The 104,585-nt window shown below is 44.4% G+C and overlaps 1 long non-coding RNA gene across 14 annotated transcripts; it reads left to right on the forward strand.

Moving 5' to 3' along the window:
- Window positions 1-15,632: 15,632 nt before the first annotated feature.
- LOC142475406 (uncharacterized) lies at window positions 15,633-67,308 on the forward strand. Of its 14 annotated transcripts, XR_012790924.1 has the most exons (32): window positions 15,636-16,061; window positions 17,825-17,944; window positions 18,962-19,057; window positions 20,490-20,593; window positions 21,828-21,937; window positions 25,342-25,451; window positions 26,462-26,557; window positions 28,002-28,105; window positions 29,332-29,442; window positions 30,277-30,374; window positions 32,240-32,359; window positions 33,380-33,475; window positions 34,918-35,021; window positions 36,244-36,354; window positions 37,197-37,294; window positions 39,160-39,279; window positions 40,300-40,395; window positions 41,840-41,943; window positions 43,176-43,286; window positions 45,683-45,802; window positions 46,823-46,918; window positions 48,363-48,466; window positions 49,699-49,809; window positions 52,192-52,311; window positions 53,332-53,427; window positions 54,870-54,981; window positions 58,553-58,672; window positions 59,659-59,756; window positions 61,325-61,435; window positions 64,748-64,859; window positions 65,352-65,505; window positions 66,229-67,308. It is a non-coding gene; the product is annotated as an uncharacterized LOC142475406 (long non-coding RNA). The 14 variants fall into 14 exon arrangements; XR_012790922.1 differs by lacking the exon at window positions 65,352-65,505 and having other exon boundaries at window positions 15,638-16,061; window positions 64,748-64,857; XR_012790935.1 differs by lacking the exons at window positions 15,636-16,061; window positions 66,229-67,308 and adding an exon at window positions 16,089-16,546 and having other exon boundaries at window positions 65,352-66,192.
- Window positions 67,309-104,585: the final 37,277 nt, after the last annotated feature.

The following is a 104,585-nucleotide window of genomic DNA, read 5'->3' on the forward strand; positions in this document are numbered from 1 at the left end:
CCCCACAAACAGGGCTGGTTGATGATAAACCAATGAATACCATATTTAAAACCACATAAACATTACAAGTTACAGTACTTACAATCTTTATCAGAACTCTTATAGACAATAAATGTGGATATAAACACACACATTACAGTATGTGGGTGTATATGTGTACATTATCTCTAGGGGTAGGTGCTCTGGGCTATTTCACACAAAAGAGCCCCACAAACAGGGCTGGTTGATGATAAACCAATTAATACCATATTTCAAACTGCATAAACATTACAAGTTACAGTACTTACAATCTTTATCAGTACCCTTGTAGACAATAAATGTGGATATACACACACACACACACACACACATTACAGTATGTGGGTGTGTATGTGTACATTATCTCTAGGGGTAGGTGCTATGGACTATTTCATACACAAGAGCCACCCACAAAAAGGGCTGGTTGATGATAAACCAATGAATACCATATTTCTAACCGCATAAACATTACAAGTTACAGTACTTACAATCTTTATCAGAACTCTTATAGTCAATAAATGTGGATATGGAGAAGGGAGAGAGAAAGAAAAGGGAGAGAGAAGGGAAAGGGAGAGAGAAGGAAAAGGGAGAGAGAAGGAAAGGGAGATAGAAGGAAAAGGGAGAGAGAAGGAAAAGGAAGAGAGAATGGAGAGACAAGGAGAGGTAGAAACAAGGCAGAGGGAGCGACAAGGGATAGGGAGAGAGAAGGAAGAGGGAGAGAGAAAAGGGATAGGGAGAGAGAATGGAGTGACACGGGAGAGAGGAGGGAGAGAGAAGGGAGAGAGAAGGAGAGAGAAGGAAAAGGGAGGGGAAGGAAAGGGAGAGAGAAGGAAGAGGGAGAGAGAAGGAAGATGGAGAGAGAAGGAAGAGGGAGAGAGAAGGAAGAGGAGAGAGAAGGAAGAGGGAGAGAGAAGGAAGAGGGAGAGAGAATGGAGAGACAAGGGAGAGGTAGAAACAAGGGAGAGTGAGCGACAAGGGATAGGGAGAGAGAAGGAAGAGGGAGAGAGAGAAGGGAGAGAGAGAGAGAAGGGAGAGAGAGAGTGATGAGGGAGTGACAAGGAAAAGGGAGAGAGAAGGGAGAGGGAGAGAGAAGGGAGAGGGAGAGAGGAGAGAGAGAAGGGAGAGAGAGAAGGGAGAGAGAGAGAAGGGAGAGGGAGAGACAGACAGAAGGAAGAGGGTGAGAGAGAAGGGAAAGGGAGAGAGAGAGAAGGGAGAGGGAGAGAGAGAGGTAGAGGAATGATGAGGGAGTTATAAGGAGAGGGAGAGAGAAGGGAGGGGGAGAGAGAGAGAAGGGAGTGGAGAGAGAGAGAAGGGAGAGGGAGAGCGATGAAAGGGGAGGGGAAAGGAAAGGGGAGAGAATGGAGAGACAAGGAAAAGGGAGAGAGATTGGAAAGGGAGAGAGAAGGAAGAGGGAGAGAGAAGGAAGAGGGAGAGAGAAGGAAGAGGGAGAGAGAAGGGATAGGGAGAGAGAAGGGAGAGAGAAGGCAGAGGGATAGAGAAGGGAGTGAGAGAAAAGGGAGAGAGAAGGGAAGAGAGAAGGGAGAGAGAAAGAAAAGGGAGAGAGAAAGAAAAGGGAGAGAGAAGGGAAAGGGAGAGAGAAGGAAAAGGGAGAGAGAAGGAAAGGGAGAGAGAATGGAGAGACAAGGGAGAGGGAATGATGAGGGAGTTATAAGCGAGAGGGAGAGAGAAGGGAGGGGGAGAGAGAGAGAAGGGAGTGGAGGAGAGAGAGAAGGGAGAGGGAGAGCGATGGAAAGGGGGAGGGGAAAGGAAAGGGAGAGAATGGAGAGACAAGGAAAAGGGTGAGAGATTGGAAAGGGAGAGAGAAGGAAGAGGGAGAGAGAAGGAAGAGGGAGAGAGAAGGAAGAGGGAGAGAGAAGGGATAGGGAGAGAGAAGGGAGAGAGAAGGCAGAGGGATAGAGAAGGGAGTGAGAAAAGGGAGAGAGAAGGGAGAGAGAAGGGAGAGAGAAAGAAAAGGGAGAGAGAAAGAAAGGAGAAGAGAGAGGGAAAGGGAGAGAGAAGGAAAAGGGAGAGGAGAAGGAAAGGGAGAGAGAATGGAGAGACAAGGGAGAGGGAGAGACAAGGAAAGGGGAGAGAGAAGGGATAGGGGAGATGAGAAGGGGGTGACAAGGAAGAGAGGAGGGAGAGAGAAGGGAGAGGGGAGAGAGAAGGGGGTGACAAGGAAGAGAGGAGGGAGAGAGAAGGGGAGAGGGAGAGAGAAGGAAAAGGGAGGGGAAAGGAAAAGGGAGAGAGAATGGAAAGGGAGAGAGAAGGAAGAGGGGAGAGAGAAGGAAGATGGAGAGAGAAGGAAGAGGGAAGAGAGAAGGAAGAGGGAGAGAGAAGGAAGAGGGAGAGAGAAGGAAGAGGGAGAGAGAGGAAGAGGGAGAGAGAAGGAAGAGGGAGAGAGAAGGAAGAGGGAGAGAGAAGGAAGAGGGAGAGAGAATTGGAGAGACAAGGAGAGGTAGAAACAAGGGAGAGGGAGCGACAAGGGATAGGGAGAGAGAAGGGATAGGGAGAGAGAGAGAGGGATAGGGAGAGAGAGAAGGTAGATGTAGAGAGAAGGGAGATGGAGAAGAAGAAGATGGAGAAGGAGAGAGAGAAGGGAGAGAGAATGAGAGAGAGAGAGAGAGAGAGAGAGAGAGAGGAGAGGAGAGAGAGAGAGAGAGAGAGAGAAGGAGAGAGAGAGAGAGAGAGAGAGAGAAGAGAGAGAGAGAGAGAGAGAAGGAGAGAGAGAGAGTGATGAGGGAGTGACAAGGAAAAGGGAGAGAGAAGGGAGAGGGAGAGAGAAGGAGAGGGAGAGAGGAGGAGAGAAGGGAGAGAGAGAGAAGAGAGAGGGAGAGACAGAGAGAAGGAAGAGGGTGAGAGAGAAAGGAATGGTGAGAGAGAGAAGGGAGAGGGAGAGGGAATGACAAGGGAGTTATAAGGGAGAGGTGAGAGAGAAGGGAGGGGGAGGAGAGAGAAGGGAGAGGGAGAGAGAGAGAGAAGGGAAAGGGAGAGAGAGAAGGGAGGTCAGGTGTTCAGGATATCCAAGCTTCAACACAGATGCTTTAATCAGTCCCTGCTTCAGCACAGGGGCTCAATCAGGGTCTCTGTCTTCAAACAAGCCTCTGTTTGAGCCACTTGTGCTGAAGCTGGAAAATCCTGAAATTCAGACATGTTTCGTGGCTTAAGGACTTGAGTTGAGCAGCCATGTGTTCAAATTCTATTATACTTTTTATTTACATTTGCATCTAGAGTACTCTTTAGAAGCGGTTTGTCTCACTTCAGAGTGGCTAGGATAGGCCGCCAAAGCCATTGAGGTTTACAGGGGAAAAAAGAGGCATAACAAACTAAGGGCTGCCATCTCTTTATATCACAAGGTTACTCAGCAAACTTAACAGAAAAAACACAGAGAATACACAGAACTATGCAAAGAGCCACCCACAAACAGGGCTGGTTGATGATAAACCAATGAATACCATATTTCAAACCAAAGAAAAATTTACATGTACAGTATTTAAAGTACGTGAATGTGACCGCAATCACCGTTATGAATAGGTATATAGGATCAAACGACAGGTGCTCAAGGGGTATAGATATAATGTTTATCAGAGTTGATCAAAAAAGATTTGATCAGAAGAGTTCCCCTTATATACAGCACTCTATTGTCATTCGTATGGTAAAGGTAGACAACAATTGGTCTTGCAGTATATTACTGCAGATCTGTCAGGTTGGCCAGAATCACTGCGGATATCAGAAAATAATAAAATTTTATTAATTCTACATAGATAATTAAAAACACATATACATGATTAAAAATCCCTTTTTGTGGCTGATATGTAAATAGGATGAGGATTATTTGGATCTATTGCCATATATCATCATATCATGACTCTCAGAGTAATAACAGCAGGTCTGTAATTGATTTGTATGTGGCTAGCTAGCAAACAAATTGGTCTTGCAGTATATTACTGCAGATCTGTCAGGGTTGGCCAGAATCACTGCGGATATCAGAAAATAATAAAATTTTATTAATTCTACATAGATAATTAAAAACACATATACATGATTAAAAATCCCTTTTTGTGGCTGATATGTAAATAGGATGAGGATTATTTGGATCTATTGCCATATATCATCATATCATGACTCTCAGAGTAATAACAGCAGGTCTGTAATTGATTTGTATGTGGCTAGCTAGCAAACAAATTGGTCTTGCAGTATATTACTGCAGATCTGTCAGGTTGGCCAGAATCACTGCGGATATCAGAAAATAATAAAATTTTATTAATTCTACATAGATAATTAAAAACACATATACATTATTAAAAATCCCTTTTTGTGGCTGATATGTAAATAGGATGAGGATTATTTGAATCTATTGCCATATATCATCATATCATGACTCTCAGAGTAATAACAGCAGGTCTGTAATTGATTTGCATGTGGCTAGCTAGCAAACAAATTGGTCTTGCAGTATATTACTGCAGATCTGTCAGGTTGGCCAGAATCACTGCGGATATCAGAAAATAATAACATTTTATTAATTCTACATAGATAATTAAAAACACATATACATTATTAAAAATCCCTTTTTGTGGCTGATATGTAAATAGGATGAGGATTATTTGGATCTCTTGCCATATATCATCATATCATGACTCTCAGAGTAATAACAGCAGGTCTGTAATTGATTTGTATGTGGCTAGCTAGCAAACAAATGTTGGCAAAAATCACAGTTTGAGATCATATCATAACTCACAGAGTAATAACAGCAGGTCTGTAAATGTTTTGTATCTTATTAACTCGCAGATAGATACTTGCAAAATTCACCATTCAAACCACAATCACTGTCTAACATATATAGTGGTATTGCTGCTCTGAATAGATAATTTACAGGGCAACTCTTCTGATCAAATCTTTTTTGATCAACTCTGATAAACATTTACAGTATTTACAATCTTTATCAGAACTCTTATAGAGACAATAAAAAGTGGATATATACACACACACACACAAACACACACATTACAGTATGTGGGTGTGTATGTGTGTATATTATCTCTAGGGGTAGTTGCTCTGGGCTATTTCATACACAAGAGCCCCACAAACAGGGGTGGTTGAGCCTTTCAGGTACAGACACATCTCAAATAAACACTGATACCTTATGAATATTTCTCTATTAAACAGAAAGTAATCAGCAGCTTTGTGCTTTTTCAGTAACAGACCCTCTTTAATCACAGAAGATTCCCAGAGATAAAAAAATAAAGCAACTTACTGTATTTGAGACACACACCACTCGGTTAAACACTTTGAATTGAAGCCCAGGCCCATCTGACATCACATGATCAGTGACCAATTAGAGAATTTGTAGCAGAGACAAAAAAACTACAGTGCCCATGAAGCTTTGCTGCAAACTCATCCTGGAGTGCAAGAGTTTACAATGATTGATGTCTTACAACTGGGAGTGAGACAAATTGTAACAAAAACGAAATGTATCTATTCTGCTTATTGTAATGTCAGTGTGTGTGTCTGAGGTCCTGGGATGTCATTTAAGTGTGTGTGTGTGTGTGTGTGTGTGTGTGTGTGTGTGTGTGTGTGTGTGTGTGTGTGTGTGTGTGTGTGTGTGTGTGTGTGTGTGTGTGTGTGTGTGTGTGTGTGTGTGTGTGTGTGTGTGTGTGTGTCATCTTAAATCAATCTATTCTTAACAAATAAAAATATTTTACATGTACTAATTCTCTAATTTCTTTTAATTCACTATGAATTGACTGAATTATTTTAGTATTTTTCTCTCCGCTCTTAATTATTGCTTAATTATATATTTTTTCATGTTTGTGGTTCTGAATCCACACATTAGGAAGTATAGACAGTTGCTTTCTTGCTTTCTTGATTTCTTGCTTTCTTGCTTTCTTGCTCTCTTGCACTCTTGTGGAGAGGGAGTGGCTCAGTGAGTAAAAGACACTGAGTGGCACTGAGAGTTTGAAGCCTGGGGCCTGGTTCAATTCCTGGTGTCAGATCCTTGTGACCTTGGGCAAGTCACTTTATCTCCCTGTGCCTCAGGCACCAAAAACATAGATTGTAAGCTCCATGGGGCAGGGACCTATATTATATTATTATAAATTATATTATTATATTATTGAGCATTTCCCATTTTAAATGCAAAATTACTAACTAATATGTTTTTCTCCTTGTGCTATGAAATGCCTTATTTGAATCCAAAACTCATTGTATGAGGATAGACGCCATTGATTTTTCTTTCATTATTGCACATATGAATGTACAGCTGCAGCAGCAGCGGCCTTTATTCGAACACTTCACGCTGTGTATACTTCAGAATACCCATGTAGTGGCACGTGATCTCTTCCAACCTTCCCGCCTTATCACCCACTATCACTGCTTACTGAATAGCAGTAGGCATTAAGTGCTTGATAAGTGGCTTATGAACGCTTACTGCATAGGCGTGTGTGTGTGTCTGTGTCTATCTGAGGTACTGAGATAGGTCATTTAATTGTGTGTGTGTGCATGTACAAACTAAAAAAAAGTAACAGTGTTATTATAGGAATTATCAGTGTTACAAATATAGAAGTGCAAATAGCTAAAATGTAAGGAATCTACCGTTTATAAAAAAAAAGGGGGGGACTATTCCATTGTGCATTTCACTTAATGTGACTTATTACCTTGCAATTAGATTTCTAGATATCTCTTGTATTTTCTAGGGTTACTCTTTGGGAGTATGTGTGAGAGCAAGAGACGGGTTGAGTGAAAGAAATAGAGTGGGAGTCAGGGTGAAAAATGGAGAGAAGGGAAAGTGAGAGAGAAGGGAATGTGAGATAGAAGGGAAAATGAAAGAGAAGGGAGAGGGGGAGAGAAGGGAGAGGGAGAGAGAAGGGAGAGGGAGAGAGAGCAGAGGTAAAGAGTGGTGTTTAAAGAGGGGGCAGTTTTAGTCGGGGAAGTACGGCAAGGGTCATATCGAGAGAGATAAAGGGGGAGTGAGTGATAAAGGGAGAGAGAAAGGGGGAGAGAATGAGCTCTTAAAACAGGACTGCCTTAATGTTTTTAAAGCCTAAGAAATCAGATCAACATACACTGAAAATGAAGGATTTTTTAAAACCGATCGAATTGGCGGAACCAGACTGAAACAGCTTCGTACAAAGCCTTTTTAGATACAGATTGGACATGCGAGAAGGGCTTGCAGCATAGCAAACCATGCCAATTCGCATCTAGAGTGCTCTTTCGAAGTGATTTGTCTCACTTCAGAGTTTCTAGACTAGGCCGCAAAATCCTTTACGGTGTACAGGAAAAAAGAGACATAAAATACCAAGTCTATTTCAAAACAATGAATGCAACTTAAAGACTCAACATATCTGGCTGATGAATGCAAGGGTTACACCTGGGAATACTATATTTTCAGTGTGACATGACCCTATTAAGATTTCTCAAGGTTTACAAGTTACAGTATGGTTATTTTCCTGTTTAAAGTTTTTCTACCTTTTTTTGTTTAATTTCTTGAAATTACCTATGTACTGGTAGGAAGATAAATGTTAGAACAGGGGTTCTCAACTCCAGTACTCAAGCCTGTCCAACAGGTCAGGTTTTCAGGATATCCCACCTTAAGCACATGTGGTTCCATCAGGGGCTCAGTTTTCAACCAAGCCTCTGATTGAGCCAAGATATATGACACATATTACTAATTCAGGAATAAGTCATCAGAAATAGGCCCCTTGTTCAAAACAATATAACCATTTTCTCCTGGGATGTTGGAAGCATTAATATGCCTGATGACGCCATATGCTGGGCACAATGACCGAGATAGCAGCTGAGAGAAAGAGCAGAGAATGTAATAGTGTTTAAAATTGTTTCCCAATAGCTCAGATATAGCGATCAGTGAAAGTACAGTGTCCCATCAGCAGTGGCTGGACTGGATGTCTTGCTCACAAGTGCTATGTAATGTGGAAAAATTTTGCACACCAAAAATCAAAATAAATCTGAGATACTAATACCAGTGCTCTCTAACTTGATGAGGGACAGACCGCTGCAATCCAAGCACAGGATACATAAAAAAAGGAAGGGTAGATGTTCCACGGAATTTTTTAATGCAATAATTTTTTAAGCCAAATAAATTGTCACTAGTTTTAAATATCTGGGCCTAGTATGGTTTCACTCCCATTTAACATTTAGGTTGCATATTGATACTCTGACGTCCAAAACCTATGCATTTTTATTGTGTGTATATGTACACACAAAAAAAGGAACAGTGTTATTAGAGGAATTCCTCGTGATACAAATATCGAAGTGCAAATAGCTAAAATGTAAGGTATCTACAGTTTATAAAAAAAGGGTTACTCTTTGGGAATATGTGTGAGAGCAAGAGACGGGTTTAAGTGAAAGAGATAGAGTGGGAGTCCGAGTGAAAAAATGGAGAGAAGGGAGAGTGAGAGAGAAGGGAGCGAGAAGGGAGTGGGAGAGGGAGAAGAGGTAGAGAGAGGTGATTAAAGATTGATTAGTTTGAGTCAGGGGAAGTGAGGCAAGGGTCATATAGAAGGAGATAAAGGGGGAGTGAGTGATAAAGGGAGAGAGAAAAGTTGAGAGATAAAGGGGGAGAGAATGAGCACTAAAAACAGGACTGCTATAACGTCTTGAAAGCCTAAGAAATCAGATCAACATACATAGACCTGAAAATTGAGGATTTTTTAAACCGATCGAATTGGCAGAACCAAACTGAAACAGCTTCTTATCAGCCGTCTACCACTGAGATGTATATTCTTTCAGTGGTAGAGAATGTATCATACCCTCCATTAGCAGTGTCTGATTACAATGGCTGCAGTGAAAGAAGTTAGGGTTAGGGTATCCTGAAAACCTGGCCTGTTTGCGGCTCTCGAGGACTGGAGCTGTGCAGGCCTGGCTTACAGCATAGCAAAGTAGGCCAATTCACATAAAGAGAGCTATTTAGAAGTGGTTTGCCTCACTTCAGAGTTACTAGAATAGGCCACAAAATCCTTTGCGGTATACAGGAAAAAAGAGGCATAACATACCAAGGCTGCCATCTCTTAATATTACAAGGTTACTAGATGCTCTGCAGAATTTTATAAATGCAGTAATTAATTGAAGCCAACTAAAGTGTCACTAATTTTAAATATCTGGGCATCTGGTTTCACTCCCATTTAAAATTTGAGTTGCATATTGATAATCTAACATCCAAAATCATTGCCAAACTGGGTGTACTTTATAGGAACAAATCCTCCCTAGGCCAAGGTGCATGATGGGTTAACTTTTGTATCTTACAGACATGCTTAAATGTAGTTAGTACTGCATTGCTGTGAACAGGATACATAGTGGAAAGTTACTTTAATTAAGAGAAACTCTCCAGAGTTGTATGGGAGTCTCCTGGGCCCTCCCCTAGGTCATGCTTATAGTGCCAGCAACGCGACTGGCGAAGTGATGGGTGACGTCACCCGCGAAAGTTATAATTTAACTTTCGGGGATGTCGCTGGCGACATGGGCATTGATTGGTTCAGAGGCTGTCACATGTGGCGACAGCCTCTGAAAAATCTGATTTCCCCGGCTCCAAATTTTGAGTCGCCAGCGTTGCTCCCGTCGCGTCGCACTTACTATAAGCGCTGCCTAACTGGGATGTATACTGAATGCCTGGATGTGTTCTCTGATACCTTTGTACAGCAGAGAAATGTGCCAGACTCTCAACTGTGGCAAAGATGATAGTATACTCAGGACTGCGTGCAGTAAAAATTGATCACATAACAGAAACTATTGGGAGTCCCTTGGTTGTTGATGACATCATGAGCGCTATCCTGAGTGTCATAGAATGCTGAAATATATCCAAAGCTATGTATCCAATAAATTGAGCAGAAAGAGATAGGGGAAACTGTTCAAGCATTGCTGGAGTCAGAGGTAATATGGACCGCAGCCAGTTTGTTTAACTATCTGGGCTGTGGAAATACCAGATGGGTAGTGGAGGGTGGCTGTGCACTGTAGAACCCTAAACACAGTAGTGCCACTGTTGGTCGCTGTCATCCCTGACGTGGTTACTTTGGTGGAACATATGCTGTGAAGTATTTATATACAATTATACCAAGGTACAAAAATAGGAGAATGAGAAAAGGAACATAGAGTAGTACGTCTTTGGCTAAGAGAAGAAGAAACCACTTGATTGTCTCTCTCTCTCTCTATCTCTCTCTCTCTCTCTCTCTCTCTCTCTCTCTCTATATATATATATATATATATATATATATATATATATATATATATATATATATATATATATATATACTGACTGCACTGCACACAGATAGTGAGTATAACATGACCACACAATTATTTCCCTATTTATTATTATCCTCTATCTACTCTATAATTCTTGATGCAATTCCTCAGATATACTACATACATTGTATCATTAATATGTCAGTGAGTTGACTGTATAACCCTGTTAATTTAATGTAATCATGTATGGTTATAACTCTGTTCCCAGGTCATTCTTGAAAATGAGAGGTAACTCTCACTGTATTACTTCCTGGTAAACATTTTATAAATAAATAATCTAGTTTTTGTTAAACGAGTATAAATGACTATTGGATTTCAGAGCGCCCTCCTGGATGCTACAAATGTGGGCGCAATGGTGTCTCACCAGTACACATATAGCAAATAGAAACAAAGAAACACAGAGTTTACAGCAGGTACAACCAAGGAATCCTTTCAGATAAAGGGATTCATCAACTGTAATACTCAATATGTGGTATATCTCCTGACATGCACATGCGGCCTACACTATGTAGGCCATACGAAACGAACAATGTGCAAAAAGTTTTTAGAACATCGGCGCACTAATGTCAAGGGATTCGTAGTCCTTTCAGTAGCTATCAGGAAGGTGATAAACCGAATCAAGGAATTTTCTGATAAGGGGATATCAAGGGCTCAGGAGCACTATAGTCAGAGATGTACAGCGGTTCCTATGTAAATCTGAAGAGTCATTTAAAATGCATGCCCATTAAGTAATAGGTATTGCAAGCTTACAAAAACTGTTGAATACAGGGACACCGATATAATCTAATAAAATTAAAATTAGAATTTGAGATTGTATTATGCTTAATGAACCATTTATTGAACAAAACAGCCAGCAAATATACGAGTGCACAGAGATATCTTCATAAGATCCCCTAATATTCTCTAAGTAGGTGGAGCATTATGAACTTTTCCCACTTTTGTTATATGAAGGGGTGATTAGATTTTCTAGGCCCAAAGCCTGGAACAGGTTGAAATGTAACTTACACGAATAGCTTTGGGCAAACCTCAATGAATGAAAAGTGTTATGATATTGCCTAGATTGAATAGGATGCCTACCGAGCAGACATTATGTATTAACATTGTTTCCCATTTTGATTTTATCATTTTATTATTGTTAGAACTTTAATAAAAATTATTTTAACTTTAGTTCCTATATGGATTTCACTAGCACTATAAGTGCTATAATGAAAACACTTGGGTGAAAAAAAGAAAAATACTTTTAACCATTAAGTTTTTTTCTCATTATGGCTTTTTAAAAATATATTCATACCCATAATTACTTGCACTTTTATGTTTATTATTATTCATGTATGTTTAATAAATGGGCATCAAAGTGTCAAGGACCAAATAATACCTCTCTTAAAATGTTATTGTTGAGTTTTCCCTAGCTGAGGATGTTTGAGCTCATTCATATGTATTTTTATTCATGTCAATTTTATGCCATTATTTATTTTATTATATTTATTTAAAAAATCTTTTACCCAAGGAGCTGACAGTCAACCCATTTCACATGCTGGGAGGAGGTAAACTTAGGTCATATAGTGTTATACCACTGAATTTATTTGCACCAATCACCATCTATAGACATTGCACTCCCAGTGTATAAATTGGGGGCTGTTCCCCATCTGGGGTATCTCAGATGAAGTCACCTAGTGGCGAAATGCATTACGAGTTAGTGTTGGAGCATTTGCCACCAGCTAGCATGAGCTAGAACCCGTTGCCTTAGCTGCAGCACTCCTAGGCTGTGCAGAGGCATCCTGTATGATCACAGAGCTTTGTCAGCTGTTTGGAGACCAGCTACTGCGGGCCCAGGGAATCCCTTTCCTGATACAGGAAGTAGTCATATGTTTTTAAACGTATTGGGAGGGAGTGGGGGCTTCTATATATGTCTTGGGGCTTTTTTATATGAATTGGAGGGGTTTTATGTGCATTGGGGAGGTGGGTGGTTGTGTGAATTTGGGGGTTGCAGATTTTTTTGTATGTATTTGGGGGTGGGAATTTTTTTGCATTGGGGTGGTTTTTTTTTGGCATATATTTTGTGGGTGGAATTATGTGAGGGAGAGGGAATTGAGTCAGAGTGTTGTAATTGATGGAAGGGTGAGAGGAGAGAGGGGGGAGAGAGAGTGAGGAAAAGAGGGAGTAGGGGTAAGAAATACATGTGAGGGGGGGCAGGTTTAGAGGGAGAGTTGGGTAATTGATGGCGGGGGGAAAGTGAGAGGTGAGACAGAGGGAAGAAAAATACATGGGAAAAGGGAGGGAAATAGAGGGGGCCTACAAAGTGTAAAATGGGGGGGTTTGCGAGGTGTGAAATAGGCCTTGCAACACTACCATTTGAGTAAAAGTTGTGCCCTAAAAAAAATGTCATGGTAGGTGTGCTATGGGGTAGGGAGGGGGGCCTGATCCTTGCATTTGTCCTGGGCCCCAAGATTTCTGCTGGCGGCCCTACTGACAAGGGATTCCTCAAATTGGGCCCAGCAGAAGCTACTTCCCAAGCAAGCAATTGCCTTTTTATATTATTTGTTCTGCTTTTTACTATTACCAGTATTTATATGTAACATCGCCAAAAGAAGGGTCGTGCGGTCACTGCTGTATTTCATCTCCTGTCTGCACCGCTGATAAGAGGGATAGAGGAATTTGTGAGGGCGGACCCTCGCTCTCGCAGAGGGGAGGGGTTTGATGTCTGTCTGTGTGTGTGTGTGTGTGTGAGAGGGAGAGAGAGTGTGTGTGTGTAAGAGGGAGAGTGTGTGTGTGTGTGTGTGTGTGTGTGTGTGTGTGTGTGTGTGTGTGTGTGTGTGTGTGTGTGTGTGTGTGTGTGTGTGTGTGTGTGTGTGTGTGTGTGTGTGTAAGTGGGAGAATGTCACCCACCCTGTCTCCCTCTGTCTCACTTTCTGTCACCCCCTGTCTCACTTTCTGTCACCCTCTGTCTCACTTTCTGTCACCCTCTGTTTCCCCCTGTCACCCTCTGTCTCACCCTGTCACCCTCTGTCTCACCCTGTCACCCTGTGTCACACCATGTCACCCATTTTCTCCCTGTCAACCTCTGTCATTCTCTGTCTCACCCTGTCACCCTCTGCCTCACCCTGTCACCCTCTGCCTCACCCTGTCACCCTCTGCCTCACCCTATCTCACACACTCTCTGTGTCTCACACACTCTCTGTGTCTCACACACTCTCTGTGTCTCACACACTCTCTTTGTCACACACACACGCACACTCTCTCTGTGTCACACACACACTCTTAACAAGGACTAATTGTAGTATAATGTAATACAATAAATAAACTTGTCAAAAACAAATGTTGTTCTTACTAGGAATTTATTCAATTTTTTTTAAAGCGGGCCTGGGGCGGGGCTAGGTGATGAGTAGATTTTTTTGTTCAGCGAGTAGATTTTTGGGTGATTTGTCAACCACAAAATATATATATATATGTAAGGGGGCCACTCCCGGTTTCCCTGATGTTCCTTTGCCCCTTGCCTTACCCCTGTGGCAGTGGGGGAAGGGGATGGCGACTTTTCCCAGTTGGCGCCGCTATCTGTGCCGGCGCCGTCGGGGGCCCTGATGCTCGAGCATGCGCAGATAGCCACAGCGGCCATGTTGTGTTTGGCGCGAGGTTCGCGCAATACGCAGAGGTTGGCAAGGGTAGTGGTGGCCATTACAAGTGTACAGGAGATCTGGTAGGTTGCGCAGGTGCAGTTATGTGTAGCGGTGGCCACTACAGCTTTGCACAGGTGCAGTAGAGACCGCGCACACAGTCCCCATAGGAAAGAGGTTCTGAGTGGACTACATCCCCCAGCAGCCTCTGGTGAATGCCCTATGTTCCCTGTCACCTGCAGCCAACCAGCCACTGAGACTTGCAGATTCTCTGCAGCAGGGAATTTGATACATTGTTTTGTGCAGTCAGGAAGCAGACTGGGAAGCACATGAGTGAGTGAGACTTAGGGGACAGAGGGGGAAAGAAGGTGGGCAGAGAGCTGCGAGATTCTGCCCTAGGCCAGAAATCCCCAGGCTAGAGTTGAGGCCCTGACTTCCCACTAGTGAGGGTGGGTGGTCACAGGGACAGGCCCTAGTACAGGAACCTGTCACTTTAGAGAGAGAGAGAAGTGAAGGAAGCAGAGACTGTCGCAGCACCATTACAGAGGTTTAGGATCAGACCTCTTCAAGCACAGCAGCAACCAACCGGGTGGGATCGCCCTGGAAGGTAACCCTGATGTATCTTCACCGTCGGATCCTTTGCAAAGTCTGTTTGCAGGTCCTAGCGCTGGAGCGCTCGGCAGGTAACATCCATAAGTGCACCAACTATAAATCAGTACATAGTGGCTGTGCAGTCACACACACACATACCTTACTTTGGGGGTGGGGTTGTGGTGTGGGGAGTTGGACATGGTGTGGGTACACGGTGAGGGGTTGCATCCTGCGAGACACGTGAGTTACTGTGTCTCCTAGAAGAGAGACACTTAATGTATGACATGCATAGTTATGTTACTGTTAGAAAAGTCACTGTTCTTTTATATGCTGTGTGCGTGATATTATATTATTGTCCTGTGAGGAACAACTCCCACTCTGCTTGGAGCCATCACAGGTGGAGGCGCTGCACCATATAGTATTGTTCAGGAGGATACACCCCAGGCTCTCATTGGCGGAGGCTCAGGCCTCCTGTGAGCCTCACAGGTAAAGCACCCCACTGGGTAATACATATAGCTCCCCTCACATGCACCCTATCTGCGATTGGGTGGGGGAATATGGGTTACATATATATATATATATATATATATATATATATATATATATATAATTATTATTAGGCTATAACTGCAGCACTGATTATTGTGCTACCTAGTTCTTGTTGGTTCTTAATAGATTGCTATGAGGGATATTGTTATATGCACTTATGATATAATACACCTCATTTAGCAATCAGGACGCCACACTCCATATATTTTAGCACCCTCCCCATCAGTTACATATGTTGCTGGTACCATGGTTTTTTACCTCACTACTTCTTATTGGGACTCACACTGGTACTGTCATTTAGCGCATGAATATTTATTTTGTTCTAACAAAATTAACACAGTATAGGAAAATATGCATTTGTCAGCGGGAAAGCCAATAATCTGGAGTCAGGTCACCCTAATGTATATTAAAAATAAACACAGGCCTGTCTGATACTCCCTGATATTATAAAGTAAAGAGGCCACTCTATAATAAATATTTACACAGGCCTTTTTAAGTCTGTCCCTAATAATCTGTAATCAGGAGGTCATTCTAAGTGTTAAACAGTAGTGGTACTGTGATATTAAAGTGACAATCCCATACAAGTTTAATTCAGCCCAAACCCACACAATAATGTTAATAAAAGCATTGTAAACATCACATGACCATAAGTATACTGGCTTAGTTCATGGCTGTGTTATTACATCATTACATGTGTAATTAAATCCGTGACATTCTCAGGCTCCCCCCTTCTGTGACAATCATACAGCCGGGCCGTTACATTGCAACACACTAATCCCGCCCCTAGTGACATCACGTGATCAGTAACCAGTCAGAGAAGCTAGCAGGCAAAGAACTACATTTCCCACAATGCACCTCGTGGAGTGTGGCTAGCAGCTACGCCTTCTCTCACTAGTTTGTCTCCTGCTAGCTTCCGTACACAGCGTCTTGTTAGAGTGGGGCGTGGACATGTGTAAACTTCAATGGTGGGAAAATGAGACAGTTTTAGCTGCTAGCTGAGCAGTGGTACAGCGCTCTGTAGAAGGCGCTCTCAGTCGGGTGAGTGATTTTTCAATGTGTGTGTTTATTTCATTTCTCATTTTACTTTCACTTTAAGTACTGCATGCTTACTTTTTTCTTTGGGCATTTAGGGAGTTAAGTGCTCTGTGAGACGATTCCTCCATTGAAGGAGGAGCTATGAGGCCAACCTATCACAGCTACTGTACCATCTTCAGTTGCTTTCAGTGTACTGATTAATCCACGGCACAGAATATGCAACTTCAAATACATCTATCAACTGTCTTTATGTTAAGCCCCCGGACAAAGCATTTGGTGAAACAAGCATGTCAGGACTTGTCTGTCTCATCTAGGATGTGGTGGTGATCTCAGCTGTTTCTCCTTCGCTCCGCTGAATCTTGCAGTCTGTGCTCCAAGCAAAGGAGCATGTGCTGAGACTCACTCTCCCTGTACCTACGAGCAGTTAAGCTGGTGATATCTGCTATCACTCTGCTGGACACTTTGCTGTACACTCAGGACTGGTCTAAGTACTTTTGCTACCTATTTTGGCTTGTTAGTTATATCTGCCAATTTTTTGCTCATCTGTGTGTGTCATATCTATAGGCTTGGATCATATTACTAACTTATATAATTAACTTATTAATTTCCTTGCTTGTTAGTTACATACTAGTTTCATACAAGCACTTCACACAGGGGTCTTCAACTTAGGTAGTACTTGACCGGCCGGTCTGAGTGTACTTATTACTGCAGTGTAGCATTTTTCCCCACACCTTAAGGTTCAGTTTATAACAGCTTTGTAGGTCACTACTGCTCCTCATTTTAACCATTTATGTGTATGTGATTAATAAACCTTTTTTGATACAATTTGTGTATGTTAGAGTGCTATTCAGGGGATTCTTTTTTTCTGTGTTAGTTTTCATATATATGTGTGTGTGTGTGTGTGTGTGTGTGTGTGTGTGTGTGTGTGTGTGTATATATTTATATGCATGTATATATGCGTGTATATATGTATGTATATAATTATATGTATATATTTATATGTATATTTATATGTATTTTTTTTTATATATATATATATATATATATATATTTTGTGTGTGTGTGTGTATATATGTATATATTTATGTGTGTGTGTGACCTTGGGCAAGTCACTTCATATCCTCTGTGCCTCAGGCACCAATGTCATAGATTGTAAGCTCTATGGGGCAGGGACTTGTGTCTGCAAAATGTCTCTGTAAAGCGCTACGTAAAACTAGCAGCGCTATAAAAGAACATGCTGTTATTATTATTATATATATAAATGTGTATGTATTTATTTATATAGCACTATTAATGTACATAGTGTTTCACAGTAGTAATACATGTGACAATCCTATAAATGACAAATACAAATATCAGGTCATGGGAATAAGTGATTCGGACATAAAAGTAACATTTCGGAAGTGTGGACAACTAATACATCTTGTAGATTGCCTTTACAGTGTGATGTCATTGATTCAGTAGATTGTGTGCAGACCAGGACTGCAGTACAGTGTCACTCACATGGATGACTTGCGTGGTAGAAGCTCAAGAACAAGGATGTCAAACTCCAGTCCTCGAGGGCAGCAAACAGGCCAGGTTTTCAGGATATCCCTACTGAAAACCTGGCCTGTTTGGGACCCTCGAGGACTGGAGTTTGACATGCATGCTCTAGAAAGAGCACAGCTGTGGGTGGGAGGTGGATTTGCTTTGCATCAAATGGTTTGGAGCAAGGTTTATTGTATGTATTATCATAATAACAATGCAATGTTTAACTTTTATTTCAGGAGGGATGACTGCAGAACAGAAGTGAATATTGAAGCCATGTGTTTCTTTTCTTGCAAAAGAGAAAATTTGAAGGACAGTTGAAGAGAAGGAAAATTACTACACAGAGACAGATAAGCAATGTGTATATTTCTCATTTACCATTTAGTATTTGTCGTTTTATTGACTCCACACAATCCGGCTGCTACGGGTTTCACATTGAATATTTTCATCTGTACTCTACCCCTTCCTGTGATCTGAACCATGCAAGTTTTCATTGATTCAATACATCATGAGTAGAGTGTGGCTACAGTATGAAGTAAAGACCCATGGACCACATCTACTACCATTCATAACAAGAACATGTGCAGTAGCGCACAGCTGCAGTTCTATGTGATTGTTATGAAAGCTGAGGTGGTTCAATTCTATGAATCTGGAGTGGGATGGATCCTGTTTGCATCACATGGTTTCATCTAGGCCAGTAGATTATATAACTCTCAGTACAGGTTACACATGGCATCAGTATTAGTGATGTAAAGAGGAGGAAAGCTTCAATGTGGAGAACAAAGCCAAGTAATGTTGAAGTTACTCCTTTTACCATTTACTTGGTCAGTCTGTACTGTCTACTCCCCACACAGCTGCTAAGGGTCTTCCATTTTAAATACTTTCACCTCCTATTCTGCACTGCTTTGCTGCCCATTATTTAGAGATGCGTTCCAGTCATGTTTACCACTCTGAATCTCTCTGCAGTCATTGATTCAGCACATCATGGGTAGAGCATGGCTACAGATACAGCAAGCTTTTATTATTTTACTGGCTGATCATCCATAATATTGCATTAAAACATAGAATATCACTTAATTTCCAAAAGATTCAGTGATGCTGATAATGCAGAATCTCAACATTTCCCATCATAATGCCATAATGCACCAGAGGAAGAAATAATCCTTGCTATATCTGTACATTGTGTGACGTATTACCTCCATGACCATTGATAGCAAGTACATCTTCTGTATAGAGCGGCTGTGTTATGATGTAGTTATTGATCATCATTGACATAATCACAAGAATCTTATGCAAAGGGAAATTGTCCGCAGCGAAGTGAGATTTCAGCCCCCAAACGTCTGTAATATTAATGCAATGTCTTACTTTTGTTGCAGTGAACACTGAAGAGATGGATCTACTACAACACTGCACAGGACGAGCATACACTACAATCAGCAAAATGATCTTGCAGTTGACAGTATGTTGTTCTGGTAATGTGCACAATTATTATTTATGGGCTACACACCACAGTGCTGGACATATTCTGTTAACTTCAACTCTACCCCTAACATGGAGATGTTTTCCTGGTGTTACTGATTCAGTACATCATATGCACAGTGTGGTTATTATATGATGGATTGATTTAATGAACCCACCAACGACTGATGACATCTGCATCATCTTCTGTAAAGTGCTGCTACAGCATGATATTATCAGCATTTGGTGCGGTATAATCAGAGGTATCTATGTGCTTTTGTGCCTGGTTTAAGTCCTCCAGCTTAACGCCCCTACACCTCCCACTACACAGGCATACTTACTTATGCATACACTGACATCTGGTATACCTACACACACCCCAGGGCCACTTCCTTCCCCTGATGTCAGGGAGAGGATGGGCATGCAGAGTGCAGTAAGTCTCCACGTTACTCTGGCCAACAGTCTTGGCCTACCTCCAGCATCTGTCACCCACAACATCTGTTCCCTCCTTGTAAAGTGCTGAACTATCTCACCTGGGTCAGTGCTATAGCTGATCACAGTGCCCGATCATGATGTCACTGTGACAGGCAGCAGTGCAGATTGACCGGTCAATCAATGCAGTGCCGCAACATATGCACTAAATGAGATTTCCGTGCCCCCAGTCAGGTTACTCCCTGGGCAGCGACCCTGCTCACCCCCTCCCCTAGTTCCACCTCTGATCACAATTATCTCTCTTGGAGAGTGTAGCAAATTGGAGTTGGGGGAATCTCCCCTCTGCCATGCATGGTCACAATCTGGGCACAGGACCCAAATAGTGGGCAATGTGGCACTTCTTACAGTAGAGAATAAGTAACTATATTCTTTAATTGTGTATTAAGGACCTTATTTGCATTAAAATTCAGTCCCCATGGGACCAAGACTTTCTGGCTTACTGAACAAAGTGGAATTGTTTCGTAGAGGATGGAGAATTGTATTTTATCTGAAATTACCCCCTCTGCACAAAATACAAACAATTATACACATACACGTACCTTGTGGAAGTTGTTGCCCTCTATCTTCCTGTGGTCTCTCCCTGTTTCTCACCATGCCTCCTCCCATTTCCTTGCACCTCTGCGTCTCCACATATATCCCTATACTCAGAGCCGGCTCCGGTCAGTGACATGGGATGCCCAAATATGAGCATATCCATATATGGGCATCCATGCCACTGACCGGAGCCCGCTCTGTTGCGGATATGGAGAGAGACTGGGAGATTTACATCCCCTTATAATTCATATGGTGCATAGAACTGGCACGTATTGTTTTACCGGTACTGTGTACCTTCCTACTTTCACACTGGTACAGTATGTGCTGCAGTGGGACTGAGAGGGATATACATAGTCATTGTTGGGGGAATTCAATCCATTTTGAAAATAGTAATGCAATGTTTTTTACTTTTTTTTGCAGTAATGAAGAATGAAAAAGTTCTGTTAAAATTGAATTGGAGGTGAACTGGATTCATCATCAACTCTGCACCAGTGTGAATTGATGTTCTTTAATGTTCTGATAAGGTACATGCAACATCTCTTCCTCAACCCCTACACCACTCTCTGCCTCTTGCCTCTCTCTCTCTCCACCTCCCTGCTAAGCGTATTAACCCATCTAATGTAATCCACATTCCATGTCTCACTTTACTCTTCACTTCTCACGTGCCCTCTGGAATGTCTGCTCTCTGACTAACAAGGTCTATTTGTACATGACCTCTTCTGCTCTCATCATCCACCACCTCGCATTCCCCTCACCCCTGTCCTACTCGATACCTCAGCTTAATTGAACTCTCTCCTCTGACATCTACCCTTATCTCTAACCTCTCCTCACTTTCTGCTTAAACTAACTATCTTGTTAACTTTTACAATGCTATCATCTCCTCCTCCTCCCTCCTCCTCCCTCCTCCATCATATATATGCCCCTTCTAGGCTCTGACACACTCATCCCTCTAAGGCCATGATTATCATGGGCACATCCTTGGTCGTCCACAGTGCGTGCGAGCGATGCAGAGCCGCCTCGGACATCAGTGCAGGGATTGCTGCATACCCCCAGCATCTGTCACCCACAAACAATACACACACTAATACTCCCTACAATACATACTATAATACCTCCTTAATACTAATCTCCCCAATAATATTATAGCTCCAAACACAATATCCACAACACCCTTACACAAGATACACAATCTAGTACTCTCCTCTGCACCTCTACACACAATATAATATTCCCACACACACAATATACACACTACCCTCCTACCCCCATAAAATACAACCAATAATACACACACACTTTGTGGATATTGGGACCAGCTCCCGGCATGCACCAGTGAAAGAGAGAGGCCCGCAGAAGCTCGGAAGAACTCCCTCTCTCCATCCGTGCCTCCCTCCATTTCCCATCTTCTCCCTGTCTCTCTCCCTCCCTTTCCTTGCATCTCCCTGCGTCTTTACGTATACCCAGTCAGTGATGGCTCTGGTCACGTGATGCCTTAATATGGGCTTATCCATATATGTTCATCCACGTCACTAATGTGATGCCCGCACTGTTGCGGAGCTGGTACTTACGACAGGCACTTATTGTTTTATCAGTACTGCGTACCTGACTCTACCGGCCTACTTTCAACACTAGTACAATATGTGCTTCACTACGAGTGAGTGGGGAATATTGGCATCACACAGTCACTGTTGAATATGCCATTCAATTGATTTTGAAAATAGTAATGCAATGTTGTGTTGTTTTGTTTGCTTTTTGCAGTAATGAGGAATGGAAAAGTTATATTAAAATTAAATTGGAGGGGAACGGATTCAGCATTTCATCATGAACTCTGCACTTGTGAGAATTTACCTTCTTCAATGCCCTGACAGGTACACACAACTTTAAGACTATAATCTGCTGTGCAAGCTTTTGTGCTATACCTCCCCCTCAGGTTTAGATTTATACATTTGCTCCCTCAATTCATTTCCCTACCTTTGCATGTGTCTACACACTGCACTTTTGTACAGACCTCTATTGCAGCTATTTCTGCACTGCTCAATGAAAAGCACTCCTGTACATCCTATTCTCTGTCCCCTCTTTCGGCGCCCCCTCTTTCTGCGCCCCCTCTCTCTGCGCCTATCTGTCTCATTCTCTCTACGTCACTCTCTCTCTAAATAGAGCTATCTCTGTCTCTCTCTACACCTATCTCTGTGTCTCCTTCTATGTTTGCTGATGTGTGGGATATCTCTTATAATCTTGAACCTGCTCATATACACATCGGGCCTCCCTGCCTCTGCCTCCCTGCTAAGAGTGTTAACCTATCTAATGTAATCCACATTCCTTTCCTTACTTTTCTCTTCCCTTCTCCTATGCCATCTGGAATGTCCGTTCTCTGACTAACAAGGCTCTAGTTGTACATGACCTCTTCTGCTCTCATCATTCACAATCAGTCATTCCCCTCACCCCATCTTACCTGTCCCACTGATTTTCCTCTGCTTAATTAAACTCTCCTCTGACATCTACTCTAACCTCTCTGCTCTCTCTCTCTTTCCACTTAAACTAACTCTTACAATGCTATTAAATTATTAACTCTTACAATGCTATCCTCCTATCTATATGCCCCTTCTAGGCTCTGACACACTCGTCCCTCTAACCCACACCCTTGGCTAAATTCCCAAACATGTTCATCACACTTCCACTCGCTGTTCTTAATGCCTATGAAGGAAATCTCACACTTGATGTTTGATTTTTCTACAGTAAAAATGTCTCCAGTCCTGTATAAAGCTGCTCTCTGGTGCCAAACCACACTACTTTTTTTTCCACATTCATCAACACTCAAATTTAATTTACGCTGTCTTTTTTTCCCTGTATTTGACTCCCTCCACTAACCTTCTCCTCACACTTGCCATCCTTCCTTCACTTCTCCTCAAGCATTTGACTACTTCAGAGGCAAGGTGGATGCCACCCACAAGGAGATTCCTTCTGTCCCTTCCTCCTTCTCTCCTTCTACCTAATTCTCCTTCTGCATTTGACTCCTTTTCTTCTCTTACAGAGATGGAAGCTAATAATTTTCTCTTCTCCCTCTACCACATGCCCTCTAGATCGTATCCACTCACACCTTACTGCATCTCTTAGTCCCCACTCTCACCCACATCTTCAATTCCTCCCTATTCTCTGGCTCTTTACCCTCTTACTTTAAGCCTGTAGTGGTCACCCTTTTCTCAGAAACAACCTACACCCTATGTGCCTTACTAACTACCGCCCTGTATCCCTCCTGCTGTTTGTCTCCTAATTGCTAGAATGTCAACATTCTTAAATCACATGCCCTCCTGGATCCTTTACAACCTGCCTTTCGTACAGCTCGTTCTACAGACTGTGCTTAAAGCAAATTCCCAAGGTCACTTTTCCCTACTAATCCTACTTGATCTATCTGCTGCGTTTGATGCTCTCAATCACTCTCCTCCTTCATATTCTAAACTCTCTCTTGGTATCCGTAACACAGTTCTATCCTGGTTTTCATCATAACTTTCCTGTCACACATTCTCCATCTCTGTTGCTAACATGTCTTCGTCTTCTATTGATCTGTCTGTGGGTATACATCAGGGCTCTGTTCTGAGATCTCTCTTTCTCTCTACATACTATCATTTGGTGACCTCATCAACTCTTTTGGCCTTAGATACAGTATAATCTCTATGCAGATGATACACACACAAAAATATCCACCCCTGCTCTCACTCCTGCAATCCAGTCCCTACTCTTGGGTTGCCTCCTGGCTATATGCTCATGGATGGCACTCCACTGCCTTAAACTCTGGGCCTTATGCAGAGAGCATCGTTATTTTGAAATTCGCCATTTTTTGTACAATTTCGCGCAGAAACCGGCAGAAAATGGCGAGTTCCGAAAAACGCGCCATTTTGTTTTTTCAATTGCTAAAATTCGCCTCGCGGCTGGCGAGAACCTCTATCTCGCCATTTTTAAAACTCTCCGAATGCAGAGAGGTGCGAACGGCAAGTAGCGGCTGTTCGCGCCAAAAAATGGCGCGATTCTCGCATTTTTGCCGCGCCAGGAAAAGATGGCAAGATGGCGCTCGCCGCCTATAGTAAAGGGGAAAAAAAGGCGCGAATTTGTTTTTACACGTTTCTGAAGCGCGCATCTCGCCAATTTAAACTCGCCACACGCATCCATGTTAAACATAGCAGAATTCGCACTTTTCTGCATATGGAGAATAAAACTCTCCAAAAAAGCTACTTTTTATGAAATTCGCCAATTTTAAAATTCTATGCTCTCTGCATGAGGCCCTTAATGTCTAAAACTGGGCTCATATTATCCCCTTTCTCCATCACAGTAAACAGTACTACCATCTATCTTGTCATCAAACATGTTGCCTAGGAGTAACATTTGGCTCTTCAATTCCATCTCCATTCACATGCATGGCCATGGGTAAAGTTTGGATCCTCTTTCTCTGTAATATTACCAAGATCTTCCCTTTCCCCTCTCAACCTACTGCTAAAACTCCAATGTATACTGTTATCCTATGGGTTATTTTAAAATACTATTAACAGGCCTCCCTGATTCACAACTTTCTCCTATGCAAAACTCTGCTGCTTGAATAATCTCACTTTCTCCCACAACAGTCTCTGCTCATCTCCTTAAATCCCTGTCCTGGCATCCCATCAAGTTTTTGTATCACCTACAAAGTTCTCCTCCTTACCAATCTTAAAATTCACGACTTAAATCAAGAATTTCAAAAACTTTGACTCGTGGCTACTGTCCCACACCCACAGTCACTGCTAACAACTATTGTTCCCAAGAAGTGCTTTCTACTAAAAGTACCCACCATTAAGGACAAGCAGTGTTATCTACTGCACTTCTTCCCCCAACTGCTGCCTCTCTTTAAGTCTTCTAACATTTCTCTTAGATTGTAAAGTTCCCAGGGCAAGGATTTACTTTCCTATTGTCTGTTTTAATTTGTCGCACTTATTTTTTATTTATTTTTTTCCCCTCTCCCCTAATGATATACATATAGGTTTTCCTGTCATTTGCATGACAGAGTTATTATGGATAACTATTGCATCATGTAGACTGCCTTTTCAGGGTGATGTAATTGATTCAGTACTTTGTGTGCAGACTGTGACTGCAGTACAGTGTCACGAACATTAATGACTTGTGTGGTAGAAGCTCTAGAAGGAACACAGCTGTGGGAGGGAGGTGGATTTACTTTGGATCACATAGTTTGGCGCAAGGTTAATTGTATGTATGATCATAACCATGCAATGCTTAACTTTTATTTCAGGAGGGAAGAACAGTGAATATTGAAGCCATGTGTTTCTTTTCTGGCAGAAGAGAAATTTTGAAGGACAGTTGAAGAGGAGGAAAATGACTACACAGAGACAGATAAGCAATGTGTATATTTCTCATTTAGTATTTGTCGTTTTATTGACTCCACACAATCCAGCTGCTAAGGGTTTCGCATTGGACATATTCACCTCTACTCTACCCTTCCTGTGATCTGTACCATGCAGGTTTTTGTTGATTCAATACATCATGAGTAGAGTGTGGCTGCTGTATGAAGTTTTGACCCAAGGACCACATCTGCTACCATTCATAACAAGAACATGTGCAGTAGCGCACTGCTGCAGTTCTATGTGATTGTTATGAAAGGTTGAGGTGGTTCAATTCTATGAATCGAGTGGGATGGAACCTGTTTGCATCATATGGTTTCATCTAGGCCAGTAGATTATATAACTCTCAGTACAGGTTACACATGGCATCAGTATTAGTGATTTAAAGAGGAGGAAAGCTTCAATGTGGAGAACAAAGCCAAGTAATGTTGAAGTTACTCCTTTTACCATTTACTTGGTCAGTCTGTACTGTCTACTCCCCACACAGCTGCTAAGGATCTTCCATTTTAAATACTTTCACCTCCTATTCTGCACTGCTTTGCTGCCCATTATTCAGAGATGCGTTCCAGTCATGTTTACCACTCTGAATCTCTCTGCAGTCATTGATTCAGCACATCATGGGTAGAGCATGGCTACAGATACAGCAAGCTATTATTATTTTACCGGCTGATCATCCATAATATTGCATTAAAACATAGAATATCACTTAATTTCCAAAAGATTCAGTGATGCTGATAATGCAGAATCTCACAACATTTCCCATCATAATGCCATAATGCACCAGAGGAAGAAATAATCCTTGCTATATCTGTACATTGTGTGACGTATTACCTCCATGACCATTGATAGCAAGTACATCTTCTGTATAGAGCGGCTGTGTTATGATGTAGTTATTGATCATCATTGACATAATCACAAGAATCTTATGCAAAGGGAAATTGTCCGCAGCGAAGTGAGATTTCAGCCCCCAAACGTCTGTAATATTAATGCAATGTCTTACTTTTGTTGCAGTGAACACTGAAGAGATGGATCTACTACAACACTGCACAGGACGAGCATACACTACAAGCAGCAAAATGATCTTGCAGTTGACAGTATGTTGTTCTGGTAATGTGCACAATTATTATTTATGGGCTACACACCACAGTGCTGGACATATTCTGTTAACTTCAACTCTACCCCTAACATGGAGATGTCTTCCTGGTGTTACTGATTCAGTACATCATATGCACAATGTGGCTATGATATGATGGATTGATTTAATGAACCCACCAACAACTGATGACATCTGCATCATCTTCTGTAAAGTGCAGCTACAGCATGATATTATCAGCATTTGGTGCGGTATAATCAGAGGTATCTATGTGCTTTTGTGCCTGGTTTAAGTCCTCCAGATTAACGCCCCTACACCTCCCACTACACAGGCATACTTACTTATGCATACACTGTCATCTCGCATACCTACACACACCCCAGGGCCACTTCCTTCCCCTGATGTCAGGGAGAGGATGGGCATGCAGAGTGCAGTAAGTCTCCACATTACTCTGGCCAACAGTCTTGGCCTACCCCCAGCATCTGTCACCCACAACATCTGTTCCCTCCTTGTAAAGTGCTGAACTATCTCACCTGGGTCAGTGCTATAGCTGATCACAGAGCCCGATCATGATGTCACTGTGACAGGCAGCAGTGCAGATTGACCGGTGAATCAATGCAGTGCCGCAACATATGCACTAAATGAGATTTCCGTGCCCCCAGTCAGGTTACTCCCTGGGCAGTGACCCTGCTCACCCCCTCCCCTAGTTCCACCTCTGATCACAATTATCTCTCTTGGAGAGTGTAGCAAATTGGAGTTGGGGGAATCTCACCTCTGCCATGCATGGTCACAATCTGGGCACAGGACCCAAATAGTGGGCAATGTGGCACTTCTTACAGTAGAGAATAAGTAACTATATTCTTTACTTGTGTATTAAGGACCTTATTTGCATTAAATTCAGTCCACATGGGACCAAGACTTTCTGGCTTACTGAACAAAGTGGAATTGTTTCGTAGAGGGTGGAGAATTGTATTTTATCTGAAATTACCCCCTCTGCACAAAATACAAACAATTATACCCATACAAGTACCTTGTGGAAGTTGTTGCCCTCTATCTTCCTGTGGTCTCTCCCTGTTTCTCACCGTGCCTCCTCCCATTTCCTTGCACCTCTGCGTCTCCGCATATATCCCTATACTCAGAGCCGGCTCCGGTCAGTGACATGGGATGCCCAAATATGAGCATACCCATATATGGGCATCCATGCCACTGACCGGAGCCCGCTCTGTTGCGGATATGGAGAGAGACTGGGAGATTTACATCCCCTTATAATTCATATGGTGCATAGTACCGGCACGTATTGTTTTACCGGTACTGTGTACCTTCCTACTTTCACACTGGTACAGTATATGCTGCAGTGGGACTGAGAGGGATATATTGGTAACACATAGTCATTGTTGGGGGAACTCAATCCATTTTGAAAATAGTAATGCAATGTTTTTTACTTTTCTTTTTTTTCAGTAATGAAGAATGAAAAATTTCTGTTAAAATTGAATTGGAGGTGAACTGGATTCATCATCAACTCTGCACCAGTGTGAATTGATGTTCTTTAATGTTCTGATAAGGTACATGCAACATCTCTTCCTCAACCCCTGCACCACTCTCTGCCTCTTGCCTCTCTCTCTCCACCTCCCTGCTAAGCGTATTAACCCATCTAATGTAATCCACATTCCATGTCTCACTTTACTCTTCACTTCTCACGTGCCCTCTGGAATGTCTGCTCTCTGACTAACAAGGTCTATTTGTACATGACCTCTTCTGCTCTCATCATCCACCACCTCTCATTCCCCTCACCCCTGTCCTACTCGATACCTCAGCTTAATTGAACTCTCTCCTCTGACATCTACCCTTATCTCTAACCTCTCCTCACTTTCTGCTTAAACTAACTATCTTGTTAACTTTTACAATGCTATCATCTCCTCCCTCCTCCTCCCTCCTCCATCATATATATGCCCCTTCTAGGCTCTGACACACTCATCCCTCTAAGGCCATGATTATCATGGGCACATGCTTGGTCATCCACAGTGTGTGCGAGCGATGCAGAGCCGCCTCGGACCTCAGTGCAGGGATTGCTGCATACCCCCAGCATCTGTCACCCACAAAGAATACACACACTAATACTCCCCACAATACACACTATAATACCTCCTCAATACTAATCTCCCCAATAATATTATAGCTCCAAACACAATATACACAACACCCTTACACAAGATACACAATCTAGTACTCTCCTCTGCACCTCTACACACAATATAATACTCCCACACACACAATATACACACTACCCTCCTACCCCCATAAAATACAACCAATAATACACACATACTTTGTGGATGTTGGGACCAGCTCCCGGCATGCACCAGTGAAAGAGAGAGGCCCGCAGAAGCTTGGAAGAACGCCCTCTCTCCATCCGTGCCTTCCTCCGTTTCACATCTTCTCCCTGTCTCTCTCCCTCCCTTTCCTTGCATCTCCCTGCGTCTTTACGTATACCCAGTCAGTGACGGCTCTGGTCACGTGATGCCTTAATATGGGCTTATCCATATATGTTCCTCCACGTCACTAATGTGATGCCCGCACTGTTGCGGAGCTGGTACTTACGACGGGCACTTATTGTTTTATCAGTACTGCGTACCTGACTCTACCGGCCTACTTTCAACACTAGTACAATATGTGCTTCACTACGAGTGAGTGGGGAATATTGGCATCACACAGTCACTGTTGAATATGCCATTCAATCCATTTTGAAAATAGTAATGCAATGTGGTTTTGTTTTGTTTGCTTTTTGCAGTAATGAAGAATGGAAAAGTTATATTAAAATTAAATTGGAGGGGAACTAGATTCAGCATTTCATCATGAACTCTGCACTTGTGAGAATTTAACTTCTTGAATACCCTGACAGGTACACGCAACATTAAGACTATAATCTGCTGTGCAAGCTTTCGTGCTATACCTCCCCCTCAGGTTTTGATTTATACATTTGCTCCCTCAATTCATGTCCTCTAATATTTGAAAGCTCTCTCCTAGCATTTTCTCTTTACCACAGAACGTCATCCCAATGTAACCTCTCTCTTGTTCTTTCTGCTTGCTGTTTCCTCACTCCTCTGTTAAACTTTTCTAATTTCTCTAACTTCCACACTCCTGCTTTTATCCACATGTTCTCCTCTTTCCTTCCCCTACCTTTGCATGTGTCTACACACTGCACCATTTGTACAGACCTCTATTGCAGCTATTTCTGCACTGCTCAATGAAAAGCACTCTTTAATATCCTATTCTCTGTGCCCCCTCTCTCTGCGCCCCCTCTTTTGGCGCCTCCTCTCTCTGCGCCCCCTCTCTCTGCGCCTATCTGTCTCATTTTCTCTACGTCCCTCTCTCTCTACATAGAGCTATCTCTGTCTCTCTCTACACCTATCTCTGTGTCTTCTTCTATGTTTGCTGATGTGTGGGATATCTCTTATAATCTTGAACCTGCTCATATACACTGGCGACACACTTTATTCGAGCTCGGCTAGTCCCACGAATTCGGGTATACCCGGGTGTATTGAGGTTTGTGACTGTTTTCTGCCCGAGTACATTGGGTTATTTTCCAGGCAGGGATTGAAGCATTTTATTCCCGCTGGCTGCAATACTGCACAGTATATATATATATACTGCATTACAATTCATGAATTTATGCCATCTGGTAGACACGCGAAGCATTGCAGCCTATTAAATCCTAATCATTATCATTTAACAGATCAGCCAACCATCAGCCAGGCATGAACCCAGGCTGGGAAGGCAAACGCAACGGGGCTTGTCAGAGGTGAGGAGCGGCGCATTCCAGGTATCTGCCAGGTACATACTGGGTATTTGCTCGAATAAAGTGTGTCGGTGCAGTACACATCGGGCCTCCCTGCCTCTGCCTCCCTGCTAAGAGTGTTAACCTATCTAATGTAATCCACATTCCTTTCCTTACTTTTCTCTTCCCTTCTCCTATGCCATCTGGAATGTCCGTTCTCTGACTAACAAGGCTCTAGTTGTACATGACCTCTTCTGCTCTCATCATTCACAATCAGTCATTCCCCTCACCCCATCTTACCTGTCCCACTGATTTTCCTCTGCTTAATTAAACTCTCCTCTGACATCTACTCTAACCTCTCTGCTCTCTCTCTCTTTCCGCTTAAACTAACAATCTTATTAACTCTTACAATGCTATCCTCCTATCTATATGCCCCCTCTAGGCTCTGACACACTTGTCCCTCTAGCCCACACCCTTGGCTAAATTCCCAAACATGTTCATCACACTTCCACTCGCTGTTCTTAATGCCTATGAAGGAAATCACACAATTGATATTTGATTTTTCTACAGTAAAAATGTCTCCAGTCCTGTATAAAGCTGCTCTCTGGGGCCAAACCACACTACTTTTTTTTCACATTCATCAACACTCAAATTTAATTTACGCTGTCTTTTTTTCCCTGTATTTGACTCCCTCCACTAACCTTCTCCTCACACTTGCCATCCTTCCTTCACTTCTCCTCAAGCATTTGACTACTTCAGAGGCAAGGTGGATGCCACCCACAAGGAGATTCCTTCTGTCCCTTCCCCCTTCTCTCCTTCTACCTAATTCTCCTTCTGCATTTGACTCCTTTTCTTCTCTTACAGAGCTGGAAGCTAATCATCTTCTCTTCTCCCTCTACCACATGCCCTCTAGATCGTATCCCCTCACACCTTACTGCATCTCTTAGTCCCCACTCTCACCCACATCTTCAATTCCTCCCTATTCTCTGGCTCTTTACCCTCTTACTTTAAGCCTGTAGTGGTCACCCTTTTCTCAGAAACAACCTACACCCTATGTGCCTTACTAACTACTGCCCTGTATCCCTCCTGCTGTTTGTCTCCTAATTGCTAGAATGTCAACATTCTTAAATCACATTCCCTCCTGGATCCTTTACAACCTGCCTTTCGTACAGCTCGTTCTACAGACTGTGCTTAAAGCAAATTCCCAAGGTCACTTTTCCCTACTAATCCTACTTGATCTATCTGCTGCGTTTAATGCTCTCAATCACTCTCCTCCTTCATATTCTAAACTCTCTCTTGGTATCCGTAACACAGTTCTATCCTGGTTTTCATCATAACTTTCCTGTCACACATTCTCCATCTCTGTTGCTAACATGTCTTTGTCTTCTATTGATCTGTCTGTGGGTATACATCAGGGCTCTGTTCTGAGATCTCTCTTTCTCTCTACATACTATCATTTGGTGACCTCATCAACTCTTTGTGACAATCCTATAAATAACAAATACAAATATCAGGTCATGGGAATAAGTGATTTGGACATAAAAGTAACATTTCGGAAGTGTGGACAACTAATACATCTTGTAGATTGCCTTTACAGTGTGATGTCATTGATTCAGTAGATTGTGTGCAGACCAGGACTGCAGTACAGTGTCACTCACATGGATGACTTGCGTGGTAGAAGCTCAAGAACAAGGATGTCAAACTCCAGTCCTCGAGGGCAGCAAACAGGCCAGGTTTTCAGGATATCCCTACTGAAAACCTGGCCTGTTTGGGACCCTCGAGGACTGGAGTTTGACATGCATGCTCTAGAAGGAGCACAGCTGTGGGTGGGAGGTGGATTTGCTTTGCATCAAATGGTTTGGAGCAAGGTTTATTGTATGTATTATCATAATAACAATGCAATGCTTAACTTTTATTTCAGGAGGGATGACTGCAGAACAGAAGTGAATATTGAAGCCATGTGTTCCTTTTCTTGCAAAAGAGAAAATTTGAAGGACAGTTGAAGAGAAGGAAAATTACTACACAGAGACAGATAAGCAATGTGTATATTTCTCATTTACCATTTAGTATTTGTCGTTTTATTGACTCCACACAATCCGGCTGCTACGGGTTTCACATTGAATATTTTCATCTCTACTCTACCCCTTCCTGTGATCTGAACCATGCAAGTTTTCGTTGATTCAATACATCATGAGTAGAGGGTGGCTACAGTATGAAGTAAAGACCCAAGGACCACATCTACTACCATTCATAACAAGAACATGTGCAGTAGCGCACAGCTGCAGTTCTATGTGATTGTTATGAAAGGTTGAGGTGGTTCAATTCTATGAATCTGGAGTGGGATGGATCCTGTTTGCATCATATGGTTTCATCTAGGCCAGTAGATTATATAACTCTCAGTACAGGTTACACATGGCATCAGTATTAGTGATTTAAAGAGGAGGAAAGCTTCAATGTGGAGAACAAAGCCAAGTAATGTTGAAGTTACTCCTTTTACCATTTACTTGGTCAGTCTGTACTGTCTACTCCCCACACAGCTGCTAAGGATCTTCCATTTTAAATACTTTCACCTCCTATTCTGCACTGCTTTGCTGCCCATTATTCAGAGATGCGTTCCAGTCATGTTTACCACTCTGAATCTCTCTGCAGTCATTGGTTCAGCATATCATGGGTAGAGCATGGCTACAGATACAGCAAGCTATTATTATTTTACCGGCTGATCATCCATAATATTGCATTAAAACATAGAATATCACTTAATTTCCAAAAGATTCAGTGATGCTGATAATGCAGAATCTCACAACATTTCCCATCATAATGCCATAATGCACAAGTGGGAGAAATAATCCTTGCTATATCTGTACATTGTGTGACGTATTACCTCAATGACCAATGAGAGCAAGTACATCTTCTGTATAGAGCGGCTGTGTTATGATGCAGTTATTGATCATCATTGACATAATCACAAGAATCTTATGCAAAGGGAAATTGTCCGCAGCGAAGTGAGATTTCAGCCCCCAAACGTCTGTAATATTAATGCAATGTCTTACTTTTGTTGCAGTGAACACTGAAGAGACGGATCTACTACAACACTGTACAGGATGAGCATACGCTACAAGCAGCAAAATGATCTTGCAGTTGACAGTATGTTGTTCTGGTAATGTGCACAATTATTATTTATGGGCTACACACCACAGTGCTGGACATATTCTGTTAACTTCAACTCTACTCCTAACATGGAGATGTCTTCCTGGTGTTACTGATTCAGTACATCATATGCACAGTGTGGTTATGATATGATGGATTGATTTAATGAACCCACCAACCAATGATGACATCTGCATCATCTTCTGTAAAGTGCAGCTACAGCATGATATTATCAGCATTTGGTGCGGTATAATCAGAGGTATCTATGTGCTTTTGTGCCTGTTTTAAGTCCTCCAGCTTAACGCCCCTACACCTCCCACTACACAGGCATACTTACTTATGCATACACTGACATCTGGCATACCTACACACACCCCAGGGCCACTTCCTTCCCCTGATGTCAGGGAGAGGATGGGCATGCAGAGTGCAGTAAGTCTCCACGTTACTCTGGCCAACAGTCTTGGCCTACCTCCAGCATCTGTCACCCACAACATCTGTTCCCTCCTTGTAAAGTGCTGAACTATCTCACCTGGGTCAGTGCTATAGCTGATCACAGTGCCCGATCAGGATGTCACTGTGACAGGCAGCAGTGCAGATTGACCGGTCAATCAATGCAGTGCCGCAACATATGCACTAAATGAGATTTCCGTGCCCCCAGTCAGGTTACTCCCTGGGCAGTGACCCTGCTCACACCCTCCCCTAGTTCCACCTCTGATCACAATTATCTCTCTTGGAGAGTGTAGCAAATTGGAGTTGGGGGAATCTCACCTCTGCCATGCATGGTCACAATCTGGGCACAGGACCCAAATAGTGGGCAATGTGGCACTTCTTACAGTAGAGAATAAGTAACTTTATTCTTTACTTGTGTATTAAGGACCTTATTTGCATTAAATTCAGTCCACATGGGACCAAGACTTTCTGGCTTACTGAACAAAGTGGAATTGTTTCGTAGAGGGTGGAGAATTGTATTTTATCTGAAATTACCCCCTCTGCACAAAATACAAACAATTATACCCATACAAGTACCTTGTGGAAGTTGTTGCCCTCTATCTTCCTGTGGTCTCTCCCTGTTTCTCACCGTGCCTCCTCCCATTTCCTTGCACCTCTGCGTCTCCGCATATATCCCTATACTCAGAGCCGGCTCCTGTCAGTGACATGGGATGCCCAAATATGAGCATACCCATATATGGGCATCCATGCCACTGACCGGAGCCCGCTCTGTTGCGGATATGGAGAGAGACTGGGAGATTTACATCCCCTTATAATTCATATGGTGCATAGTACCGGCACGTATTGTTTTACCGGTACAGTGTACCTTCTTACTTTCACACTGGTACAGTATGTGCTGCAGTGGGACTGAGAGGGATATATTGGTAACACATAGTCATTGGTGGGGGAATTCAATCCATTTTGAAAATAGTAATGCATTGTTTTTTACTTTTTTTTTTGCAGTAATGAAGAATGAAAAAGTTCTGTTAAAATTGAATTGGACGTGAACTGGATTCAGCATCAACTCTGCACCAGTGTGAATTGATGTTCTTTAATGTTCTGATAAGGTACATGCAACATCTCTTCCTCAACCCCTGCACCACTCTCTGCCTCTTGCCTCTCTCTCTCCACCTCCCTGCTAAGCGTATTAACCCATCTAATGTAATCCACATTCCATGTCTCACTTTACTCTTCACTTCTCACGTGCCCTCTGGAATGTCTGCTCTCTGACTAACAAGGTCTATTTGTACATGACCTCTTCTGCTCTCATCATCCACCACCTCTCATTCCCCTCACCCCTGTCCTACTCGATACCTCAGCTTAATTGAACTCTCTCCTCTGACATCTACCCTTATCTCTAACCTCTCCTCACTTTCTGCTTAAACTAACTATCTTGTTAACTTTTACAATGCTATCATCTCCTCCCTCCTCCTCCCTCCTCCATCATATATATGCCCCTTCTAGGCTCTGACACACTCATCCCTCTAAGGCCATGATTATCATGGGCACATGCTTGGTCGTCCACAGTGTGTGCGAGCGATGCAGAGCCGCCTCGGACCTCAGTGCAGGGATTGCTGCATACCCCCAGCATCTGTCACCCACAAACAATACACACACTAATACTCCCCACAATACACACTATAATACCTCCTCAATACTAATCTCCCCAATAATATTATAGCTCCAAACACAATATACACAACACCCTTACACAAGATACACAATCTAGTACTCTCCTCTGCACCTCTACACACAATATAATACTCCCACACACACAATATACACACTACCCTCCTACCCCCATAAAATACAACCAATAATACACACACACTTTGTGGATGTTGGGACCAGCTCCCGGCATGCACCAGTGAAAGAGAGAGGCCCGCAGAAGCTCGGAAGAACTCCCTCCATCCGTGCCTTCCTCCGTTTCACATCTTCTCCCTGTCTCTCTCCCTCCCTTTCCTTGCATCTCCCTGCGTCTTTACGTATACCCAGTCAGTGACGGCTCGGGTCACGTGATGCCTTAATATGGGCTTATCCATATATGTTCATCCACGTCACTAATGTGATGCCCGCACTGTTGCGGAGCTGGTACTTACGACGGGCACTTATTGTTTTATCAGTACTGCGTACCTGACTCTACCGGCCTACTTTCAACACTAGTACAATATGTGCTTCACTACGAGTGAGTGGGGAATATTGGCATCACACAGTCACTGTTGAATATGCCATTCAATCCATTTTGAAAATAGTAATGCAATGTGGTTTTGTTTTGTTTGCTTTTTGCAGTAATGAAGAATGGAAAAGTTATATTAAAATTAAATTGGAGGGGGACTAGATTCAGCATTTCATCATGAACTCTGCACTTGTGAGAATTTAACTTCTTGAATACCCTGACAGGTACACGCAACATTAAGACTATAATCTGCTGTGCAAGCTTTCGTGCTATACCTCCCCCTCAGGTTTTGATTTATACATTTGCTCCCTCAATTCATGTCCTCTAATATTTGAAAGCTCTCTCCTAGCATTTTCTCTTTACCACAGAACGTCATCCCAATGTAACCTCTCTCTTGTTCTTTCTGCTTGCTGTTTCCTCACTCCTCTGTTAAACTTTTCTAATTTCTCTAACTTCCACACTCCTGCTTTTATCCACATGTTCTCCTCTTTCCTTCCCCTACCTTTGCATGTGTCTACACACTGCACCATTTGTACAGACCTCTATTGCAGCTATTTCTGCACTGCTCAATGAAAAGCACTCTTTAATATCCTATTCTCTGTGCCCCCTCTCTCTGCGCCCCCTCTTTTGGCGCCTCCTCTCTCTGCGCCCCCTCTCTCTGCGCCTATCTGTCTCATTCTCTCTACGTCCCTCTCTCTCTACATAGAGCTATCTCTGTCTCTCTCTACACCTATCTCTGTGTCTTCTTCTATGTTTGCTGATGTGTGGGATATCTCTTATAATCTTGAACCTGCTCATATACACTGGCGACACACTTTATTCGAGCTCGGCTAGTCCCACGAATTCGGGTATACCCGGGTGTATTGAGGTTTGTGACTGTTTTCTGCCCGAGTACATTGGGTTATTTTCCAGGCAGGGATTGAAGCATTTTATTCCCGCTGGCTGCAATACTGCACAGTATATATATATATATATATATACTGCATTACAATTCATGAATTTATGCCATCTGGTAGACACGCGAAGCATTGCAGCCTATTAAATCCTAATCATTATCATTTAACAGATCAGCCAACCATCAGCCAGGCATGAACCCAGGCTGGGAAGGCAAACGCAACGGGGCTTGTCAGAGGTGAGGAGCGGCGCATTCCAGGTATCTGCCAGGTACATACTGGGTATTTGCTCGAATAAAGTGTGTCGGTGCAGTACACATCGGGCCTCCCTGCCTCTGCCTCCCTGCTAAGAGTGTTAACCTATCTAATGTAATCCACATTCCTTTCCTTACTTTTCTCTTCCCTTCTCCTATGCCATCTGGAATGTCCGTTCTCTGACTAACAAGGCTCTAGTTGTACATGACCTCTTCTGCTCTCATCATTCACAATCAGTCATTCCCCTCACCCCATCTTACCTGTCCCACTGATTTGCCTCTGCTTAATTAAACTCTCCTCTGACATCTACTCTAACCTCTCTGCTCTCTCTCTCTTTCCGCTTAAACTAACAATCTTATTAACTCTTACAATGCTATCCTCCTATCTATATGCCCCCTCTAGGCTCTGACACACTTGTCCCTCTAGCCCACACCCTTGGCTAAATTCCCAAACATGTTCATCACACTTCCACTCGCTGTTCTTAATGCCTATGAAGGAAATCACACAATTGATATTTGATTTTTCTACAGTAAAAATGTCTCCAGTCCTGTATAAAGCTGCTCTCTGGGGCCAAACCACACTACTTTTTTTTCACATTCATCAACACTCAAATTTAATTTACGCTGTCTTTTTTTCCCTGTATTTGACTCCCTCCACTAACCTTCTCCTCACACTTGCCATCCTTCCTTCACTTCTCCTCAAGCATTTGACTACTTCAGAGGCAAGGTGGATGCCACCCACAAGGAGATTCCTTCTGTCCCTTCCCCCTTCTCTCCTTCTACCTAATTCTCCTTCTGCATTTGACTCCTTTTCTTCTCTTACAGAGCTGGAAGCTAATCATCTTCTCTTCTCCCTCTACCACATGCCCTCTAGATCGTATCCCCTCACACCTTACTGCATCTCTTAGTCCCCACTCTCACCCACATCTTCAATTCCTCCCTATTCTCTGGCTCTTTACCCTCTTACTTTAAGCCTGTAGTGGTCACCCTTTTCTCAGAAACAACCTACACCCTATGTGCCTTACTAACTACCGCCCTGTATCCCTCCTGCTGTTTGTCTCCTAATTGCTAGAATGTCAACATTCTTAAATCACATTCCCTCCTGGATCCTTTACAACCTGCCTTTCGTACAGCTCGTTCTACAGACTGTGCTCAAAGCAAATTCCCAAGGTCACTTTTCCCTACTAATCCTACTTGATCTATCTGCTGCGTTTGATGCTCTCAATCACTCTCCTCCTTCATATTCTAAACTCTCTCTTGGTATCCGTAACACAGTTCTATCCTGGTTTTCATCATAACTTTCCTGTCACACATTCTCCATCTCTGTTGCTAACATGTCTTTGTCTTCTATTGATCTGTCTGTGGGTATACATCAGGGCTCTGTTCTGAGATCTCTCTTTCTCTCTACATACTATCATTTGGTGACCTCATCAACTCTTTGTGACAATCCTATAAATAACAAATACAAATATCAGGTCATGGGAATAAGTGATTTGGACATAAAAGTAACATTTCGGAAGTGTGGACAACTAATACATCTTGTAGATTGCCTTTACAGTGTGATGTCATTGATTCAGTAGATTGTGTGCAGACCAGGACTGCAGTACAGTGTCACTCACATGGATGACTTGCGTGGTAGAAGCTCAAGAACAAGGATGTCAAACTCCAGTCCTCGAGGGCAGCAAACAGGCCAGGTTTTCAGGATATCCCTACTGAAAACCTGGCCTGTTTGGGACCCTCGAGGACTGGAGTTTGACATGCATGCTCTAGAAGGAGCACAGCTGTGGGTGGGAGGTGGATTTGCTTTGCATCAAATGGTTTGGAGCAAGGTTTATTGTATGTATTATCATAATAACAATGCAATGCTTAACTTTTATTTCAGGAGGGATGACTGCAGAACAGAAGTGAATATTGAAGCCATGTGTTCCTTTTCTTGCAAAAGAGAAAATTTGAAGGACAGTTGAAGAGAAGGAAAATTACTACACAGAGACAGATAAGCAATGTGTATATTTCTCATTTACCATTTAGTATTTGTCGTTTTATTGACTCCACACAATCCGGCTGCTACGGGTTTCACATTGAATATTTTCATCTCTACTCTACCCCTTCCTGTGATCTGAACCATGCAAGTTTTCGTTGATTCAATACATCATGAGTAGAGGGTGGCTACAGTATGAAGTAAAGACCCAAGGACCACATCTACTACCATTCATAACAAGAACATGTGCAGTAGCGCACAGCTGCAGTTCTATGTGATTGTTATGAAAGGTTGAGGTGGTTCAATTCTATGAATCTGGAGTGGGATGGATCCTGTTTGCATCATATGGTTTCATCTAGGCCAGTAGATTATATAACTCTCAGTACAGGTTACACATGGCATCAGTATTAGTGATTTAAAGAGGAGGAAAGCTTCAATGTGGAGAACAAAGCCAAGTAATGTTGAAGTTACTCCTTTTACCATTTACTTGGTCAGTCTGTACTGTCTACTCCCCACACAGCTGCTAAGGATCTTCCATTTTAAATACTTTCACCTCCTATTCTGCACTGCTTTGCTGCCCATTATTCAGAGATGCGTTCCAGTCATGTTTACCACTCTGAATCTCTCTGCAGTCATTGGTTCAGCACATCATGGGTAGAGCATGGCTACAGATACAGCAAGCTATTATTATTTTACCGGCTGATCATCCATAATATTGCATTAAAACATAGAATATCACTTAATTTCCAAAAGATTCAGTGATGCTGATAATGCAGAATCTCACAACATTTCCCATCATAATGCCATAATGCACCAGTGGGAGAAATAATCCTTGCTATATCTGTACATTGTGTGACGTATTACCTCCATGACCATTGAGAGCAAGTACATCTTCTGTATAGAGCGGCTGTGTTATGATGCAGTTATTGATCATCATTGACATAATCACAAGAATCTTATGCAAAGGGAAATTGTCCGCAGCGAAGTGAGATTTCAGCCCCCAAACGTCTGTAATATTAATGCAATGTCTTACTTTTGTTGCAGTGAACACTGAAGAGACGGATCTACTACAACACTGTACAGGATGAGCATACGCTACAAGCAGCAAAATGATCTTGCAGTTGACAGTATGTTGTTCTGGTAATGTGCACAATTATTATTTATGGGCTACACACCACAGTGCTGGACATATTCTGTTAACTTCAACTCTACTCCTAACATGGAGATGTCTTCCTGGTGTTACTGATTCAGTACATCATATGCACAGTGTGGTTATGATATGATGGATTGATTTAATGAACCCACCAACCAATGATGACATCTGCATCATCTTCTGTAAAGTGCAGCTACAGCATGATATTATCAGCATTTGGTGCGGTATAATCAGAGGTATCTATGTGCTTTTGTGCCTGTTTTAAGTCCTCCAGCTTAACGCCCCTACACCTCCCACTACACAGGCATACTTGCTTATGCATACACTGACATCTGGCATACCTACACACACCCCAGGGCCACTTCCTTCCCCTGATGTCAGGGAGAGGATGGGCATGCAGAGTGCAGTAAGTCTCCACGTTACTCTGGCCAACAGTCTTGGCCTACCTCCAGCATCTGTCACCCACAACATCTGTTCCCTCCTTGTAAAGTGCTGAACTATCTCACCTGGGTCAGTGCTATAGCTGATCACAGTGCCCGATCAGGATGTCACTGTGACAGGCAGCAGTGCAGATTGACCGGTCAATCAATGCAGTGCCGCAACATATGCACTAAATGAGATTTCCGTGCCCCCAGTCAGGTTACTCCCTGGGCAGTGACCCTGCTCACACCCTCCCCTAGTTCCACCTCTGATCACAATTATCTCTCTTGGAGAGTGTAGCAAATTGGAGTTGGGGGAATCTCACCTCTGCCATGCATGGTCACAATCTGGGCACAGGACCCAAATAGTGGGCAATGTGGCACTTCTTACAGTAGAGAATAAGTAACTTTATTCTTTACTTGTGTATTAAGGACCTTCTTTGCATTAAATTCAGTCCACATGGGACCAAGACTTTCTGGCTTACTGAACAAAGTGGAATTGTTTCGTAGAGGGTGGAGAATTGTATTTTATCTGAAATTACCCCCTCTGCACAAAATACAAACAATTATACCCATACAAGTACCTTGTGGAAGTTGTTGCCCTCTATCTTCCTGTGGTCTCTCCCTGTTTCTCACCGTGCCTCCTCCCATTTCCTTGCACCTCTGCGTCTCCGCATATATCCCTATACTCAGAGCCGGCTCCGGTCAGTGACATGGGATGCCCAAATATGAGCATACCCATATATGGGCATCCATGCCACTGACCGGAGCCCGCTCTGTTGCGGATATGGAGAGAGACTGGGAGATTTACATCCCCTTATAATTCATATGGTGCATAGTACCGGCACGTATTGTTTTACCGGTACTGTGTACCTTCCTACTTTCACACTGGTACAGTATATGCTGCAGTGGGACTGAGAGGGATATATTGGTAACACATAGTCATTGTTGGGGGAATTCAATCCATTTTGAAAATAGTAATGAAATGTTTTTTACTTTTCTTTTTTTTCAGTAATGAAGAATGAAACATTTCTGTTAAAATTGAATTGGAGGTGAACTGGATTCATCATCAACTCTGCACCAGTGTGAATTGATGTTCTTTAATGTTCTGATAAGGTACATGCAACATCTCTTCCTCAACCCCTGCACCACTCTCTGCCTCTTGCCTCTCTCTCTCCACCTCCCTGCTAAGCGTATTAACCCATCTAATGTAATCCACATTCCATGTCTCACTTTACTCTTCACTTCTCACGTGCCCTCTGGAATGACTGCTCTCTGACTAACAAGGTCTATTTGTACATGACCTCTTCTGCTCTCATCCACCACCTCTCATTCCCCTCACCCCTGTCCTACTCGATACCTCAGCTTAATTGAACTCTCTCCTCTGACATCTACCCTTATCTCTAACCTCTCCTCACTTTCTGCTTAAACTAACTATCTTGTTAACTTTTACAATGCTATCATCTCCTCCTCCCTCCTCCTCCTTCCTCCTCCCTCCTCCATTATATATATACCCCTTCTAGGCTCTGACACTCTCATCCCTCTAAGGCCATGATTATCATGGGCACATGCTTGGTCGTCCACAGTGCGTGCGAGCGATGCAGAGCCGCCTCGGACCTCAGTGCAGGGATTGCTGCATACCCCCAGCATCTGTCACCCACAAACAATACACACACTAATACTCCCCACAATACACACTATAATACCTCCTCAATACTAATCTCCCCAATAATATTATAGCTCCAAACACAATATACACAACACCCTTACACAAGATACACAATCTAGTACTCTCCTCTGCACCTCTACACACAATATAATACTCCCACACACACAATATACACACTACCCTCCTACCCCCATAAAATACAACCAATAATACACACACACTTTGTGGATGTTGGGACCAGCTCCCGGCATGCACCAGTGAAAGAGAGAGGCCCGCAGAAGCTCGGAAGAACTCCCTCCATCCGTGCCTTCCTCCGTTTCACATCTTCTCCCTGTCTCTCTCCCTCCCTTTCCTTGCATCTCCCTGCGTCTTTACGTATACCCAGTCAGTGACGGCTCTGGTCACGTGATGCCTTAATATGGGCTTATCCATATATGTTCATCCACGTCACTAATGTGATGCCCGCACTGTTGCGGAGCTGGTACTTACGACGGGCACTTATTGTTTTATCAGTACTGCGTACCTGACTCTACCGGCCTACTTTCAACACTAGTACAATATGTGCTTCACTACGAGTGAGTGGGGAATATTGGCATCACACAGTCACTGTTGAATATGCCATTCAATCCATTTTGAAAATAGTAATGCAATGTGGTTTTGTTTTGTTTGCTTTTTGCAGTAATGAAGAATGGAAAAGTTATATTAAAATTAAATTGGAGGGGGACTAGATTCAGCATTTCATCATGAACTCTGCACTTGTGAGAATTTAACTTCTTGAATACCCTGACAGGTACACGCAACATTAAGACTATAATCTGCTGTGCAAGCTTTCGTGCTATACCTCCCCCTCAGGTTTTGATTTATACATTTGCTCCCTCAATTCATGTCCTCTAATATTTGAAAGCTCTCTCCTAGCATTTTCTCTTTACCACAGAACGTCATCCCAATGTAACCTCTCTCTTGTTCTTTCTGCTTGCTGTTTCCTCACTCCTCTGTTAAACTTTTCTAATTTCTCTAACTTCCACACTCCTGCTTTTATCCACATGTTCTCCTCTTTCCTTCCCCTACCTTTGCATGTGTCTACACACTGCACCATTTGTACAGACCTCTATTGCAGCTATTTCTGCACTGCTCAATGAAAAGCACTCTTTAATATCCTATTCTCTGTGCCCCCTCTCTCTGCGCCCCCTCTTTTGGCGCCTCCTCTCTCTGCGCCCCCTCTCTCTGCGCCTATCTGTCTCATTCTCTCTACGTCCCTCTCTCTCTACATAGAGCTATCTCTGTCTCTCTCTACACCTATCTCTGTCTCCTTCTATGTTTGCTGATGTGTGGGATATCTCTTATAATCTTGAACCTGCTCATATACACATCGGGCCTCCCTGCCTCTGCCTCCCTGCTAAGAGTGTTAACCTATCTAATGTAATCCACATTCCTTTCCTTACTTTTCTCTTCCCTTCTCCTATGCCATCTGGAATGTCCGTTCTCTGACTAACAAGGCTCTAGTTGTACATGACCTCTTCTGCTCTCATCATTCACAATCAGTCATTCCCCTCACCCCATCTTACCTGTCCCACTGATTTTCCTCTGCTTAATTAAACTCTCCTCTGACATCTACTCTAACCTCTCTGCTCTCTCTCTCTTTCCGCTTAAACTAACAATCTTATTAACTCTTACAATGCTATCCTCCTATCTATATGCCCCCTCTAGGCTCTGACACACTTGTCCCTCTAGCCCACACCCTTGGCTAAATTCCCAAACATGTTCATCACACTTCCACTCGCTGTTCTTAATGCCTATGAAGGAAATCACACAATTGATATTTGATTTTTCTACAGTAAAAATGTCTCCAGTCCTGTATAAAGCTGCTCTCTGGGGCCAAACCACACTACTTTTTTTTCACATTCATCAACACTCAAATTTAATTTACGCTGTCTTTTTTTCCCTGTATTTGACTCCCTCCACTAACCTTCTCCTCACACTTGCCATCCTTCCTTCACTTCTCCTCAAGCATTTGACTACTTCAGAGGCAAGGTGGATGCCACCCACAAGGAGATTCCTTCTGTCCCTTCCCCCTTCTCTCCTTCTACCTAATTCTCCTTCTGCATTTGACTCCTTTTCTTCTCTTACAGAGCTGGAAGCTAATCATCTTCTCTTCTCCCTCTACCACATGCCCTCTAGATCGTATCCCCTCACACCTTACTGCATCTCTTAGTCCCCACTCTCACCCACATCTTCAATTCCTCCCTATTCTCTGGCTCTTTACCCTCTTACTTTAAGCCTGTAGTGGTCACCCTTTTCTCAGAAACAACCTACACCCTATGTGCCTTACTAACTACTGCCCTGTATCCCTCCTGCTGTTTGTCTCCTAATTGCTAGAATGTCAACATTCTTAAATCACATTCCCTCCTGGATCCTTTACAACCTGCCTTTCGTACAGCTCGTTCTACAGACTGTGCTTAAAGCAAATTCCCAAGGTCACTTTTCCCTACTAATCCTACTTGATCTATCTGCTGCGTTTGATGCTCTCAATCACTCTCCTCCTTCATATTCTAAACTCTCTCTTGGTATCCGTAACACAGTTCTATCCTGGTTTTCATCATAACTTTCCTGTCACACATTCTCCATCTCTGTTGCTAACATGTCTTTGTCTTCTATTGATCTGTCTGTGGGTATACATCAGGGCTCTGTTCTGAGATCTCTCTTTCTCTCTACATACTATCATTTGGTGACCTCATCAACTCTTTGTGACAATCCTATAAATAACAAATACAAATATCAGGTCATGGGAATAAGTGATTTGGACATAAAAGTAACATTTCGGAAGTGTGGACAACTAATACATCTTGTAGATTGCCTTTACAGTGTGATGTCATTGATTCAGTAGATTGTGTGCAGACCAGGACTGCAGTACAGTGTCACTCACATGGATGACTTGCGTGGTAGAAGCTCAAGAACAAGGATGTCAAACTCCAGTCCTCGAGGGCAGCAAACAGGCCAGGTTTTCAGGATATCCCTACTGAAAACCTGGCCTGTTTGGGACCCTCGAGGACTGGAGTTTGACATGCATGCTCTAGAAGGAGCACAGCTGTGGGTGGGAGGTGGATTTGCTTTGCATCAAATGGTTTGGAGCAAGGTTTATTGTATGTATTATCATAATAACAATGCAATGCTTAACTTTTATTTCAGGAGGGATGACTGCAGAACAGAAGTGAATATTGAAGCCATGTGTTCCTTTTCTTGCAAAAGAGAAAATTTGAAGGACAGTTGAAGAGAAGGAAAATTACTACACAGAGACAGATAAGCAATGTGTATATTTCTCATTTACCATTTAGTATTTGTCGTTTTATTGACTCCACACAATCCGGCTGCTACGGGTTTCACATTGAATATTTTCATCTCTACTCTACCCCTTCCTGTGATCTGAACCATGCAAGTTTTCGTTGATTCAATACATCATGAGTAGAGGGTGGCTACAGTATGAAGTAAAGACCCAAGGACCACATCTACTACCATTCATAACAAGAACATGTGCAGTAGCGCACAGCTGCAGTTCTATGTGATTGTTATGAAAGGTTGAGGTGGTTCAATTCTATGAATCTGGAGTGGGATGGATCCTGTTTGCATCATATGGTTTCATCTAGGCCAGTAGATTATATAACTCTCAGTACAGGTTACACATGGCATCAGTATTAGTGATTTAAAGAGGAGGAAAGCTTCAATGTGGAGAACAAAGCCAAGTAATGTTGAAGTTACTCCTTTTACCATTTACTTGGTCAGTCTGTACTGTCTACTCTCCACACAGCTGCTAAGGATCTTCCATTTTAAATACTTTCACCTCCTATTCTGCACTGCTTTGCTGCCCATTATTCAGAGATGCGTTCCAGTCATGTTTACCACTCTGAATCTCTCTGCAGTCATTGGTTCAGCACATCATGGGTAGAGCATGGCTACAGATACAGCAAGCTATTATTATTTTACCGGCTGATCATCCATAATATTGCATTAAAACATAGAATATCACTTAATTTCCAAAAGATTCAGTGATGCTGATAATGCAGAATCTCACAACATTTCCCATCATAATGCCATAATGCACAAGTGGGAGAAATAATCCTTGCTATATCTGTACATTGTGTGACGTATTACCTCAATGACCAATGAGAGCAAGTACATCTTCTGTATAGAGCGGCTGTGTTATGATGCAGTTATTGATCATCATTGACATAATCACAAGAATCTTATGCAAAGGGAAATTGTCCGCAGCGAAGTGAGATTTCAGCCCCCAAACGTCTGTAATATTAATGCAATGTCTTACTTTTGTTGCAGTGAACACTGAAGAGACGGATCTACTACAACACTGTACAGGATGAGCATACGCTACAAGCAGCAAAATGATCTTGCAGTTGACAGTATGTTGTTCTGGTAATGTGCACAATTATTATTTATGGGCTACACACCACAGTGCTGGACATATTCTGTTAACTTCAACTCTACTCCTAACATGGAGATGTCTTCCTGGTGTTACTGATTCAGTACATCATATGCACAGTGTGGTTATGATATGATGGATTGATTTAATGAACCCACCAACCAATGATGACATCTGCATCATCTTCTGTAAAGTGCAGCTACAGCATGATATTATCAGCATTTGGTGCGGTATAATCAGAGGTATCTATGTGCTTTTGTGCCTGTTTTAAGTCCTCCAGCTTAACGCCCCTACACCTCCCACTACACAGGCATACTTACTTATGCATACACTGACATCTGGCATACCTACACACACCCCAGGGCCACTTCCTTCCCCTGATGTCAGGGAGAGGATGGGCATGCAGAGTGCAGTAAGTCTCCACGTTACTCTGGCCAACAGTCTTGGCCTACCTCCAGCATCTGTCACCCACAACATCTGTTCCCTCCTTGTAAAGTGCTGAACTATCTCACCTGGGTCAGTGCTATAGCTGATCACAGTGCCCGATCAGGATGTCACTGTGACAGGCAGCAGTGCAGATTGACCGGTCAATCAATGCAGTGCCGCAACATATGCACTAAATGAGATTTCCGTGCCCCCAGTCAGGTTACTCCCTGGGCAGTGACCCTGCTCACACCCTCCCCTAGTTCCACCTCTGATCACAATTATCTCTCTTGGAGAGTGTAGCAAATTGGAGTTGGGGGAATCTCACCTCTGCCATGCATGGTCACAATCTGGGCACAGGACCCAAATAGTGGGCAATGTGGCACTTCTTACAGTAGAGAATAAGTAACTTTATTCTTTACTTGTGTATTAAGGACCTTATTTGCATTAAATTCAGTCCACATGGGACCAAGACTTTCTGGCTTACTGAACAAAGTGGAATTGTTTCGTAGAGGGTGGAGAATTGTATTTTATCTGAAATTACCCCCTCTGCACAAAATACAAACAATTATACCCATACAAGTACCTTGTGGAAGTTGTTGCCCTCTATCTTCCTGTGGTCTCTCCCTGTTTCTCACCGTGCCTCCTCCCATTTCCTTGCACCTCTGCGTCTCCGCATATATCCCTATACTCAGAGCCGGCTCCGGTCAGTGACATGGGATGCCCAAATATGAGCATACCCATATATGGGCATCCATGCCACTGACCGGAGCCCGCTCTGTTGCGGATATGGAGAGAGACTGGGAGATTTACATCCCCTTATAATTCATATGGTGCATAGTACCGGCACGTATTGTTTTACCGGTACTGTGTACCTTCCTACTTTCACACTGGTACAGTATATGCTGCAGTGGGACTGAGAGGGATATATTGGTAACACATAGTCATTGTTGGGGGAATTCAATCCATTTTGAAAATAGTAATGAAATGTTTTTTACTTTTCTTTTTTTTCAGTAATGAAGAATGAAACATTTCTGTTAAAATTGAATTGGAGGTGAACTGGATTCATCATCAACTCTGCACCAGTGTGAATTGATGTTCTTTAATGTTCTGATAAGGTACATGCAACATCTCTTCCTCAACCCCTGCACCACTCTCTGCCTCTTGCCTCTCTCTCTCCACCTCCCTGCTAAGCGTATTAACCCATCTAATGTAATCCACATTCCATGTCTCACTTTACTCTTCACTTCTCACGTGCCCTCTGGAATGACTGCTCTCTGACTAACAAGGTCTATTTGTACATGACCTCTTCTGCTCTCATCCACCACCTCTCATTCCCCTCACCCCTGTCCTACTCGATACCTCAGCTTAATTGAACTCTCTCCTCTGACATCTACCCTTATCTCTAACCTCTCCTCACTTTCTGCTTAAACTAACTATCTTGTTAACTTTTACAATGCTATCATCTCCTCCTCCCTCCTCCTCCTTCCTCCTCCGTCCTCCATTATATATATACCCCTTCTAGGCTCTGACACTCTCATCCCTCTAAGGCCATGATTATCATGGGCACATGCTTGGTCGTCCACAGTGCGTGCGAGCGATGCAGAGCCGCCTCGGACCTCAGTGCAGGGATTGCTGCATACCCCCAGCATCTGTCACCCACAAACAATACACACACTAATACTTCCCACAATACACACTATAATACCTCCTCAATACTAATCTCCCCAATAATATTATAGCTCCAAACACAATATACACAACACCCTTACACAAGATACACAATCTAGTACTCTCCTCTGCACCTCTACACACAATATAATACTCCCACACACACAATATACACACTACCCTCCTACCCCCATAAAATACAACCAATAATACACACACACTTTGTGGATGTTGGGACCAGCTCCCGGCATGCACCAGTGAAAGAGAGAGGCCCGCAGAAGCTCGGAAGAACTCCCTCCATCCGTGCCTTCCTCCGTTTCACATCTTCTCCCTGTCTCTCTCCCTCCCTTTCCTTGCATCTCCCTGCGTCTTTACGTATACCCAGTCAGTGACGGCTCTGGTCACGTGATGCCTTAATATGGGCTTATCCATATATGTTCATCCACGTCACTAATGTGATGCCCGCACTGTTGCGGAGCTGGTACTTACGACGGGCACTTATTGTTTTATCAGTACTGCGTACCTGACTCTACCGGCCTACTTTCAACACTAGTACAATATGTGCTTCACTACGAGTGAGTGGGGAATATTGGCATCACACAGTCACTGTTGAATATGCCATTCAATCCATTTTGAAAATAGTAATGCAATGTGGTTTTGTTTTGTTTGCTTTTTGCAGTAATGAAGAATGGAAAAGTTATATTAAAATTAAATTGGAGGGGGACTAGATTCAGCATTTCATCATGAACTCTGCACTTGTGAGAATTTAACTTCTTGAATACCCTGACAGGTACACGCAACATTAAGACTATAATCTGCTGTGCAAGCTTTCGTGCTATACCTCCCCCTCAGGTTTTGATTTATACATTTGCTCCCTCAATTCATGTCCTCTAATATTTGAAAGCTCTCTCCTAGCATTTTCTCTTTACCACAGAACGTCATCCCAATGTAACCTCTCTCTTGTTCTTTCTGCTTGCTGTTTCCTCACTCCTCTGTTAAACTTTTCTAATTTCTCTAACTTCCACACTCCTGCTTTTATCCACATGTTCTCCTCTTTCCTTCCCCTACCTTTGCATGTGTCTACACACTGCACCATTTGTACAGACCTCTATTGCAGCTATTTCTGCACTGCTCAATGAAAAGCACTCTTTAATATCCTATTCTCTGCGCCCCCTCTTTTGGCGCCTCCTCTCTCTGCGCCCCCTCTCTCTGCGCCTATCTGTCTCATTCTCTCTACGTCCCTCTCTCTCTACATAGAGCTATCTCTGTCTCTCTCTACACCTATCTCTGTGTCTCCTTCTATGTTTGCTGATGTGTGGGATATCTCTTATAATCTTGAACCTGCTCATATACACATCGGGCCTCCCTGCCTCTGCCTCCCTGCTAAGAGTGTTAACCTATCTAATGTAATCCACATTCCTTTCCTTACTTTTCTCTTCCCTTCTCCTATCCCATCTGGAATGTCCGTTCTCTGACTAACAAGGCTCTAGTTGTACATGACCTCTTCTGCTCTCATCATTCACAATCAGTCATTCCCCTCACCCCATCTTACCTGTCCCACTGATTTGCCTCTGCTTAATTAAACTCTCCTCTGACATCTACTCTAACCTCTTGCTCTCTCTCTCTTTCCGCTTAAACTAACAATCTTATTAACTCTTACAATGCTATCCTCCTATCTATATGCCCCCTCTAGGCTCTGACACACTTGTCCCTCTAGCCCACACCCTTGGCTAAATTCCCAAACATGTTCATCACACTTCCACTCGCTGTTCTTAATGCCTATGAAGGAAATCACACAATTGATATTTGATTTTTCTACAGTAAAAATGTCTCCAGTCCTGTATAAAGCTGCTCTCTGGGGCCAAACCACACTACTTTTTTTTCACATTCATCAACACTCAAATTTAATTTACGCTGTCTTTTTTTCCCTGTATTTGACTCCCTCCACTAACCTTCTCCTCACACTTGCCATCCTTCCTTCACTTCTCCTCAAGCATTTGACTACTTCAGAGGCAAGGTGGATGCCACCCACAAGGAGATTCCTTCTGTCCCTTCCCCCTTCTCTCCTTCTACCTAATTCTCCTTCTGCATTTGACTCCTTTTCTTCTCTTACAGAGCTGGAAGCTAATCATCTTCTCTTCTCCCTCTACCACATGCCCTCTAGATCGTATCCCCTCACACCTTACTGCATCTCTTAGTCCCCACTCTCACCCACATCTTCAATTCCTCCCTATTCTCTGGCTCTTTACCCTCTTACTTTAAGCCTGTAGTGGTCACCCTTTTCTCAGAAACAACCTACACCCTATGTGCCTTACTAACTACCGCCCTGTATCCCTCCTGCTGTTTGTCTCCTAATTGCTAGAATGTCAACATTCTTAAATCACATTCCCTCCTGGATCCTTTACAACCTGCCTTTCGTACAGCTCGTTCTACAGACTGTGCTTAAAGCAAATTCCCAAGGTCACTTTTCCCTACTAATCCTACTTGATCTATCTGCTGCGTTTGATGCTCTCAATCACTCTCCTCCTTCATATTCTAAACTCTCTCTTGGTATCCGTAACACAGTTCTATCCTGGTTTTCATCATAACTTTCCTGTCACACATTCTCCATCTCTGTTGCTAACATGTCTTCGTCTTCTATTGATCTGTCTGTGGGTATACATCAGGGCTCTGTTCTGAGATCTCTCTTTCTCTCTACATACTATCATTTGGTGACCTCATCAACTCTTTGTGACAATCCTATAAATAACAAATACAAATATCAGGTCATGGGAATAAGTGATTTGGACATAAAAGTAACATTTCGGAAGTGTGGACAACTAATACATCTTGTAGATTGCCTTTTCAGTGTGATGTCATTGATTCAGTAGATTGTGTGCAGACCAGGACTGCAGTACAGTGTCACTCACATGGATGACTTGCGTGGTAGAAGCTCAAGAACAAGGATGTCAAACTCCAGTCCTCGAGGGCAGCAAACAGGCCAGGTTTTCAGGATATCCCTACTGAAAACCTGGCCTGTTTGGGACCCTCGAGGACTGGAGTTTGACATGCATGCTCTAGAAGGAGCACAGCTGTGGGTGGGAGGTGGATTTGCTTTGCATCAAATGGTTTGGAGCAAGGTTTATTGTATGTATTATCATAATAACAATGCAATGCTTAACTTTTATTTCAGGTGGGATGACTGCAGAACAGAAGTGAATATTGAAGCCATGTGTTCCTTTTCTTGCAAAAGAGAAAATTTGAAGGACAGTTGAAGAGAAGGAAAATTACTACACAGAGACAGATAAGCAATGTGTATATTTCTCATTTACCATTTAGTATTTGTCGTTTTATTGACTCCACACAATCCGGCTGCTACGGGTTTCACATTGAATATTTTCATCTCTACTCTACCCCTTCCTGTGATCTGAACCATGCAAGTTTTCGTTGATTCAATACATCATGAGTAGAGGGTGGCTACAGTATGAAGTAAAGACCCAAGGACCACATCTACTACCATTCATAACAAGAACATGTGCAGTAGCGCACAGCTGCAGTTCTATGTGATTGTTATGAAAGGTTGAGGTGGTTCAATTCTATGAATCTGGAGTGGGATGGATCCTGTTTGCATCATATGGTTTCATCTAGGCCAGTAGATTATATAACTCTCAGTACAGGTTACACATGGCATCAGTATTAGTGATTTAAAGAGGAGGAAAGCTTCAATGTGGAGAACAAAGCCAAGTAATGTTGAAGTTACTCCTTTTACCATTTACTTGGTCAGTCTGTACTGTCTACTCCCCACACAGCTGCTAAGGATCTTCCATTTTAAATACTTTCACCTCCTATTCTGCACTGCTTTGCTGCCCATTATTCAGAGATGCGTTCCAGTCATGTTTACCACTCTGAATCTCTCTGCAGTCATTGGTTCAGCACATCATGGGTAGAGCATGGCTACAGATACAGCAAGCTATTATTATTTTACCGGCTGATCATCCATAATATTGCATTAAAACATAGAATATCACTTAATTTCCAAAAGATTCAGTGATGCTGATAATGCAGAATCTCACAACATTTCCCATCATAATGCCATAATGCACCAGTGGGAGAAATAATCCTTGCTATATCTGTACATTGTGTGACGTATTACCTCCATGACCATTGAGAGCAAGTACATCTTCTGTATAGAGCGGCTGTGTTATGATGCAGTTATTGATCATCATTGACATAATCACAAGAATCTTATGCAAAGGGAAATTGTCCGCAGCGAAGTGAGATTTCAGCCCCCAAACGTCTGTAATATTAATGCAATGTCTTACTTTTGTTGCAGTGAACACTGAAGAGACGGATCTACTACAACACTGTACAGGATGAGCATACGCTACAAGCAGCAAAATGATCTTGCAGTTGACAGTATGTTGTTCTGGTAATGTGCACAATTATTATTTATGGGCTACACACCACAGTGCTGGACATATTCTGTTAACTTCAACTCTACTCCTAACATGGAGATGTCTTCCTGGTGTTACTGATTCAGTACATCATATGCACAGTGTGGTTATGATATGATGGATTGATTTAATGAACCCACCAACCAATGATGACATCTGCATCATCTTCTGTAAAGTGCAGCTACAGCATGATATTATCAGCATTTGGTGCGGTATAATCAGAGGTATCTATGTGCTTTTGTGCCTGTTTTAAGTCCTCCAGCTTAACGCCCCTACACCTCCCACTACACAGGCATACTTACTTATGCATACACTGACATCTGGCATACCTACACACACCCCAGGGCCACTTCCTTCCCCTGATGTCAGGGAGAGGATGGGCATGCAGAGTGCAGTAAGTCTCCACGTTACTCTGGCCAACAGTCTTGGCCTACCTCCAGCATCTGTCACCCACAACATCTGTTCCCTCCTTGTAAAGTGCTGAACTATCTCACCTGGGTCAGTGCTATAGCTGATCACAGTGCCCGATCAGGATGTCACTGTGACAGGCAGCAGTGCAGATTGACCGGTCAATCAATGCAGTGCCGCAACATATGCACTAAATGAGATTTCCGTGCCCCCAGTCAGGTTACTCCCTGGGCAGTGACCCTGCTCACACCCTCCCCTAGTTCCACCTCTGATCACAATTATCTCTCTTGGAGAGTGTAGCAAATTGGAGTTGGGGGAATCTCACCTCTGCCATGCATGGTCACAATCTGGGCACAGGACCCAAATAGTGGGCAATGTGGCACTTCTTACAGTAGAGAATAAGTAACTTTATTCTTTACTTGTGTATTAAGGACCTTCTTTGCATTAAATTCAGTCCACATGGGACCAAGACTTTCTGGCTTACTGAACAAAGTGGAATTGTTTCGTAGAGGGTGGAGAATTGTATTTTATCTGAAATTACCCCCTCTGCACAAAATACAAACAATTATACCCATACAAGTACCTTGTGGAAGTTGTTGCCCTCTATCTTCCTGTGGTCTCTCCCTGTTTCTCACCGTGCCTCCTCCCATTTCCTTGCACCTCTGCGTCTCCGCATATATCCCTATACTCAGAGCCGGCTCCGGTCAGTGACATGGGATGCCCAAATATGAGCATACCCATATATGGGCATCCATGCCACTGACCGGAGCCCGCTCTGTTGCGGATATGGAGAGAGACTGGGAGATTTACATCCCCTTATAATTCATATGGTGCATAGTACCGGCACGTATTGTTTTACCGGTACAGTGTACCTTCTTACTTTCACACTGGTACAGTATGTGCTGCAGTGGGACTGAGAGGGATATATTGGTAACACATAGTCATTGGTGGGGGAATTCAATCCATTTTGAAAATAGTAATGCATTGTTTTTTACTTTTTTTTTTGCAGTAATGAAGAATGAAAAAGTTCTGTTAAAATTGAATTGGACGTGAACTGGATTCAGCATTTCATCATCAACTCTGCACCAGTGTGAATTGACGTTCTTTAATGTTCTGACAAGGTACATGCAACATCTCTTCCTCTACCCCTACACCACCCTCTGCCTCTTGACTCTCTCTCCACCTCCCAGCTAAGCGTATTAACCCATCTAATGTAATCCACATTCCTTGTCTCACTTTACTCTTCCCTTCTCACGTGCCCTCTGGAATGTCCACCACTTCTCATTCCCCTCACCCCTGTCCTACTCGATACCTCAGCTTAATTGAACTCTCTCCTCTGACATCTACCCTTATCTCTAACCTCTCCTCACTTTCTGCTTAAACTAACTATCTTGTTAACTCTTACAATGCTATCATCTCCTCCTCCCTCCTCCTCCATCATCTATATGCCCCTTCTAGGCTCTGACACACTCATCCCTCTAAGGCCGTGATTATCATGGGCACACGCTTGGTCGTCCACAGTGCGTGCGAGCGATGCAGGGCCTCCCCGTCGCCTCGGACCTCAGTGCAGGGATTGCTGGAGCGACAGGCATGCGCTAACTTTGCCTTCTATTGCGTGCTTACTATAGACGCAGCCTAACCCATGCATTGGTTAAATTCACAAGCACGCTCTCATCACACTTCATCACATCACACTGCTGCTCTTAACACCTATGGAGGAAATCTCACAGTCTGATTTTCTACACTAAACCTTTGTCCTGTTCTGTAAAACTCTGCTCCTTTTTTTAAGGTCAAACACTACTTTTTCCTCACTCATCAACACTCCAATTTCATTCACACTGTCTTCTATGTATTTGAGTCCCACCACTGACTTTCTCCTCCCACTTAACATCCATCCTTTATTTCTCCTCAAGCCTTTGCTCACTTGAGGCAAGGTGGATGCCATCCACAAGTAGATTCGTTCTCTCCCTTCCCCCTCTCTCTTTTTCTATCTAGATCTCATTGCACTCTTGACTCCTTTTCTCCTGTCACAAAGCTGGAACCTGATCTTCTCTTCTCCCTCTACCACATGCCCTCTCAATCCTATATTCTCACTCTCACCCACATCTTCAATTCCTCCATATCCTTTGGCTCTTTCAACTCTTCCTTTTAAGCATGCAGTGGTCACCCCTATTCTCAAAAATAACCTTGACCTTGTGTGAGTTTCTAACTATCGCCCTGTATCCTTCCTACCATTTGCCTCCTAATTGCTAGAACGTCTTGTGATCTCCCGTTTGATCAACATTCTTAAATCACATGCTCCTCTGGGCCCTTCACAATCTGCCTTTCCCAATGTAACCAATTATGTACATAAAGAAAATTCCCAAGGTCCATTTTACTTACTAATCCTGCTTGATCTCTCTTCTGCTTTTGATACTGTCAATCACTCTTCTCATTCATATTCTAAACTCTTTCTTCGTATCCGCAGCAAACTTATATCCTGGTTTTCATCATACTTCTCCATCACACATTCTCCATCTCTGTTGCTAACGTGTCTTTGTCTCCTGTTGTTTTGTCTGTTGGTATACCTCAGGACTCTGTTCTGGGACCTCTCTCACTACATACTATCACTAGTTGACCTTATCAACTATTTTGGCCCTTGATATCATCTCTATGCAGATGATACACACACCTATCCACCCTACCGTCACTCCTGCAATTTAGTTCCTAGTTTCGGGTTGCCTCCTGGCTATATCCTCCATGGATGACACTCTTCTGCCTTAAACCTAATGTCTAAAACTGAGCTCCTCATATTTCCCCCTAAATCTGGCCTAATATCACCTTTCTCCATCGCAGTAAACAGTACTACCATCATCCTGTCATGAAAGCACATTGCCTAGGAGTAACATTTGACTCTTCCCTTTCCATCTTCATTCACGACACTGGCTAAAGTTTGTCGATTCTTTCTCTGTAATATTTCCAAGATTTGCCCTTTTCTCTGTCAATCTACTGCTAAAACGCCAATGCATGCCCTTATCGTATGGGTTAACATACTGCTAACAGGGCTCCCTGCTTCACAACTTTCTCATTTGCAATCTATCCAAAACTCTGCTGCTTGAATAATTTCCCTTTCTCCCACAACAGTATCTGCTCATCTCCTCCTCCTCCTTAAATCCCTCTCCTTGCTTCCCATCAAGTTTCAGATCACCTACAAAGTTCTCCTCCTTACCTTTTTGTTAAGGTTCTCTATTAGTGGTGTACCGAGTACCCGGCGTTACCCGACACATTTCCATCTACCCGGACATTACTCGAAACCGGCCACTGAGAAGTGGACTTGGCCGGGTAATACCCGGCGTCGGGTAATGTCAGGGCAGCTGGAAATAATCTTTTATACTTACCTTTCCTAAGACATCTAGGATCAGCAGCAGCAGTCCTCTGATGTTGGCAGCATCAGAGGTGTCTTCACCTGGCGGGGGGAGCTGCAGGAATCACTTCCACAGCACCGAAGCAGGTAAGCTGTGTCTGTGAGCCTGCAGCTCCCCCGCCGGCTGAAGACACCACAGATGCTGCCACCGTCACAGGACTGCTGCTGATCCTAGATGTCACCGCCACCCGGAAGGTAAGTGCCAAACCGTGTACCCGACCGGGTAGAACCTTTCATTTTGGCCGGGTACCCGTTACCCATTTTTTTATAGTTGAGGACCCAGTCCAACACTATTCTCTATTCATCTGCTCCTTCCTACATATCATCTTTGGTCTCGTTATGCCCTTCCTCGTCTCCTAAGCTCTACTAATAACTGTCTCCATTATACTTCTTACACCTCTACTGCGCACTCGCTCTCTTGCCTGAAACCCTTTCCCATCAATTTACCTGTGAAACTCACACACACTCAGTATATGCCAACATACCCTCTTCCACCCACATTTAAGATCAACCTTAAAATTCACAACTTAAATGAAGCATTTCAATAGCTTTTACTCGTTGCTACTGTCACTCATTCAGTCACTAACTATTGTTCCCAAGAAGTGCTTTATACTACAAGTACCCACCATTAAGGACAAGCATTGTCATCTACTGCACTTGTTCCCCCACCTGTTGTCTCTCTGTAAGTCTCCTTACATTTCTCTTAGATTGTAAACTACCCAGGACAGGGATTTACTTTCCTATTGTCTGTTTTTGTTTGTTGAACTTATTGTATAATAATTTCCTGTACTTTTTGGTCTCTCTTGTAAAGCGCTGAGTACACAATGGGTGGTATATAAATAGAGATATTTGCAGAGTCTAGAGACAAGGCACACGTGTATAGGTAGCTACAGTTTATCCGGGACCGTATGCATCCTTGAAGTGCCTGTCCCAGTTATTTTCTATTGATTGCAATGTAGGAGTGTCTGTCCTGTCTTATTTTTTTTATTATTATTATTATTATTATTATTATATATACAAAGATATATACAAAGATTGTTTCCTGTCGTTAGCATGACATTGTGTGACACAGTGTGATGTCATTGATTCAGTAGATTGTGTGCAGACCGGGACTGCAGTACAGTTTCACTGACATGAAAACTTGTGTGGTAGAAGCTCTAGAAGGAGCACAGCTGTGGGAGGGAGGTGGATTTGCTTTGTATCACATGGTTTGGAGCAAGGTTCATTGTATGTATCGTCAATAATAATTATAATAATAATAATGCAATGCTTAACTTTTTTATTTCAAGAGGAAAGACTGCAGAACAGAAGTGAATATTGAAGCCATGTGTTCATTTTCTTGCAAAATAGAAAATTGAAGGACAGTTGAAGAGGAGGAAAATGACTACACAGAGACAGATAAGCAATGTGTATATTTCTCATTTAGTATTTGTCGTTTTATTGACTCCAAAAAATCCGGCTGCTAAGGGTTTCGCATTGGACATATTCACCTCTACTCCACCCCTTCCTGTGATCTGTACCATGCAGATTTTTGTTGATTCAATACATCATGAATAGAGTGTGGCTACAGTATGAAGTACTGACCCAAGGACCACATCTACTACCATTCATAACAAGAACATGTGCAGTAGCGCACTGCTGCAGTTCTATGTTATTGCTATGAAAGGTTGAGGTGGTGCAATCATATGAATCTTGAGTGGGAGGGATCCTGTTTGCATCATTTAATTTGATCTAGGCCAGTAGAGTATATAACTCTCAGTACAGGTTACATATGGCATCAGTATTAGTGATTTAAAGAACAGAAAAACAGGAGTGGAGAACAAAACCAAGTAATGTTGAAGTTACTACTTTTTACTATTTACTTGGTCAGTCTGTACTGTCTACTCCCCACACAGCTGCTAAGGGTTTCCATTTGAGATACATTCACCTTCTACTCTGCACTACTGTGCTACCCTCTATTCAGAGATGAGTTCAAGTCATGTTTACCACTCTAAATCGCTCTGCAGTCATTGATTCAGCACATCATGGGTAGAGCATGGCTATAGATACAGCAAGCTTTATTTTACCCTAATATTGCATTAAAAAATAGAATATCACTCAGTTTCCTACAGATTTACTGATGCTGATAATGCAGAATCTCACCCTCCCATCATAATACACCAGAGGAAGAAATAATCCTTGCTATATATGTACATTGTGTGACATATTGCCTCCATGACCATTGATGGCAAATACATATTCTGTATAGAGCAGCTGTGTTATGATGTAGTTGTTATTGATCATCATTGAGATATAATCACAAGAATCTTATGCAAAGGGAAACTGTCATTAGCATAGTGGGATTTCAGCCCCCAAACTTCTGTAATATTAATGCAATGTCTTACTTTTATTGCAGTGAACACCGAAGAGACGGATCTACTACAACACTGCACAGGACAAGAGTATACACTACAAGCAGCAAAATGATCATGCAGTTGACAATATGTTGTTCTGGTAATGTGCACAATTATTATGTATGGGCTCCACACCACAGTGCTGGACATATTTTGTTAACTTCAACACTACCCCTACCATGGAGATGTCTTCCTGTGATTGGTGTTACTGATTCAGTACATCATATGCACAGTGTGGCTATTATATGATGGATTGATTTAATGAACCCACCAAACACTGATGACATCTGTATCATCTTCTGTAAAGTGCATCTACAGCAGGATATTATCAGCATTTGGGGTGATATAATCAGAGGCATCTATGTGCTTTTGTGCTGGGTAAAGTCCTCCAGCTGAACCGCCCCCCGCCCCCCACCCCCCTACACCTCCTGCCACACAGGCAAACTTACTTACACACACACAGCACACTTACTTATGCACACTGACACTTGGCATACCTACACACACACACCCCACAGCCACTGGCATGCATGCAGAGTCCTGGGCATGCAGGATGGGCATGCAGAGTACAGAATATCTCCACCTTGCTCTGGCCCGTACTCTTGGCCTACCCCCAGCATCTGTCACCCACAACCTCTGTTCCCTCCCTGTAAATTGCTGCACTAACACACCTTGGTCAGCGCTGCAACCGATCACAGCACCGGATCATGTCACTGTGATAGGAAGCAGTGCTAATTGACCGGTCAATCAATGCCACGTGGCAACATACGCACCAAAAGAGATTTCCATGCCCCCTGACAGGCTACTCCCTGGGCAGTGACCCTGCTCATCTTCCACCTCTGATCACAATATTCTCTCTTGGAGAGTGTAGCAAATTGGAGTTGGGGGAATTTCACCTCTGCAGTACATGTAGAGTCCTGTATGCAGAGTACAGAAAGTCTCCACCTTAGTCTGGCCCGTACTCTTGGCCTACCCACAGCATCTGTCACCCACAAATAATACATACACTAATACTCCCCACAATACACACTTTAATACCTCCTCAATAATAATCTCCCCAATAATATTATAGTCTTAAACACAATATACACAATACCCCCTAACACAAGATACCCAATCTAACACTCTCCTCTGCACCTCAACATAATATACACACTATAATACCCTACACACAATATAATACTCCCACACACACACAATATACACACTATCCTCCTACCGCCATAAAACACAACCAATAATACACACACACTTTGTGGATGTTGGGACCAGCTCCTTGCATGCACCAGTGAAAGAGAGAGGCCTGCCATCCGTGCCTCCCTCCGTTTCCCATCTTCTCCCTGTCTCTCTCCCTCCCTTTCTTTGCATCTCCCTGCATCTTTGCGTATACCCAGTCAGTGACGGCTCCGGTCACGTGATGCCTTAATATGGGCTTATCCATATATCTGTTGCAGAGATGGAGAGAGACCTGGAGATTTTACATTTCCTTATAATTCATATTGGTACTTAGTACGGGCACTTATTGTTTTATCAGTACTGGGTACCTGACCGTACTGGCCTACGAGTGAGAAGGCAATATTGGCATCACACAGTTACTGTTGAATATGTCATTCAATCCATTTTGAAAATAGTAATGCAATGTGGTTTTGTTTTGTTTGCTTTTTGCAGTAATGAAGAATGAAAAAGTTATATTAAAATTAAATTGGAGGGGAACTGGATTCAGCATTTCTTCATGAACTCTGCACTTGTGAGCATTGACCTTCTTGAGTGCCCTGACAGGTACACGCAACTTTAAGACTATAATCTTCATCAACTGCTGTGCAAGCTTTCGTGCTATACCTCCCCCTCCGGTTTTGATTTATACATTTGCTCTCTCAATTCATGTCCTCTAATATCTGGAGGCTCTCTCCTAGCATTTCTCTCTACCACAGCACGTCATCCCAATGTAACCTCTCTCTTGTTCTTTCTGTTTACTGTTTCCTCACTCCTCTGTAAAACTTTTCTAATTTCTCTAACTTCCACACTCCTGCTTTTATCCACATGTTCTATACACTTTCCTTCCCCTACCTTTGCATGTGTCTACACAAAGCACCATTTGTACAGACCTCTATTGCAGCTATTTCTGCACTGCTCAATGAAATGCACTCCTGCACATCCTATTCTCTTCCACCTTCCCTCATTCTCTACGCCCCCCTCTCAAAGCCCCCTCTCTCTATGTCTCCTCTCTCTACGCCTATCTGTCTCATTCTCTTGACGCCCTTCTCTCTCTACATATCCCTATCTCTGTCTCTCTCTACACCTATCTCTGTGTCTCCTTCTATGCTCGCTGATGTTGGGGGATATCTCTTATAATCTTGGACCGGCTCATATACACATCAGGCCTCCCTACTAAGAGTGTTAACCTATCTAATGTAATCCACATTCCTTTCCTTACTTTTCTCTTCCCTTCTCCTGTGCCCTCTGGAATGTCCACTCTTACTAACAAGGCTCTAGTTGTACATAACCTCTTCTGCTCTCATCAGTCACAATCAGTCATTCCCCTCACCGCATCTTACCTGTCCCACTGATTTGCCTCTGCTTAATTAAACTCTCCTCTGACATCTACTCTAACCTCTCTTCTCTCTTCTCTCTCTTTCTTTCTGCTTAAACTAACAATCTTATTAACTCTTACAATGCTATCCTCCTATCTATATGCCCCCTATAGGCTCTGACACACTCATCCCTCTAACCCACACCTTTGGCTAAATTCCCAAACACACTCATCACACTTCCACTCGCTGTTCTTAATACCTACGGAGGAAATCTCACACTTTGTTTGATTTTTCTACAGTAAAAATGTCTCCTGTCCTGTATAAAGCTGCTCTCTAGGGCTAAATACACTACTTTTTTCCACACTCATCAACACTCAAATTTAATTTACGCTGTTTTTTTTCTCTGTATTTGACTCCCTCCACTGACCTTCTCCTCCCACTTGCCATCCTTCCTTCACTTCTCCTCAAGCATTTGACTACTTCAGAGGCAAGGTGGATGCCACCCAAAAGGAGATTCCTTCTGTCCCTTCCCCCTTCTCTCCTTCTACCCAAATCTCCTTCTGCACTTGACTCCTTTTCTTCTCTTACAGAGCTGGAAGCTAATCATCTTCTATTCTCCCTCTACCACATGCCCTCTAGATCGTATCCCCTCACACCTTACTGCATCTCTTAGTCCCCACTCTCACCCACATCTTCAATTTCTCCCTATTCTCTGGATTTTTGCCCTCTTACTTTAAGCCTGTAGCGGTCACCCTTTTGTCAGAAACAAACTACACCCTATGTGCCTTACTAACTACCGCTCTGTATCCCTCATGCTGTTTGCCTTCTAATTGCTAGTGTCAACATTCTTAAATCACATGCCCTCCTGGATCCTTTACAACCTGCCTTTCGTACAGCACGTTCTACAGACTGTGCTTAAAGCTAATTCCCAAGGTTTTTCCCTACTAATCCTACTTGATCTATCGGCTGCGTTTGATGCTCTCAATCACTCTCCTCCTTCATATTCTAAACTCTCTCTTGGTATCAGTAACAAAGTTCTATCCTGGTTTTCATCATAACTTTCCTGTCACACATTCTCCATCTCTGTTGCTAACATGTCTTCGTCTTCTATTGATTTGTCTGTGGGTATACATCAGGGCTCTGTTCTGAGATCTCTCTTTCTCTCTACATACTATCATTTGGTGACTTCATCAATGCTTTTGGCCTTAGATATAATCTCTATGCGGATGATACACACACAAATCTATCCACCCCTGTTCTCACTCCTGCAATCCAGTCCCTACTCTTGGGTTGTCTCCTGGCTATATGCTCATGGATGGCACTCCACTGCCTTAAACTTAATGTCTAACACTGGGCTCATATTATCCCCTTTCTCCATCACAGTAAACAGTACTACCATCTATCTTGTCATCAAACATGTTGCATAGGAGTAACATTTGGCTCTTCAATTCCATCTCCATTCACATGCACGGCTATGGGTAAAATGTGTTGCCTCTTTCTCTGTAATATTGCCAAGATCTTCCCTTTCCCCTCTCAACCTACTGCTAAAACTCCAATGTATACTGTTATCCTATAGGTTATTTTAACATACTACTAACAGGCCTCCATGCTTCACAACTTTCTCCTATGCAAAACTCTGCTGCTTGAATTATCTCACTTTCTCCCACAACAGTCTCTGCTCATCTCCTTAAATCCCTGTCCTGGCATCCCATCAAGTTTTTGTATCACCTACAAAGTTCTCCTCCTTACATTTTTGTTAAGGCTCTCCATTAATCTGCTCCTTCTTGCATATCATCTTTGATCTCTCGTTATGCCCTTGCTTGTCTCTTGCACTATAACCATAACTGTCTCCTGTAAACTTCTTTCACCTCTACTGTTCTCTCACTTGCCTGAAACCATTTTCCATCACTGCACCGTACATGTGAAACTTCCTCACACTCAGTATATGCCAACATAACCTCTTCCACCCACATGTAAGACCAATCTTAAAATTCACGACTTAAATCAAGCATTTAAAAAACTTTGACTCGTGGCTACTGTCCCACACCCACAGTCACTGCTAACAACTATTGTTCCCAAGATGTGCTTTCTACTAATTGTACCCACCATTAAGGACAAGCATTGTCATCTACTGCACTTCTTCCCCCAACTGCTGCCTCTCTTTAAGTCTTCTAACATTTCTATTAGATTGTAAAGTTCCCAGGGCAAGGATTTACTTTCCTATAATCTGTTTTTATTTGTCGCACTTATTTTTTAATTATTTTTCCCCTCTCCCCTAATGATATACATATAGGTTTTCCTGTCATTTGCATGACAGAGTTATTATGGTTAACTATTGCATCATGTAGACTGCCTTTTCAGTGTGATGTAATTGATTCAGTACTTTGTGTGCAGACTGTGACTGCAGTACAGTGTCACGAACATTAATGACTTGTGTGGTAGAAGCTCTAGAAGGAACACAGCTATGGGAGGGAGGTGGATTTACTTTGGATCACATGGTTTGGCGCAAGGTTCATTGTATGTATGATCATAACCATGCAATGCTTAACTTTTATCTCAGGAGGGAAGAACAGTGAATATTGAAGCCATGTGTTTCTTTTCTGTCAGAAGAGAAATTTTGAAAGACAGTTGAAGAGGAGGAAAATGACTACACAGAGACAGATAAGCAATGTGTATATTTCTCATTTAGTATTTGTCGTTTTGTTGACTCCACACAATCCAGCTGCTAAGGGTTTCGCATTGGACATATTCCCCTCTACTCTACCCTTCCTGTGATCTGTACCATGCAGGTTTTTGTTGATTCAATACATCATGAGTAGAGTGTGGCTGCTGTATGAAGTATTGACCCAAGGACCACATCTACTACCATTCATAACAAGAACATGTGCAGTAGCGCACTGCTGTAGTTCTATGTGTTTTATTAAAGGTTGAAGTGGTGCAATCATATGAATCTGGAGTGGGATGAATCCTGTTTGCATCATATGGTTTCATCTAGGCCAGTAGAGTATATCTCTCAGTACAGGTTACACATGGCATCAGTAGTAGTGATTTAAAGAACAGAAAAAACAAGAGAAACTTCAATGTTGATAACAAAGCCAAGTAATGTTGAAGATACTCCTTTAACTATTTATTTGATCAGTCTGTACTGTCTACTCCCCACACAGCTACTAAGTCTTCCATTTGAGATACATTCACCTCCTACTCTGCACTGCTGTTCTGTCCTCTATTCAGAGATGAGTTCCAGTTATGTTTACCACTCTGAATCACTCTGCAGTCATTGATTCAGCACATCATGGGTAGAGCATGGCTACAGATACAGTAAGCTTTATTTTACCGGCTGATCATCCATAATATTGCATTAAAACATAGAATATTACTCAGTTTCCAAAAGATTCAGTGATGCTAATAATGCAGAATCTTACAACACATCCCATCATAATGCACCAGAGGAAGAAATAATCCTTGCTACACTACCGACACGTTTTATTGAAGCACGGCTAGCACCGCAAGCCGGGGGATGCCCCGGCGTGCTAGCCGCACTCCCTCAGCGTGCCGCGCATCACCGATGCACGGTCACGCGTCATCGGGTGCCTGCGCCCCCTGCACGCGCGTCCAGGGCTCCCCGAGGGAGCACTGGTGTCCCGCGATGTGGGGGACAGCGGCAGGGGGTTCCGGGGGACCCGACGGACCCGGCAGCGGAAGGGAGAAAGCCCCGATCGGAGGGCGCTCCTCCGCTGCTTCGGCGTGCGCCCGGCACCCTCCGGCGCGCGCCAGGTTACTGCTGCGGCCAAGAACGGGCAAATGCTCGAATAAACTCGGCCGCAGCAGTATAACTGTACATTGTGTGACGTTTGGCCTCCATGACCATTGATAGCAAATACATATTTTGTATTGAGCGGCTGTGTTATGATGTAGTTGTTATTGATCATCATTGAGATATAATCACAAGAATCTTATGCAAAGGGAAAATGTCTGCAGCATAGTGGGATTTCAGCTCCCAAACTTCTGTAATATTAATGCAATGTCTTACTTTTATTGCAGTGAACACTGAAGAGACGGATCTACGACAACACTGCACAGGACAAGAGCAAACACTACAAGCAGCAAAATGATCTTGCAGTTGCAAGTATGTTCTGTAATGTGCACAATTATTATTTATGGGCTACACACCACAGTGCTGGACATATTCTGTTAACTTCTACCCCTACCATGGAGATGTCTTCCTGTGATTGATTCAGTACATCATATGCACAGTGTGGCTATGATATGATGGATGGATTTAATGAACCCACCACCCACTGACATCTGCATCATCTTCTGTAAAGTGCAGCAGGATATTATCAGCATTTGGGGTGGTATAATCTAGGGCATCTATGTGCTTTTGTGTCTGGATAAGTTCCTCCAGCTGAACCACCCCCCTATACCTGCCACACAGGCATACTTACAGAGCACACTTACTTATGCACACTGACACTTGGAATACACACACACACACACACACAGACACTGTCATGCATGCAGTGTCCTGTATGCAGAGTACAGAAAGTCTCCACCTTACTCTGGCCCGTACTCATGGCCTATCCCCAGCATCTGTCATCCACAACCTCTGTTCCCTCCCTGTAAAGTGCTGCACTAACACACCTGGGTCAGCGCTGCAGCTGATCACAGTGCCGGATCATGATGTCAATGGGATAGGCAGCAGAGCTGATTGACAAGTCAATCAATGCAGCTCCGCAATATATGCACCAAAAGAGATTTCTGTACCCCCTGTCAGGCTACTCCCTGGGCAGCGACCCTTCTCACCCCTCTCATTCCACCTCTGATCACAATAATCTCTCTTGGAGTGTGTAGCAAATTGGAGTTGGGGGAATCTCACCTCTGTAGTGCATGGTCACAATCTGGGCACTGTACCCAAATATTGGGCAATGTGGCACGTCTTACAGTAGAGAATAGAATAAGTAACTATATTCTTTACTTGTGTATTAAGGAACTTATTTGCAATAAAAATTCAGTCCACCTGGGACCAAGACTTTCTGGTTTTCTGAACAAAGTGGAATTGTTTTCCTATAATTTTATATTCTCTGAAATGTAACATCACAATAAAGTACTCCTATTTTTTTCCTTTGTGCTTTTTTATGGACTATTCCTTTATGTATTTCACTTAATGGGACTAATTACCTTACGATTAGATTTCACTTGTATTTTCTTGGGTTACTCTTTGGAATTTCTCTCTGTGTTCATTTATACTATCTTATTTAGAGCAGTCTTTGCCATTGGACCCCATTTCTTGCCAGAGAGATCTGTAACACAGAGTATTGAAGAGAGTACAGAACAGTGGTGAAGTAGATTTTTATGCTTCTAGGCAGCCTCCCTTCTCACCATGTATTCTGCCCCCGACGGTCTCTTGCACTGCTCCCTCCTACACCCACTCTCCTCACTCTTCCCTCCCCTCCCCGCTATCACTCAATGACCCCCTCTCATTCAATCCTGCTCCCTTACTCCCCCCTCACTCATTCTTCCTTCTGCACACACAATCCTCCCGAATATCACTCCCAAACAACACACACACTAATTCTCCCCACAATACACACTATAATACCTCCTTGTGACGATAGCTTCCACAGGCTTATTAATATTACACAAAAATAATTGGGTTTGAACTGAACGAGGCTTAAGATATAATAAATTGTATTTATTCCTTAGAATATAGGTGAACACAACAGATAATACAGTAACGAACAAGAAGTACACTTACTTAAGGGTTGGGGAATGAGAAGTATGATGTAGCATTTCTTTCAGCAGTGAGGAAATCATTCAGGTGATATCAGGTAACCATATCAGCAAACGAAGACAAAGGATATATGGGTGGACAGCAGTTTATAAACCATTCTCCTTCTATTCTTAACCTTAAGCACAGGGGATTGGTTTACAATTACCTCCAGCCACTCACTAACGTGGGAAAGCATTCTGACCCATGCCCCCCTGCTAGTTGGCACATGCGCAGTAGAACTCTGGGGGTCTCATTTCTGAAGCCCCACATTTACGTCAGGAATGCCAGACAGTCTACCATTTGGAGTTCTGGCAGGAAAACCTTTGTTGAAAGGTGTTAACTGGAACACTTAAGACCTGCCCTGGTTTGGGCTTCGGATAAACAGTGAGGGTGATAAAACTCTTTGAACAGCACTTAAATCCTAGACATAGCGGCGTCCCCAGGGCCATCTGCTACCTTATGGCCCAAAAGAATCTCTTCTGGGTCTTTGTCCATACCTTAAGATACACTATTAAGCATAAAACATAAACGTATTAAAATATCCGGTTCCGTTAGGTTTAGCAGGTCCAAACTTCCCAGTTCGCATTGCCAGAACTGGGACACCATATGGTCCAAAAAGCGACTTGCTACGACCTAAGAAACCGGAGTTACACCAATGCACATTAAATCATTTTAATACAAAAATCTCCATTGAAAAAGAAATCTCAGCTTTTCACTAAATCCCCATTGAAAACAACGGGCAGCTCCGCCATAGACTTTCAATGGTAAATCGCCGCCATTGAAGTCAATGGGGGTTTTCTGCCATTGAAGTTTATGGGAAAAGTCCCGAACTTCAAGGGGGTCCATACTCCGTCGGGTTGGTCCAAGCGGGTCAAGGATGGTTCTGCAGCGATGCCGGAGCAGTGGCTACAGATACCCCAAACCCTGATCCGTTGAACCCTCCGGAACCGGAGATATGGATTCCTAAAATTCAGCATTTCTCACTTAGTCATTTTTCTGAGCCGTTTCTGCCGCCGCCGGCAAAGCCTATGGCGCGACCCGCTCTATCTGGTTCGACCCTTATCGGGGGTCCAGGATTCGGGGACCCGGTGGTGGTCGAGTGGGGGGACGCTTAGGAACTAGGGGCAAAAATAATTTTATCCCTAGGTGCCCTAAAACAGTTTATTTCCCCGCTAATTGACGTTGAACTTGACCCAGTGATTTTAGCTCTTTTGAAGGACATTGTATCCGCTTTGCGGTTTGCGGTCTGGACGGCAGCCAACTAGGTTACCTCGAGGCATCTCCATTGAAGTCAATGAGCCCATTGACTTTCAATGGGAAACCGCCGCTCTCCCTCTCGGACGCCACCTGCTGGTCACTACAGGAAACAGGACGAAAACAGCACAAATTCCTATTGAAATGCATTGAGCCCTAATGGCGGCCAATGGGGACCTGCAAAATGGTGCCCGAAAAGGCGGGAAACTTACACAAAGAGCTATAATCATTAAAGAATTATTAACCCTTGTGCTCCCGGATGGATTCTAGTGTGTGTGTGATGCAAACACTGAGTAACCAGACATTACAATGGAACAGGGGAAAATACATTTACATGTCATAACAAGGGTTACATCACATTTCTGGACCTCAGCCCAGTTAACCCCTTGTCTCCCTGGTGCGGTCAGGGGTGGCCAAATGGGGTGCAACCCCTTTAATACCGGGCCACCCCCTCTCTCCCTCTACACCTCCCCTTCTTAATGCGTGTCCTGTGGCCCACTGGCCCTGACGGGGAGTGGGGCACTGCTGGCACCATTAATGAATTCAGTCTCAGAGGGATAGTCCTGGCGTGAAAGTCCATCAGCATTGCTGTTTTCACTACCCTTTTTGTGCTGAATGGTGAATTCAAATTCTTGCAAAGCCAAGCTCCATCTCAGCAGTTTGGCATTTTCCCCTGATACCCTCTGTAGCCAGCTCAGGGGATTGTGGTCGGTAATGACCGTGAAAGCCCTCCCATAGACATAGGGCTGGAGCTTTTTGAGTGCCCACACAATGGCCAAGCACTCCTTTTCAATGGTGGCATATGCCACCTCCCTGGGGAGCAGTTTGCGACTGAGATACACCACAGGGTGCTCTTTGCCGTCGTCCCCCACCTGGCTCAACACAGCCCCCACACCAAAGTCTGAGGCATCAGTCTGAATAAGAAAATGCTTGGTATAATCTGGGGCAGCCAGGATGGGGGCCTCAGCAAGCGCAGCTTTCAGTGCCTGGAAAGCAGTTTCACAGCAGGAGACCAGGTAATAAGCACAGGCAGTTGCTTCTTAGTCAGATCAGTCAGGGGTTTGGCCACGGCGCTGTACTGTGGGACAAATTTCCTGTAGTACCCTGCGGTGCCCAAAAAGGCCATGACCTGTTTCTTGGTTTTTGGAACAGGCCACTGAACTATGGCTTCTACCTTGGCTGGCTCTGGCTTGAAATGCCCTCCACCCACCCTGTGCCCTAAGTACAGGACTTCTGCCATACCTACCATACACTTAGTGGGTTTTAAGGTAAGCCCAGCCTCCCTGATTCTATCCAGCACCGCAGCTACATGTCCTATGTGGGATTCCCAGGAATTACTAAAGACAGCAATGTCATCTAAGTAAGCCCTGGCATAGCTCTGCATCCCTTCCAGTAACCTATTGACCAGGCGTTGGAAGGTAGCCGGGGCATTCTTCATCCCAAATGGCATCACCAAAAACTCATAGAGGCCACTTGGAGTGAAGAATGCTGACTTCTCCCTAGCCTCCAGGGTCAGGGGAATCTGCCAGTAGCCTTTGCTCAGATCCATGGTGGTCAGATACTTTGCCCCCGCGAGTTCATCTAGTAACTCATCCATGCGGGGCATGGGGTAAGCATCTGACACCATCCCAGCGTTGAGCAACCGGTAGTCCACACAAAACCGGGTGGTTTTGTCCTTCTTAGGCACTAGGACTACTGGACTTGCCCAAGGGCTCTGGGACAGAGTAATTACCCCTAGGGTCAGCATCTCCTCAATCTCTCTCTCCATACTTGTCTTGACCTCTGCTGACACTCTATAAGCGTGCTTATGCAGAGGCTGCAGGTCCCCTGTGTGTACTGGGTGTTTGGTGAGATGTGTGGTCCCTGGCATGTCAGTGAAGAGGGCGCTATACTGAGCTAGCATGTCCCTGGCTTCTCCCTTCTGCCTAGCACTCAACTGTGCCCCGATCTCTACCTGCTCAACAGTGTTTCCTTGCTTTGCCTCCCCTAGGAGATCAGGCAGAGCATTGCTCGCCGGATCCTCCAGCAGTGGGCTACAAATGGCCATTACTGCTCCCATACTCGGTGCTCTGTATTCCTTTAACATATTAATGTGATATGTCTTGTGCCTCTCAGGCGCTACCTGTACAACATAGTTGCACTCATTCACCTTTCGGATAACCGGGTACGGTCCCGACCAGGCAGCCATCAGCTTGTTCTCCCGAGTGGGTTTGAGAACAAGCACCTGCTGTCCTGGGATGAATTCTCTGCTACGGCCTGCTGGTCATACCATTGCTTCTGCTTGGTCTGAGCAGCCCTGAGGTGGTCCTGGGCCACCCCCATAAGCATCTCTAACCGGTCTCTGAGATCTACTACATACTGGATCACTGAAGCATCAGTAGCAGTAGTCTCCCCCTCCCATCCCTCACGGAAGAGGTCCAGAGGTCCACGTACCCTGCGGCCATATAGTAGCTCGAAGGGGGAGAAGCCTGTAGATTCTTGCGGTACCTCTCGGTATGCAAACAGCAAGTGCTGCAGGTGAATCTCCCAGTCTTTCCCCTCCGCCTCTATAAAGGTCCGAAGCATCTGCTTCAGGGTACCATTAAACCTCTCACATAATCCGTTTGTTTGGGGATGGTAAGGGGTAGTGCGCTGGTGCTGTACACCGCAGGCATCCCAGAGACAATGTAACAGTTCACTCATGAACTGCGACCCCTGCTCAGTTAGGATCTCACTAGGGAAACCTACCCTAGCAAAAATGTTCAGCAAAGCTGCTGCCACTGTCTTGGCACTTATGGTGCCCAGCGCTACCGCCTCAGGGTACCGGGTGGCAAAATCCACCACCGTGAGGATGTAGCACTTCCCTGACCTGCTAGGAATCATGAGGGGTCCTATCAGGTCCATTGCTACCTTCTGGAAGGGTTCCCCTATTATCGGTAGGGGTCTCAGGGGTTCCTTCACACGGTCGCCCGCCTTACCTACTCGCTGGCAGGCATCACAGGAGCGGCAGAAATCAGCCGCATCCCTGGATGCCCCCGGCCAGAAATAACGCTGCAATAACCGGGCTCGCGTTCTGGTGACCCCCTGATGTCCCGCTAACGGAATAGAGTGAGCTACCCGTAACAATTGCTGTCGGTACCCCTGGGGTACTACTAGCTGTCGCTTACCGGTCAATCCCTTCTCTATTCTCGGGTTCCCTTCTTCTCTGTATAGGAGTCCCTTATGCCATAGGCAGCGCTCAGTGCCCTCCCCTGCCTGAGATTCGGACGCCCGAAGTCTCACGCCGGCCAGGGTAGGGTCTGCCTTCACTGCCTCCCTAAACTGGGCTCCTAAATCTGCCCCCCCCCAGTCATGTCATTGTCAGGGGAAGGGGACACGGTAAGGGGGAACAGTAAGTCAGCCTGTGGTTGCAACTGATCCTGGCTTACCTCCCTGGGCTCCTCTGTGCCCTCCGCTAACGTTGGTCCCAAAGGCTGGGGGACTGGGGTGGCCACCGCCGACATTGCCGCGGTCTGGCTCCGGGTAACCGCCGCCACTGCAGCGGGCTGGGGCACACGGTCGTAGGTGCAGGTCATCGGTCCCAGGTCATTGCCCAAAAGAATTTCAGCATCCAAACCTGGTAAAACCCCCACCTCCCGCACACCCTTGCCCACCCCCCAATCCAAAAAAATGCGGGCCACCTGCAGGAAACGTGGCTCTCCGTCAGCCACAGTGATCTGTATCCCAGGGCCTGGGATCAATTAATCTGGCCGGACCATATCAGGTCGGACCAGGGTCACTGCAGCTCCTGAATCAAGTAAGCCAACTTGTGAGATGCTTGCTCCTGCCGTCCGTCTGCTGCAGGTCTGCGCTGTGATGTCCTCCGCTCCTGGCTGTAGGCACTGAAGAAACCGGGGTAGGGGTGACATGGGACATCTCGCTGGGAGTTGTTTCCATGACCGGTCCTGGTTCTTTGGTGGAAGCCACCCGCACGCGGGCTACCGGCTTTGCAGCTGGGGTGAGTTGCCCTCGATAGGGTCCGTTGGAACGCAGGGGTTCCGGGCAATCTGGTCTGATGTGACCAGTGCTGTTGCAATTGTAGCACCGGCGCTCATGCCGGAGCTCTCCCGCCTTCTGTGACCCGCTGCCCGCAGGCGGCTTTTGGGTCCACTGGGGGTACTCACAGCTTTCTTGGCCGGCGCCGGTGGGGTTACCGCTTTGGCTGGTACCTTGGCGGTCATCTGGGACCGGCTGACCACATAGTCATCTGCCATCCTCGCCGCCTCGGTGTAGGTCTTGGGCTTTTTATCATACACAAAAGCCCTCACCGCCGGCGGGCACTGCTGCATGAGCTGCTCCTGAAAGATGAGGTCCAGCAGGCGTTGGTAAGTCTTGGCCTCAGAGCCCTCCACCCAGTGTAACCCATACAAAGCCATGCGGGTCACATAAGTGACATAGGTCTCCTGAGGGTGCCTCTCCTCCAGCCGGAACTTACCCCGGTAAGCTTCAGGGGTAAAACCATGCTGAAACAGCAAAAGTTCTTTCAGGTGGTCATAGTCATCAGCAAACTCCTCTGTAAGCGCCATCAAAGTCTGTTTAGCCAAGCTGGAGAGTAGCGGGTCCAGGCGTGCAACCCTATGCTGGGGAAGCACCCCGTACCGCCGGCACTGCGTTTCAAAGTTCCTTAGAAACATGTCAATCCGATCAGTGCCCTCCACATACTTGGTGAGACTGTGCTTGTCCAGTTGGAGTTCATCTCTGGGGGGTCAGACCGGGGGGCAATAAGCGGGTCTGTTCATTGCCATAGAGATAAACGTTAGGGTTAGGGTTAGGGTTAGGGTTATAGGGGAATACGAAAATTTAGGTATGTGACTCATTTGGGTACTAACCAATCAGAGAAGAGTTAGGGTTGAAAGTTAGGGTTGAAAGTTAGGGTTGAAAGTTAGGGTTGAAAGTTAGGGTTGACACTTAGGATTATTTTTCTATTTTTGTTTGGCCCAGGGTTATAGGGGAATACGAAAATTTAGGTATGTGACTCATTTGGGTACTAACCAATCAGAGAAGAGTTAGGGTTAGCGTTGAAAGTTAGGGTTAGGGTTAGGGTTAGGGTTAGGGTTAGGGTTAGGGTTAGGGTTAGGGTTAGGGTTAGGGTTATAGGGGAATACGAAAATTTAGGTATGTGACTCATTTGGGTACTAACCAATCAGAGAAGAGTTAGGGTTGAAAGTTAGGGTTGAAAGTTAGGGTTGAAAGTTAGGGTTGACACTTAGGATTATTTTTCTATTTTTGTTTGGCCCAGGGTTATAGGGGAATACGAAAATTTAGGTATGTGACTCATTTGGGTACTAACCAATCAGAGAAGAGTTAGGGTTGAAAGTTAGGGTTGAAAGTTAGGGTTGAAAGTTAGGGTTGAAAGTTAGGGTTGAAAGTTAGGGTTGACACTTAGGATTATTTTTCTATTTTTGTTTGGCCCAGGGTTATAGGGGAATACGAAAATTTAGGTATGTGACTCATTTGGGTACTAACCAATCAGAGAAGAGTTAGGGTTGAAAGTTAGGGTTGAAAGTTAGGGTTGACACTTAGGATTATTTTTCTATTTTTGTTTGGCCCAGGGTTATAGGGGAATACGAAAATTAAGGTATGTGACTCATTTGGGTACTAACCAATCAGAGAAGAGTTAGGGTTGAAAGTTAGGGTTGAAAGTTAGGGTTGAAAGTTAGGGTTGAAAGTTAGGGTTGAAAGTTAGGGTTGACACTTAGGATTATTTTTCTATTTTTGTTTGGCCCAGGGTTATATGGGAATACGAAAATTTAGGTATGTGACTCATTTGGGTACTAACCAATCAGAGAAGAGTTAGGGTTGAAAGTTAGGGTTGAAAGTTAGGGTTGAAAGTTAGGGTTGACACTTAGGATTATTTTTCTATTTTTGTTTGGCCCAGGGTTATAGGGCAATACGAAAATTTAGGTATGTGACTCATTTGGGTACTAACCAATCAGAGAAGAGTTAGGGTTGAAAGTTAGGGTTGAAAGTTAGGGTTGAAAGTTAGGGTTGAAAGTTAGGGTTGACACTTAGGATTATTTTTCTATTTTTGTTTGGCCCAGGGTTATGGTTAGGGTTAGGGTTAGGGTTAGGGTTAGGGTTAGGGTTAGGGTTAGGGTTAGGGTTATAGGGGAATACGAAAATTTAGGTATGTGACTCATTTGGGTACTAACCAATCAGAGAAGAGTTAGGGTTGAAAGTTAGGGTTGAAAGTTAGGGTTGAAAGTTAGGGTTAGGGTTAGGGTTAGGGTTAGGGTTAGGGTTAGGGTTATAGGGGAATACGAAAATTTAGGTATGTGACTCATTTGGGTACTAACCAATCAGAGAAGAGTTAGGGTTGAAAGTTAGGGTTGAAAGTTAGGGTTGAAAGTTAGGGTTGAAAGTTAGGGTTGACACTTAGGATTATTTTTAGGGTTAGGGTTAGGGTTAGGGTTAGGGTTAGGGTTATAGGGCATACGAAAATTTAGGTATGTGACTCATTTGGGTACTAACCAATCAGAGAAGAGTTAGGGTTGAAAGTTAGGGTTGAAAGTTAGGGTTGAAAGTTAGGGTTGAAAGTTAGGGTTGAAAGTTAGGATTATTTTTCTATTTTTATTTGGCCCAGGGTTATAGGGGAATACGAAAATTTAGGTATGTGACTCATTTGGGTACTAACCAATCAGAGAAGAGTTAGGGTTGAAAGTTAGGGTTGAAAGTTAGGGTTGAAAGTTAGGGTTGAAAGTTAGGATTATTTTTCTATTTTTGTTTGGCCCAGGGTTATAGGGGAATACGAAATTTAGGTATGTGACTCATTTGGGTACTAACCAATCAGAGAAGAGTTAGGGTTAGCGTTGAAAGTTAGGGTTAGGGTTGACCCTTACGATTATTTTTGTATTTGTGTTTGGTGAAAAAAGAATAGAACATTTTTAGTTATGTGACTCATTTAGGTACTTGGCCAATGAGAGTTAAGTTCTGAACAATTTAGGGAGGGTGTGGTTTGGGGTTGAAAGTGTGGTAAGAAAAAGTGTAAGTGGGTAAGAACGTGAGGGAGGTTGTGGGTAGGTGGGTGAGGGAGGTTTAGGGATGTATGGTGGGTGTGGGTAAGGAGGTTGAAGGTTTTTGAGGGAAGGTGGATGATGAAGAGAGTGGGTAGGTGGTGTTGAAGGTGGATTAGGGAGGGTGAGTAAATGTGTCTGGGAGGGTGAGGATGAAGGTGGGTGAAAAAAGTGTGGGTCAGTTCAGGTATGGGTGAGTGGGCAAGGGTGAGGCTGGGTATTGGTGTGCAGGTAAGGGTGGTGAAGGTGAATTTTAATATGGATGATGAGGGTAGAAGGTGGGTGAGGGAGGTTGGGTGAAGGAGGGTGTGGGAAGGTGATGTTGAAGGTGGGTGAGGGATGGTTAATATGGGTATAGGAGGCTTTGTAGGTAAGGTTGAGGCCAGTAAGGTAGAGTGAACATGGGTGAGGGAGGGTGAGGATTAAGGTGGAAGAGGGAGGGTGTGTTTAAGTGGGGTTAAAGGTTGGTGAATGTAGGTGAGGTAGGGGGATGAGTGAAGGTGTGGGTGAGTGAAGGTGTTGGTGAGGGGGCAATGGTGGGTGGGTGAAGGTGGATGAGTGTGAGGGTGAAGGTGGATGAGGTGGTGGGTGATAGTGAACATGGGTCAAGAGCGGGTGAGGGAGGGCATGGAATCAGTCTGTGAGCCTGCCCTTTCTATTTTGTTGTATATATTCTATTCCCTATCCAATTGACATGTTGCATTTATATGCAGTTAGTCATTCAAAAATTTGAAAACTCTTGCATTCGTTGCATGTTAGCGAGAGGCACCCTTAGAGGTAAAGAGCTAGCTTTTACCTCACTACTAAGTACTTGGACATTGAGGACTAGATCCGTTTTGTACAGAGCGGAGCTTCTCCTCTGCCGTATGCTAGGAGTGAAGAAGCACTACTGTCTATCGTCCGTAAAGGGGTATGCTTTCTTCCCCCAATTTACAGTCGAGCTAGCGCTGCAGATGGGACAGTAGCGAAGAGTTCACTGCCTGACTCTAAAAGGGCACACTCGTGTAAAGGGAGAGAAATCAACTCAAAGCTTTATATCCTGAGAGATAAAAGCAATGCATTGTGTAGGTGTACTCACTTACCTCAACTACTTACCTCCTTGTTAGTATGTCCTTTGTGAACATCATCTTGATAGACGAACTTACCTATTTTCATACTGCAAATAAATTTTACCCAAGATAAGTGAAAAAATATAATGCAATCCCCTTTAGAGCAATGCAGTTGAGGACCCTCTTTCACTGATGGACTAAATAAACAATGCTTAGACTGAGTGAGAGAGGGGTTTGTGAGAGAGAGGGGAGAGTGGTAGTCCTTGAAAGAGAGAAAGAAAGGACATTTGTGAGAGTAAAATACAGGTGATTTAGAAGGAGCAGGGATGCTAGTCAGGGAGAGTAATAGAGAGCAGGGAGAGAAAGAGAGGGTGTGAGAAAGAAAAAGAGAGAGAGAGAAGTGGAAGAAAGAAATGTGTGTGAGAGCAAGAGACGGGTTGAAGTGAAAGAGATAGAGTGGGAGTAAGAGAGAAAAAAATTGAGAGAAGGGAGAGGGAGAGAGAGAAGGGAGAGGGAGAGAGAAGAGAGGGAGAGAGAAGGGAGAGAGAGAAAGCAGGGAGAGACAAGTGTGAGAGGAGGGACAGAGAAGGGAGAGGGAGAGAGAAGGGAGAGGGAGAGAGAAGGGAGAGAAAATGAAAAGGGAGAGAGAAGGAAATGGAGATAGAAGGAAAAGGGAGAGAGAAGGAAGAGGGAGAGAGAATGGAGAGACAAGGGAGAGGGAGAGACAAGGAAAGGGAGAGAGAAGGGATAGTGAGAGAAAAGGGAGAGGGAGAGAGATGGAAGTGACAAGGGAGAGAGGAGGGAGAGAGAAGGGAGAGGGAGAGCGAAGGAAAGGAGAGGGGAAAGGAAAAGGGAGAGAATGGAGAGACAAGGAAAAGGGAGAGAGCATGGAAAGTGAGAGAGAAGGAAGAAGGAGAGAGAAGGAAGAGGGAGAGAGATGGGATAGGGAGAGAGAAGGGAGAGAGAAGGCAGAGGGATAGAGAAGGGAGTGAGAAAAGGGAGAGAGAAGGGAGAGAGAAAGAAAAGGGAGAGAGAAGGGAGAGGGAGAGACAAGGAAAGGAGAGATAAGGGATAGGGAGAGAGAAGGGATAGGAGAGAGAGAAGGGATAGGGAGAGGAAGAAGGGATACGGAGAGAGAGAAGGTAGATGTAGAGAGAAGGGAGATGGAGAGAGAAGGGAGAGGGAGAGAGAAGGGTGAGGGAGAGAAAAGGAAAAGGGAAAGAAAAGGAAAAGGGAGAGAAAAGGAAAAGGGAGAGAAAAGGAAAAGGGAGAGAAAAGGAAAAGGGAGAGAAAAGGAAAAGGGAGAGAGAAGGAAGAGGGAGAGAGAAGGAAGAGGGAGAGAGAATGGAGAGACAAGGGAGAGGGAGAGACAAGGAAAGGGAGAGAGAAGGGATAGGGAGAGAGAAGGGATAGGGAGAGAGAAGGGAGAGGGAGAGAGAAGGGAGAGGGAGAGAGAAGGGAGAGGGAGAGAGTGATGAGGGAGTGACAAGGAAAAGGGAGAGAGAAGGGAGAGGGAGAGAGAAGGGAGAGGAGAGAGGAGAGAGAGAGGGAGAGAGAGAAGGAGTGGATAGACAGAGAGAAGGAAGAGGGTGCAAGAGAAGGGAAAGGGAGAGGGGAGAGAGGGAGGTGAGGGGAATGATGAGGGAGTTAGGGAGAGGGATTGTGAAGGGAGGGGTGAGAGGAGGGGGAGAGGGAGTGGGTGTGAGAGAGAGGGAGAGGGGAGAGCAAGGAAAGGGGAGGGGAAGGAAAGGGAGATGAGATGGAAGGAGAGAGAATGGAAGGGAGAGAGATGGAAGGGAGAGAGAAGGATGAGAGAGGTTGGAGAGGAGAGGAGATGGAGAGTGGGAGTGAGGGAGAGTGAAGGAGAGTGATAGAGAGGGGTGTGATTGGGAGTGAGTAAGGGAGTGAGGAAGGAAGGGAGAGAGAAGGAAAGGGATTGGGGAGAGGAAGGGAGATGAGGAAGGGAGTGAGAATGGAGAGAGAATGGAGAGGGAGAGACAAGGAAGGGAGAGAGAAGGATAGGGAGAGATGGGATGGGAGTGAGAAGGGGAGGAGAGAGAGGGAGAGAAGGGAGAGAAGAGGAGTGATGAGGGAGTGAGGAAGGGAGAGGAGAGGAGAGGGGAGGAGGAGAGGGAGAGGGAGAGAGTGTGGTGTGTGTGGGGGTGAGGTGTGGGAGAGGATGGGAGAGGTGAGGGTGAGGGTGAGGGAGTTATAGGGGAGGAGAAGGGAGGGGAGAGAGGGAGAGGGAGAGTGAGTGAGAGAAGGAGTGGAGAGAGAGAGTGGAGAGGGAGAGAGAAGGAAGGGAGAGCGAGAGGAAAGGGAGAGGAAAGGGAGAGATGAAGGAAAAGGGAGAGAGCATGGAAAGGGAGAGAGCATGGAAAGGGAGAGAGAAGTAAGAGGGAGAGAGAAGGAAGAGGGAGAGAGAAGGGATAGGGAGAGAGAATGGAGAGACAAGGGAGAGGGAGAGACAAGGAAAGGGAGAGAGAAGGGATAGGGAGAGAGAAGGGAGAGGGAGAGAGAAGGGGGTGACAAGGGAGAGAGGAGGGAGAGAGAAGGGAGAGGGAGAGAGAAGGAAAAGGGAGGGGAAAGGAAAAGGGAGAGAGAAGGAAGAGGGAGGGAGAAGGAAGAGGAGAGAGAAGGAAGATGGAGAGAGAAGGAAGATGGAGAGAGAAGGAGATGGAGAGAGAAGGAAGATGGAGAGAGAAGGAAGAGGGAGAGAGAAGGAAGAGGGAGAGAGAAGGAAGAGGGAGAGAGAAGGAAGAGGGAGAGAGAAGGAAGAGGGAGAGAGAAGGAAGAGGGAGAGAGAATGGAGAGACAAGGGAGAGGTAGAAACAAGGGAGAGGGAGCGACAAGGGATAGGGAGAGAGAAGGAAGAGGGAGAGAGAGAAGGAAGAGGGAGAGAGAGAAGGAAGAGGGAGAGAGAGAAGGAAGAGGGAGAGAGAGAAGGGATACGGAGAGAGAGAGGTAGATGTAGAGAGAAGGGAGATGGAGAAGAAGGAAGATGGAGAAGGAGAGAGAGAGAGAGAGAGAGAGAGAGAGAGAGAGAGATGAGGAGTGACAAGGAAAATGGAGAGAGAAGGGAGAGTGAGAGAGAAGGGAGAGGGAGAGAGGAGAGAGAAGGGAGAGAGAGAAGAGAGAGGAGAGACAGAGAGAAGGAAGAGGGTGAGAGAGAAGGAATGGTTGAGAGAGAGAAGGGAGAGGGAGAGGGAATGACGAGGGAGTTATAAGGGAGAGGGAGAGAGAAGGGAGGGGGAGAGAGAGAAGGGAGTGGAGAGAGAGAGAAGGGAGAGGGAGAGCGAAGGAAAGGGTAGGGGAAAGGAAAAGGGAGAGAATGGAGAGATAAGGAAAAGGGAGATAGCATGGAAAGGGAGAGAGACGGAAGAGGGAGAGAGAAGGAAGAGGGAGAGAGAAGGGATAGGGAGAGAGAAGGGAGAGAAAGGCAGAGGGATAGAGAAGGGAGTGAGAAAAGGGAGAGAGAAAGAAAAGGGAGAGAGAAGGGAAAAGGAGAGAGAAGGAAAAGGGAGAGAGAAGGAAAAGGGAGAGAGAAGGAAAGGGAGAGGAAGGAAAAGGGAGAGAGAATGGAGAGACAAGGAGAGGGAGAGACAAGGAAAGGGAGAGAGAAGGGATAGGGAGAGAGAAGGGAGAGGGAGAGAGGAGGGGGTGACAAGGGAGAGAGGAGGGAGAGAGAAGGGAGAGGGAGAGAGAAGGAAAAGGGAGCGGAAAGGAAAAGGGAGAGAGAATGGAAAGGGAGAGAGAAGGAAGATGAGAGAGAAGGAAGATGGAGAGAGAAGGAAGATGGAGAGAGAAGGAAGAGGGAGAGGGAAGGAAGAGGGAGAGGGAAGGAAGAGGGAGAGAGAATGGAGAGACAAGGGAGAGGTAGAAACAAGGCAGAGGGAGCGACAAAGGAAGAGGGAGAGAGAATGGAGAGACAAGGGAGAGGTAGAAACAAGGCAGAGGGAGCGACAAGGGATAGGGAGAGAGAAGGAAGAGGGAGAGAGAAAAGGGATAGGGAGAGAGAGAAGGGATACGGAGAGAGAAGGGATACGGAGAGAGAGAAGGGATACGGAGAGAGAGAAGGTAGATGTAGAGAGAAGGGAGATGGAGAAAGAAGGAAGATGGAGAAGGGAGAGAGAGAGAAGGGAGAGAGAGAGAGAGAGGGAGAGAGAGAGAGTGATGAGGGAGTGACAAGGAAAAGGGAGAGAGAAGGGAGAGAGAAGGGAGAGGGAGAGAGGAGAGAGAGAAGGGAGAGAGAGAGAAGGGAGAGGGAGAGACAGAGAGAAGGAAGAGGGTGAGAGAGAAGGGAAAGGGAGAGAGAGAGAAGGGAGAGAGAGAAGGGAGAGGGAGAGAGAGAGGTAGAGGGAATGACGAGGGAGTTATAAGGGAGAGGGAGAGAGAAGGGAGGGGGAGAGAGAGAGAGAAGGGAGTGGAGAGAGAGAGAAGGGAGAGGGAGAGCGAAGGAAAGGGGAGGGGAAAGGAAAAGGGAGAGAATGGAGAGATAAGGAAAAGGGAGAGAGCATGGAGAGGGAGAGAGAAGGGAGAGGGAGAGAGGAGAGAGAGAAGGGAGAGTGAGAGAAGGGAGAGGGAGAGACAGAGAGAAGGAAGAGGGTGAGTGAGAAGGGAAAGGGAGAGAGAGAGAAGGGAGAGGGAGAGAGAGAGGTAGAGGGAATGACGAGGGAGTTATAAGGGAGAGGGAGAGAGAAGGGAGGGGGAGAGAGAGAGAGAAGGGAGTGGAGAGAGAGAGAGAAGGGAGAGGGAGAGCGAAGGAAAGGGGAGGGGAAAGGAAAAGGGAGAGAATGGAAAGATAAGGAAAAGGGAGAGAGCATGGAAAGGGAGAGAGAAGTAAGAGGGAGAGAGAAGGAAGAGGGAGAGAGAAGGTATAGGGAGAGAGAAGGGAGAGGGAGATAGAAGGGGGTGACAAGGGAGAGAGGAGGGAGAGAGAAGGGAGAGGGAGAGAGAAGGAAAAGGGAGGGAAAAGGAAAATGGAAAGAGAGAATGGAAAGGGAGAGAGAAGGAAGATGGAGAGAGAAGGAAGATGGAGAGAGAAGGAAGATGGAGAGAGAAGGAAGATGGGGGAGAGAAGGAAGAGGGAGAGGGAAGGAAGAGGGAGAGAGAATGGAGAGACAAGGGAGAGGTAGAAACAAGGAAGAGGGAGCGACAAGGGATAGGGAGAGAGAAGGAAGAGGGAGAGAGAGAAGGGATAGGGAGAGAGAGAAGGGATAGGGAGAGAGAGAAGGGATAGGGAGAGAGAGAAGGGATAGGGAGAGAGAGAAGGTAGATGTAGAGAGAAGGGAGATGGAGAAAGAAGGAAGATGGAGAAGGGAGAGAGAGAGAAGGGAGAGAGAGAGAGTGATGAGGAAAAGGGATTGAGAAGGGAGAGGGAGAGAGAAGGTAGAGGGAGAGAGGAGAGAGAGAAGGGAGAGAGAGAAGGGAGAGGGAGAGGGAAGGAAGAGGGAGAGAGAAGGAAGAGGGAGAGAGAAGGAAGAGGGAGAGAGAAGGAAGAGGGAGAGATAATGGAGAGACAAGGGAGAGGTAGAAACAAGGGAGAGGGAGCGACAAGGGATAGGGAGAGAGAAGGAAGAGGGAGAGAGAAGGAAGAGGGAGAGAGAGAAGGAAGAGGGAGAGAGAGAAGGAAGAGGGAGAGAGAGAAGGGATACGGAGAGAGAGAAGGTAGATGTAGAGAGAAGGGAGATGGAGAAGAAGGAAGATGGAGAAGGGAGAGAGAGAGAGAGAGAGAGAGAGAGAGAGAGAGATGAGGGAGTGACAAGGAAAATGGAGAGAGAAGGGAGAGTGAGAGAGAAGGGAGAGGGAGAGAGGAGAGAGAAGGGAGAGAGAGAAGAGAGAGGGAGAGACAGAGAGAAGGAAGAGGGTGAGAGAGAAAGGAATGGTTGAGAGAGAGAAGGGAGAGGGAGAGGGAATGACGAGGGAGTTATAAGGGAGAGGGAGAGAGAAGGGAGGGGGAGAGAGAGAAGGGAGTGGAGAGAGAGAGAAGGGAGAGGGAGAGCGAAGGAAAGGGTAGGGGAAAGGAAAAGGGAGAGAATGGATAGATAAGGAAAAGGGAGATAGCATGGAAAGGGAGAGAGACGGAAGAGGGAGAGAGAAGGAAGAGGGAGAGAGAAGGGATAGGGAGAGAGAAGGGAGAGAAAGGCAGAGGGATAGAGAAGGGAGTGAGAAAAGGGAGAGAGAAAGAAAAGGGAGAGAGAAGGGAAAAGGAGAGAGAAGGAAAAGGGAGAGAGAAGGAAAAGGGAGAGAGAAGGAAAGGGAGAGCGAAGGAAGAGGGAGAGAGAAAAGGGAGAGAGAGAGAGAAGGGAGAGAAAGAGAGTGATGAGGGAGTGACAGGAAAAGGGAGAGAGAAGGGAGAGGGAGAGAGAAGGGAGAGGGAGAGAGGAGAGAGAAAAGGGAGAGAGAGAGAAGGAGAGGGAGAGAGAGAGGTAGAGGAATGACGAGGGAGTTATAAGGGAGAGGGAGAGAGAAGGGAGGGGGAGAGAGAGAGAAGGGAGTGGAGAGAGAGAGAAGGGAGTGGAGAGAGAGAGAAGGGAGAGGGAGAGCGAAGGAAAGGGGAGGCAAGGAAAAGGGAGAGAATGGAGAGATAAGAAAAGGGAGAGAGCATGGAAAGGGAGAGAGCATGGAAAGGGAGAGAGAAGTAAGAGGGAGAGAGAAGGAAGAGGGAGAGAGAAGGGATAGGGAGAGAGAATGGAGAGACAAGGGAGAGGGAGAGACAAGGAAAGGGAGAGAGAAGGGATAGGGAGAGAGAAGGGAGAGGGAGAGAGAAGGGGGTGACAAGGGAGAGAGGAGGGAGAGAGAAGGGAGAGGGAGAGAGAAGGAAAAGGGAGGGGAAAGGAAAAGGGAGAGAGAAGGAAGAGGGAGGGAGAAGGAAGATGGAGAGAGAAGGAAGATGGAGAGAGAAGGAAGATGGAGAGAGAAGGAAGATGGAGAGAGAAGGAAGATGGAGAGAGAAGGAAGAGGGAGAGAGAAGGAAGAGGGAGAGAGAAGGAAGAGGGAGAGAGAAGGAAGAGGGAGAGAGAAGGAAGAGGGGAGAGAGAAGGAAGAGGGAGAGAGAAGGAAGAGGGAGAGAGAAGGAAGAGGGAGAGAGAATGGAGAGACAAGGGAGAGGTAGAAACAAGGGAGAGGGAGCGACAAGGGATAGGGAGAGAGAAGGAAGAGGGAGAGAGAGAAGGAAGAGGGAGAGAGAGAAGGAAGAGGGAGAGAGAGAAGGAAGAGGGAGAGAGAGAAGGAAGAGGGAGAGAGAGAAGGTAGATGTAGAGAGAAGGGAGATGGAGAAGAAGGAAGATGGAGAAGGGAGAGAGAGAGAGAGAGAGAGAGAGAGAGAGAGAGAGAGAGAGAGAGAGAGAGAGAGAGAGAGAGAGAGATGAGGGAGTGACAAGGAAAATGGAGAGAGAAGGGAGAGTGAGAGAGAAGGGAGAGGGAGAGAGGAGAGAGAAGGGAGAGAGAGAAGAGAGAGGGAGAGACAGAGAGAAGGAAGAGGGTGAGAGAGAAAGGAATGGTTGAGAGAGAGAAGGGAGAGGGAGAGGGAATGACGAGGGAGTTATAAGGGAGAGGGAGAGAGAAGGCAGGGGGAGAGAGAGAAGGGAGTGGAGAGAGAGAGAAGGGAGAGGGAGAGCGAAGGAAAGGGTAGGGGAAAGGAAAAGGGAGAGAATGGAGAGATAAGGAAAAGGGAGAATAGCATGGAAAGGGAGAGAGACGGAAGAGGGAGAGAGAAGGAAGAGGGAGAGAGAAGGGATAGGGAGAGAGAAGGGAGAGAAAGGCAGAGGGATAGAGAAGGGAGTGAGAAAAGGGAGAGAGAAAGAAAAGGGAGAGAGAAGGGAAAAGGAGAGAGAAGGAAAAGGGAGAGAGAAGGAAAAGGGAGAGAGAAGGAAAGGGAGAGGGAAGAAAAGGGAGAGAGAATGGAGAGACAAGGGAGAGGGAGAGACAAGGAAAGGGAGAGAGAAGGGATAGGGAGAGAGAAGGGAGAGGGAGAGAGGAGGGGGTGACAAGGGAGAGAGGAGGGAGAGAGAAGGGAGAGGGAGAGAGAAGGAAAAGGGAGCGGAAAGGAAAAGGGAGAGAGAATGGAAAGGGAGAGAGAAGGAAGATGGAGAGAGAAGGAAGATGGAGAGAGAAGGAAGATGGAGAGAGAAGGAAGAGGGAGAGGGAAGGAAGAGGGAGAGGGAAGGAAGAGGGAGAGAGAATGGAGAGACAAGGGAGAGGTAGAAACAAGGCAGAGGGAGCGACAAGGGATAGGGAGAGAGAAGGAAGAGGGAGAGAGAAAAGGGATAGGGAGGGAGAGAAGGGATACGGAGAGAGAGAAGGGATACGGAGAGAGAGAAGGGATACGGAGAGAGAGAAGGGATACGGAGAGAGAGAAGGTAGATGTAGAGAGAAGGGAGATGGAGAAAGAAGGAAGATGGAGAAGGGAGAGAAAGAGAAGGGAGAGAGAGAGAGGAGAGAGAGAGAGTGATGAGGGAGTGACAAGGAAAAGGGAGAGAGAAGGGAGAGAGAAGGGAGAGGGAGAGAGGAGAGAGAGAAGGGAGAGAGAGAGAAGGGAGAGGGAGAGACAGAGAGAAGGAAGAGGGTGAGAGAGAAGGGAAAGGGAGAGAGAGAGAAGGGAGAGAGAGAAGGGAGAGGGAGAGAGAGAGGTAGAGGGAATGACGAAGGAGTTATAAGGGAGAGGGAGAGAGAAGGGAGGGGGAGAGAGAGAGAGAAGGGAGTGGAGAGAGAGAGAAGGGAGAGGGGAGAGCGAAGGAAAGGGGAGGGGAAAGGAAAAGGGAGAGAATGGAGATAAGGAAAAGGGAGAGAGCATGGAGAGGGAGAGAGAAGGGAGAGGGAGAGAGGAGAGAGAGAAGGGAGAGTGAGAGAAGGGAGAGGGAGAGACAGAGAGAAGGAAGAGGGTGAGAGAGAAGGGAAAGGGAGAGAGAGAGAGAAGGGAGAGGGAGAGAGAGAGGTAGAGGGAATGACGAGGGAGTTATAAGGGAGAGGGAGAGAGAAGGGAGGGGGAGAGAGAGAGAGAAGGGAGTGGAGAGAGAGAGAGAAGGGAGAGGGAGAGCGAAGGAAAGGGGAGGGGAAAGGAAAAGGGAGAGAATGGAAAGATAAGGAAAAGGGGAGAGAGCATGGAAAGGGAGAGAGAAGTAAGAGGGAGAGAGAAGGAAGAGGGAGAGAGAAGGTATAGGGAGAGAGAAGGGAGAGGGAGATAGAAGGGGGTGACAAGGGAGAGAGGAGGGAGAGAGAAGGGAGAGGGAGAGAGAAGGAAAAGGGAGGGAAAAGGAAAAGGGAGAGAGAATGGAAAGGGAGAGAGAAGGAAGATGGAGAGAGAAGGAAGATGGAGAGAGAAGGAAGATGGAGAGAGAAGGGTTAGGGTTAGGGTTAGGGTTAGGGTTAGGGTTAGGGTTATAGGGGAATACGAAAATTTAGGTATGTGACTCATTTGGGTACTAACCAATCAGAGAAGAGTTAGGGTTGAAAGTTAGGGTTGAAAGTTAGGGTTGAAAGTTAGGGTTGACACTTAGGATTATTTTTCTATTTTTGTTTGGCCCAGGGTTATAGGGGAATACGAAAATTTAGGTATGTGACTCATTTGGGTACTAACCAATCAGAGAAGAGTTAGGGTTAGCGTTGAAAGTTAGGGTTAGGGTTGACCCTTACGATTATTTTTGTATTTGTGTTTGGTGAAAAAAGAATAGAACATTTTTAGTTATGTGACTCATTTAGGTACTTGGCCAATGAGAGTTAAGTTCTGAACAATTTAGGGAGGGTGTGGTTTGGGGTTGAAAGTGTGGTAAGAAAAAGTGTAAGTGGGTAAGAACGTGAGGGAGGTTGTGGGTAGGTGGGTGAGGGAGGTTTAGGGATGTATGGTGGGTGTGGGTAAGGAGGTTGAAGGTTTTTGAGGGAAGGTGGATGATGAAGAGAGTGGGTAGGTGGTGTTGAAGGTGGATTAGGGAGGGTGAGTAAATGTGTCTGGGAGGGTGAGGATGAAGGTGGGTGAAAAAAGTGTGGGTCAGTTCAGGTATGGGTGAGTGGGCAAGGGTGAGGCTGGGTATTGGTGTGCAGGTAAGGGTGGTGAAGGTGAATTTTAATATGGATGATGAGGGTAGAAGGTGGGTGAGGGAGGTTGGGTGAAGGAGGGTGTGGGAAGGTGATGTTGAAGGTGGGTGAGGGATGGTTAATATGGGTATAGGAGGCTTTGTAGGTAAGGTTGAGGCCAGTAAGGTAGAGTGAACATGGGTGAGGGAGGGTGAGGATTAAGGTGGAAGAGGGAGGGTGTGTTTAAGTGGGGTTAAAGGTTGGTGAATGTAGGTGAGGTAGGGGGATGAGTGAAGGTGTGGGTGAGTGAAGGTGTTGGTGAGGGGGCAATGGTGGGTGGGTGAAGGTGGATGAGTGTGAGGGTGAAGGTGGATGAGGTGGTGGGTGATAGTGAACATGGGTCAAGAGCGGGTGAGGGAGGGCATGGAATCAGTCTGTGAGCCTGCCCTTTCTATTTTGTTGTATATATTCTATTCCCTATCCAATTGACATGTTGCATTTATATGCAGTTAGTCATTCAAAAATTGAAAACTCTTGCATTCGTTGCATGTTAGCGAGAGGCACCCTTAGAGGTAAAGAGCTAGCTTTTACCTCACTACTAAGTACTTGGACATTGAGGACTAGATCCGTTTTGTACAGAGCGGAGCTTCTCCTCTGCCGTATGCTAGGAGTGAAGAAGCACTACTGTCTATCGTCCGTAAAGGGGTATGCTTTCTTCCCCCAATTTACAGTCGAGCTAGCGCTGCAGATGGGACAGTAGCGAAGAGTTCACTGCCTGACTCTAAAAGGGCACACTCGTGTAAAGGGAGAGAAATCAACTCAAAGCTTTATATCCTGAGAGATAAAAGCAATGCATTGTGTAGGTGTACTCACTTACCTCAACTACTTACCTCCTTGTTAGTATGTCCTTTGTGAACATCATCTTGATAGACGAACTTACCTATTTTCATACTGCAAATAAATTTTACCCAAGATAAGTGAAAAAATATAATGCAATCCCCTTTAGAGCAATGCAGTTGAGGACCCTCTTTCACTGATGGACTAAATAAACAATGCTTAGACTGAGTGAGAGAGGGGTTTGTGAGAGAGAGGGGAGAGTGGTAGTCCTTGAAAGAGAGAGAGAAAGAAAGGACATTTGTGAGAGTAAAATACAGGTGATTTAGAAGGAGCAGGGATGCTAGTCAGGGAGAGTAATAGAGAGCAGGGAGAGAAAGAGAGGGTGTGAGAAAGAAAAAGAGAAAGAGAGAAGTGGAAGAAAGAAATGTGTGTGAGAGCAAGAGACGGGTTGAAGTGAAAGAGATAGAGTGGGAGTAAGAGAGAAAAAAATTGAGAGAAGGGAGAGGGAGAGAGAAGGGAGAGGGAGAGAGAAGAGAGGGAGAGAGAAGGGAGAGAGAGAAAGCAGGGAGAGACAAGTGTGAGAGGAGGGACAGAGAAGGGAGAGGGAGAGAGAAGGGAGAGGGAGAGAAAAGGAAAAGGGAGAGAAAATGAAAAGGGAGAGAGAAGGAAATGGAGATAGAAGGAAAAGGGAGAGAGAAGGAAGAGGGAGAGAGAATGGAGAGACAAGGGAGAGGGAGAGACAAGGAAAGGGAGAGAGAAGGGATAGTGAGAGAAAAGGGAGAGGGAGAGAGATGGAAGTGACAAGGGAGAGAGGAGGGAGAGAGAAGGGAGAGGGAGAGCGAAGGAAAGGAGAGGGGAAAGGAAAAGGGAGAGAATGGAGAGACAAGGAAAAGGGAGAGAGCATGGAAAGTGAGAGAGAAGGAAGAAGGAGAGAGAAGGAAGAGGGAGAGAGATGGGATAGGGAGAGAGAAGGGAGAGAGAAGGCAGAGGGATAGAGAAGGGAGTGAGAAAAGGGAGAGAGAAGGGAGAGAGAAAGAAAAGGGAGAGAGAAGGGAGAGGGAGAGACAAGGAAAGGGAGAGATAAGGGATAGGGAGAGAGAAGGGATAGGGAGAGAGAGAAGGGATAGGGAGAGGAAGAAGGGATACGGAGAGAGAGAAGGTAGATGTAGAGAGAAGGGAGATGGAGAGAGAAGGGAGAGGGAGAGAGAAGGGTGAGGGAGAGAAAAGGAAAAGGGAAAGAAAAGGAAAAGGGAGAGAAAAGGAAAAGGGAGAGAAAAGGAAAAGGGAGAGAAAAGGAAAAGGGAGAGAAAAGGAAAAGGGAGAGAAAAGGAAAAGAAAAGGGAGAGAAAAGGGAGAGAAAAGGGAGAGAAAAGGGAGAGAAAAGGGAGAGAAAAGGGAGAGAGAAGGCAAAATGAGAGAGAAGGTAAAGGGAGAGAGAAGGAAAATGGAGAGAGAAGGAAAGGGAGATAGAAGGAAAAGGGAGAGAGAAGGAAGAGGGAGAGAGAAGGAAGAGGGAGAGAGAATGGAGAGACAAGGGAGAGGGAGAGACAAGGAAAGGGAGAGAGAAGGGATAGGGAGAGAGAAGGGATAGGGAGAGAGAAGGGAGAGGGAGAGAGAAGGGAGAGGGAGAGAGAAGGGAGAGGGAGAGAGTGATGAGGGAGTGACAAGGAAAAGGGAGAGAGAAGGGAGAGGGAGAGAGAAGGGAGAGGGAGAGAGGAGAGAGAGAAGGGAGAGAGAGAAGGGAGAGGGATAGACAGAGAGAAGGAAGAGGGTGCGAGAGAAGGGAAAGGGAGAGAGAGAGAAGGGAGAGGGGGAGAGAGAGGTAGAGGGAATGATCAGGGAGTTATAAGGGAGAGGGATAGAGAAGGGAGGGGGAGAGAGAGAGAGAAGGGAGAGGGAGAGCAAAGGAAAGGGGAGGGGAAAGGAAAAGGGAGAGAATGGAGAGACAAGGAAAAGGGAGAGAGATTGGAAAGGGAGAGAGAAGGAAGAGGGAGAGAGAAGGAAGAGGGAGAGAGAAAGGATAGGGAGAGAGAAGGGAGAGAGAAGGCAGAGGGATAGAGAAGGGAGTGAGAAAATGGAGAGAGAAAGAAAAGGGAGAGAGAAGGAAAAGGGAGAGAGAAGGAAAAGGGAGAGAGAAGGAAAGGGAGATAGAAGGAAAAGGGAGAGAGAATGAGAAGGGAGAGAGAATGGAGAGACAAGGAAGAGGGAGAGACAAGGAAAGGGAGAGAGAAGGGATAGGGAGAGCGAAGGAAGAGGGAGAGAGAAAAGGGAGAGAGAGAGAGAAGGGAGAGAAAGAGAGTGATGAGGGAGTGACAAGGAAAAGGGAGAGAGAAGGGAGAGGGAGAGAGAAGGGAGAGGGAGAGAGGAGAGAGAAAAGGGAGAGAGAGAGAAGGGAGAGGGAGAGAGAGAGGTAGAGGGAATGACGAGGGAGTTATAAGGGAGAGGGAGAGAGAAGGGAGGGGGAGAGAGAGAGAAGGGAGTGGAGAGAGAGAGGAGTGGAGAGAGAGAGAAGGGAGAGGGAGAGCGAAGGAAAGGGGAGGCAAGGAAAAGGGAGAGAATGGAGAGATAAGGAAAAGGGAGAGAGCATGGAAAGGGAGAGAGCATGGAAAGGGAGAGAGCATGGAAAGGGTTAGGGTTAGGGTTAGGGTTAGGGTTAGGGTTAGGGTTAGGGTTAGGGTTAGGGTATTAGGGTTAGGGTTAGGGTTAGGGTTAGGGTTAGGGTTAGGGTATTAGGGTTAGGGTTAGGGTTAGGGTTAGGGTTAGGGTTAGGGTTAGGGTTAGGGTTAGGGTTAGGGTTAGGGTTATAGGGGAATACGAAAATTTAGGTATGTGACTCATTTGGGTACTAACCAATCAGAGAAGAGTTAGGGTTGAAAGTTAGGGTTGAAAGTTAGGGTTGAAAGTTAGGGTTGAAAGTTAGGGTTGACACTTAGGATTATTTTTCTATTTTTGTTTGGCCCAGGGTTATAGGGGAATACGAAAATTTAGGTATGTGACTCATTTGGGTACTAACCAATCAGAGAAGAGTTAGGGTTGAAAGTTAGGGTTGAAAGTTAGGGTTGAAAGTTAGGGTTGAAAGTTAGGGTTGAAAGTTAGGGTTGACACTTAGGATTATTTTTCTATTTTTGTTTGGCCCAGGGTTATAGGGGAATACGAAAATTTAGGTATGTGACTCATTTGGGTACTAACCAATCAGAGAAGAGTTAGGGTTGAAAGTTAGGGTTGAAAGTTAGGGTTGAAAGTTAGGGTTGACACTTAGGATTATTTTTCTATTTTTGTTTGGCCCAGGGTTATAGGGGAATACGAAAATTTAGGTATGTGACTCATTTGGGTACTAACCAATCAGAGAAGAGTTAGGGTTGAAAGTTAGGGTTGAAAGTTAGGGTTGAAAGTTAGGGTTGAAAGTTAGGGTTGAAAGTTAGGATTATTTTTCTATTTTTGTTTGGCCCAGGGTTATAGGGGAATACGAAAATTTAGGTATGTGACTCATTTGGGTACTAACCAATCAGAGAAGAGTTAGGGTTGAAAGTTAGGGTTGAAAGTTAGGGTTGAAAGTTAGGGTTGAAAGTTAGGGTTGAAAGTTAGGGTTGAAAGTTAGGGTTGACACTTAGGATTATTTTTCTATTTTTGTTTGGCCCAGGGTTATAGGGGAATACGAAAATTTAGGTATGTGACTCATTTGGGTACTAACCAATCAGAGAAGAGTTAGGGTTGAAAGTTAGGGTTGAAAGTTAGGGTTGAAAGTTAGGGTTGACACTTAGGATTATTTTTCTATTTTTGTTTGGCCCAGGGTTATAGGGGAATACGAAAATTTAGGTATGTGACTCATTTGGGTACTAACCAATCAGAGAAGAGTTAGGGTTGAAAGTTAGGGTTGAAAGTTAGGGTTGAAAGTTAGGGTTGACACTTAGGATTATTTTTCTATTTTTGTTTGGCCCAGGGTTATAGGGGAATACGAAAATTTAGGTATGTGACTCATTTGGGTACTAACCAATCAGAGAAGAGTTAGGGTTGAAAGTTAGGGTTGAAAGTTAGGGTTGAAAGTTAGGGTTGAAAGTTAGGGTTGAAAGTTAGGGTTGACACTTAGGATTATTTTTCTATTTTTGTTTGGCCCAGGGTTATAGGGGAATACGAAAATTTAGGTATGTGACTCATTTGGGTACTAACCAATCAGAGAAGAGTTAGGGTTGAAAGTTAGGGTTGAAAGTTAGGGTTGAAAGTTAGGGTTGAAAGTTAGGGTTGACACTTAGGATTATTTTTCTATTTTTGTTTGGCCCAGGGTTATAGGGGAATACGAAAATTTAGGTATGTGACTCATTTGGGTACTAACCAATCAGAGAAGAGTTAGGGTTGAAAGTTAGGGTTGAAAGTTAGGGTTAGGGTTAGGGTTAGGGTTAGGGTTATAGGGGAATACGAAAATTTAGGTATGTGACTCATTTGGGTACTAACCAATCAGAGAAGAGTTAGGGTTGAAAGTTAGGGTTGAAAGTTAGGGTTGAAAGTTAGGGTTGAAAGTTAGGGTTGAAAGTTAGGGTTGAAAGTTAGGGTTGACACTTAGGATTATTTTTCTATTTTTGTTTGGCCCAGGGTTATAGGGGAATACGAAAATTTAGGTATGTGACTCATTTGGGTACTAACCAATCAGAGAAGAGTTAGGGTTGAAAGTTAGGGTTGAAAGTTAGGGTTGAAAGTTAGGGTTGACACTTAGGGTTAGGGTTAGGGTTAGGGTTAGGGTTAGGGTTATAGGGGAATACGAAAATTTAGGTATGTGACTCATTTGGGTACTAACCAATCAGAGAAGAGTTAGGGTTGAAAGTTAGGGTTGAAAGTTAGGGTTGAAAGTTAGGGTTGACACTTAGGATTATTTTTCTATTTTTGTTTGGCCCAGGGTTATAGGGGAATACGAAAATTTAGGTATGTGACTCATTTGGGTACTAACCAATCAGAGAAGAGTTAGGGTTGAAAGTTAGGGTTGAAAGTTAGGGTTGAAAGTTAGGGTTGAAAGTTAGGGTTGAAAGTTAGGGTTGAAAGTTAGGGTTGACACTTTGGATTATTTTTCTATTTTTGTTTGGCCCAGGGTTATAGGGGAATACGAAAATTTAGGTATGTGACTCATTTGGGTACTAACCAATCAGAGAAGAGTTAGGGTTGAAAGTTAGGGTTGAAAGTTAGGGTTGAAAGTTAGGGTTGAAAGTTAGGGTTGAAAGTTAGGGTTGACACTTAGGATTATTAGGGTTAGGGTTAGGGTTAGGGTTAGGGTTAGGGTTAGGGTTAGGGTTATAGGGGAATACGAAAATTTAGGTATGTGACTCATTTGGGTACTAACCAATCAGAGAAGAGTTAGGGTTGAAAGTTAGGGTTGAAAGTTAGGGTTGAAAGTTAGGGTTGAAAGTTAGGGTTGAAAGTTAGGGTTGACACTTTGGATTATTTTTCTATTTTTGTTTGGCCCAGGGTTATAGGGGAATACGAAAATTTAGGTATGTGACTCATTTGGGTACTAACCAATCAGAGAAGAGTTAGGGTTGAAAGTTAGGGTTGAAAGTTAGGGTTGAAAGTTAGGGTTGAAAGTTAGGGTTGAAAGTTAGGATTATTTTTCTATTTTTGTTTGGCCCAGGGTTATAGGGGAATACGAAAATTTAGGTATGTGACTCATTTGGGTACTAACCAATCAGAGAAGAGTTAGGGTTGAAAGTTAGGGTTGAAAGTTAGGGTTGAAAGTTAGGGTTGAAAGTTAGGGTTGAAAGTTAGGGTTGAAAGTTAGGGTTGAAAGTTAGGGTTGACACTTAGGATTATTTTTCTATTTTTGTTTGGCCCAGGGTTATAGGGGAATACGAAAATTTAGGTATGTGACTCATTTGGGTACTAACCAATCAGAGAAGAGTTAGGGTTGAAAGTTAGGGTTGAAAGTTAGGGTTGAAAGTTAGGGTTGACACTTAGGATTATTTTTCTATTTTTGTTTGGCCCAGGGTTATAGGGGAATACGAAAATTTAGGTATGTGACTCATTTGGGTACTAACCAATCAGAGAAGAGTTAGGGTTGAAAGTTAGGGTTGAAAGTTAGGGTTGAAAGTTAGGGTTGACACTTTGGATTATTTTTCTATTTTTATTTGGCCCAGGGTTATAGGGGAATACGAAAACTTAGGTATGTGACTCATTTGGGTACTAACCAATCAGAGAAGAGTTAGGGTTGAAAGTTAGGGTTGAAAGTTAGGGTTGAAAGTTAGGATTGTTAGGGTTAGGGTTAGGGTTAGGGTTAGGGTTAGGGTTAGGGTTAGGGTTAGGGTTAGGGTTAGGGTTAGGGTTAGGGTTAGGGTTATAGGGGAATACGAAAATTTAGGTATGTGACTCATGTGGGTACTAACCAATCAGAGAAGAGTTAGGGTTGAAAGTTAGGGTTGAAAGTTAGGGTTGAAAGTTAGGGTTGACACTTAGGATTATTTTTCTATTTTTGTTTGGCCCAGGGTTATAGGGGAATACGAAAATTTAGGTATGTGACTCATTTGGGTACTAACCAATCAGAGAAGAGTTAGGGTTGAAAGTTAGGGTTGAAAGTTAGGGTTGAAAGTTAGGGTTGAAAGTTAGGGTTGAAAGTTAGGGTTGAAAGTTAGGGTTGACACTTAGGATTATTTTTCTATTTTTGTTTGGCCCAGGGTTATAGGGGAATACGAAAATTTAGGTATGTGACTCATTTGGGTACTAACCAATCAGAGAAGAGTTAGGGTTGAAAGTTAGGGTTAGGGTTAGGGTTAGGGTTATAGGGGAATACGAAAATTTAGGTATGTGACTCATTTGGGTACTAACCAATCAGAGATGAGTTAGGGTTGAAAGTTAGGGTTGAAAGTTAGGGTTGAAAGTTAGGGTTGAAAGTTAGGGTTGACACTTAGGATTATTTTTCTATTTTTGTTTGGCCCAGGGTTATAGGGGAATACGAAAATTTAGGTATGTGACTCATTTGGGTACTAACCAATCAGAGAAGAGTTAGGGTTGAAAGTTAGGGTTGAAAGTTAGGGTTGAAAGTTAGGGTTGAAAGTTAGGATTATTTTTCTATTTTTGTTTGGCCCAGGGTTATAGGGGAATACGAAAATTTAGGTATGTGACTCATTTGGGTACTAACCAATCAGAGAAGAGTTAGGGTTGAAAGTTAGGGTTGAAAGTTAGGGTTGAAAGTTAGGGTTGAAAGTTAGGGTTGAAAGTTAGGGTTGATAGTTAGGGTTGACATTTAGGATTATTTTTCTATTTTTGTTTGGCCCAGGGTTATAGGGGAATACGAAAATTTAGGTATGTGACTCATTTGGGTACTAACCAATCAGAGAAGAGTTAGGGTTGAAAGTTAGGGTTGAAAGTTAGGGTTGAAAGTTAGGGTTGAAAGTTAGGGTTGACACTTAGGATTATTTTTCTATTTTTGTTTGGCCCAGGGTTATAGGGGAATACGAAAATTTAGGTATGTGACTCATTTGGGTACTAACCAATCAGAGAAGAGTTAGGGTTGAAAGTTAGGGTTGAAAGTTAGGGTTGAAAGTTAGGGTTGAAAGTTAGGATTATTTTTCTATTTTTGTTTGGCCCAGGGTTATAGGGGAATACGAAAATTTAGGTATGTGACTCATTTGGGTACTAACCAATCAGAGAAGAGTTAGGGTTGAAAGTTAGGGTTGAAAGTTAGGGTTGAAAGTTAGGGTTGAAAGTTAGGGTTGACACTTAGGATTATTTTTCTATTTTTGTTTGGCCCAGGGTTATAGGGGAATATGAAAATTTAGGTATGTGACTCATTTGGGTACTAACCAATCAGAGAAGAGTTAGGGTTGAAAGTTAGGGTTGAAAGTTAGGGTTGAAAGTTAGGATTATTTTTCTATTTTTGTTTGGCCCAGGGTTATAGGGGAATACGAAAATTTAGGTATGTGACTCATTTGGGTACTAACCAATCAGAGAAGAGTTAGGGTTGAAAGTTAGGGTTGAAAGTTAGGGTTGAAAGTTAGGGTTGAAAGTTAGGATTATTTTTCTATTTCTGTTTGGCCCAGGGTTATAGGGGAATACGAAAATTTAGGTATGTGACTCATTTGGGTACTAACCAATCAGAGAAGAGTTAGGGTTGAAAGTTAGGGTTGAAAGTTAGGGTTGAAAGTTAGGGTTGAAAGTTAGGGTTGACACTTAGGATTATTTTTCTATTTTTGTTTGGCCCAGGGTTATAGGGGAATATGAAAATTTAGGTATGTGACTCATTTGGGTACTAACCAATCAGAGAAGAGTTAGGGTTGAAAGTTAGGGTTGAAAGTTAGGGTTGAAAGTTAGGGTTGAAAGTTAGGGTTGAAAGTTAGGATTATTTTTCTATTTTTGTTTGGCCCAGGGTTATAGGGGAATACGAAAATTTAGGTATGTGACTCATTTGGGTACTAACCAATCAGAGAAGAGTTAGGGTTGAAAGTTAGGGTTGAAAGTTAGGGTTGAAAGTTAGGGTTGAAAGTTAGGATTATTTTTCTATTTTTGTTTGGCCCAGGGTTATAGGGGAATACGAAAATTTAGGTATGTGACTCATTTGGGTACTAACCAATCAGAGAAGAGTTAGGGTTGAAAGTTAGGGTTGACACTTAGGATTATTTTTCTATTTTTGTTTGGCCCAGGGTTATAGGGGAATATGAAAATTTAGGTATGTGACTCATTTGGGTACTAACCAATCAGAGAAGAGTTAGGGTTGAAAGTTAGGGTTGAAAGTTAGGGTTGAAAGTTAGGATTATTTTTCTATTTTTGTTTGGCCCAGGGTTATAGGGGAATACGAAAATTTAGGTATGTGACTCATTTGGGTACTAACCAATCAGAGAAGAGTTAGGGTTGAAAGTTAGGGTTGAAAGTTAGGGTTGAAAGTTAGGGTTGAAAGTTAGGGTTGAAAGTTAGGATTATTTTTCTATTTCTGTTTGGCCCAGGGTTATAGGGGAATACGAAAATTTAGGTATGTGACTCATTTGGGTACTAACCAATCAGAGAAGAGTTAGGGTTGAAAGTTAGGGTTGAAAGTTAGGGTTGAAAGTTAGGGTTGACACTTAGGATTATTTTTCTATTTTTGTTTGGCCCAGGGTTATAGGGGAATACGAAAATTTAGGTATGTGACTCATTTGGGTACTAACCAATCAGAGAAGAGTTAGGGTTGAAAGTTAGGGTTGAAAGTTAGGGTTGAAAGTTAGGGTTGAAAGTTAGGTTGAAAGTTAGGGTTGACACTTAGGATTATTTTTCTATTTTTGTTTGGCCCAGGGTTATAGGGGAATACGAAAATTTAGGTATGTGACTCATTTGGGTACTAACCAATCAGAGAAGAGTTAGGGTTGAAAGTTAGGGTTGAAAGTTAGGGTTGAAAGTTAGGATTATTTTTCTATTTTTGTTTGGTCCAGGGTTATAGGGGAATACGAAAATTTAGGTATGTGACTCATTTGGGTACTAACCAATCAGAGAAGAGTTAGGGTTGAAAGTTAGGGTTGAAAGTTAGGGTTGAAAGTTAGGGTTGAAAGTTAGGATTATTTTTCTATTTTTGTTTGGCCCAGGGTTATAGGGGAATACGAAAATTTAGGTATGTGACTCATTTGGGTACTAACCAATCAGAGAAGAGTTAGGGTTGAAAGTTAGGGTTGAAAGTTAGGGTTGAAAGTTAGGGTTGAAAGTTAGGGTTGACACTTTTAGGGTTAGGGTTAGGGTTAGGGTTAGGGTTATAGGGGAATACGAAAATTTAGGTATGTGACTCATTTGGGTACTAACCAATCAGAGAAGAGTTAGGGTTGAAAGTTAGGGTTGAAAGTTAGGGTTAGGGTTAGGGTTAGGGTTAGGGTTAGGGTTATAGGGGAATACGAAAATTTAGGTATGTGACTCATTTGGGTACTAACCAATCAGAGAAGAGTTAGGGTTGAAAGTTAGGGTTGAAAGTTAGGGTTGAAAGTTAGGGTTGAAAGTTAGGGTTGAAAGTTAGGGTTGACACTTAGGATTATTTTTCTATTTTTGTTTGGCCAGGGTTATAGGGGAATACGAAAATTTAGGTATGTGACTCATTTGGGTACTAACCAATCAGAGAAGAGTTAGGGTTGAAAGTTAGGGTTAAAAGTTAGGGTTAAAAGTTAGGGTTGAAAGTTAGGGTTGAAAGTTAGGGTTGAAAGTTAGGGTTGAAAGTTAGGGTTGAAAGTTAGGGTTGAAAGTTAGGGTTGAAAGTTAGGGTTGAAAGTTAGGGTTGAAAGTTAGGGTTGAAAGTTAGGGTTGAAAGTTAGGGTTGAAAGTTAGGGTTGACACTTAGGATTATTTTTCTATTTTTGTTTGGCCCAGGGTTATAGGGGAATACGAAAATTTAGGTATGTGACTCATTTGGGTACTAACCAATCAGAGAAGAGTTAGGGTTGAAAGTTAGGGTTGAAAGTTAGGGTTGAAGTTAGGGTTGAAAGTTAGGATTATTTTTCTATTTTTGTTTGGTCCAGGGTTATAGGGGAATACGAAAATTTAGGTATGTGACTCATTTGGGTACTAACCAATCAGAGAAGAGTTAGGGTTGAAAGTTAGGGTTGAAAGTTAGGGTTGAAAGTTAGGGTTGAAAGTTAGGATTATTTTTCTATTTTTATTTGGCCCAGGGTTATAGGGGAATACGAAAATTTAGGTATGTGACTCATTTGGGTACTAACCAATCAGAGAAGAGTTAGGGTTGAAAGTTAGGGTTGAAAGTTAGGGTTGAAAGTTAGGGTTGAAAGTTAGGGTTGACACTTAGGATTATTTTTCTATTTTTGTTTGGCCAGGGTTATAGGGGAATACGAAAATTTAGGTATGTGACTCATTTGGGTACTAACCAATCAGAGAAGAGTTAGGGTTAGCGTTGAAGTTAGGGTTAGGGTTGACCCTTACGATTATTTTTGTATTTGTGTTTGGTGAAAAAAGAATAGAACATTTTTAGTTATGTGACTCATTTAGGTACTTGGCCAATGAGAGTTAAGTTCTGAACAATTTAGGGAGGGTGTGGTTTGGGGTTGAAAGTGTGGTAAGAAAAAGTGTAAGTGGGTATGAACGTGAGGGAGGTTGTGGGTAGGTGGGTGAGGGAGGTTTAGGGATGTATGGTGGGTGTGGGTAAGGAGGTTGAAGGTTTTTGAGGGAAGGTGGATGATGAAGAGAGTGGGTAGGTGGTGTTGAAGGTGGATTAGGGAGGGTGAGTAAATGTGTCTGGGAGGGTGAGGATGAAGGTGGGTGAAAAAAGTGTGGGTCAGTTCAGGTATGGGTGAGTGGGCAAGGGTGAGGCTGGGTATTGGTGTGCAGGTAAGGGTGGTGAAGGTGAATTTTAATATGGATGATGAGGGTAGAAGGTGGGTGAGGGAGGTTGGGTGAAGGAGGGTGTGGGAAGGTGATGTTGAAGGTGGGTGAGGGATGGTTAATATGGGTATAGGAGGCTTTGTAGGTAAGGTTGAGGCCAGTAAGGTAGAGTGAACATGGGTGAGGGAGGGTGAGGATTAAGGTGGAAGAGGGAGGGTGTGTTTAAGTGGGGTTAAAGGTTGGTGAATGTAGGTGAGGTAGGGGGATGAGTGAAGGTGTTGGTGAGGGGGCAATGGTGGGTGGGTGAGGTGGATGAGTGTGAGGGTGAAGGTGGATGAGGTGGTGGGTGATAGTGAACATGGGTCAAGAGCGGGTGAGGGAGGGCATGGAATCAGTCTGTGAGCCTGCCCTTTCTATTTTGTTGTATATATTCTATTCCCTATCCAATTGACATGTTGCATTTATATGCAGTTAGTCATTCAAAAATTTGAAAACTCTTGCATTCGTTGCATGTTAGCGAGAGGCACCCTTAGAGGTAAAGAGCTAGCTTTTACCTCACTACTAAGTACTTGGACATTGAGGACTAGATCCGTTTTGTACAGAGCGGAGCTTCTCCTCTGCCGTATGCTAGGAGTGAAGAAGCACTACTGTCTATCGTCCGTAAAGGGGTATGCTTTCTTCCCCCAATTTACAGTCGAGCTAGCGCTGCAGATGGGACAGTAGCGAAGAGTTCACTGCCTGACTCTAAAAGGGCACACTCGTGTAAAGGGAGAGAAATCAACTCAAAGCTTTATATCCTGAGAGATAAAAGCAATGCATTGTGTAGGTGTACTCACTTACCTCAACTACTTACCTCCTTGTTAGTATGTCCTTTGTGAACATCATCTTGATAGACGAACTTACCTATTTTCATACTGCAAATAAATTTTACCCAAGATAAGTGAAAAAATATAATGCAATCCCCTTTAGAGCAATGCAGTTGAGGACCCTCTTTCACTGATGGACTAAATAAACAATGCTTAGACTGAGTGAGAGAGGGGTTTGTGAGAGAGAGGGGAGAGTGGTAGTCCTTGAAAGAGAGAGAGAAAGAAAGGACATTTGTGAGAGTAAAATACAGGTGATTTAGAAGGAGCAGGGATGCTAGTCAGGGAGAGTAATAGAGAGCAGGGAGAGAAAGAGAGGGTGTGAGAAAGAAAAAGAGAGAGAGAGAAGTGGAAGAAAGAAATGTGTGTGAGAGCAAGAGACGGGTTGAAGTGAAAGAGATAGAGTGGGAGTAAGAGAGAAAAAATTGAGAGAAGGGAGAGGGAGAGAGAAGGGAGAGGGAGAGAGAAGAGAGGGAGAGAGAAGGGAGAGAGAGAAAGCAGGGAGAGACAAGTGTGAGAGGAGGGACAGAGAAGGGAGAGGGAGAGAGAAGGGAGAGGGAGAGAAAAGGAAAAGGGAGAGAAAATGAAAAGGGAGAGAGAAGGAAATGGAGATAGAAGGAAAAGGGAGAGAGAAGGAAGAGGGAGAGAGAATGGAGAGACAAGGGAGAGGGAGAGACAAGGAAAGGGAGAGAGAAGGGATAGTGAGAGAAAAGGAGAGGGAGAGAGAATGGAGAGACAAGGGAGAGGGAGAGACAAGGAAAGGGAGAGAGAAGGGATAGGGAGAGAGAAGGGAGAGGGAGAGAGAAGGGGGTGACAAGGGAGAGAGGAGGAGAGAGAAGGGAGAGGGAGAGAGAAGGAAAAGGGAGGGGAAAGGAAAAGGGAGAGAGAAGGAAGAGGGAGGGAGAAGGAAGATGGAGAGAGAAGGAAGATGGAGAGAGAAGGAAGATGGAGAGAGAAGGAAGATGGAGAGAGAAGGAAGAGGGAGAGAGAAGGAAGAGGGAGAGAGAAGGAAGAGGGAGAGAGAAGGAAGAGGGAGAGAGAAGGAAGAGGGAGAGAGAAGGAAGAGGGAGAGAGAAGGAAGAGGGAGAGAGAATGGAGAGACAAGGGAGAGGTAGAAACAAGGAGAGGGAGCGACAAGGGATAGGAGAGAGAAGGAAGAGGGAGAGAGAGAAGGAAGAGGGAGAGAGAGAAGGAAGAGGGAGAGAGAGAAGGAAGAGGGAGAGAGAGAAGGAAGAGGGAGAGAGAGAAGGTAGATGTAGAGAGAAGGGAGATGGAGAAGAAGAAGATGGAGAAGGGAGAGAGAGAGAGAGAGAGAGAGAGAGAGAGATGAGGGGAGTGACAAGGAAAATGGAGAGAGAAGGGAGAGTGAGAGAGAAGGGCAGAGGGAGAGAGGAGAGAGAAGGGAGAGAGAGAAGAGAGAGGGAGAGACAGAGAGAAGGAAGAGGGTGAGAGAGAAAGGAATGGTTGAGAGAGAGAAGGGAGAGGGAGAGGGAATGACGAGGGAGTTATAAGGGAGAGGGAGAGAGAAGGGAGGGGAGAGAGAGAAGGGAGTGGAGAGAGAGAGAAGGGAGAGGAGAGCGAAGGAAAGGGTAGGGGAAAGGAAAAGGGAGAGAATGGAGAGATAAGGAAAAGGGAGATAGCATGGAAAGGGAGAGAGACGGAAGAGGGAGAGAGAAGGAAGAGGGAGAGAGAAGGGATAGGGAGAGAGAAGGGAGAGAAAGGCAGAGGGATAGAGAAGGGAGTGAGAAAAGGGAGAGAGAAAGAAAAGGGAGAGAGAAGGGAAAAGGAGAGAGAAGGAAAAGGGAGAGAGAAGGAAAAGGGAGAGAGAAGAAAGGGAGAGGGAAGGAAAAGGGAGAGAGAATGGAGAGACAAGGGAGAGGAGAGACAAGGAAAGGGAGAGAGAAGGGATAGGGAGAGAGAAGGAGAGGGAGAGAGGAGGGGAGTGACAAGGGAGAGAGGAGGAGAGAGAAGGGAGAGGGAGAGAGAAGGAAAAGGGAGCGGAAAGGAAAAGGGAGAGAGAATGGAAAGGGAGAGAGAAGGGAAGGATGAGAGAGAGGAAGATGGAGAGAGAAGGAGATGGAGAGAGAGAAGGAAGAGGGAGAGGGAAGGAAGAGGGAGAGGGAAGGAAGAGGGAGAGAGAATGGAGAGACAAGGGAGAGGTAGAAACAAGGCAGAGGAGCGACAAGGGATAGGAGAGAGAAGGAAGAGGGAGAGAGAAAAGGGATAGGGAGAGAGAGAAGGGATACGGAGAGAGAGAAGGATACGGAGAGAGAGAAGGGATACGGAGAGAGAGAAGGTAGATGTAGAGAGAAGGGAGATGGAGAAAGAAGGAAGATGGAGAAGGGAGAGAGAGAGAAGGGAGAGAGAGAGAGAGGGAGAGAGAGAGTGATGAGGGAGTGACAGTGAAAGGGAGAAAGGAAGGGAGAGAGAAGGGAGAGAGAGGGAGAGGGAGAGAGGAGAGAGAGGGAGAGAGAGAGAAGGGAGAGGGAGAGACAGAGAGAAGGAAGAGGGTGAGAGAGAAGGGAAGGGAGAGAGAGAGAAGGGAGAGAGAGAAGGGAGAGGGAGAGAGAGAGGTAGAGGGAATGACGAGGGAGTTATAAGGAAGAAGCTGAGAGGAGCTGGAGAGAGAAGGGAGGGGGAGAGAGAGAGAGAAGGGAGTGGAGAAGAGGAGAAGGGAGAGGGAGAGCGAAGGAAAGGGAGGGGAAAGGAAAAGGGAGAGAATGGAGAGATAAGGAAAAGGGAGAGAGCATGGAGAGGGAGAGAGAAGGGAGAGGGAGAGAGGAGAGAGAGAAGGGAGAGTGAGAGAAGGGAGAGGGAGAGACAGAGAGAAGGAAGAGGGTGAGTGAGAAGGGAAAGGGAGAGAGAGAGAGAAGGAGAGAGAGAGGTAGAGGGAATGACGAGGGAGTTATAAAGGGAGAGGAGAGAGAAGGGAGGGGGAGAGAGAGAGAGAAGGGAGTGGAGAGAGAGAGAGAAGGGAGAGGGAGAGCGAAGGAAAGGGGAGGGGAAAGGAAAAGGAGAGAATGGAAAGATAAGGAAAAGGGAGAGACATGGAAAGGGAGAGAGAAGTAAGAGGGAGAGAGAAGGAAGAGGAGAGAGAAGGTATAGGGAGAGAGAAGGGAGAGGGAGTAGAGGGGGTGACCAAAGGGAGAGAGGAGGGAGAGAGAGGGAGAGGGAGAGAGAAGGAAAAGGGAGGAAAAGGAAAATGGAAAGAGAGAATGGAAAGGGAGAGAGAAGGAAGATGGAGAGAGAAGGAAGATGGAGAGAGAAGGAAGATGGAGAGAGAAGGAAGATGGGAGAGAGGAAGAGGGAGAGGAAGGAAGAGGGAGAGAGAATGGAGAGACAAGGGAGAGGTAGAAACAAGGAGAGGGAGCGACAAGGGATAGGGAGAGAAGGAGAGGAGAGAGAGAAGGGATAGGGAGAGAGAGAAGGGATAGGGAGAGAGAGAAAGGGTAGGGAAGAGAGAGAAGGGATAGGGAGAGAGAGAGGTAGATGTAGAGAGAAGGGAGATGGAGAAAGAAGGAAGATGGAGAAGGGAGAGAGAGAGAAGGGAGAGAGAGAGAGTGATGAGGGAGTGACAAGAAAAGGGATTGAGAAGGGAGAGGGAGAGAGAAGGTAGAGGGAGAGAGGAGAGAGAGAAGGGAGAGAGAGAAGGAGAGGGAGAGGAAGGAAGAGGGAGAGAGAAGGAAGAGGGAGAGAGAAGGAAGAGGGAGAGAGAAGGAAGAGGGAGAGAGATGGAGAGACAAGGAGAGGTAGAAACAAGGGAGAGGGAGCGACAAGGGATAGGGGAGAGAGAAGGAAGAGGGAGAGAGAAGAAGAGGGAGAGAGAGAAGGAAGAGGGAGAGAGAGAAGGAAGAGGGAGAGAGAGAAGGGATACGGAGAGAGAGAAGGTAGATGTAGAGAGAAGGGAGATGGAGAAGAAGGAAGATGGAGAAGGGAGAGAGAGAAGAGAGAGAGAGAGAGAGAGAGAGAGAGAGAGATGAGGGAGTGACATGGAAATGGAGAGAGAAGGGAGAGTGAGAGAGAAGGGAGAGGGAGAGAGGGAGTGAGAGGAGAGAGAGAAGAGAGAGGGAGAGACAGAGAGAGGAAGAGGGTGAGAGAGAAAGGAATGGTGTGAGAGAGAAGGGAGAGGGAGAGGAATGACGAGGGAGTTATAAGGAGAGGGAGAGAGAAGGGAGGGGAGAGAGAGAAGGGAGTGAGAGAGAGAGAAGGGAGAGGAGAGCGAAGGAAAGGGTGGGGAACGGAAAGGGAGAGAATGGAGATAAGGAAAAGGGAGATAGCATGGAAAGGGAGAGAGACGGAAGAGGGAGAGAGAAGGAAGAGGGAG

Source organism: Ascaphus truei, unplaced genomic scaffold (genome assembly GCF_040206685.1).
Source record: "Ascaphus truei isolate aAscTru1 unplaced genomic scaffold, aAscTru1.hap1 HAP1_SCAFFOLD_1214, whole genome shotgun sequence".
In the NCBI taxonomy this organism is placed as follows: Eukaryota; Metazoa; Chordata; class Amphibia; order Anura; family Ascaphidae; genus Ascaphus; species Ascaphus truei.